The sequence below is a fragment of the Odontesthes bonariensis genome, chromosome 23 (assembly GCF_027942865.1).
Source record: "Odontesthes bonariensis isolate fOdoBon6 chromosome 23, fOdoBon6.hap1, whole genome shotgun sequence".
Taxonomy (NCBI): Eukaryota; Metazoa; Chordata; class Actinopteri; order Atheriniformes; family Atherinopsidae; genus Odontesthes; species Odontesthes bonariensis.
In genome coordinates, this window is record NC_134528.1 from 19,727,782 (window position 1) to 19,849,677 (window position 121,896).

Genomic DNA, 121,896 nt, shown 5'->3' on the forward strand with positions numbered 1-121,896 from the left:
TTGTCAAGTCAGACTTTAAAGTGCAGTTTAAACACACTCTGCAAAGGAGGAAAAACAAAACAACGAGTTATGAAACAGATGCAACACCAAGCAATTACTGTGAGGTTTAAATCAGTTGTTAAGCTCTTTGGCTGAAGTTATTTGAATATATTGTAAAACATGTAGTCCAATGATGAATGACCTGCGGTTAAATCTTTTCCCAGATGATTCTGGTCCATCTTTATTATTACCAGCATATAATGAAAAACAATTTTCCTGATAATGTTGGAGCCTTTACACATTTCAGGTACATTTTTCAGCCATTTACTATTTACACAACCCTCAATATCAAGTTAATGTCAGTTAATCAGCTCATATTAGGTTATTTTCGGATTACGTGAGATCTGCTAATTAAGTGTTTGACGTTTAAAAATCATTGAACTGTATTGACCCAAGGTTTTTTCTTTCTTTCTCCCCTCTTTTTTTTTTGGTCACATTTATCACAGCAGTTTTCAGTGCACTTTTCTCAAACACACTTCAAACACATTCTCATAGAATTAGCTACAAACAGTGTAATGTGTCACAGCTCATAATCCCATTTCCCTAATGTCTTCTATCCATGCACTCAACACCAGTTGTCTACGGCATGTCAGTGCCCTGTGCTGATTTGACATAAGCACCATGATTACTATTGCCTTTTAATATCAATGAAATGTCATCACAAGTACATGTAACCCCCCCCCCCCCCGTGACTCCCTCAGCCTGTGTGGCCCTAGGCTTCGCCTGCCAGGGGGAAACATTTGTGCCGAAGACAAACACGCGTTCATAACAAACTGCACTTGTGTGTGTGGGCTGTCAGACATGCCCATATATGTCATCTCCAAAACATTTACAAGTGTAAGTAGCCAAGGAGGTGGGAGTGAACTGTTGAACTTGAATGTGATCCTGCATGGCACAACATCACAGCACCCCTAAATAGAGCTGATGCCCGGGCCCCTGTGACACCCCCCACCCTCCACTCCCTCGCAACAGTCAACAGTGGGGTGTCAGCGCTTGTCTCTGGGGTGCAGCGATACGGGTTGAGGTGGAGGTCGGGGACTGAAATGCGTCCATGGAAAGACTTCCAGCAGCTGTCCAACAGCTAGTCCCAGCCTGGGACGGGCCCTTCTGCATTAGGATCACTCACGCTCTCCATTTTGCCGTAAACTCGGATGAAATGAAGGGAGAAAGGCATCCTTGACAGCTGTGGACTCATGAACCCTGACTGACCCCCGTCCAGGGCAGGGTAGGGCAGGTCCAGGCTGAGCTGTGTGCTGATGCTTCTTCACAACCAGATAAATGAAGAAGTGCAGCTTCGCCTTGGTCCCCAAAACTGAAACTTGGATCCATTGAGTTTTCACCCACATCTTTGCATTTCTTAATAGCTTGCTTGATTCCAATATTTTGAATGTAATTTCATTGCATTTAGTTGCAAGCCCTATTGTATTCAACATTTTAATACCTCCAAAGTTTTTTTTTGTGAATCATGCCCCAAAGCCCTCCTTTATATCAAACTATGCATTCACACCCTTAAAGCTGCTCACAATTACCCGAGACGTCAGATCACTCAAGTTAATAACAATAATCATCCCAGAGACCTGCTTTGCCATTCACCCATAGAAAGCCATTGGGATTTAATAACAAGCTATTTTCCCTCCTATTGCTATCCTGCAATTAAAACCCATCAGACACCTCATATCTGTTAACCCCGACCATCAACATCATGATAAAGTCAGGCTTGCCTTTATCATTAGCCTTCAACCCGTCTCCCGGCCTTCCATCCCCTCCTTTTAGCTTGTCTATTACACGGGGAGCCTTTTCACTTTCCCTTCAATCTGCCTGCGTGATAATTGGCCCCTGTTTGAAAGGTCCTACTCTTCTCTGTCCAACTCCACGAGCCATTATTCTAATCTGGAGATGTGAAATTGCCTATAATTTTCCCTGATGCCCCGTCACTTGGTGCAGCAACGCTCGCCTCTTCTTCCCCGGCCCCGCATGTTTAACAAGGCATAATCATCAGGAATGAGGGAAAGGGCGCGAGGGTGTATGTATATATAAAGACGGAGATGTTAATGTAACACAATGCTTGTCGTTATGTGAGAAAATCAATGCGGAGGGGTGAAAACTCGGGGCTCTGGAGTGTCTTTGTTCTTCACGGAAACACCACGGAAGGCTTCAGAGCTCCTGAACAAGGCTGCACCTCTGTGAGCAGGTAAGGGCCGCATGCTGACTGAATGACTGAGTGTTTTGATGAGAAGAGCAGCGTGAGGGCAGTTGGAAATGTTGTTTTAGAACACAGGGAGGTGTGTTAGCATCTTAAAGTGGCTGGGCTGTAATTAGACAGTAAGTTGAATGTCGAAAATAACAGCTTCACCAAAAGCTCTGTGGAGAAAGAGGCATAATCAGAACTATGTCTTTCTGGCATAGCTGAGATGAATAAAGGCAGCTTTTCTGCATATGGTGAACTACAAGAATCCCCTTGCTTGTGCATGAAAAAGCCTTTTGAAATTGTACGTTTTGACCCTTTAAAATTACATTTGAATCAGGGCACTTCTTAGCAACAGCTAATCTACAGATAATTAGGGTAAACATCGCCAGGAAAACGTACTATGATTTGTTATTTTTCTAATCCTTGAGTGTGACATCAGACAAAATTGCTTCTAATGTTTGCCAGACAGCCTCAAAATCGGAGTGATGAATGAAATAGATAAAAGAAAGTCACTGGATGTTTCTCTACGCACTTTTTCAGCTCCATTTATCAGAAATCAGCTCTCCATTTAATTAGGAGCATCAGGCCGGATCGCGGCAAACTGTTTGCAGAGACATAAATACCTAATTCTCTGTGATGAAACAATAAGCAGCGGAGTAGCAAATCAGTGCACAAAACCAAGCGTCGTTTGTGTAACACTAGATTATAACAGCGGAGGTTTTTTTCTGTTTGAGCTCACAGAAGAAGGAAAATGGCGTTCAAATATTTGCCTTCTTCTGTCCTCACGGCACGGGTCTCTCTTTGGCTGTTGTTACAGATTTTTTTTTTCTGCAGCAAGCAGATAGAGCAGAGGGATACGAGCAAAACGCATCACCCTTTTTCTGATCAAAATGTTGGTTGTCAGCTTTTAAATTCAAATGCCACCATTTGTACAGCGTCAGAGCACTTTGTGTAGTGCGTAAAAGTTGCTCTTAAGCCAATTGCAATGCGTAAAGGTACCAAGGATTCCTTCTCTCATCCAGGAACGAGATTGAATTCAAATTTAACAGATTCGTTCTAAAACATCTGGTGATAAAATAGATGTTTTTTTCTACACACGAATTGACCCTCATCGTGATCCAAAAGCACGACTCAAAAAGAGATGCAATTATTTGGTGATGGCAGCACAGAATGGGTAAAAGACAGCCGACATTCATTCGAGGCAGTCTCACAGAGCTGCAGTTCTCGGCAAACGTCTGGACCTTACAGTAAATCACGTAGAAACTATTTTTATCTGGAGATCTGGAAAGTCTATACAAGATAAATGAGTCTCACAGACTCATTAATCCAGACTTCCTTTGGAAGCAGTGCGTTCTTTCAAGGATGGATGAAGAAAAACAGAAATCTTTGAAATTATCAGTGAAAAGTGCCCTGATAGAGCAGCAACCGAATCAGAATAGTGTTTAGTGAGATACATAGTAGTTGAAGTGTGCAGCTGAGAATTTTACCAGTGAAGTAAATCTATGCACACCATTTATTTTCAAAAGTACCTTTATGGAGGGTATTTTGTTATGCTGCACACATAAGAGGATTGTGGTAGGAGCTGCAGTGACAAAGCAAACTCTTAAAAACAATTTAAATCAAAACTCACACGAAATACATTGAACAAAGTCTATTAAACACGCTTTTAAACAAAGTTCAGCTCCGAGAGGAGGCCTTTGCGAGAAACCAGTTCATCGTGGCATGAAGTGCGCTTCAAACGGGGCCACACCAAAAACAATCCACTCACATCATCTGAGGCCTCGGCATGGTGTCCTGGTGAGGGTGGTGGTTCGGATACCAGGGGCCAAAACTGTTCATGTAATTGTTTGGGTGCATTGGGGCTCCTTTGCCCGTCATGGAAACCTCCCACAGCTGGGGCAAGGCGGGCGAGCAGGGAGAGACGGAGCTGGTGCTGTGGAAGTGTTCTCCCTCTGATCCGCTGCCGTGCTTCATGATCTTTTTATACTTGGAGCGCTTATTCTGGAACCAGATTTTCACCTTAAAGAGGGAGAAGAAAAGAGATAGGTTGTTGTCACTGTGGTCAGAAATCAAGTTAATATTACTGTCAGGGCTTTTTGTGAGCATATTCCGCAAACATTACACTCAAAACACTTCCCATTAAAATGTCCTTGGAGCAGCAAGGACAATTAAAAAAGAAACACATAATAACTCATATTTTCATGTATGCTGTCTTTTTGAATCCCAGGCTGATGAGGTGAATGCGTGACACTTGTAACCCGTTAAAACTGAGCTTTCCTATTGTTGGCTGTTTTATAAATGCAGTGGTGCATGCGTGTGGCAGCAACAAACCCAGGCTAAAAGTGTGAAGAATAAAGAAACAGGCCCAAAAGCGCTGTGGTAGGTCAGTGGAATTTCGAATAAAGTCGTTTTTTTCCTTTTTTTTTAAACTCATTAAGAGTGGTGTGAATATTCACAAAAGAGACCACAGGGCCACACTAAATCACACAGCACGAAAGGAAACATAGCTGGGGGATGATTGTGGAGAGGACTGTGGAGGGATTAAGAATAATGTGCAGGAGCTCAGCGCAGAGGATTCGCCTCATTGTTCATCTCTTGTTTGGAGAGTCAGACCACTTCATCGTTTCCGCGCTGAACGAGCGAGATAAAGAGCGCAGAGACACCTGAAGGCCTGGGAACGTTCACCTGGCGCGTGCACCTGCTACTCTTCGAGGGGCACGCGCACGTTGGATTACCGCTGAGCGTGGACGTGCCATGTGCACGCGCAACAGAAAGGTACAGTAGAAATCCAAACCTCCCCAAAAAGACAGAAACCGAAACACAACATCTACTGATGAAACCTTTTGAAATAGATCAATAAATACATCAATGAAGTCGGCAACGCGGTGTGGTTTATAAATCAGTGCAAAGTTTTAAAAAAGTCGGCACAACCTCAAGTTTCAGTCCTGGAAAAGCTAAAATGTACTCTTTCATTTATTTTTATTTTTTAATTTGTGTGTGCGTGTGTGTGTGTGTGTGTGTGTGTGTGTGTGTGCTGTCATGCTCTGTGCAGAAGGAGCACTTCAAGAGCCACCACTGACAAGGGAAATAGTCACGAAATTAAGTAAATAAGAGCTGCATTAAAGGATTGAGTAACAAATTTGCTTTTCATCTGATGCGCAGAGGCTCTGTGATCCCTGATAATGCTGCTAATAAAATGTTTCCCAACCAGCTATTGTGGAAAGCAACAGCGTCATTTATTAGTCCATTTAGTTCCATTTATCTTGAAGTGCCCTCTTAGATTAATTCAAGTACTTTCAAAAATAATTATTAGCAGGTGCTCTGAAGTAAGCCACTAAATTATACCACACGACAACTGAAATGTCAGTGTGAAATGCTGTGCTGAATATATCAGTTAACAAAGGTGCACTTATCGGCGTCCCAATGACAACAGAAGACGTTGAACGCCCACCTGAGTCTGCGTGAGCCCCAGCTTGGCCGCCAGATCGGCGCGCTCCGGTAAGGCCAGATACTGGGTCTGCTGGAAGCGCTGGTGCAAAGCCTGCAGCTGCAGACTGGAGTAGATGGTGCGAGGCTTCCGAATTTTCTTCCCCTTGCCATTCACCAGACGAATATCCCTGTTCTCGATCACCGTGGACTTGTCGCGATCTTGAGGATGGGACAGAAAACAGGCAAAGTTTAAGCGCAGGAAACCTTTCATTGATATCTTTTTATCAAAAGACTGCAGACAAACGTCTAATTTGTCTAAAAGTGTCATTAAAATAGAATTCCAACCCTTTTAATCAAGCAAAAAATATCCAGTTTGGAACATCAAACTGTACATTTTGGTACAGTTTGGTTTCATTTTACAGATTCCACACAGAGAGAGATATAATGCGTGATGCTTCAGCTGACAGGCCATGCGTGCATAAAGAGCACCGAGGCCTGAAATCCAGTAAATTTCAGCACACCTCACACTGACACATTTCCCTCGGCTGCAGTTCTATTTTAACCATAAAGTTGAACAATTGGTTGAATTTGCACTCTATGTCCAAGCTTTTAGGATTATAATGGCCTCACGCGATATGACGGGCAAAACGTTTTGCAAGTGATTAATGGGAAGAACTGCCAAACAGGCTTGAAAAGAAAAGACTCTTTGTTCCGCGGTATCATTGCGTTAATCTGCACTAACAGTGCGAGTAAAAGTGAGTTAAGCCAAGGCTACATGGGCTATTATAGTAAGTACCCACAGAAAAGGATAGTCAATAAAATTTATGGCACCGTTTTCCTCTACCATATCACGTAAGTAGCGCAGATGGCGCTTAGAAGGGGTGATAATTGTTGTTTGTACGTTAATGCCTGCTAATATCATGCATTGCACACTTTGATCGTTAGACCCTTTTCTATTAGAAAAAAAACATTCTTTTGTTTTTGATTTACCAAACTTTGGCATCAGAAATAGAGGTGCACAGTGTGCGTAATTACGGCATGATGGAAGATCAACTTGATATCCATCAATGATACAACAGTTTGATCCCGTTTGGTTTTACTTTCTAACATACCTGTCTGCTCTAATCTGCCGTGGGACAGAGTGCTGCTGCTGTTGTGATTGCTGTGCTGGTAGGACATGTAAGCAGACGTGGGGTGAGTGTTCACAGCGCCTGGGTAGGCGTATCCCAAAGGGCGGCCATAGGACGTGCTGCCCGGAAAAGGACCCTCGTGCTGGGAATGTCCAGCAGCGTGCAAGCCATGAACGGGATAAATGTGAGTGAGTCCGGGGGAGTGCTGCTGGTGCGCCAGATGTCCGTGGCCAAACTCTAGAAAGGCCGACTTGGAGGGATCGGAGCCATTCAGACTGTCAGGCATGAAACCCACAGACATCATTAGCTAATACGCGAGTCCATAAACCCGTCGCTCATGAGTTCTGTCGGGCGGCAAAGAAAAGCTGCAACAAATCCACAATAAAGTCCAAAGCAAAGTTCGTGAAAAAAACCTCCCCACAGGAATAAATCACGCAGTGCATGTTCGCAGGTGTTCGGGAGGCGAAAACGAATAAAAGCGGGAGGTGTCCCTGTTTACATCAGAAGAGGAGCTGACATGGTTCTTCAAACAGCTCTTGCCTGCAGAGCCTCAAACACACTGCCTTCTATCAGCGAGCGCTCTGATTGGTCCTCAGCAGCCGGCTGTCACTGGAGCTCCACCGTGAACTTCATTACCATATGACACAGGATGAAGCTCTGCAGCCACGAGGCACCTCCTCCTGTAGATTATGAAATAAATATCAATTGGCTTCATTGAATTTCGATATTTCTCTAAAAACAAAGGCTACAGGGAAGCAGACCCAAAGAAATACTGCTGTGTAACTTCTGTAATGTTTCCAGCTGCAGTATTTCTGTGGAATTAGCCAAAACACCCCTTGTGGGGTTTTTTCTTAGGATTTTCTGTTATTATGGCAGTAAATGTATTGCAGTTCATGGGTATTCACGATCAAAATAATAGAAGCATTAACTGCTATAATATTTGCTTTTAATTGTTTAAATCAAATATATCAAATAGTTATTTTTCTTTTAATCCCGAGCTTGTTTCTTGGGACATTTCTTTGAATTAACCTTTTAAAATAACACATCGAAAGCTGTAATAATTCACCGAAGTGATCAGTTGTTCATATTTTGATTTAATCAAAAAAATTGACACGTATTTGTGTCTCTCGTTTCCAACAGTTTGGTGATAGATTCTGGTTAGTGTAAAGTCAGGATGAGTTCCTGAGAGAAAATTTTTGATCATTGAAGAAATATTTCCCAAACTTTGGAATTTGGCTCCTCTAATTTTGTAGAAATCACTTTAACAGAACTTACATAAATATACCAACAGAAGAAAATATATTCTAGTGCAGAGAGACGTAATAGCCTACCCAAAGGTCACAAATCATATTTAAGATTGACTGTTTTGGTTTAGTTTTTGGTGTTATGGTGTTTGTGGTCCCCTCTTTTCTGTCCTCACAAACCCCAGCTGGTCGAGGCAGATGGCCACTGTTCCTATAAGTCTGGTTCTGCCAGAGGTTTCTTCCTGTTAAAAGAGAGTTATTTCTTTCCACATGCGCGCTCAGAACTGGGATTGGATAGAAGAAAGGTTTCGGTGCAATCTGTTGGTTTCCTTATAGGCTACTTTTTTTATTTGGCTTTGTACGTACGAATTGGACTCATTTGGAATGGAATGAATTTAATTTGTTTGGATTAGGACTGTCCTACAATTAATTGGATTCTAATAGTCTTGAATTGGACTGTATCTTTGAAGTGCCTTAAGATGACATTTGTTGTAATTTGTCGCTCTATAAATAAAACTGAATTGAATCGATAAGGCTGGGTAATATTTTTTCCCCTGCTCATTAGGTTCGAATTGTCAAATGCAAATTTGTCCAGCTGAGGGTGACTCATGTGCAGCAAGCTTATTTTACAAAAAGTGATGACGTTTTTAAAAAAGCAATTGGTGAAATGCTTTAAACAGCAGCACTGTTTCATAACCTGAGGCACTGCGCTCACACATAATGTAAATGCTGTCAGAATATGGTGGCCTGATATTGATAAATGTGAATGACAAAGAATGAAAGTTGTCACGCTTTATTTTTTAACTGAAGATCAGATAAACTAAGGATTCTGCAGAATCTGAAAAGTCCATGTGGATGCAGTGTGGGGAGCGGGCAGAAACTGCTGCCACAGTTTGAAAAGAGCAACTCTCATCTGATCATTCCAGCGAATAAATGCACAGGTGGAGAAAACCACCGCAGCTACCCGAGACAACGTCGCAAGGTTTTCTCAGCTCAGTTCAATACGCATTTCCTCTGAGATGAATTACGTTCTGCATGAGCTGCAGTGAAATTACAAACAGCGTTTGGTGGGCTGAGAGTGGTGCTGAGCTGCTGTCCAACCCCGTCATTTTGGTCATGTCCTACCCTGTCTGCAGCATTAAAGGCCTGCCGAGGGGGGCTGGACCGCTTCCCGATTTCCCCACAGGCCTCAGCCAAGCATTCAGCCAGAACAAAGCCACAAATTATTATCACAGTAAAATTTCAGTCACAATAAAAAAGAAAGGGGGGAGTAATGGCTACAGAAGTTTCATACCGTGGGGAGCAAATGCATGACTTCACGCACTGGGCCTCTGTAAATCCTCAGTGGAGAATGCAATAGTGTGGTCTATTAATATTTTACTGCAACATTATTGGTGCCATCGGCAGACATCCCAAGTTCCAAAAACTCATTTCAGGGAGATGACTCAGTCTCTCCCCCCCCCCCCCCCCCCCCCCCCCCCACCCCCCCCGACAAGCAGTCGCCCTGGACGCTCGTTGAACAGAGCGTCGCTTTGGACAGACAGGTTTCAAAAGCAACCTCTCCCCACACCCCTCTCTCTCTCGTGCCTGCGCAGTCGAAACGCGCAAGTTGCACGAGTTATTTTATTGCCTGCACGCTCTCACTCGCATTGAAAAAAAAAAAAAAAAAAAACTCCCTCGAATAGTCTAAAATCCGGGATATTTTATCCGACTCGCGGGCATCCGTGATTAACTATCAATATCAGGGAGACTCCCGGACCTTCCGGGAGACTTGGGACGTCTGCATCGGTGCAGTCTTGGCAATTATTGACTGAGTGACGGGTGTTGCTTCGGAAGCTGCATTTATAACCTCTGTTGTCGTCAGGGAAACAACACTCCTGACCATAAAGTTCACAGCCTCCCTTTTTTGACACATGAATGGGCGAAAATGAACGCAAAACATAGCCGTTTGAAGACACAGGCCCGTGGGCATGTGTTCCGCTCTCCTGAGGCCCCTCAACAGCTGAAAATAGAGGACTGAGTCCTGGATGCGAGTGTGTGTCAGAGCCAAGGTGTGTGCAAAGAGACGACGAGAGAAAGCAAGGTGAGGAGGCTCTTTAAAAGCTTGTAATTATGTCTGTATTATGGGTGAAGAACAAAGATGAGCCCCGCAGTCAGGGAGCAGGGATGGTTCCTCCTTGCGGCTCTATTACTACACGCAACGGGGATGACGTCACAAACAGTCACGATCCCGTGCTCAGGTCAGACTTTCTGGCGTCTATTTGCTGCGCAGTTGGCATGAGCGTACATCTGCAGAGGTGTGTTCTTGACAGAGCTGTGCACACCCAAACACACACCAGTTGAGTTTGTCCGTCAGGCTGTTATGATGCAGAGTGACAGCATTCTTTGAGCACGAACTAAAAGCACATTCCCGAGCAGCTGCCTCGGCTGGGATGTTCCCCACTGGCACGTTATGTTCTGTAAGTAACCCTCTGTTGCTGGGGCCGAGCTGAGGCCTGGACCACTTTTGACGTCCATGACATCGACATGATGTAAAGATTTATTATCATGGGCTTAGCCCACCACATATTGGACATTAAAAAAGTCTAGTTTGTCTAGTTTCAACAGCACACTGATGAGTCCGAAGCTGAGGTGTGGTTTGCCTCAGAGAGAAATCAAAGTGTGAACGAGCCCCAAGAAACATGAAAAATATCCAATAAAACTAACCCAATTTTCCCCTACTGATGAAAACCAGACAAGGCCCTAATGATAGTCGCATTCGTGTATGTTTGGGTGTGAGAGTCCATGATGACCCAATTTCCCCCTCGTAGCTGTTACGTTAAAATATGGTGTCTGTCACAGAGACACGCTGAACAAGGCGGCTGTCAGTCGGCATCCACAAAGTCAAGGCACACAAAAGGATTGACATTTTTTTCTATATGACTGTTTTCTGCCTCAGGCAAAAAAAGAAAAGAAAAAAGAAAGAAGAAGGAGCCACAGGAGAGCAGAAGATGATCGGCCCTAATCTCTCCTCCAGGCGCCTTCACACAGGAACATCTCCACGCGGCCGTGGAGTCTCATTCCTCAAGTGCAGCCGCGCTGCTGGAGACGTGTTGCGCCTGCATGTGCTGGCACTGCTGGCAGCATCTGGTTCAGCGGAGTCAGGCAGATAAAGCTTTTGAGACAAGCAGGACAGTGTTTTCCCATTCTGTTTCATCCTGAATAAATGAACATGAAACTGGATTTTATCTGATTCTGGGACTTTTTAAAAATATATATTTTTAAATCTACAATAGCTGCAGTGCAATGGCCGGTTTATTGGTCGGTTATAAAATGGATCCCTTTGAATCAGTTTGATCTCTGGATGAATTCTAATTGAGAATTTAATTTAATATTCAGAATATTTTATTTAATATTTCACAATTTACAAATAGGTGCACCTTTAATTATGATGTTTTCTTTTAAATTTGAAACCGAATATATTTGAGGTTTCAGATTTATATTCCACATTTGACACTCTTCACCTATATTAAGCTGTTTATCCACGAATATTGTTGACTTGAGAAAAAGACAAATTGTTTGTTGAAATCTTTGTTCCTTCAAGTGAACCTTTCGACTTTTTGACCCTTTTTGATTTAATATTTCATTGCTCATTCATTTTTCCACCAAGCATTTGAGCCAAAATTAATATTCAAAATGGCGGCAAAACACTGTTAAATTTGGTCGTAATTGTGATAAGAAAATTGGGCGTTTTCTCTGCGACGCTCCTAAAACAACAGAAGTCAAAAGCGGAAACATCATATTTTGAAGCCACTTTCATCTAAACTGAGCATCAAAGATATGTAGCCTATCGTGATGTGTTATGTTTGAAAAACGGTTTCGATGATACAATTCCCCAAACTGACTAATTGTCGTGTTATATTTCATAGGTTCACCTGATTGTTTTGTGTTTTCCTAGAGGTCCACGTTTTGCTGGAGTTAAAATTAACAGTAAAACTGCAAATTACATCAAATTGAAAAAAGGCCCCGTTCTAATATTAATAAATTGAACTGAATAATCAACTATTTGTTCATTAGAATAAGTTAAAAAATAATAAATTAAAAAAAGCAGACCAGATCATGCAGTGCTCGTACAAAAAATACAACAGTAAATTAAAGGAAAAATGGAAAAAACGCTTGAAATCAAGTCCAAAAACAAAACAAAATGTCTCCGGGTGATGAATATTACGTGGGAAATAAAGGCATCAGTGTCTCCTCTTTTTCTGGCTTAAGCTTTAAATTCAGCATTGGCGTAATTGTTGCCAGACAGCGGATGGATGACAGCAGCATCACCCGCTGCCGCCGCCGGTGCGGCTGCTGCTGACGGTTTGACTTAAACTTTTAGCTGATTGGTTGAACTGACATCTAAAAAAGAAAAAGAAAAAAATAAGAAGAAGACAAAAAAAAAAGAAAAGTCTGGAATTCGTTAAGCGTAATACGCGCATATAAGCCACTGCGGTGCAACCTGAGCTCGGTGTCACGCGGGGCATTTGATTTAAACGGCATCATTTGTGGAGAGCGGCGGTCATGTGTTTCAATTGGCTGATGTTTTTTTTTTTTTAAACATCCACATTATTCGTCTGCTTGCTTGCGGCTCAGATGCGCACTTGGCACCAGTTACTGATACACACCGATTCGTACAGTTTACTCTCAGTCAGAAAGCTGCAGACTTGGGCAGCAACCTGTTTGTGTGGCTGCAGCGGGAGCCCAGCTAATGGTCAGGCGGTGGGACAGCAGTGGCACTGTTTTTTTGGGGCTTGGCTGGAGCCGCACTAACAGCGTGCGCCTGCTCCACATCTGGAACAAAGAAGCCAGTCTGGGTCTACCCTCGGTGTTTACAGCTCTGTTGTTTTTTCACACTCCTCGCAAAATCTTGCCCAAACACACATTCCAGACTCACCAGCTCAACACGAGGGGGGGGGAAATATACTATATTTTTCCACTGTAAATCTTGTCTCCAGTACCAGAAGAGGCGGGTGTGGGAAATAAAAGCCCGAAGCTGGCATGAATCAGTGGGGCAACAAGAGGGTGGCACCGGCAAGACAGTGAGAATCTTGCCTGGCTGGGATGAGTTTAAGTGAGGTCAAAAACAACTAAAGGAGTAGCATTGCAATCTGCTGACTGTCTGTTTACAAGTCTCTGATGTGACATCTATGTATGTCACATTTCTCCAGTAATTTAAAAAAACACCCAGTAAAAGTCTTCTTTGACAACAAGGCTGCACAGACAATGTCCTCAGACCATAAATCAACTCAAGAAACAATAAGAAAGATCATCCATGCCCATAAAAATCATTAGAAGGGCCCTCAGGTTTAACAAGCTTCAGATGTTCAAACAAGAAAATAACTTAAAATCCGTAAAACATTCATAATTTTTGGATATGTCTCTCGAGAGCAGCCGAGCTGACAGATGGAGGTATAGAGGTGGAAATGCTAAACACATTTACCCGGGGGAGTCGTGCATATGCACACCCAATCAACACACACCGTGACACATGGCTCGAGGTTGCCAGGTTTAGACACTGGGTCCTGTTAAAGACCGGTTTACCAGGTCCAAGGATTATCCATCTGAGGTTACCTGCCCCCTCTGGTAATGTGAACCCCCTTTTGTGGTCTGCAGGGCAACAGTGTGCAACACAGGCATCAGTGTGAGATGCCAGAGGTGATGGGGGAGACAAACCTTGGAGGGTGCTGTGTGGGCAGAGCAATGGGTGCAATCTCTGAATTGTTCCTGGGTCAAGTGACATGTCGACAGAATCATCCACCATTGTCTCCCAAGGTCTTGTTAAAAAAATCACCAGCGTCACCATGGGTTCCCAGGTTGATAGTGAAAACTATAGCAAACACTGATAACATTCTAAAAGAGAATAAATGTGTGGTTGCACATGGAGCTTTCACAGTCATGAGGTCAAAGCCCTTTCTTTATAGCTCCTCAATGAGAACAACTTGACAGGATCAAGTTCAGCTCCTGACAACAAGCCCCGGCTCTGTCAAGTGTTAAGTTCCATTGTGACCTACAATGGGACACAATGGCCCCACAGGACCTAGCCTCTACCATGCTGCCTATCAAATGTCTCTCAGAAAAAATGCGTGGCAAATTGATATCAAGATATGTGTGTATGTGTGCATCTTTTCTTTCTTTTTCTTTTTTTTTTGGTTAAACATCAAGCAGAGCAACATTATGTTAGATTGTGTTCAATTATCAATTGTTATCAATATATCAATATAAATGTTTCATGGAAGTTGAAAATAGAAAGTAATAAGAATTCTTAAAAATTCTGATAACTTTGGTATTTCTCCCACGTTCACTTGGAAACGAGGATATTTTTTGTCATGAATGTCAGTATTTTTTAACTACACAACAATGATACTTCAAGAGGCATCTTTATGAAAAAATATCAACCAAAGTGTGAGGCAATAGAATTTGAATGTGACAAGTCTACTGACTAATTTCTATGATGGTCCAAAATGGAAGCCGTGCTCAGTACTGTAAGCTTAGAGAAAATAACGGTTTCCTTTAATTATATTCAATTATGTAAATAAGAACTGTTACAATATCAGATTTTCACTACACAATTATGCCTAAAAGCATTGTTTATAACGATGTTATTGCAATATCAAAAGGTGACTTTAAAGAAAAAAAAAAAAGATATATATGTTAATCACAATTAACATCAATACCAGTATATTGCAACACCCCTAATATGAATATATGATTAAACAATATGGGGAAAAATAAAAATGATTTTTAAAACAAATATTTCTCCTTCAAAAGAGTAAAACCTTTAAAGAAAATGCAAACAAGCATTTAAAAGCACATTTTGAAGTATAGTTACACATATAGCTATAATAACTTGTGACCTTGGAAAATGATCTTTAACTTAACACCCTGAACTACACATCTGGCAAACGGAGCATTTTTGTTCCTGTTTTCGCTCTTTTTTTGGTCTCCACCAGCTACTATAGAAAAATAGTTTGTTCTTTAGCTGCCAAATGCTCTCTTGGTGCACTGCATATTACTTCTATGTAATGTGCATAAAGTAAGATTATGAGATTATGAGAGCTATTTATCGCTAAAGAAAAAAAAATGAAGCTACCCGTTGCTTCTGAAAATAGCAGCGGGCGTGAACTAAAACAGGCCATGAACCAGGAAACCAAACAAGTTTAAAGAGGCTCTAAATAGCTTAGAAGCAACATTAGTGGAGTTAACTCTCTACTGACTCGTCACGACAAGCAACCTCCTTCACTTTAAGACAGGTGTTTTGGTATGAATATAAGGCTTATGATCATAGCAGCTTTTGTTAGTGCCAAAATGTTTACATTCTTATCCAAAGAAATAATTCACCAATGAAGAGAAGACCTGTTGTCTGTAAAAGAACCGTAGATGCGATAACAGTCATAGTGAGCTCCCAAGAGAATTAAAGCTGCTCCACTGACCCTTGGCTTGGCTGGGACATTTTGCTGCAGTGCTTCAGGTGTTTAACCTTGTCATATTAAAGCGTTTGTCACTGGAGTCTTAGACAACTGGGGCCAGGACAGACCAGGCATTTGAAAAAGGCCTCTGCTCCCAGATCATCAGATTGTCAGTGGCTGCCTGAAGCCTGCCAAGAAACATCAAAGCCTTCGAGACTTGCTCATTTCATCTTTGAACCTCACCAAAACACGCCCTCTCTGTTCCCTTCCTGCCTGCATCCTTATGCTCCTTCCACCACTAGCTTTGTTTGATGATGGAAAAAGGCCAAAACAGAACAAGAAAACACAGTCAAACTGGATGGAAAAAAAAAAAGAAAAAAAAAAGGAACTTAGTTGAAGGCTTGAAGATTGGTCTTTTGTGTGATTTGTCACGTGACGTCACTGCTCTGTCAGGGCAAGGAGATCGTCTCAGTCTGAGCAAGCCCGGTCTCAGCGGGAGCAGCCAGTCTGCTCCTGGCCAAGACTGATGGCTGTGAGAGAGCTACCTGAGGCACAGATCAAAGTCAGACAGGATACATACGCCTCAGCAGTTAACTCTTTCATCCCTCGCTTATTCTACGAGTCATGACCCTTCTTCTGTCTATATCTTTGGCCTCTGACTGACAAATGCTATTGTCAGAGAATGTTATTGGACAAAAACAATTCAGAGTGTGTAAAATTTTAGATAATAGGAAATTTCCTGTCTCTCCAAGCAATCACATCAGAATGGAAAGTAGCGTGGGAATGATCTAATGTAAGTATTTCATTGTAGATTTTTACTCCTCACCTTCACTTTAGCTTCTCATTGTAAGGTCCTCTTCACAGTGGAGGCCAGTGGTGGAGGCTTTTTTGCATTCCAGCAGTGAGAGTGTGGTCAATTAAGGCATTTCCCCTCCAATCTCTCTCCCGCCAACCAGCATCCCAGCAGATCAATGGGAGAGCAGCTGTGCAGCCCATGTGTGCCAGGCTGTGAGAGCAGAGAAGAGAAGATTGGGGTTAAATCCCTCCTGGCCCTCAGATTGGCTCCATACCTGAGTCACAGCACAGACAAACCAACAGCTGTTGCCAGGCAGAGCAAGAAAACAGAAGTTCTTGTCCCCATCTGTGAAAGCACAACTGGGTTTCTGGCTTTGGTTCATTGTTTATTTTCTTAATGATTCGAGGTCAAAAGTCTATATTCTGCAGTTAGAATCCTGCACCTGAGACCAGAAAAACGAATGCAGCAACAGGTTAATTTCACCACCTGCACTGCTGCATAAAAGAAGCAGCCTCGTCTTTCGACACAGTCCTGCTTTTTTTCCCTCAGGCACTCCAGACTGGCCACTCCAAAATCAATTAGCCAAATCACATTTCACAAAAGTAGCTGAGTTCTGCTTTCAGTGGCCAGGGCCCTCAGGTGTCACAAAATCAGCTTAAAGGTGCATGCAGTGACTCTTGGTTTAAATTGTGTGGGATTAGATCAGACAAAGAGCCATAGATATCTCACCGCACCTGTGCGACTTGCTCCTCAAGGACTGTTAATGGGGGAGAGGCTTTGGTCCAAACGGCGGTTGCTCAGAAGTTAATCTCCAAGCTCTCGGGCCATTGCAGGTATCTGTTTCCACCGTTCCCAGCACCACCAAGTGTCCTGTACTTTGACATAATCGTAGAGCCTCCGTGTCACAGTGACTTCCATCTCTGGTGCCCCTTCCAAGCTCAGGTGATCAATCATTTACATGTGTAATTAGGAACAGGTGTCAAAACAGAAACTGTAAACTCTCTCAGGGACCCTGTGTGCGGCAGGCTGACATCAGACTTGGCAAGTCATGGGTAAACAGGGTCAGGCAGAAAGACACAGAGGGAAAGAAGAAGAAAAATGAGATGGTGAGATGTGCTGGCTCTCCTGACACTTTCAACTTCTTACCACCCAAGGGGTGATCTCCTCTTAAGCATATCAAGTTATGTAAGAGCATATCTCTGTTTATATGGGAACTTAAATAAGAGGCTGTTAATCCTCAGTGCTACTGTAAAGGAATCCCTGTATTTGAACTGAAACTAAGAACACTCAGTGAGCAGTTGTTGTTTGTGACAGCCGTCTAGTCTTACAACAATCGTGACAAAATGTGGGCAAAATTAATTCAGTTGAAGCTCAGCAAAAGGCACAAACACCTTACAACTGATAACTATCCCCGGACAAGTCAAACTGCCTCTGTTTAACTCAAGTGGCTCAATGGGCATCAGTCGTGCATTTGAGGCCATAACAAGGGATTACATAGCAACAACAAACCCAGCCAAGTGGAAGGTGATACTTCAGGTGAATGTGATAAAATGGCGATGGATGCTAAGTGGATGCAACAAAATTGCACCCCACTTTGTGTAAACTACAGATCAAACTTATTATCACTTTAATCTCCCTACCACTTAGTAGCACAAAAATCTCTTTACATAAACAATTTAGAGAGAAGAAGTCTCAGCAGATCCCAAGCAGTGTTTCCCACACTCACTTGTAACTGGGCAGGAGAATGCAGAAATACCAATGCCCAATAATCCACCTGTCACCTGAGGGGGATAGGTGTGGTGCTGCAGGGCTGAGGAGGGGATATGTGCAGGCTACCGTGACTTATGTGGACTCATCCAGCCGCCACCTCAGTGCCCAGGGGGGTTGAGTGGGTGTTTAAAAGAGCCTGTCTGGGGCCTAAGTTTAGAGTTTCCCGGCAAAGAGTGGCTGAACTTTGAAGAGGCTGGTCCAGTAATGAATTAGAGTATTGTCTACTTGGAAGGAGAGGCCTCTGGGTGGGACATCAGATCAAAGGAGGCCTTACTTTATTACTTGCAGCGTCAGTTCAGGTATGCAACTGGACAGAGCAGAGGGCAGAAACAGTGACCCTAAGAAAAAGGACAGCATGCAACCTGACATAAACGTTTAGGATGAAAGTTTGTTGATGCAACATTGCTTTGTGCTCATAGGTTTTGTCAACAGAGTACTCAAATTATTTTAATATTTCTTGAGGTTATGAAAGGAATAAAACGATGAGATAAACATGAATCTCCTTCTTGACCCCCCCCCCAAAATCCCTTAGACCTCCAACTGTTAAATATGAGAATCACCCCTGTGTGACAGTTTGATGAAATGTCGCGAGACTGTATTCCTCTAAACAGTTATGTTCATGTTCACATACAAGAAAAAAAGGAAGATTTTATATTTCAATACACTAAGGTTTGTGACAGTTTCATTAGCTTCAATGAAGTTGTGTTGTGCAAAATCAAGATGCTGATGCTTTCTCCTATGAGAGAACTCCAAACACCATTAGAGTAGAGCAAGGTTTATGTGGGCATACAGATGACTATCTACTTATTTTTCAGTCAGCATCTGTTCTACCTTAAGTGTATTTATGTGCTGCAAAACATTAATTTTTTTCCAAGGATGGCTATGGCACGATCTGTCCTTCTGTGCACAGTTTAGTCAAGCTACTGTTACAGCTAAACCTGGCCATTAATTGGACTATGGTCAGTATAACGCCCAATGGACCACCAGTGTGATTCAATTTGAAAATGTTTACATGCATTCAAAAAGTCCTTTTAATCCGACACTAGGGGATTTGTTTTTTTCTATTGTTATGTAGATGTGCTCACTGACTCATACAAGTTGTCTTTATTGGATGGTTTGGTTAGGTTTAGGCATGAATTTCATAAAGATTCTACTCCTTTAAGTCAAGCAGCATTGTCACTGACCATGTGCAAATACTACTAGCTTATTTTTGAGTGAATCAATATTATGTCTGACAAGTCCTATAAGTCACTACGAAAAAAACAACAGGATTTTATTATTTTCCAGATAGGCCACTTAAGAAATTATAAACAAATTCAGGCAGAAAGAGTGTATCCTCTTCTCCAAGCACCATTACATCACTACATACCATTGAATGAAGTTGCAAGAAACAACTGGCCGACACAGCTCTGAACAAAGACTGAAAACAGGTTGATCTTTCAACAGGTTGGTCCGAAGGTAGCAAAGTCCTAGTGTTTTCCTAGTGTTTTTAAAGCTCACAAATAAACATGTTCTAACTGGCTTGTTAATTACTTCTATTTAAGTACTATTAACGTCCTAAAGTCATTGCTCATTCCCAGGACTTTTGGCAGTTTTGAATTGGTGAAACTTTTTCATGGCAGGCACCGAACACCCACAAAGTCAAACATTTTGTGTGACACACTGCAGAGACTGAAAGCAATTCTTGTTCCTAGAAGTAATTCTCTGCTCCGGTCTCAGGTTTAACCCTCTCTCAGTTCAAAATGAATCATCAGTGACATCATTGTAAAGTGACTGTTTAAACGAATAAATACAGCGCCAGGAACTGCCACATTGGTCAAATTTTAATTGTGTAAATAAGAGCTCTTTATGTCAGCCTTAAAAAAAAAATCAAACAACTCAGAAGGATGAACTGAAGAAGACAAGATCTTACTAAGCCTGTATTTGAGTGAGGAAAAAATTTGTAAATAAAGTGCTGACTCATTATTACTTGTTACTATTTGTTGTGCACATTTGAAAAGAGAGTAAAGCCTTATGAGCTCGCTTGTGGGTAGCTGTCTTTCTGTTTTACTGGTGCTGAACACATTTACAAGTATATTAACTCAACCTTCACATATCAAATAATGGTCTACAGCTCAGATGTAACAGTGTATTAGGTTTTCTGTTGAATATGTGATATCAGGCCCTTCAACCTTTACAGTGGAATGCTCTGACCACTCCTCTCAGATGGCTCCACATTGTCCCGGGGCTGGACCAACCTCTCCAGGGGTCATTCTCCCATGACATTCTCTTCAACATGGAGAGGGTACAGCACACCTCCGCTTTGATGTCAAAGAGGATGGGGCAATGACGCGAGAGGCCAACACCTGGATGCAGTGGAACCAAAGAGGAATGCAGCTTAGATGTTAAAAGGCCAGATTTCCTATATGCATCGAAGTATGAAACATTTTCCATGGCAGCATGAGACAAGTTCTAAAAACACATCACTAGAATAGCATAATTGGACAACGGTGGAATACAACTTTGAGAAATGTGATTTATTGTATGTTGTTGGGTTAAACAGAATTTAAGTATGGCATTTCTTATTGTGTAAAGTATTGTTTTTTTTTCAGCTGATGGAAGTTTTCTCAGTTGTAAACACAGAGCAGGGAGCTTCAACTGAAATATGACAATATAAACGATTATAAACTTTGAAATCAACCACTGCTCCAGGGGTTAAGGGGGAATATTGTGTTAAATTCCAATTTAATGTTTTTATTTAACAATGTTCACATATGTTGAACTGTGTATCTATAGTTTAAGCTGTTTGTACTAATCATTACACTTTGAGTACAAGGCAAAGCAAAACAAAAACTGCTGTACAAAAGAGTTCTATAAACTGTTCTCAACAAAAAAAAAGAAGAATGGGTGCTTCTTACAACGGTTACTTTCAGGATCTATGAAAAACGTCCATCAGGTTTTGAAGACCCAGGGTATCTGTTGAGTGATATGTTATGAGTGAAACAGAACTTTCTCATTGCAAAACCCCAAAACAGCTCAGTTGCTTCAGATTAGCAGGTTTTACAGAAGCTTGCGGAAAGGCAGGTGAACACGGCCTCATCCTTTTCCAGGTGTGTTGGTTTTAAAGTAGCGTCTTGTTTTCATGTGAGAAAGTGCACAATCGTTATTCATTACCATAACAAATCAGTTTTCAGTAGTCTGAGGTATTCATCAGCTCGTGTTCAGATCCACAGTGATATAGACATAACACTAACTTTCATTCAGTCTGCTAAGCTCGAGCTGCAGGAATGGGCACAGCTCCCTTTTTCTTTCATTTACACAAGCTTACGGACCATAACACCTTACATGGAAATTCTGACGTTTACAGCACCAAACCACAGATAAAAAGAGGCACAATGGATCTATTTTACCAATCTGCATGGCAGCTTGCAGCTCACTAAAGTCACATTGTCTAAGTTTCAGAAAGTCATGCTTAGCAGAGACTCTGGTCCACCTCTGCCTGTAGGATATAGTTTAATGCCGTCCCTTTCCAGTTCTTACTGGGTGTCCCCTTGGAGGAGGTAATAATTTCTGGACATAAATCAGTTTCTGAGTACATGCTTTGCCTGCAGGGTAAACACTCCGCTGCTGGCATTTGTAAAGGACTTAATCACATTGTATTAGGGGATGCACCAGCATTTGAAAAAACCTGTATCGGCATGAATATTTTGGTATAAAAAGTGTATAAGCAACATTATTTTTCATTCTTAACTGGAGATGGCAACTTCTCAAATCTATCTTCCGAAGTTTGAGCCCAAATCTATTGGGGGTATGAGAGCAGACGGCACGGACATCCACGAAAACAGAGATTACAACAGGACGTCTCTGTTTGGTAAACATTAGTCATTACCTGCCTATTGTGTGAAATAATGGTGGACTTAGTCCTGCAATCGCAAACCATATATTAAAGTTCATCTATACGTGTCCATGTTAGTATGTGCTCCTGTGGGAAACTCACATAAATGGCAAATGAAGTGGAAAGTGTCTGCTGCCAGGAAATACCAAAGGTAACATAGCTAATAAAATGTTAGTGTGCTGCCACAGAACAGCTTCACACCTTCATGGACTGCCAGTTATTTGTATGTCAGAGTACATTAAAAGCTTTTTAATACAACTCAAGGATACAGTATGCGACTCAATACAGACTGCTGGAGTTTGACTTTGTGGGTGTTCTGTGCCTCCAGCAGATGACCATATAAAAGTATTGGAAAACTATGCAGATTTCAAGGAAGATTCAAGCCTGAGTTTTTGGTCCTCTTGGTTTATTTTAAGATATGTCATTGTGTGAAACTTTGGCAATTTGATATAAACATCCAGCCTTGCAGCATTTTAAACAACACAAAATTTAGATCTTTAGAATTTAGACCTTTTTTCCTGTATGTTTTTGATTTAATTCTGAACTTTCATGTTGCAAGAATTATGTTTACCTGACACAAACTACATTTGATCAGATGTTTGTCGAACCTTTTGTTTTTCCATTACACGTTTTTGAAACACAAAGTAAAGAAATAAAGTCAATGCATTTTTTTGATATGATAGTATATGTCAAATATCACAGAGAGGGTGTACGGTTAGGTTAAACTTATCTAATTCTTTCACTGGATTGGATTTGTTGCTAACTTGCCTCTTACGGTTGACAGAAGTCAAACCAATTAGCAAACGTAGACGTAAACATTTGGCAGAATTTGTTTTTCACAGAAAGGCTTTTAGCAATTAAAATTTCAATGAAAGACTAAATCAATCCTCAAATCGTTACACCTCCTCTCCCAGTGGAGAAGTCCAGCGCCACAGACACCCTCTGATGAAGGCAGAACATAGGTTCTCCATGTGGTGGATTGCTTTCCTCTGGGAGCGGATGCTCTCTGGTTGCCCATTCCTCCCTTCTGTTTCTCACCAGATGGGACTGCTGCTCAGCCACCCAGCTATAATGTCATAATTGTCCTGTTCCTCTGCTCCTCTTCAGCACCCAGGACACAATGGATAGCAGCTTAGGCAGAGTTTGAATAGGAGCTCTGGCAAGCTGGGTGGGTCCCAGATTATTCCCACACCTGCTGCTCTCACCTTAGCGCTGTGAGGATCCCTTGTATGTCACAGGCAAATTAGAAAAAGTTTTGAAATGGCCAGATACAAACTAGTTCTATATTGTGAAATATTTAAGATCTTCCACCAAATATTTCTTAGCTTTTTGGTTGTGTTTCCTGCTCGATGACAGCATTAAGAATACGCCAATTAATGTAATGATCTGAACTGGCAAAAATTCAACGGAGTCGTGGTACACCACAACAACAAACCACCTGAAATCTAGACAATCTTTCACTGAAGCTCCCCAGGTCTCAATTAGGCTTGATGACTTACCTAAGGGGAGCTTGTGTTTAAATCAACCATGGGACCTAATGCTAGGGAGGCATGATAATTGATTTTGAGGCCTCAGAGCCACAAAACAATTACTGATTACTTACGTTCGTTTGTCAGCTATGACAACAGGGGTTTCAATAAAGCAGCAGGAAGGGACAACAAAATTGCACGCAGGGGACCAAACCTCTCACTGACAAAGACGTAATGGGAATCAGTTTGTCTGTATACAAAACATAATGAGAAATATATTGATGAACTGAACAAAAAAGAAAAAGAAAGAAAACTTCTTATATCATTTATGCTATTACATATAAAGCATCTTGTATAAATCATCCATTGTGAACAACCTCCACTCATCTTTACAACACATGCACACAAACAACAGTGGGGACACAAAGGACTGAGGAACAGGTGTCCTGAACATGCAGGAGCCTCATCAGGTAAATGAAACCACACTACCATCTGCCTTGCTCACAACTATTACCTCCTATAGTTGTGGGTGAATTGATGGAGATACATTCGGTGTACACTCCAGCTCATTAAAATGATTTAGGCACTAAAAATATAGAGTTTTGAATAAGTCACTCATTATTCACCCAAATGCCTCGTATTTTCCAAGATTACCTTATAAGTCACTGTAGCTCATTTGTTGCAGACGTGACTGGCGTCACGCAGTGATGTATTTCCTGTGGGTTTGTCCCTCAGTCTAGCCCATGAAGAGATCCCATGATAAAGGCTTAAACTGCGGCCTGTTTCTTGCCAGCTGCCTCCTCCGGTCACGTTAACTTGGACCTCATTAGTCATAATCTGCTCCCCAGGGTCCTTCTTGAAAAACCTCTGCCTGGTAACTGCATAGACATGCCTCAAGCGAAATGTTCTTATTTATGTGCCTGACCAAAAGGCTAAAAAAAAATACAAATAAAGTAAAAAAAACTGGATATTTTATCTGATAGATGTACCTGGTATTTATCTTGTTAGAATAAAGCAGAAAGGAAACTCTTTCTCTCAGAGTAGAACTTCAGAATACATATATAACTTTTAAAATCTGCATGTGCATATAAATATACCGTCCCGTGGGCAGCTGAGTAGTTGTTCCTGTTTTGCTCAGAAAAGCTGGCCTCACAATTAGCCAAACTCATGATCAAGAATATGGATACTTGTACACTTCCATTTTTTGTACAAGGCAGTGAGAGAAACTGAGGAGCAAGTAATCACCTGAGGAGACCAATATGCTGTGAGCTGAGGAATTCGACTGAACTTCAAGAGACATGACAAACTGGTCGTGATGACACCGGCAGAATGACTGATCCTGCTCATACCCAAACATGTAACCTCCTCTTTGGCTGTGTAGGGACTAGCACTTCAAACGCATCCATATTTCTGTGACAGAATAAGGCCCAAGGGTAAAACAACCCATTTACCTGTAATCCGTTTAGAAAAAAAAAATAACCTGCGAGGGCTGGGCCATGTTTGTGACGTTGAGAAAGCTGCCTGAGAAGATCTGCCTTGGGAGACTACATCAAGAAAATCAGGGAGACAGGAGACAAACTGGTGCATTTTGTTTTCATGTAAGACATTTGACGGAGGGATTGTTAAAGAATTTGGACAAACCACACCCTTAAGATGAGCCGAAAAACACTGGGAAGTAAAAGTGCTTGTTGTAATTTTAGTGGAGGTCAGAATTTCATTTGGAATTCCCTCATAAGTAAATGTTAGAGTAAAATATTATTATCAAGAGTTAAATATTAGTCTTAAGAGTATTTTGGTGACTTTGCTCAGGTTGCTCACATTTCTTTGCCTGAGAATTCATTGTAATGCAGTTTTCTGCTTCAAGCCTTGAAGGCTACAATGGCCCAGAATAGCTCAAGGGAGTCACCTTCTATTGTTTCCCATAAGGTTTTAAAATCCATTTGTTTTGTCATCTTTCCCCCTTACAACTAGCTTTCTCCCCTACACACTCACTGCAGAGTCAGGAGGAATGTTGAATTAAGTCTGACCAACAATGACAACAAAAAAATTTACAAAAGCCAAAGAGCCAAACCCAACTTAGTCAGATACACAATGCCCATACTTACCTCAATGCCTCATCCTGCCCCTCCATTTCAAGCCAACCCTTGCCCCCCTGCCAAGTCAGGAATGCCGGGGGGACAGTGACCCTTTCACCCAAGAGTCTCACCTTGGTTTCTCAGGGAGATTAGGAGGTGGTAGAGGAACTGGGAGTGTCCCATGAAGCAAACTGCTGATCCCAGTTGGAGAACTTTTTGGAGAGGGACCAAGTCTGGAACGCTCAGGTCTTGAATTTCATGCTGTTGTGCAGCAACCTTGGAGGCTTTTTTTATGCTTCACCGGTTTGGCTAATATTCAAAAATGTGAAGCCAATGCAACAGCAACACAGCAGTTTTCTATTACTGAGCTCTCCATTATGAATAACTGAACGCAGCCTCATTAAAGGGGGCCCCTTCTCGGTGGCAGCACACTGTTAGCAAACATAAAAGTGTGATTGGTGAGTTTATGAGCTTTGCTTTCAAACTTGGTTTCCCTTGACTTCCGTGTTGGTGTTGGAGCATTGCTCAAAACCAGCATTGCAGCTGTCTGCAAGGCTCCCAAGAGAAAAGAACCACAGGGAGCACCACTAGGGGGTTTGTTATTCTCAGGTGTTCCTCAGGTAGTTGGGGGCTCCAATAACAGCTGTCTTGGTGACATCAGAGGGCTACCAAGTGCTGAAATCACATGGTTGATATATGGACACACCCTATCCACCCTATCTGCTGTCAATATGGCTAGTTGTATGAACTCTATATAGATTAATTTTGTTGTGATTATTGCAGACAGATATTTCCTGCATGTTTACACCATATATATATATATATATATATATATATATATATATATATATATATATTTATACATACATTGATTAAATTAAGATAAGTATGTCTGGGAGAGTGACGTATGCCAAAACAAAAAGTCTTACTGAGAGAGAAAAAGCGAGAGAGTGTTGTAATGAAACTTACTGTGCATCTGTATGGCACATTTAAGGATGACCTCAACCATATAAAGTCACAACAAGTTACACATTGGTGAAAAGACAAACAACAGCAATAGTGGCAAGGCAAGCTACTGACGCACTCCAGATTTTAAGATCTTGACAACAGCAGGGTGTTACCTCAGCAAACACAACCAAAAAAGAGAAACTTCAGATTTTTCCACAATTAAAGCTTTCACAAAGCACAGAGTCTGAAATTCCAGCACTGAGATAAAAGACTAGTCCACATTGCTCAGTCCTGATAACCAGGGTTAGCAGCCATTATTACAAAGTACTACCAGATGCTGCTGCAACACGTTCATCTGTCTGCAGGTTATCACATCTTTTCTCTTAAGTTTCTTCACATCTCATTTTCATCAAATTCCTATTATATCCAGCTGGTATCAGTTTGATCTGAATGCATGGATACAGGGGTTTCTATACTTTCACTGTAGAAATAATAGAAAGCATGCATTACTCGAAGACTTCGAATCATAATACATAGTCATGTAATACACTACAAAAGAAATTGGTGGTATGGTAAATCATGCTGGGTAATGGTTGTATACAGATGGTGATGAACTATACATGTTTTTTCCCATGAGAAAAGTTCCTTTCTTTTTTCTTTTTTTTTGCTGTGTGCAGACAGGGCAGGGCTTGTTACCAAAAAAGCAAGAAAAAGAAGGTTTTTAACTTGCCGTAAGTTGGCTGACTTTGGATCTATCAGATAAGAGTCTATATTAGTGTCAGAATGTTTGCTAAAAACCTGATCAAGTCGCTGTTGGTGAGTACGATAAGATCATTTTAGTGTTTAAACATAGTCATGACCTGCTGTGAGACTTTGTTGTCTATCATGTCTGAAACAATTTTGTTCATCCAAGTTTTCACTGATTTTTCAATATTGGTTTTTAAATGTTACAGTCTACAAATAAATTAAAAATTTTAACATCCTTGACACAGTTACCAGGAATCATCAATATGTTTGAAACTTGCCAGATCTAAGCCATCTTTGAGTGAAATGTTTTATTTTGAATGGTGACCACTAAAACAGGTCTTGTTCTCAGTTCGCTATTGTATATTCAGTCATTCATTTGCTCGGAAACATAAGAAACACGTAATAGGTCCCTAAAAAGTCTAAGAAGTATAATGCATTGCTCTCAAGTGAATATCTATTTTCTCCAAGTGATTCATTTCTGCAGGAAGCCGCAGGTTTGTGTGCATCTAGGTGGAGAGGAAACTCAATCCATCAGGGCAAGGCGAGGCGGGTGGGCCTGTGCTGTCTGACAATATCCAGACACTTTCCTGACAGCTCTGGATTCAGTGCTGACACGAGGCTGTTCCCTGCAACGTACACTGGGACCAAAGTCAATAAAGCACAAAAGTTAGCTTTTTCCTAAAATATTTAATGCAAATTAGAACCTAAGAGCAGATTCATTTTAATTTAGCAAAAAACAAACAAAAAAAATATATCAGTTTTTCAGTCTTCTAATAAGGCTTCATATATAACTGTAATACCTCACAGTAATCTACTCATGTCAGTTTAGAGTGAAAGTTAACATTTTTCTTCATGTGAATTAAAAAACATATTACCAAATGTTAGCAGCTCTGCTAACTGTCCTGAGAATGATCATAAGCATGCACTGTCTTTGTCCAGGCCCATATGCTAATCCACACAACCAGCTTCCTTTTGCAATCAAACCTTTGTAAACTTCACAACTTTAGTAAGCTGGCCTCCTTTGCTGCTTTATTTCAACTTCCCTCTGACCACAAATAGGTCCAAATCGACCCAATTACTTAGTGCCTCCTTAAATGCTCAAACCAGATTTACTGATACTCCCCAGCACTATCTGCTTCATCTGTTGTCTTCCTGCGTATCCTGAAACAGAATCTCTTGAGAGCAGGTCTGTTGTGCCACTAGGGAATTCAAGAACATTTGAACAATATGAACTGAAAGGAATTGACAGAGAACTCAGATTTAATTCCATTACAGATAAGTCTATCATAAATGCGTTTTCAAGCAAATATTAAAGCTAATTTTCCTCTGTAGAAGATAGAAGACATTTACACTCCAAAGGCATTTTTGAGGATATTTCAACAACACACACAAAGTTCCATCCAGCAGTGCTTACAAAAAAAAAAAAAATCCAGAGAGACAGTGAAGGTGACAGATGAGACTCTCCTCTCTGGGTTAGCATATGGCAGCAATCATGGAAAGTGAGGGTCTGCTGGCCCAACAGTAATTAGCAGGCGACCTCATGTTCATGTTTCTTTTAATAGCTCGACACGGCCCACTGTGGACTAAAAATAAACAGGGCAATTAGAGGCAGCAAGGAAGACCATCATTTGAGGGTCTGACCTTTGAACCCAGGTCAGAACCCATACAGAGGTGTCCATGTGGACCACCTGCATCCCTCTGGGTCACTGGGGAAAGGAGCCATGTTATGTTTATGTTAGGGGTCAGGAGCAGAGGTAGACCATTGTAGGGTAAACTAGTTGTGAGTAAATAGTGTCTATTTATATCACATAAAGAAGCTAAAGACTTGTTGAGCTTTGGAATGAAGATATAACCAATGCACCAGATGTTTGGATGTTGAAACTCATCTGAGTTCTCACACATGGGTTTAAGAGAATTCATAGATGCTACCTTGAGGAACGCAAATGTCCAACTCCAGCCCGACACTCAGTGGGGTTACATGGCACTGAAAGGATCAGGTTATTGGCTAAATTACAATAAGAATGAGTTACTCCTTATTTCAGCAAGGGTAATTATCCTTGGATATATGGCGGTGAATGAATCGAATCAGAGGCACAAAGCATGTCATACTCCGATACGATAGGTGACGCTGTACCCATTTTAACTATTGCTAATAGGGCCATTCCGGTTGACCCCTTCAACACCAACAACAACAATAAACTCAGGCATTCGAGAAAATGGCGAATGATGGGCAAGATGAAGGTACGTCCCTCTACATTTTGTTTAGGATGAGATGCTTATTGCACAAACGCGATGCACAACGGCGCATTCTCCATCGCGTTGTTTGTTTCTTTTCGACAGCGACAACAACAGTAATATCGTCTCTTCCGACTTCCGGTTCACGGCCGCGGGAAAAAACATCGAGCATGCGCAGAACGCAAAGTCTAATTCACCACGTGCTTCACCGTCTACAAACACGTTTAATTTGACTTTAAACAGAGTTATCTCTGGGTCTTAATCCGATTACGAGTAATCCGATCCAATCCAATTTCTTGTCAGATTAAGGTGTCTACATGCACTTAATAACTCAATATTATTTTAATTTAGCCAATTATCCAATCCTTTCAGTGTAACCCCACTGACTGAGTGGGCTCCTCCCTGTCAGTTCCCCGGAACAAAGTTTGAACAATATACAACATGTTCTTATCTGAAGAATTCACCCCTGATATCTCAGCATATAGAGGCATTTTCTGTTAGATAACTTGTGTGAAACCAGAAAAATACAAATGTCCAAGGGTGAATAAGAAGGTTCACTTACAACTAGAAAGCTGCAAGCAGCTGTGAGCGGGACCGAGGTGTGCGTACGTTGGGATGTGCGTACGTTGGGGAATGCGCTGGACGCTGGAGCTGCAGCTCTGCCCACACGCACGATACCCTCTGCGTACGTACGAGCACATAATAACCCCAATGCGGAGGGGTTTTTGAAAATTTCTAGGGGGCGCCACTGAGCCATTTTGCTCCGCCCACACACGATACCCTTTACATACGTACGAGGTCGTCAGGGTGGACCTGAGTGCCAAGTTTCATGACCTTGAGATGATGATAAGGCTTTGAAATCACAAACGCCATCACAAGGTTTTCACCGCCTGGCCACGCCCACACCGTTCAGAGTTTGGAAAAGTTTCTCCAGGAATTTTTGCCCCCATGTCTTAAGAGTAACCTGGCCAAGTTTGAAGCTTGTAGCATTAAATCTGTAGGAGGAGTTTGATAAAATGTGAGGTGTGGGAAAAAAAAGATGTTTCCGACCACCAGCAGGTGGCGCTGTAGGTGTATATCACTCTTTTATATGTGTGCGTTCACACTGGTTCCAGCATTCACCGTATGAAGTTTGGGACAGATTGGATAATGTATGTGGGAGTTATAAGCAATTAAATCTTTTGTGGCGAGTGATGGCGAGTCGTCAAACTTTGAGGCGTCGCCACGGCCACGCCCTTTAAGTTTTGAAAAAGTTAGCCAATGAATTTTTCCCCCCATGTCCTAAGAGTAGCCTGGCCAAGTTTGAAGTCTGTTGCATTAAATCTGTAGGACAAGTTTGATCTTATGCAAGGCGGGGAATCGGTCAAAAATGGCACGAAAACGCACTTTCCATCCAAAATGGCCACGTGGGACCATGGTGGCATGAGACTTTTTTGTGCGTCTGGGCATGATGAATGAGTGTACCGAATTTCGTTGTCCTACACGAAACTAATCCTATTAAGTGGACCATTTTTAAGCATTATAGGGGGCGCTACAGAGTCAATGAGCAACTCCCAAAAATATGAAGTTTAGATTCTTTCATGTCGTCGACTGGCAGGTGGCGCTCGCAAAATTTCCTGAGTTTTCGCATACCTTTTGCAAAGAATAAGAATAACGGAGAAAAATAAATAAATAAATAATAAACCTTACAGATACAATAGGGTCCTTGCAGTTTCACTGCTCGGTCCCTAATAAAGTTGCCAATGCTAAACCACCTGATGTAACATTTGAGTCGGCCCCCACTTAATAAAAACCCATCCACCAGCATCTGGCTTTTGTCTTGAGTGTAAAAGGCTACAATTTGTATGCATTCCCAGGACTGCATTAGTCACAGGTATTTATCGGCTTTGGCTCCGGTTGGCATTGATGGAAGCATAATTGTCAGTACTACTATTAACGCTAAGCTATCAGTACCCTAGACCACTCCGTCATTTTAGCCAAAAAATAATTCATCCAACTCTTTTCAAGCTGCTCTCGAGCGTCATACAGTCAGCACTGAAGAGACTGAAGTAATAGATAGACAGACCCACAAATTCAAGAAAATTTATAAAACACTGTTTACAATCATATTTTCCAGTTAATTTGTGATGGTCGGGCAAGGGGAAAGAGGCCATTTGTCTTTTTTGTTTAGTTTACAAACACAAATCAGCATGGACTAATTTCGTTGTGAAATGAGCACAGGTGAGCCAGCTGACAAAGTTTATATTAATAATGCTTCCCAATAATGATGTAATATTGGAATACATGAGATACATCTAAATTAAAACAACATGCTGTGGCTAAAACCACAAAACATCATGCTAATTAACTACACCAAATGACCAAATAGCTCTATTGGGTTAGCATAACTGGACATTTTCACTCTAAGCATGAATGACACTAAATCAATCAAACACAAATTCATGTGTATATGCAAAAGAAAGAGATTCACACCCTCATTTCCAAAGCAGTGACTCTTAAGATTGAAGTATTGCTTGCCTGCTAAAATAAAGCCTCTCAGGGCTATGTGTAGCTAATCAGCTACTTCCGGTTCACATAGTTGACTAGTTTTTCTGAGAGTACCTTTGAGGTTTCTTTGTAAACTATTTTTTCATCTATAAAGTTCCACTTGGGTAAGAGATTGTCAAGGCTTCAATGATTTACCTACTTTTACTTTTGCTGGTAGGAAAGTCTTGCTTAAAATTAGGTCTTAGTTTCTGAGATCTGAAAATGTATGTACAAAGTAAGTTAAAAACTGTATATATATTGGTGTTGCTAAAGAGAAGCAAACACTACACTGGTTGATAGCATCATGATCAGGGCAGCTGAAATCCTAACTTTTTCTGGTCTGAAATGAACTGTGCTCCGTCTGAAGGTTGCCGCATGAACAGCAGTATCAAAAACTTCCAATCACTGTCACTATGCTCTGATATGAAGAGTACAGACTTCTGACAGCAGACAAGTATAAATTTTTGCTCTCACAGACAGCTGAAAACTTGCTCGTCCACATCCAGTGTAGTTAGTTTCCGACTGTGAATGGCGATTTCACTCGGCGTTTTCATGCAGTGTTAGTGGGACAACAAAGAGCTGCGGCGGCTTTTGGTCTCGACGAAGACTGCATTATGTCAAACATGTCAGGTTGCCAAAGATATCCAAAGCTCTTAATTCACAGCACAAAGACGTTTCATTCCCAATCTCACTCCCCACCCATTTGTGTGCTTTCTCAAAATTAGTGTGGATTTGATGGGAAAGTCTTGAGCTTCCTTCAGCGTGACTCTGTTCCTCTGCACTGGCTATTTAGTCCGCCACAGATGTTCACATCGGCCCAAGAACAACAAGAAAAGCTTTTTACACCTGGCAACTCTCAAACAGAACTTGGCACCAAAGAACTACAAGGTTGTCTCAGATTGACCTTTAACCTCTTGTGATGTCAATGGTCCTCTCGACCAATTAGATGCTGGAAGCTGCCCTTGGACTTGCCGGGCTCTAGACACAAAGACAAATGATTCTATCAGATTAAATGTTTTTTAATGGCAGGCAGAGAGGCCAAATGTGGGTCTCTCACTAGAAGCCATATGTGCATTTCACTGGTTATCATTCAAAATGTGGCTCATTTGTGGCCAACATGTGAATGAAAGGCTAAGCTCTAGCAGGAATGTGAAGGATTTCTCGTTTGTTAACTCAGGGACACAGCACAAAAACAATGTAAATTCATTTTTTCATCAACCTTGCTGCATCATGGACATGTAACTCCAGGCTCTAACAACATGGAATCATTTGTTGCTTTGCATATGAGGTGGATTGTGGGTTCCGACCCCAGTCTGCCAAGAGAAACAGTAAAAGCAAGCCACACATCCAGAGGCATCTCTATTTTTAAACCCAAGTTTGGACCCAGAGCATGGTGCCCACCACAGTAAAGGCTTCTGGAGCCATCATGGAACCCAACACAAAAACACTGTCCCTGAGGCTAAAGCTTCAAACAGAGCAACAAGGTCAAGCACAGTTTTTTTTTGTTTTTTTTCCAAGCTTTGGTTCAGACCCTCAGTGTAGAGCCAGCTGGACTTCATGTAATGCTATGTTGATGATTTTCCACATTCACTTGCACAGACTTCTGATCATTAAACCGCTGTCCTTTTATTGAGACTATTACAGGTTGTGGAGTACTTTACCTGGCTGTGAGGCGACTTGGTGCCTCCCATGTCCGCCCCGTGTTGCCAGATTAGCCCACCATCCCATCCCCCCATCCCCTCACAGTGAAGAAGAAGGACCCCTGCACCACTTATGAAGTGTTTGTTCTTCCTGTCAGCCTTCAACTGAGGATAATTGTCTCTTTAAGATCTTGAGGGCCTGTGATCTGCCATCCATTGAGCTCAAAAGGAGGTTAAGTTTCACTTCAGGTTTGGGAGGAGGGCAAAGATAGTCCCAGATTCAACAAGGCATGCCTTTATACTGACGTGAATACATCTTTAACATCAAACAGTCGAAACTGGATTCATAAGGAAAGCAGTTGCGCGGATCGTGCCGCACCTGAAAGTGAATGACAGCAGTGAAGATAGTGAGGACATTTCAATAAGAGGTTGAGACTGGCATACTATTTCCCTCTTGGTCCTTACAGTCGCATAGGCAGCACAAATGCCCTATGTAGCAGAACAACTTGCGTTCAAATTTCCATATCTAGAACTGCTGACACCAGACAGAGTTTCCTGCTCTTTCGCCTGCTCTTACACCTGCAGCTGGTCGGGTCACATAATCAACTCCCAACGGCAGTCTTTTAGCAAAACAGCTGTGCACCACTGAAAGCATGTGGCAAATTAGCATAAGCCTCTCAACTGATCAGTGCGTCTGCACAACATAACAACATAATCATTTTCAAGCTTTAAACGCAGGCCGCTTGTTGCCTCAGCTCTCAAGGGTCATGCACGCACCCACACATAAGTATGACGCCCCTCCCTTTTTCCTTCTCTATCTCTTTATCTCTCTGTCTCACACACAGATGCACACTGTCTGATGTGTGGGTCGGTACCTCATGTGGTGACAATCTGTGCGTTGTGCTGTGGTGGTGGAGGCAGCAGTAAGTCTGTAAAAAGAGGAAGTGGTGCTGTATACCCTGGAGGAGTAGGGTCCTGAGGAAGAATGTTTATCCTGTCCACCGCCTTTGATCTTTTACTGTTAATCACTTCCTGCACACTGTATATGAACTAAGCGGCTCAGCGTTGCAGCGTCGGTCCAACAATGACATGGGGAGAGGAGGGGAAGCCATTTTGAATTCACTAAACAGGGAGAAAGTGAAGGGCTGAAGTGTACTGAAGCTCTGACTGCTATAATCAAAAATTGTTAAAGTTTAGAGTGGCTTAATATCCTTTTTGACATGTCACAGGATTGGACTCCTGGTGTGGGACTTCCAGGAAGAGCGAGCACAGAGAGTTACAGTAAATAGCTGCCATGCTTCAGACTTATGAGGCCGTAATGTGCATCTACCGTACTGTGTGGTTTGAGTGTTGGTGACAGTTTGTGGCCATAATTCCAAATCTCTGCCAGTGTTCCACAAGTCTCCAGCTCTCAATGCTACTGATGACACAAGGAGAGACTCAGAAGTTGCCTGTGTTTTTGCACCTCAGGATCTCTGTAGGTAAGCTTTAGCCAAGGAGACAAACACCATTCATAAAACCCGATATTTAACGGAAATCAATAAACAAATTCAGAACTTACAACAACGAAACGAGCAACTCCTCAGAAAACATCTCTGAAAGGTCTTGTTTTTTATTTTGTTCGAGGTGAATACAACAAATCACACTTACCCTTACTATATCACATAGATTCTTTGTATTCTTGCAGATTTTTGACTGATCTTTTAAATCTGTAATTATACTAAAGCGTGTTTATTTTCTTCATTAAAACATTTTCTTAAAGTAAGGTTTGCAAGAAACTTGAGAGATACACTGACTCGTTATGAGACTGTTAATTAATCTTTTACTCTACTTGTTGTCTGATCTGCAGTCAGTTTGATAGGGCATAAGCAAAAATGACAACTTATTTTGATGACTTACTGTATCTCATTTCTTCCAATCTGTCTTATCCATAAAGTCCACGGTTAGACTCACAGTTGTGACTCAATATGATGATGTGATAAAGGCTTAACTTTACAATTAAATGCCTTAGTGAAGGGGCCAACAAAAAAGGTAACGGACAAGACAACAGTTTTTGCTTTGTTTACAGAGAAAGTATAGAGGTGGTCTTAGCCTATGACCACCTCAATACTTAAATACCACTTAAATATTGGCCACTTAAATACCTGCAGTCATTGCTTGTAGGTTCACTAATATCAATTTACAGGGTATTGATAGCAACATTTATTTCAATGATAAAAATGTTGTGTTCTTATTTAATTTGATTTAATTTGTTGATGTTTTATAAGCTCTCACCATATAAACTGGCAAGGCCACAGAGGACTATATGCAAGGTTTTCTTTTTGTGTTTTCTGTTTGTGTGTAGTGAGCTTTCATGGTTGTGATTTTAGTTTTGTTATGTAAAACATTTGGTTTGTAATGTGTTGTTACAATGTTGTCATGACTTTTACAACTATCTCACGTTCCTTTGTATTTTCTGAGATATTTTTGACCTCTTTGTTGTTGTTGTGCTTTCTTAAACTTTGTTGTGTTTCTGGTTTTGCTGCTGACTTTTTTGCACCTCAGGGCCATGGTGCCAACATGTCCCCATTCAGCACACCTAACTCTTGCCCACCTATTCTCCTGAGCATCTGAGAGCATTTATACAACTGTGGAATTCAGAGGGTCTAAACCCCACACCTGGCAACTGAAATCACAGTCTGCAACCAAGGACATTCGGACTTAAAGAGGTTCCCTCTGACCTCCATTCAAACCCCTTCTCCACGTCTAGCTAGTTTGCACACGCCAAAAACTCACATGCTCTCTGTGCACACAATGACATAAGTCTGTGGCAGTTTGAAAAGCACCCACTGCCTACTGTGGCAGTTGTCTCACAGTAATCTGGCATGTGTCAGTGGGTGGATGCACCGCTGAAAGACAAGTCCTTTGTTTTGTTGTGATCGTTGCGAATCATTGTTGCTACAGTAGGGCTGCGTGTGTCATGAACTGTTTCGAAGAAAGAAAAAAAAAAAAATTGTCAGCAAAAGATAAGGAGCCATCAAGCAACCAAAAGAGGATTTGTGGATTGTGAATGTTGGGTAGTGCATGTGTTTGTATTGATGGGTAGGTGACTCAGTGTAACTTGCATGAGTGTGTGGTTGGAGCTTTGTTTTAAAGGTCTCTCCCATCAGTCATCCAGCAATGCCCTGCAGCTTGTTCTGTAGCATGCATCCTGCCCGAATAGGCCCTCCTCTCTCTCACTTTTACTAAAACTATGCAGCATGCTCACACACACCCCGTCGAACAACAAAAGTGGAATCATAGTTGTGGGGGGCAGTCATTGTTGCTTTCCTGCAAATACAAGCTTCCCCAATGATGCCACAAAGTTTTCACGGATTCTCTGACACTTAAACAACATCAAAACTTGAAAATCCAAAAACTCAGAGAGCAACAAGCACGAGAATTCCTCAGACTCAAAACTATCCACATTCACCACCAAAACATCCTTACACAACCTGTGAATTCACCAACCTGAGTTGCGTCTCTGACTCATTTTGTGCAAGTGTCATGTTTTTTGTCTGTGTGTTTTCCTGTAACTGGGTGCGTGTGTGTCTGTGCGTGTGTGCCTAAATCTCTGACAGGGCTTGCGTGACTAGCGGGGAGTGTGAGCAGAGAGTGGAAAGGTTCCTCTTCTGCCTTAGGGAAATAGCAGTGTGTTGGGCGCATTTAACCTAATTTAATCCCACAGAAACTTTTAAAAGGCCACGTAAAACAACAAGCTCTTCTGGTTTGCTGCACACACGTGCAATGTCACGGCGCTACCAACGCGTGAACACTGGTTTCCACTGAAGCCTTTTTCTATACCAGATAACCCAGCCTTAAAACTTTGTTGAATTTCGGCGTGTTGTATCTTCAAGTCAAACTGGAAAAATGAAAATGGCACGCAGCTCTCTTCTCATCACAACAGGTTTCACAGTAGCTGTCTGCCTCTGGGTACCATCGAGGTGAGTCAGACCAGGACTGTGCAGGGTGACTCACTGACTGTCGGTTCTCCACACAAATTTTTTTTTATTTCAAACATTATTTATTTTATGAAACTTAACCAAGTTTCCGTAGTTTCTGCTTGGTGGCATGGTAACACATTTTCACACCTGTAGGTTGCTCTGTAAACCACAGTCTGCAGTGCTTCTCAAACAGCTGGGGGTTAAGTGTCCCATTGGACAGTACCAGGAAATGTCTCTGTTATGAGGGGTGGGGGATTAGTTTTTCTGCTATTAACAAAAAGATCCCTTGAGCCTTTCACATTTCGGTATATATATACTGTGGACATTATAGTCACAATGATGACACTGGCGATGGGACTATTGTAAACTGGGTCTCAGTTCCAGGTTTTGGATTAAAATCCTCAAAGTAATGATAGTAGTTCCGTATTAAATACAATGTTACAGTTTTTTTTTTTTCAACTGCCAGCAAGCATCAGTTGATACTGAGGCCATTTCTCCAAAACTGTTGACATACACTGCATCACCTGCATGCATCATGGCGAAGCTGTTAATCTCAACTCAAAACTCACTCAAAACACTAGAATGTATCTCAAAACAAGATTGTACAACCATTACACTGGTAAGACTGGTCGCTGAGAGTCGCTGAGAGTCGCTGAGAGTCGCTACAGCATAGTGTAGTCTGACCAAGATTTTGAGGATTCTTATTCTGCTTCACTCCTGCGTTCGGATAGAAATTCTCAGTACATAATCTCATGTCTTTTCCTTCTAGCTGCCATTATTCTCTCAATACCAGCCTGGCCTCTATCCATTTTTCTGATCCAAATTATTTCAGAATTATTCTCTATGGAGACAAGACTGCGAACGGGACAACTTAGTACACTGTATTTGGAGAATTTCTTGCTTTTATTGTAAAAAAATCAACAATAGTCACCTGTTTCAACACGTGTTGTGCAGAAATTCCCATAACTGGGCCATTGTTCTTGGTTTACGTTTCTTTATTTTTCATTCAATGCATTTGCAGAAGTTAAAGAAAGAAGATAAATCTTATTTTATCCCTGTTACTACAGCTATGCTGGCAGTTCAGTGATAATAATCTTATCCACTGTGGTGAAGACAGTGCAATCAACACGATAACCCATTTATGTTGTGGTGTTTCCTGTGGTTACTGGCTTAAATAAGCATGCAAACCATACCAAACAGCACAAACTTCTCTTGTGTGTCTAAAAACCATGGTACAGATTTACTAAAAACAAGCTTTCAGACGTACAATAGCCTCTGTTTGCACTGACTGTGTTACTTAGCTAACACCACAATTAAGTCTGTCCCTGGGGTGCCGAGCATTTGTGAGGTTTGTTTGCTGCAGTACCCCAAAAATTTCTCAGTAATCAGAATGTGGGTAGAGCTGTGGTGTCTTCTTGGGATGTTCTGTTAATGTTGTTTGTGTTTTTATTTGTCTGTCCAGAAGTGGCAGATGTTGCTGCTCACGCTAACTGCACAGATCTGGTCTTCACGCCAAACAGAGGCAGAGTGCAGTTACTGAACAGATCACAGGCAGCATGGGAAAATTCACAAGCTGGATATCTATTTGAATTTCTGATGCATTTATATTGACCGCTCCATGATAATTCACGATTAAAACAATAAACCAGCCCGAGCATTAGACTCCCTTTACTGCTGCCTGAACTCTAAAAATGCATCTCAGGTAATCAAAATGACATATTCAGAAAGATCTTTACTTACATTAAAAAAAAATGACTTTTACCTTAAAAAGTCTTGTATATACCTCCTTCTACAGCTCCCCAGGCTGCAGTTTTGCACCCTAAATTCTGTTCAAACACTATTGACTTGAATTCATAACATGACCACACAGCTTGCAATGTGTTGTCATTGTTAGAGAAACCTCGTGATCTTTAGTTCAGACAAGTCACAACCAGCAAGTTGGCAGGGCTGGTCTTTTAGGTTAGTTACAAATGAAACCCCTGGCATCTGCTTGCATCAGTGTTCAACAGAGACTGTTGTCGCTACATCCCTGTTCCAAGATGGAAATGCTAATCCATGGCATCTATTCTTTTGCTCATAATATGTCTGCTATAAAAATACATGGACACTTTAGAGGAGCTCTTTGATGTGCACAAGAGCGTGTGAGAATCTAATGCAGAGAGGTTTAAAAGGTCACAAAGACAGAAGCACCGTACAGGTAGCCCCAAGCTAGTAGGATGGGAGAAAAGGGGTGGGTGTAGCAGAGATAGAGTGGGTCAAAAAGGGTGGATGGAGGGAGGCACCCTGCTGTTTCTCAATCCAAGCAACAGGTGGAGGGGGCTGGTCTGTGAGTTCAAGCAAAATGAGAGCAGGGCCTTGGGGAGGGGGGTTTACCTGCTCCACTCATGTCCTGACAGGTTAGACCCCCCCACACACACACACCTTCCTGGCAACAACCCCAAACCTCACAGTCAATCCAGTGCCCGCATAGCACCCAGAATTCTATTTCCTCCATCTCAGGGTTGAATCTGGTCAGTGCAGCCCCCCATTATGTTCCAATCTGTGGGCGGATGTGCGGCAGCTTAAAGATTTCCATCTGCTGTCCTTGACTCAGTGCAGGAAGTAGAGAGAATTGTGAATGTTGAGGCTGTGCTTCCCGGTTGATTTTTTCATGCTCAGGGCTGGAGAGCATCTCATGATATTTATGTTGGAAGCAAAGAGGAGTAGTGATACGGATAATGTTGCTGAAAAAACAAACTCCTTTCTTTCTTTCTTTCTTTCTTTCTTTCTTTCTTTCTTTCTTTCTTTCTTTCTTTCTTTCTTTCTTTCTTTCTTTCTTTCTTTCTATCTATCTATCTATCTATCTATCTATCTATCTATCTATCTATCTATCTATCTATCTATCTATCTATCTATCATAAAGCATTAGATAGCTGGTTAGCTAGATACTAATGGTTTAAAAGTGGTAATATATATACAAACCTTTATCACATTAAAACACTCTTCAGCTTTTAATTTATATCTCTGGGGTTGAATTTGACATGGTTTGGGTCACAAGTCTTCATTTTCTCTGCTCTAAAATGCCAAAGTTGAGCTGGGTGGAGGTTTTCATTTTTAAAATTGTATCATTTTTTTAGGCTTAGCTTGATCTTCGGTTTTTGCTAACATTTTGTCCTCTTTATGCCTTTAGATATTCATCATCCATGGACATACAACAAAACACTGGTCCAATCAGCAGCTATTAAGTACAACAAGAAAACACCAAATGCACAGACGTATCGAGACATGGTCACTTCTAATCAGCTTTCTTACATGATCTTACTTTGGCTGCCTTGCCATTTTGTTCAATGTGTTTCTGTATTCTACCCTGCAGGAGACAGGGAAGTGGTCACTTGGTGCTAGTAAACACAGAGCTTTTGTTTGTGGGAATTGGCCTCAGGTGCAGTTGACCTCTGACTTGTAAGCCTGCAGGTTGAACAAAGGGCCATTAGAGAGAGCTGGGCAGACTGACTGAGACAGAGTGGTTTACAGGGAGTGCACAAAGGTTCAGGGCTTCTGAAAGAGGAAGACATAACTTTGGAATTTACTTCTGAGATTTTAAAAAACAACACACTAAACGTTTTAAGCCCTAATGTCATAAGTCACTGTTATCACTGAATGAATTAAATAAATCAAATGATGGGGTCATACCAAACACATTTGTCTTTTCAATGTGGTCTTTAAGGGACAGCCACCCATCAAACAAGTGCAGACAGCTGCTATCAACACTTGTGAATCCAGACCAGGTCACTTCATCATCATCTGATCACTAAAACAAGGTTTTCTTGGAAGTATCCCTTGTCCTCTTATCACTGTTATAGAAAAGTAGAGATAGGGACTTTATCCTTTGGGCCATAACTGGTGAAAGGTAAGTCAGAACCAGGAGCTGCGCACAATGCCTTCAGTCACTTTCAAGGGAACAATGGGGTCACTCAGTCAGAAAAAAGGGTTTGTTTGGGGGGGGGTGGGGGGGGGGGGGGGGGGGGGGTGCAGCCTGTTGCTGACTGCCTTTACACCTGAAACTGACAGGTGGGTAATAGCTGGACAGAACTCTAAACAACAGAAATCTGGACTAAATTCTCTAAATAGATTTGTTTTCATATGTGGCTACATGTCTGTAATACTTCTATTTATCATTTTACTCCAACCATTAGAGGACATACTGTACTATAGGAGCATGAAGCCCCAGTTCAGCCCTCCTCTCATCTCCTCTCGCCTCCATCTTTCACTCCACTCTGGCTCAACACTGCCACCCAGTGATCCCAGATGGTGAAATAACATTACCCCCTCAGACATCAGGCTTCAGTCCTGAGGCCTGCGGTTAGGTAGACAACATGACCTCACTGCCAGGGAAATACATAGGACAGACTGGGATTTTCCACTGCACCCTGAAGGGGAATACATCCAGACCCCAATCAGTCCTCACATGATGAGCTAACAAAGGCAAGTGCTTGACGTAGCCCCAAAAAAAAGCATGCTGTGGTCATCTTGTGTATGTATTTCTGTAAATGTCATTTATGGTTCAGAGTTGCTCTCAGCATTGAGACTTTCTCCAGCACTGTTACGTTTGTTAAAATGGTCATTTTGGTTCCTTAATTCCTAAACGTACAGTGTGTGGAATGCAGTGACACCAAGCAGCACAAATCGCTAATCAAACACAACTGAATATCTCGTGCCTACGATGACTGCAAAAAACATAATCATATGAAAAGCCTCTGGAGTTATTCTTTAGTTTTACCCTTCTGGGCAACTGTGGTAACATGAAGATACAAGAAGGAAGAGGCGTAAGGATGCAAAACCTCTGGATATAATTTGCTCTCTCTTAGGTAATGAAAACACAATTATTCTTACTTTCACACTAATCTTCACCAATGTTATCCTAGTTATGAATATTACACTGCATTTCTCCAAGCAGATCTTTCAAAATGCTACATGCTGGAACTTTGGAACATTTGACACAACAATAGTTCACCGTAATCTGTGTCAGCACCACAGCGAGACAGGCATTTGTGTTCTTAATATGGATCCAAAAATAAATCTCTCCGACGTAGCAAAACCTCAGGCACGCGTAAAAGTGACTGTGTTTCCTTAAATGTGGTCAGTTGATCAAATGACACTGACTCAATATAATAATCACAGCAAAATGTATAACATCTTCTGGTTTTATTCTACAAAGGCAGGTATTAACAGGTAATGACAGGTAATAATGGGTTGTATCACTGGCTGCCCTCATTTGTGGACAGGCAAGTAAACTAGCTTAGAAATGAGTCATTTGGGAGGTATTAACTAAATGCTTCTGCTTAATAGAGGACACTTCATTAGTGGTTCTTCTAAGAGGAAGGGGAACGCCGTCAAGATGTAGATGTAATTAGGGAGGTGGAGGAAACAGGAGCTGAGGGAGGCCATCATTCCTCGAGGAGATCTGAGATACGGCAGGTAAACATGGTTGAATAATTAAAAGTTTGAGAACACGGCTGCTGTGATCCCAAACTTTAGTTGAATCGTATTTTATACTGACACAGACAAAATGCACTGTCCAAAAATTATCCTTCATGATAAGAGTCATATTCTTTACGGAAGCAATGATCAGTATTTTTGTAATGGACCAAATGATTAATGTACAAGTGAGTGCACTCATAATGTAGTAACGAAAGGTTTATACAGTTTTATCATTTTAAAAAAGATTACATTTTAGATATCTTGCAGCTTTGCTGTTCGGAGCCTTTTCTCTGCCTCCATATTGTTGTTTTAGCTTGCAGCAGGTACAACGCCGAGTAGAAAAAAAAAAAAATATATATATATATATATATATGACACAAAACTATTAGGTGAACATTCTGGCTTCTTAATACTTACCTCGTACATTTTTTGGAATTTTCTTTTATTTCTTATCAGACTAAGCGCAGGAAATAATCATGGAAGCACTTAATTGTGAGGAAAAATACATAGATTCATAAAAAAAAGAAAGAAAGAAAATCGCAGTTGCACCTGTTCTGGTTTTTATGAGAACTTGAATTCTTTCACAGGTTCAATCACTCTTCAGAGTGTGGGGATTTGATCATTTCTGCCAGGAGTTGCAGGCTATCCCCTGATAACCTCTGAAAATCTACTCTACCTGTTAGTTCTTTTTTGCTACTTTTAAAACTAAATCATAAGTAGTGTATATTATCAAGTTCTATGCGAAATATATATTTAAAAACGTGATATTTTTATGTATTTCACTTTTTTTTCTTTTTGCTCATTAACTTCTTTGACCTTTTTTTCCCACCAGCACTACCTTGTGTACTTACAAACCCTCCACTTAACTGCAGACCTTCACACACACATGACTTTGCATGTGCCTGAACCCTTTCAAACAACACTTTTTGTTCTGATCCTCTGCTGTTCTACACCTTGTAGGGATTACAGGTGTTGGTTTTCTTTCCACTGTGCAAGAGGAACCGAGATCCTGCTACTAGCTGCCTGAGCATTTGAATGTATGCAAGAACACTGGAAACCTGATCATATTCAATAATTCATGACAACCCTGAAACCCCTTCGCCTCCATCCATTAGTTCCTTTAAGACCTTTGGCCTAACACTACTTTGTAACTTCTTGAAAACAAGAGAGCATGTCTCTCCATCACCTCCACTAATGCATGCCGCTGCTCTTTGCATTGACAGTGGCTTTTAATGCACCCCAGCTCTGAGGCTAACTGATCACCGTACCTTCGTGCACATGACAATTTTTTCTAACTGTGTAAGCTGTGTAAGCTGTAACTGTGTCATTTAATTTCCCTCTGGGATAAATAAAGTATTTTTGAATTGAATTGAATTGAAGCATAGGAAATAAGGAGAATGGTATTAAGCAGGTGTTAGTCTGGCCACACTTTGTCTCCATCCATCCATCCATTTTCTATACCGCTGAATCCGTCGGTCGGGTCGCGGGGGGGCTGGAGCCTATCCCAGCAGTCAATGGGCGAGAGGCGGTACACCCTGGACAGGCCGCCAGTCACTTTGTCTCCATTTACTTAATTAATGCGTTCTTCTCTCTTCTGCCATCCACACCAGGGGTATACATCCTTGCTGGCTATGCAGTGGTGGTGGGGTTGGAAGTGACAAGCGAGCCTGCTGATAAATAATGCACACAGCACACCTCAGAGTGTGACTAATCCAAACCTCTTGACACAAGATGCCCCAGGTTTAGTGGTGATATTAGCTCTGACATTTCCAACGCTCTTGCACCTCTCGGCCGTGGAGGTGCTTGTGTTTGTGTTACAGTGTGAATCGACGCATATGCTATGATCGCGGCGCAAATCAAATATTCCATATCAAATAGTTTGTCCATCTAGAATAACAAGCTGGCAGCACAACAAAGAATAAATCCAAATGGAAACATGCCTCGAGCACCGGGTGAACTTAGGACTTAGGTTCATTTGAGGTTAATATGCTTACATTGTGTCAGTGAGCCAGAGTGCCGCCCTGTTCTCTGTCAGTGATGACAATAGCATTGTTAGAAAGAGAATTTGACAGTCATCACACCCAAAACAAATCAAACAACTCTCAATCCACTGTCCTGACCTTACATTTGAAGATAGCTGCTGTTTTAATTTAAAGAGTAACAACACAGGCTGTGAGAGTTGTTAGGCCTGCAGCCCTGAATGTCCTCTTAATAGCTCCAGATCTCAAAGCAGAGAAAATATAACTGTTCTATTCTAATCACGAATAAAACCTCAAGAAAGAATGAAATAATAATACTGTATCTTTCCTCATAAACAAAGCAGGCTACTTCTCAGTTTGTATTTCATGCTTGCAGCGCTGCTTCAAACTACCTGGCACCCCAGACTGCCTGTGCCTGACACTGTTAGAGAAAGCGTTTGTGTGTATCAGAAAGCAGAGGAGGTGTAGATGTGCTTCACCTGCAAGCCGAGGTTGGTGAAGATGAGGGATCTTTATCCGGCCAGTCTTCCTCGTGGTTCTGAAAAGTTTTATAACAAGGTACAAATGACTATTTAAAATAGACCTAATCTCACATGCGGAAAATTCTTAAATCGCAGAGGATGAAAAGAAAAATAAACAGCAAATAAAAAAAACAACTAAATAAAATAGACAATGAAATAATGATCTAGGGTATAATAGGATATAAAGTTATAATATAGTTTGAAATACAAGCTGTGCAAGCTGAATAAAAGGCAGAAGTTGAGCTATTAGAGCAGAAGTCATCACGACCAAAACTTACTGTAAGGCACACGTGTTGTGTTAAAATATTTTGGTAAGTCTGAGCACATATAAAAGCAATCAATACATAATGTGCTTTTTTTCTATGATGATGGCTTATCATCAGGCCAAAAAATTCCTAATTTTGAGACGGACTGGAGTGACAAGAGAAAGGAGGAAAAAAGAGATGAAGAAGAGCATCAGATAAATGAGACGGAAAAGGTGGACAGATGAAGTGCAAGTTAGCACAAAGTTCCAAAGCAACCCATGCAACTCAGAGAGAGGTGAGTGGCTTAGGTATGTGTTGGTAAATTGAACAAAGCTTTTACAAAGTACCTCGCCTGCTGCTAACAATGAAAATGACAACAAAGTTGAACGAGACCTCACTTTGCACTAATTTTGTTTTTGTTTCATGTTGCCAAAGAACAACTAATCTTATTTTCATTTCACTCATAAATAACTTGGAAATAATGCAACTGTCATATGAAAATCCCCAGACTTCTTGGTTGGGCCAAGACCCCAGTGTCTCATGTTGCTAGCAACACCCCTGCTTCAGGCAAAAACATTGAATTTTTCAATTCTTGACACTTGAGATTTGTGACTTTTCTGCTTCCATTGGACCTTTAAGAAGAATGGGAAGAAATGCACATTTTTGTGTTTATTTGACTAAATTCTAACCAATCTAGCAGAAATTATCATAGCATATTCAGTGAGGAAAATGCCTCCCTGGTAAAATGAAGCATGAAAATTAATGCAGGCGAGTACCATGGAGTTATTAGTTTAAGAATAATTGTTAATTGTTCATATCTAAAATGGTACTGCTGACCTAAAAAGTAGTTTAATATGAAAAATGTTTGGAAATGGGAAATTCTTATTTTCACTTTAATTATCCGAGCAGGAAGTCACTGCTTGAGTAACGCTGACACACATGGAACTTACTTTTATTTCTACACGCAATCTGAAGGTTTTTGCCTAATTCACGGCACAGTTTATTCCTCAAAGCATTGTTATTTTTAAAAAAAGAAATAAACTAAACTTGCAAAGCAAAAAAAACAACCAAAAACAGTTAACCACAGTTATTTATAGTTCTTATTGGTGCAGATAATTGGCAGTTAATGGAGCAAGTAATGCCATAACACTCAGCAGGTCTCAGTACACTTTACCTCCTGCAGGAATGCAGGTTTCCCTTGATAATTGGGGCAATTAGAGATTCCCCTGCTGCACTATCTCTGGTCATGGAGGAACCCTGCTATTACTATTACACAACTCCACCAGGAAGACAACGAGCTTATCTTAAACATCATATCAACTTCCCTTGGTTAGGCTTTTGCCTGAGCCAATATACGAGAAGGAGCGCTAATGCAAATTATTGACAATAGGCAATAGGTCAATTACAGCAGAGTCACTGTTATTATGAGACCTTATCTGCAAGTAAATACGCAAAGCTACTGTTTAATTTTGACTCAGCACAAATATAACACAAATAAGGAGATACATTTGCAAACACTTCATGATTGACAAAGAATGCAGTGTTGTCACTGTAGCTAACAAAGGCAATAACTGACATCCAACAGTCAGCCAAGTTTTCAGGCTTTAGGATGTGACATGGACACTGCAACAGTATGAGTTACTCTTTCCCTTTCTCTTGAAGAACTGTTTCATCTTGTGCCTCATGACAGATGATGGCAATCATTTGCTTTTGTTTACCAGGTAATGCCGGCTGTCACTCGAAGACCCCACAAATTCTCCCACACGAGGCTTTTTTCTCTGTGTGAAGGCCCCTCTTTTGTCTTCAAACCAACAAAGAGAGATTAATGCTCCACACACACCTCTACCTCACATTTCTGCTTTGGGTTGGGAACAGAGAATAGACTGGAGGATGACATGGGAGAGGAAAAAATACAAGAGGAATATTGTAAGTGAGACAGTATCGTTTCAACATGACCAAAAACCAAAAACAAACATGGGATATGTAACAAAAAGCTCAGGCCTAGCTAGCAGCGCAGGGGTACCCCTCAGATCCAGTATCTCAACCAAAGCTCTTGTTTTCCAGTACACAGTGACGGAGACAGCAGACACAGTAGGTAAGTGTTTGTGTCGGGCTAGGCTAAGCCCCTTAGACTCTGTTAGTCCCTTGACGTCTTCTCAGGTTCCTCAGGTTCTCAGGGTTGGACTTACATTCTGTTCCCTGAGCGCTATCATGACACTGGCCCTCAATGGCCACAAACACAAACAGTAATTGTGATACACTCACACAAACAGGCCTACAAGCACAATTGTACACACACACTCAGTGTAACACCCCTCCCTTTGCACAGCGAGCATCCCAGTGGAATGTAGTGGTGTGTGTGTCTGACGCCACGCTAAGCCACCTCAGTCCTGCTGAGGAGTCTACTTTTGCAAGCCCTGTCGTCTGCGTCTGGCCATCACAATCATGAGAAAATCACTAGGTGCCTGCAGGGCACATCTCCCAGGTTACAGGTATGCCTGTTGACACATGCCAAATCCCCCTCTTTCTCCTAGGTTGGTGATGAACACGCTGGAACGCCCTGTCTAAACCGCAGACATCACATAGGCCGCCAGGCAGGGCAGGACATGTTGGGTCACGTGATGAAACCGCTGCCTACGTCGATGCCTCGTAAACATGCATGACTGCAAACCCAAGCGCTGTGCTCTACCTGCACACCGAACACACGCACACACTCGTGCATTCTGGCCGATTACCAACGTAAGGTACCGCTGCCCTCAGGGCTCCCTACGGCCTGCAGTGAGCTACGGCTAGGCCCGATCACGTCAAGCTGGTGATGGATGGGAGCGCTGGCACATTCCTCTGACAGGTGATGGGAGCAGCTCCTATTTGATCTGCTCCAAGTGCAGAGAGAAGAGGAAGGACCACAGAAAACAGCACTGCCCTACATATGTCTGTGCTGACAAACATGTGAGGTTGTAACATGTAGCTCCTGATGAAGATGTTGATATGAGGTGAAGAATATTTCAAATAAAGGTGACAGAAGGTGAAGAAGTACAAAGTGCATTCATTTATACTCCCACTACCTTACACTTCAGAGGAAAAATTTGTGTTTTCATGTTTGGAATTGATTCAATAATTGAGTTAAATTGTTGATGATCTTATTACATCCTCCGAAGTCCTCCATTATAAGTTTGAAAACTCAATGTAAACCTATATCTATGTAAAATGACATAAAAACGTTTTAAAAATGTTTCAGAATCAGAAAATGTTGGGATAATGTTGGGAAAAAGCCCTGATTTTACAGGGACTTTTCCTTCATTGCAGAGAGAATGAATCTATAATCTTTCATGTTTTTTCTTGTCAACTTGACTTATCATTTTATCTCATTTTAGGGGCGCAAAATTCCAAAAAAAAGTTGGAAGAGAAAAGCCTTTGCTCCTCTACAAATTTGCCATTTATTCTAACAACACATAGAAACAATTTGGCTTTGAGGACACCAAGTCATGGAGAGTTTTAGTCATTACTTTGTCCCATTTTTCTTGCAAACACGTCTTAAGGCATGCAACATTGTCTTTTTGACAAATGCAAGGAAACCTGGAAAAGATGTCTTGAAGGCAGCATATGTTGCTCTAAGGGTTGTATCAGTGCCAAGAGCACTGATACAACCCTGTATCATCACACACCCTGACCCTAATGATGAATGATGGTTCTTGGTATAGATCAGAGATCACATGTGTCCAACTTTGACTTTCATCCTTGCCCTTTGCACACTGCCATTCCTGACGATTCCTTGAATGGTTTGATGATACAGTATTATGCAGTGTAGAGGGAGAAAAATGGGCCAATTCCGTCAAATCTTTATTTGATAAACATTGTTTTCAAAGAGTTCAAAGATTTTCTCACACATTTACTGACAAACTGGAGATTCTCTGCTCATCTTTAATCCTCAAAAAATTCAGCCCGTCATGAATTAATATTTTCCTACCAAACCATGAAAAGTCGCCTGTTGACATCATCTGTGTGAATTTATGTTATTGTTATGATATACCTAATTAGCCCTGAATTATCCCTGCCACAAATTGTCTGTCTTTTTACTGTATCACTGTGTTCTCATTGTAAATTTTCACAATGAAACAAAAGTAAATGTAAGAATCACTGCTTTTTATTTTTTCATTTCCCAGAGCAACTCTTTCTAAACTGGGGTTTGTTTTAAAAGTAAAATTACTGGTCTGGTCCCTCTGGATGATATATAATCACATATGACATCATTACAACTTCAATATTTGAGCACCAGGGTGCAAGCAGAACATTACTGTTGTAGATGTTGAAGGTGAACCCAGTTTAATTCAGTTTATGTTCAGTTTTATTCACAGAAATACTATTTACATCCATGGGGTCTTCAAATAGTAAAAGGAAAGGGGAAAAAAACAAAAAACTTATGCACCAATTCATTTGTTTTGGGGAGATATTGGATCATTTTAACATTCATAGATATGAAATGTTGTGAGAAGTTATGAGAGAAAGACCACGGTTTGGTTGAGCTGTTAACAACTCACTGCTTTCTATATGATGTCTGAAGCCAGAAAGTTTGGAAACCATTGGTTAAATCTTTAACTATTGAGCTTGTTACATTATCCATTGCATATCTTTATCTTAACAGCAAATAAAACAGCTAAATAAATGCAGTCAAGCATAAAGTATGATATTTACCTGTTAAATGCAGTATGATAGAAGTTTAAAGTAGGAGAAGTGCTATAATTACATACAAATACCTCATAATTGTACTTAAGCAAAGCATTTCAGTGGATATATTTTATAATAACAATTTAGGCTGCTTTTAACACTGAGAGGCTACTAACATGTTAATGCATCTGTAACACTAAAAAGGCAAAATAACACTGATTCTCTACAGCTCGCACATTTTGTTGCTGTTGCTTATCTACTTTTTCATTTTAAAAGTCTGATTACTGGACATAAATGCTTTAAAGTGTTAAAACGAAACCAACAATCTTGTCACTGTGAAAACATGTCCTTAGACATGGTGATATGGTTACTGTCAGCTCATATTACAGAAAGTCCTTTACCAGCTCAGCCAGCAGCATCCTTACTGTTCACATGTGACATCACAAAATTCTCCTATTCACTGTAAGTTAGGCTTGAAACCACAGTGTGTACATCCCCATTCTACCTAAGTCTGCCAACCACAAACACGAGCAATGCCACAGAACATTCTGTGCACCTTAATGCTCTATTGTCTCCACTCATCCACCATGATATCCTTTAATATCGGCAGAAAATGCAGGTTTTGTGATTGAAATGCTGCTGTTAATGCAAGTACTTGTTTTGCCGCCATAGTGACTAAATCCAGGCGTAGGAGGAACAAGACCGAGCATGGAAATAGGAACAAGGAGATTCACATGATCAGTTCGTCATTATTTAAACAAACATATGTGTATCTGAAAGCAAAAAAAAAACTCAAAATAGACTGAAATGGTTATCGCTAAGAAAGAAAGAACACGGCCCACACTGTATGTGTATCTATTAGCACCAGCTATGCTTGTTTGTTTTCACCTTGCAGGTATCTGTCATTCTAGCGCAGTGACACAACAAGCTCACTCACACCCCTGAAGATGTATTATATTTCAAAGCCAGCCATGTCATGTAGACAGGCAAGAGCATGTCTGAAGCAATATAAAGTTCAGTGGTGAGAGGAAAGAAAAACATTAATAAAAGTCTGTATCCTCATCAAACGAACTACCTGATGTGTTTGCTGCAGACTATGAAGGAGGTGTTTAATTAATTTCACTCTCTTGTGGCTCCAGCTTTTCTGATGTGTGTAGCGGCTGCATCATGTAAACAAAGCAGACTTATATTTGCTGCTCCCTGCCTGGCACGCCATCTTTCTGGATCCTCTGTTCTGAAAAGCGTGAAAGGAAAGGGAAGGAGTTGAAGTACTTTGTGTATATGTGTGTGTGTGTGTGTGTGTGTGTGTGTGTGTGTGTGTGTGTGTGTTCACTTGTACGTGTGTTTGGGGAGTGGGATGGACTGCGGAGGGAAGGTGGTTCAGCCACCGCCCTGACTGACTTCCAGGCTCCCCGGCAGAACCGCAAAACCCGCTTCCCCCCCTCTGCTCACCCCTGCAGGGGCCAACGCCAGATTCAACACAGCATCCACGAAACAAATACAAACTCCCACTGTACTCCTCTACGTGGCTTGCAGTGGTTGTGCAAGACGTTTGGTAGAAAATCCTTGTTTATATCGCAACCATAATACAGTAGAGGTACAAAGAGAATCTCCAGCCCACGCCAGAGCCACTCAAAACATTACTGACCAACTTCTAAACACTGAAATTGAGCCTCGCTGCAATGTAAAAGTTTGGGGCTAAAGAGGTTTGGATCTGCCTGAAAAAATTCTGTTCATACTTTTGAATGAGTATTAACCAATTTACTTTACATCTTAAAGTTTGTTTGTAAATCTAAGTCTTGTCCTCAATATTTAGGTATGAGTCATATTTCTGCATGAAATGATGGTATTTGAGTTTGTACGTCAGGTTGTATGAGGGCCTGGAGGGCTGGTCCCTTCATGTCCCCGCTCGCTCATGTCCCCCTCCATAAACCTCCAGCACGCCTCCCAGTCTAAGCATTGCCACTCTGTAATTGTGGGGAAACCACAGCACACAGCCCCATATATAAATACTCTATTCTCCCAGCCTTGTCAAAATAAAGGTTGTGTGGGGAGCAAGAAAAAGGGCTTTTTTGGTGGCCCTCTCCCCCACTTTGGAGCTATTTTGGTGCAAACTAACTCCTTACCTTTGGGCAAAGCTGCATAGAATGAGTATAATACACAAAGACACGTTTGAGGAGGTTCCTTTCTTTCAAAGGATTTTTAAGCATTTTTAAGCTAGGCATCAAGACAGCTAAATATAATTAATTTGTGAAATTTCCACAACTGAAAAAGTTACCACATTCAAATATGTTGACACAGATACTGAAACTTTTTTTTTTTGACATGGCGCCTTTGTTACAACTTACAGATGAACTGACGTGACTGGGTTCCAAAGGCACGAAGCTTTTGACACATCGGCAAAGACAGACACGGAGATCTGCAAAGCACTGTCTGAACTATGTACACAAGGCAGCCTGTTGACATGCAGACTGCTTTGATCTGTGTTTTCAGTGAGCGGAGACTTCCTCATTGCCTTTGCAGCCCACTCACCTGTCTGTGTCTACAGCAGAACGCGTCCGCTCTCTCCGCTCTTCAAAGCAAAAACTTCTCTAAAATTCTTTTGCCACCTGCTGAGTACAGCTTCTGTACAGGCTTCTGAAGACTGAAACCTCATCAGTGAACTTCCACTAAAAGAAGCCGCTCAACAACTTGGGGCCAAACTCTTAGGCAGAATAATGTTGTAAGCAATATCCCCTCTTGTCAATCATTGTGAAACACAAGCAGCTCAGTTCAGATAGAGACCAAATCAAATACAAGGAAAACACAGTGGAATGGTAATAGATGAATCCCAGTTGTAATTTAGGAAGAAGTACAGAATTCTAGAGAGAGAGAGAGAAAATATTCCAAAAAGACTTTTGGACAATTGGACATGGCCAGAAGAGTATTGGCTGGAAATCCACATCAAAACCCAACAACCTGGACTTGTGGACGAGGTAGCACTGATTTTCTCTTTCAAACAGCACAATCAGGATAAAACAACAAGACTGCAGCAAGGAAGAAAACGGGTAAGAGTCCAGATAAATGCATAAAAGACCAAAGATGTAACATTATGGACCAAAAAAAAGGACATCCTCCTCTCATTTCATCAAAGCTCATGTCACATCTGAGATATGCATTAAGTGTCCTTTGGTGTTGGTGCCCTATTACACAAGACCCACGCATATTAGACAATGAAAGCACAGGGATCAATGTCACTCCAGAGCATTCAGTTATGAACGAATGAGTGCTCATTAGGAAGGTGGAGTGGAGGTGGCAGTAAGTTAAAAGACTGAGTTAAGCATAATTGTTTTTCATTTCCTTGTATGCTGATTCCTTCTCACTTGCTGTTAGTTTCACTGACTGTTTGGTTCAGTGAAAGCATTGAGAAAGCGCTTGGGATATGGACAAAAAAACTGGACACCGAGAGAAATTCCCTTACTTAGAAATTCACTTACAGTTTGTAAGAGGAAGGTTTTATGAGAGGTTTTATCAGAGCTGATAAAGAAATAGAGACAGGCTGTACACAGTTAACTTAGAGTGCTTTATGCACCACAAAGAAAGAAGCAGATCGGTAAAAGGTAGATTTTAAAACTAAGTTTAAATTTAATTGAATTATGCTTTCGCCCCCCTAATAGTAAGTTATAATGTTGCATTATCCATAACAAATGATAGTAATTAGTCATGATAAACAGTCATTGTGTGGGGATAGTGCCATGGGCAGGAAAAACTACCACTTTCCTCTACTGTTCGGTGGAGCTGAAGAAGCCATTGACTGAACACACGCTGTTGTTGCCTTACTTATTTTACATGTTTGTTCCACTTTTTTTGTGTCACTGGTTCTGATGCTGCTGCCCCGTCAGATGACTGAGAAGAAAGCTGCACTTTCTACCACAGACCTTTAGAAGATATGCAACAGCCTGCTGCAAATGTGAAAGTCTGGTTTCTGACCTTAGGCCTCAGAGTCCATCCGATCCATTCAACCGATTTATCCAACATCGTCACATGTAACAGCGTTTTTTAGGTTGAAAAACAATTAGTCAAATTATTTCAGTAGGGGGATTGATGAATATCAGATTAGAAAAGTCACTGGCGGGACAAACAGTACAGCCAAGCTGCTGTTGAGCTTTGTAAAGCTGGGTGCTGCATCATGAATGGTTCAAACAGATGGTGTTTCCATTTTTTGGGGACTCAAGAGGCACAGCTACTGAACCAGAGGAACACACTGAACTCTTTTTACTTTGCTTCAACCTATTCCCAAAACCCTGGTATGCTGGCTGCATCGTGGACTTAAAATGACAATACATTCAGAGGGTACAATGTGATTTGTTACGAAAAGTTACTTTACTTTCAAAATGAAGCAAATGCTCTCCTCAGTTCTCTGTCATTTTAACAACATGCAGAGCTGTCCTAAGACAAGGTGAACCAACAGTGTCGAACATTCTTCGGTTCCAGCTTTTTTTAAATGTGTGGTTGACATCAAATTGAAATGATCATCCTAATGTTTTTAAGAAAACAAAACAATATTTTCAGAGATAACATTTCATAGTTTGTCATTTGCAGTTAAATGAATGGTTTAAATATTTGCAAACTATATTATTATATTCAATTTCATTTTCAATTTACATTTTACTCAATTTCACAATTTTTTTGGGGGGGGGTTGTTGTGCCTTTGGCTCAGATATTGATGCTGGTGCCCCCTTTTAAGCCGGATGTGCTATTATTACAATCCAAATGTGAAACATGCACACATCCTGTATTCATATCCTTATGAACATGAACACACATAGCATCTTTCACACATTTCCTTTCCTTGCACTTGGTCTCATACACATACAGGCAGGCAGCCATGGGAGGAGGGAATGTGAGGAATGCTCCAAACCCCGGGCTGGTGTTCTGACTCGTCCCAGACTTCATGCCGTCACCGCCGGGGTCTGTGGCCAGACCTCCCTGTGCCAGACCCACTGGCTCCAACACCCGCCCAAGCCAGCCGAGCAGCAGCTCGCGACCCATAATTAACCAGCAAGCCGCACTGCAGAGCACATCCCTCCCCCTCCCCAAGCTAGTACTGCAGGGGCCCCTTGGAAACTTAGAGGAAGAATATATGGCCACATACAGCAGCTTGTAGATGAGGATGCTCTGGAAGATTCTATCCAGCTTTACATGTCAAGACTCCATCACGTGTCTTCCAATGTTGCAAACTCCCTGGCTACAATTTGACATGTTTAACTCTATCTACAGCCAGTGAACTTGATGAGAATAAAAGTCAAAGCTGAATGGTTTGCCAATGTAAACTTGAAAAAACAAGACTTTTTTTGACTGCGTATTAGAAGTAATGCAAGGGTACCTGTAATTCTTCCAGACTGGCATAATTATGTTTGAGACGTCTGGAGGTACACTTCAGGAGTAAGCAATGATCATCTTCATTCTTCAAAAGGCTGCTCTCTTGTTCAGGCAGGAAAGACCTTTATTGAAGGTGAGGCTTCTTTAGATCAGCCAGAGGGAATCTTACACCAACCGAGTTTGGCATGCATGAGCATTAGCATTAAACCGTGACAGAAGTGCCCAAGGTGTCTCATTTATCACTTTGTTTTCTTTTGAATGCTAGATCAAAAACAAACACCTTTGATAACCTGCACCAAACAGCCCTCGGATTAATTGACACAATACAGCAAGCTGACTCCATTAAGCACTGGACATAAAGTCATAAACCTCAATCCATCCCTCCTCTTCCCTGTCAGAGGAGTCTCCTTCCCGCTGATGTGGGGTCATGGCTTGTAAATTTAACAGGGCTTCCTCAAGGAATACCTCATCCTTTGAAAGAGAAACAGGAAAATTACATGCTACACAGCCCACTTGGTTTTTCACCCCCTCTCTTGCACTGTAATTTGCTTCTGCAGCGGGTCGGCCTAAAATAACCTTAACCTAATATTCACAACATAAGGAGACTTTGAGTGATGCTGGAGGTCTCCCCTTGGGTGGTGGTGGACTGTCCTCTCCCTGTGGGCGTTAAGAGATTGTTTAGTTGCTTACCTCTCTTAAATACATCAAAATTATGCATGCAAGGTATTCATTTGAGTTCCTGCACATGAAACGGACAACAAGTCACACTTTTTTGCCATATGCATGATGAGTTTTACTGTGAATATAATCAAGGTCCTCTGCATCTTGGTGAATGGATCCACAGCTCTGTTTCAGCATCATCCCCCATTTCTACCATAAAACCACTAAACCCAAGTGATGGGCATCAAAAGAGAATGCCCATGATCTCACTCGAACCGAAGTTTCCTACAGTCAGGTCTTTCATACAGGCTCTGAGGCTCCGCTCTTCACCATATCCTCATCATATTTCCAAGATCAGCAGTCATGACGCGCTAGATGTTTATACAGGCTAGGTTAGAAAATGATTGGCTCCCTATCTGCTCAAGTATGACCTCTTTAAGTACTGTATCCATAAATTTGACAGTGATTTATGGTTGATAATGTGTGGAATATGCTCTTGTGGTTCCTAATATGCATTTCATATGTGGCATCTGACAAGTGAATCAGTGGAGTGTGTTGTAAAGTGTTGTTGCTAATTGCTTCAGGTTATAACCAAAGTGTAAAGTGGGTAGTTCCTGTTAAAAGAATATAACAGGCTTCAATGAAACTTTAAGTATTCACAAATTTGTATGCCAGGACACACTACAAGTGCCTGCAGACTTAAATGTAAAGCCAGAATTTTCTCATAAATTCACTTGCATTCACATACACAGACACACAGTAACTTACCCCACCACCCCCATTCCCTCTCTGCAACCCCCAATACTCACATACACCACAGGCACCACACGCACACTGGTTCTCATATGGAATATCGTGGGTGGTGCTGGACCGGTAGAGGGCTCTGTAAATAGCTCGGGAGCAACCCCTCCATTTGAGCGACCCAAATTTCCTTTTCTGAGGTCGGCTGCCTGGGTTGAAAGTGCTGTGCAGCAAGCCTCCAGTCGCCACGGGAGACCGCAACGGCCACGCTGACAGCACTTCACAGGGACCATGGCATGGCAGGAGTGACCAGATGGCCCTCCACACACATCCCATGACATTGGCAGCCTGAGCCCTCACACATACACAAACACATGCCTTGTGCACACACTGCATGCTCTGGTGCATTTAGCCATGTATGCATGCACTTCCACATGTGAATAAGGCATGCCCACAAACCGTGTAGCTACATTCTCACTCACACAGGTCAAGATGGGAAACAGTGGGTGGGAAGATGGAAGGATGTGCATGTTTGTCTGTTTGGTTTGTATCTGTGTGTAGGAGGGGATTTGTTTTGCATGTGTGACATCGTCCTGCATTCTATACATATGTATGTTTGTTAGGAAGTGAAAAGTCCACAGATAAGAAATGGAAAGACACTGAAATGGAAGACGTCTTTGACACCACCACCATTTAAAGTTCACAAATCATATATACTGTACATTAACTAAACTGACACTCAGTCAGATTACTGGCACTGTAAAATTTAAGTTGCTGCAACTTTCATGAGTTAAAGGGATAGTTCTCCTCTTTGGACATGAAGCTGTATGACAACCCATACTAGCAATATTATTTATGAACATTTTCTTACCCCCCGCTGCGTACTGTGAGCCGAGTTCCAGCCTCGTTTTAGAGTTGACGAAGGTAGTCCGGCTGGTTGGCTGGGGCCACAAAAATAAAGCGTTTTGCTTCTCAAAACAATATGCGTTCAAAAGAGTAATACATTTGCATCACAAAATCGTTATGTAGGAAAAAGTTAGACCTCACAATCGCTTGGCGCTATTTTCTCTCCCTTGTATCACTCCGTGATTGCCACCGGCCAACAGCCACGCCTGTTACGGTGTTTACTGCTCGGTCTGCACTTCGGTCTGCACAGTTTACACAGCACACAGTCATACAAGGTAGAGAGAAAATAGCGCCAAGCGATTGTGAGGGCTGACTTTTTCCTGCACAACGATTTTGTGATGCAAATGTATTACTCTTTTGAACACATATTGTTTTGAGAAGCAAAACGCTTTATTTTTGTGGCCCCAGCCAACTAGCCGGACTACCTTCGTCAACACCAAAACGAGGCCGGAACTCTGCTCACAGGACGCAGCGGTAGGTAAGAAAATGTTCATAAATAATATTACTAGTATGGGATGTCATACAGCCAGACATCCCAAGTCTCCCGGAAGGTCCGGGAGTCTCCCTGATATTGATAGTTAATCACGGATGCCCACGAGTCGGATAAAATATCCCGGATTTTAGACTATTCGAGGGAGTTTTTTTTTTTTTTTTTTTCAATGCGAGTGAGAGCGTGCAGGCAATAAAATAACTCGTGCAACTTGCGCGTTTCGACTGCGCAGGCACGAGAAAGAGAGTGTGTGGGGAGAGGTTGCTTGTGAAACCTGTCTGTCCAAAGCGACGCTCTGTTCAACGAGCGTCCAGGGCGACTGCTTATCAGAGGGCGGCGGCGGCGGCGGCGGGGGGTGGGTGGGGTTGGGGGGTGGAGTGGAGAGGAGAGGAGAGGAGAGGAGAGGAGAGGAGACTGAGTCATCTCCCTGAAATGAGTTTTTGGAACTTGGGATGTCTGTACAGCTTCATGTCAAAAGAGGCGAACTATCCCTTTAAATATGCTCTGATTCATCTATATAGCAAATCAGCACCATCTCACCTGCCTTAGCGCACCTACAGTTAGTCTCTACTCTTCTTCTGCTCATGCTGGGAAAGTAGGATTGATCGAAGCACATATTCATCCGTTTATGTTGCTCTCGGCCCATCTGGAATGAAGAATCATTGGTTTGCAAATAATGCAAAGAGGCCTGAATGCAGCCCTCCAAAAACGTTTACAGCGTGTAGTTCTTTGGGATGGTCAAATGCTGATTGGGTGAGAGTTACCATCAGGGCCGGTTCTTCCTACAGGCCACCAAGGCGGCTGCCTAGGGTGCCAAATTGGCAGGGGGCGTCCCCTTTTTTTTTTTTTTTTTTTAATTTTTTTTTTAAGGCTTTTTATGCCTTTCATACAGTGGCCGACACGTGCAAACGAAAATGGCCCAACCCATATTTCGAATGAAAATGTAATATTATATTACATAAAATATGTGCATGGGTGTCCTCATGACGATGCAGTTGCAAGTCACAGCCACACTGGAACTAGATCACGCTAACGGTCGCTGAAGGTCAACTAGCGACATGAAAAGGACCAAACTGTCTGGTGCACCAGGGCGAAAACGAAAAAAAGATGAGGAGGAGAAGAAAGCCCAGCATAGAGGTATGTATTTTCATCTCAGACATTAGTTCTAAAGTTTAATCAAAATTGTGTTTTCTGTCACTGTTCATGGTTGACGTTTCATTGTAGAAGCTAGCTATCACCACAGCCATTATAACGAACAGCCTTGCCACTTACTATTAAGCCCCATTGTACCGGCTTTTTGGCTGCAGTTCCATCAGAATTCCACTGGGCGCGTCGGTGGAGACCAGAATGAATTGGGCCCAATAGAGCTAGATGCTACAAATGGTCAGTTTCACCTAAGTCTCCTCAAGAGCGCTCAGATTTGAATGTAGTTTCTGAGAGCTCAACATGGGTTTCAAGTCAAAAATCTACTGAACGAGTAGGCTACATATATCCCTTTGATTTCTTACAGGTTGGGTTCTTCTTGTCCACAACGCGCTAGCATTGTGCTAATGACAGCTGTTCAACCGGCGAAAGAATGAATTACGACCAGAGGGACCGCTTGACGGCTGGCTCCATACCAAGCGACAACAGAATTAAGATGGACTTTTTCCGCTTATGTTACCACAGATTCTCTCTTACTACAGCTCTTTCTTGAAAACGCTGCTGCCTTTGAGACCAACCACAGATTCTATAATACTAGATAGGCTGTGGACCAACAACAAGCAGGATTGTTGCCGTAAAGCGGCATCTCCGGTCGTAAGCTATGTATGACGTCATATACACTTAAAATCCTTTTTTTAAGCAAATGAGTGGCTCTAAAAATCTAAAACTCAGCCATGGATATTTTCTAAACATCCTCTTTCGAACACAACATTCAAATTACTAGAGAAAAAATTATATCTTGAGATAAGGGCACGCTAGGGCGTATAGCTCCATAGGACTCCATTCATTCTGGTCTCCAAAATTGAGCGCCCCACGTGGAAAGAGGGTGGAACTGCAACCAAAGTCGCCTCGTTGGAAACCGGAAATGCACCGTGAGTTGCGAATCTGTAGTATTATAGAATCTGTGCTATCACTGCATAACGTTACTCCGCTAGCATTAGCTATTTCTAGAAAGCTTGTGGGCTATCGATTAGCCTGCTAGCTTAATCCACAAGCTGTCTTTCACAGGCAACAAAATCGTTTTTTTTAAAGGAAACTAAAAACCTAGAGTTAGTCTTGTAAGCCAAACTACTTTAAGAAATAGCCTAGCTAGTTTTCTTTTGTTTTATCATTTAACATTTGTCGAGCCTTCCAGCTAGGTAAACATTCAAAGTAATCAGATAAATGAGTTAATTTGCTTGGAAATCTTATGGAAAAATGGCTTATGTAGAATCTGCTACGGTCATGTAAATTGTAGATACATGTGAGTACACAATTGTAATAAATGTGATTGTGTTGGTGAGTGGTGTGTTATGCTCCTATTATTTTATATTTTAAAATGTCATGGTGCACTCCAGAGATTTTTGCAGAGACCCTCACCTGAAGAAAGCTCAGCTGATCTCCCAGGTTCACCTCTCTCTGAATCTTGTAAGTTTATTTATTATAGTTTTTGGTAGTAATAGCATTCGTTTTAGTAGTAGTGGGCTATACATAATAAAGCTATAATCATCTGTTATAGGAGTATGTTAATACAGTCAAAATATGAACTCACACTTCCAGTCATTGTAAAACTATAAAACTGTAAAATTCCCTGATTTGTCAAAAGCTAGCATGACCACTATTGATCTTCTAACTTTCTTATACGAGAAGAAATTAGGAGAAATCTTTCCAAACATGTGGGTCGCCCTCAGAGTTGCTGCTACCCTTCCAGTAACAGTAACTTCTGCAGAGACAAGCTTTTCCAAGTTAAAGTTGATAAAAACATACCTGAGGTCAACAATGAGCCAAGAACGTCTCAATGGGCTTGCTCTTATAAGTATAAACCAAGACGTGTCAAGCCAGATATCATTCGATGACACCATTGATGAATTTGCGATTAGGAAGGCTAGGCGTGTTTCATTGTGAGCAGTTGCTTGTAAAAGTTCCAAAGTTTCTAAAAATAAAAATGTTCTGAGACCATTACCTTGCTTGTAGTTCATGTATCAAATATAAATGTACAGCATAATACATATAACATAGTGTATCTATATCAGAATGATTACATGTATTTTCTCTTTTGCTTTTTCCCTTTTTCATTTTCATAATTGTACTTTTACGTTTGTGTGTTTTGTTGGCTTATCCCTTTAAGGGTAGGGGGTGGGATTGCTGCTCAAAAGAAAAATTGCAAAATGTAACACTGAATATATGTGTGCTGAATGGCTTTCTTTTGAGAAATAAAAACAAACTTAAAAAAAAAAAAGAATGTGGTTGTGGTTCGTTCAAACAGGATTCAAATGGGGGGGGGGGGGGGGGGCGCAAAATCACAATCTCACCTAGGGCAGCCAATGGGCAAGAACCGGCCCTGGTTACCATATTCAGAAGGAACCAGTAACAACAGATTCCATCAAAAAGAGGATATTTCACCACTATGGCAGCAGAAAGGAGAACTAGCAAAACAAAACATCAGATTGATCCACATACTGTATATTGAGATGGCCCCCAAGTGGCAGCAACACGCTACAACAGGAGCATATGCATTTGCAAAGTTGTTAAAAGAACCAATACAGGGCAGACAGTGACCGTTGCAGCAACACTAAACTCACCGCAGCACCTCACAAGTTCCCCTGCAACACAGAGTGAGAGACACATCACTGGCCAGAATTGATAAAGTGTGTGATGGGTTAGGATGGACTGGAAAGACAGTGCTCAAATTGTAAATCAGGAGGTCCAGGAACACAGACAGGGTTCCTCTTTGACAGATCAGGATAAAGAAAAAGCAATTACCCACACGTTCAGTGCTAAAAATGAACGACACTGTCATGACAACGGAGGCACTTTGACAGAATAAAACTTACTCTGAAGCTTTTATTGCACTAATAGTAATGTGATGAGTGAGCCTGTGTAACTTCATCTCCACTTCAACTGTCTCTTGTATATTCTGCTGTGTGTGTGTGTCTCTGTCCTGTAATAACAACCACAACTGATCCATAAGACTAACTAAGTTTTTCCATTCTTGTTTTTAATTCAAATTTAGAAGATATGAGTAAGAGAATGAAAAGAGTTCAAATCAAAAAAACTTATGCTGATGCACAAACATATAAACTTGAGGTAGATTTTGCCAGTTTTGCATTCGGGGCAATGGAAACGACTCACCTGGTAAATCAGTGTTTTCCAACATATCATATAACATCCCAGATTTTGCCTGAGAAGTAAGTAATTCCTGAAGAAGAGTTTTTTTTCATGTTCACAAATGCATGCAATGTATCATCACGTTTCCAACATACTGTATTATTGATCTTCATGTGCACAGTTTTAGAGATATATTCCTCATTCTGTCTGCTGACAACATTTATATTAGATGCTGGTTCCAGTTCATTTGAAGCTGCAAGTATGGCAGCAAAGTGTCAATAAATATTTGGAAATATCATTCTTAGAGTTTATTACTGCAAATCATGTAAAGTATCTCGACCAAAGCACATACCAGAAGCGCAGATGAACTGTGAGAAACAGTAAAACACAAGAGTCTTGGCAGCAAGGGCAGCAAAAACAGCCCTGACTACCTCACGTCTGTCCTTCAAAGGCCTTTTGTTTGTAGTGGAGGAGCTGAATGTTGCCACTCACGTCCAAAATTTTAGCCCGAGACAATATTTTATAAGCCCTTCAGAGAGAACCTTTTTGCTTCCTTTTCCTGTGGTTTGGCCAAGGCTGAGCTGTCGGGCAAGGGGAACAGCCAAACCCAAATGTAGATGCTCAACTTGGCTGGCTTTCCACAGAGTGTCCTGACCAGACAAAAGCAGGGAGAGAAATACAGCCATTTATTTATATTCACTGTGGTTTTGCGTGTTGCGTACTAGACTTCCAGACCCCGAGTGGATATTCCGACTGAGGAAGAAGACAGATGGATAGCTTTCCATTGACATACTTAAGGGAACGTTCGGGATTAATATTTGATCCGTACGTGTTAATCGAGTGTGAGTGTTTGATGTGTGGATGTCTGTGAATATTCCCTTCTTTTTTTTTTCAAAAATCGAATGCTGTAGGTCTGTCCTTTTGAAGATGTTGTTGTTGAAGACAGACTATTGTCTTGTAAAGATCTGAAATGTTTTTATGATGGTCTATAATGACAGCACTAGAAATCTGATCAGTTCTTTTTCTACATGGATGACCTCACCACTGTCAGCCAAAGCATGGAACAAATTTAAAGGAGCTCCCCCGAATTGCTTGTGTGTTCAGATTTGTCAAAATCCAGTACAGCTGGGCCAACTTTCACTTCAGTTACATGAATACTTTACTATTGCAGAGACTATGTGTATGGATTGGGGATTACACTGAAAACTGAAAATTATTCTAACAGAAACTGAGCTCAAGCATCACACCCAGGTGCTGTGTCTATGTGGGAGAGCCCATAAATGAGTCAACCATAGCTGTTTCTACATAAGCTTAAAGGCTGGAGGGGGTGGGGGGTGGGTTAAATATGTTCGTACACAAATGCACACGCACACACTCACTGGCTGTGGCAAGCTAGACCTCTCTGGTCAGGAGTGGATGCCAAGAGCAAGCCCAGCAGTGGAACACTGGGAGTCTTGTGCCTGATTTTGGAGCCTCTGGCTCTCTCCCGACCTTGCTTCAAAATACACTGCGGCTTCGAGGAACAGCACTCTCAGCAGTTGAGAGGCCAGGCATGGAAAATTTAGACCCAACAAGAAAGAAGGGGAGAAAAAGAAAAGAGGCAGCGAAATTTATGTGCTCATTCACATTTGCAGCAGTGAGCATTTTCCTAATGCTTCTAACACACTTTCTGTAAAGGGAAGAGCTTGAAGGGAAAATTCCAAATTTGAAAGTGAAAGAAAAAAAACTGCACTGTAACAGTAGTTTGGGACTATCCAAACCATTTAAGGATGATACATGGGACGCAACAAGAGGAGACGTTACCCAACCGGGCATTTTGAAATATCTTACATAAAAAGCCCAAATGTGGCACTCCATAAAAATCTCGACTCGTCAACAATAACAATAACAAAAATCACATGATCATCCGTTCGGAAAAGATTAATATAGTTGCCTCTTTGTTAATGTGTTTGTATTTCTTACTTGTTAGTGTATAAGCCTGCTGATCCAGCAATTGTAAGCATGACACAGACAAGTTGCTCTGACATCTTACCTGACAACAGAGGAATAATAACACCTTGTCTAACTAATAGTGTGTGTTAGTGCTGCTGTACCCTGTAATCTGTTCCCTCTCTGACGCTGGTAATGACTTGAAATATCAAACTGGCCTGCAGTGATACAATCCATACGAGCACAAATAGTATGTCATACAGTGACATAAACACACATGATGTTTCAGCATCAAGTGAGCTCACTGAAGCAAGAAAAGGCCACTTAATCTGGTCAACAAGCGACAGCTTTTTTTGTTTTTGTCCACTGTCCACGGAGACATTATTCCAGCAATGTTATTTTCAGTCTGCGTGTCCAGAAACACTAATTTCAATTTGGGTGTGTAAGCACAAGTCTGGAAATGAATACCAGTGCAAAAGGCTTAAATATGTCATTTTAATCAGTGTGAAAACTTGCAAGTATGCTTCAAGAGGTTGAAAAAGACTCCTCACTTTGGCCTCAGATATACCTCAACTGGACGTCTTTATATGGGTAAAATCTGCTCACAGCTCTGATTTGCACATGCACAAAACGCTGGTTCACAAAGTCTTTGTAATTCTGACTGATACACTGTTAGTGTGTTCTGTACGTACACCTTCAATTAGTTCTTTCTTATCGTGGTATTTTCCTATGACAGATCCTGTTTTGTTTTTGATGATCTGAAAGTATAAAACCTGACCAAATATTAGACTAAGCGAGGACAAAATTAGAAATAGTTTTATGGTATATCTGGTATATCTTAAATGTCTTCTTTGACAAGTACCCATCCTAAAAGTCCTTATCTGTTGTCGAAGATACTTTGTGTAACTTCTGTGTTACAACTAGGAAAGAACACAGGTGAAAAGGCAGCCACATGAGAGCAGGCCGGTGCCGCTGAAATACCATCACAAGCCCATATCAAAGTCAGTGGAAACTTTTTATTATCCACAGCGAAGGCTTTTATTGTACTTTCATCATTTTATTAGCTTGACGATTAAAATCACAGGGAGCATCTCGTGTTTTTTCTGTGAAACAAACAAAGCATGTTTGATCATTTCTGTGGGGCCCCATCGTGTCTACCTCGTTGCTAATCCCACCGTTCCCATACTCAAATCGTTACACAAGCCCAGAATTCCTCTGGTAGGAATATACACAAATAAAACACCTGGAGGACCTGATTTTATTAGGTCCATGTTTTATCTGACTGCATGCCTCTCTCTGTAGAGCAATTCAGACAGAGAGATATGTAACATTAAAGGATTCATCATTCTGTTAAAGCGCTGGTATCCTATTATTCAGACACTGGTCACTGTTGTGTCAAAATTTCTTAGGCTTCATTCAGACATGCCCATGACATGAACTCATTTTAGTGTTACGAGTTTGCATAGGATATTGCATATGATGCATGTATGTGAAAACCTGAGGTCTGGACCGTACAGCAAAATTTTCTACATTTTGTGATTTTTTTCTTTTAGACTGTCCTCTGCCCAAATACATTTCCACAGGGCATTTGTTCATACAGGGCGAAATTACTTGTACTGAAATTTGAAGGATATGCATCCTCTTGTGGTTATGAGAGCAACTGCATTCCAGAAAAATTGTGTCCATTAAAATTGTATCTGTCTTGTCATAAAAAAAGAAGGCATTTTCATCCTATGCATGATCAATCCCTAACCTTAACCAAATAGTTTTGATTTCTAACCATTACCAAAAAAAGATCAATCCAACCAGGAAGTGACAAAGTTTCACCATAAAGTGTTGTATGTACAGGTAACCAAGGCAACCAGCAAAATGCCACCCATGAGGGTGACGGTGATGCTCTGAAAAGAATATATTTTAGCCCTTGCCATGCTTACAGAAGATATTTGTACCATAGATGAATTGTACTAAGGTGTTCCCTACTTAACACACACTGTTCGACAAACCTGTTCTCTCCTTTGGAATCAAATACAACAGCTCTGCAAAAAAGTATTTCTGCCATAAGAAAATTGCACAAAGATTTAAACATTTTAAATGTTATGTAATGGAGTGGACTTTAACCAAGTACTGTAAGTATTTGGAGTGGAGCTTATGCATCTTGAAGAGTTCAATTTGTTTCACTTTTTTTGAAGAAAATCCATGAACTGAGAGGGTTTTGTAAGATAGCATGACTGACTGAGTGACTATATAATGTCCATATGTATGGAAAAAATAGTTCTGCTTTTCTCTTTTGCACAAAAGGATGAGTAATGCCTGAGGATCCAAAATCAAGCATGTTTTGTCTGCTGCTCACTCACAGTTTACACCTCAACACACCTCAACACACCTCAGCACACTTCAACACCAAGTGAGTTATGATGCACAGGCACGCCTGTGGGTAAGGGAGGTACAAAGGCTGAAAGAAGAAGGGCAAAAAAAAGCAGTTTGTGAAATTCACACAACAGTAACTGTGGGCCCAAAGAAGGGAGAGAAGCAGCGAGAGGACTTAAAGGTGGGATATGGAAGAGGAAAAGAGGGTGGTGGTAGTTGGGGGGGGGGGGGGGGGGGGGGCATGAGAAGTGAGTGAGTGAAGAGCCAAAGAAGGGCAGAAGGGGATGAATGGAGGAAGGAAGGGGGGAGGGTTGCTTCCTGTCGCCATTCCTGCCTGCCCACATAGACAGCCGGAGAAAGAGAGGCAGCATGAGAGTATCTGGGCGGACTGCAGGCCACATGACATTCTCTCTGGGTCCCTTGCTTTTCCTCCGCGCCGAGTGATGTGCTCTCTCCCTCCCTCCCGTTCCCTCCCCCCTCTCCCTCCCTTCCCCTGCCCTTCAAAGCTTCAACATGTCATCTTCCACCACAAAAACAGAGGTGGGAAGACTTGCTGGCGCTACTGCTGCCTCAGGGTGTCTGGCACTAAAGCTGACTGCAAATACAGCAGGGAGAGGAGGAGGAGTAGGAGGAGTGAAGAGACAGACAGAGAAAGACATAAAGGAGGGAGGGAAGGAGGAAGAAGAAGATGGAGACAGAAAACTCAAAAGAGAGACCGAGATAGAAGGAGCAAGCAGGACAGTGCGCATTAAACAAGACTCGTAAAGCCCTGGGCGTCAAAGTGTTTGTGTACGTGTGTGTGGGTCTATGTGTGTGTGTGTGTGTGTGTGTGTGTGTGTGTGTGAGAAGAGGAGTTGTTATTAAGGTGGAGAGACAAAGATGAGTCTTATCAATCCTACCGAATTGGCTTTATATGAACTAGACCAATTTGGAATCGAATGAAATAGAATTGATTTGGATTATGATTGAGTCACAATTAATTGGATTGCAATTGGCTTGGATTGGGCTGTATCCTTGAAGTGTCTTGAGATGGCATTTGCTGTGATAAGTTGGGCATGATATAAATAAAACTGGATTGAATTGAATTGTCTGTTTTTTAAAGTGACACTACTGCGAACGGGCTGTCTGCCTGCTCAGTCCATTTTACACATTAACTTGCAGCAGCTGACTGGAGTTTATGAGAAGGGATTGAGGGGAAAATCGGAATTATGGGGTGAAGCCTCTAAAGAGGCAAAATTGGGATCCTTTTCTGGCTCTGTGGCCTGTCCCACAAGCAGAACCACAAGAACACAATGATACCCATAAAGGTTGTACAAATGGCATGAATTGTACTAAAGCTAATGTAAAATGTATGTAAAACTACAAGCATATAATTGAATGTATCTTCCCTAATTCACATGTAATTTTTTCCAGGACACTGTTAAATTTTCTGTGAATCTAAATACATACCATGGGCAGCTTTTCTTTATGAATAAACAATTCCAGGCCAACTGTTTGCAACTCGGATACCACGAAATTTGCAGATTGATTTAAGGAGCAATTATGCACTTGGCTTTTGAACCTCTGAGGCTTCGGGAATGAATTGGTGATTGGCTCCTCGACAAAGTAAGCACGTCTGACCAAAAGAGGCCTTGCCATAAGCAGAGAGTGTCGAAGAAGCCACAAGAACCCAGCAAACAAGAACATCAGAAACAGGGCTAATTATGGGCCTCAGGGGACCCGTGGGCTCTGACCTAAGAACCAACAGATGAACACTGTAGAGACTGGGAAAAGACAACAAACAATCATATTGAGGCAGTGGGATCCAACATAGTAATGACCCTTAACACTTAACAGGTAAGGTTTTGACATTTTGAGAAAAGTCTAAATGTTTCATGTCTATATTCCTACCACTCTGATGTTGTGTTCACATCATGTCAGAGTTACCATAATTGCCAGTTTTCCACTTGCAAATAGCATTCATGTCATGATTCATATTGTAATTATGACTGAGAAAGTTGAAATTTTTCTGAAAGCTCCAATATATCTGGAATGGTAGTGAAAAAAAAAATCATGGATGTGCTCCCAAATTTTTTTTTTGCAGATTTTGCAGTTTACAGCTAAACAACTATTAACTGTTTCACCTTACTAAATACAAAGAGTCTTTTTTTTCCTTGGTAAACAGAATGACAGCTGGAATTTCATCCATAATAAATGAGAAGCAGCTGCACAGAAATACTGCTGGCCACTCTCTTGAGCTGTGTGTTAATGTGAAACATGGAAATATTTCAAATCTCTACCTTGCATATGACGTGATGCAACATGATGAAGGAAAACATTTCCATATTTATCACTGCTGGTTTAGTAGTGGGTTGAAGGCGAAGTAAGTCCTCCTCCATGTTGGAAATTTAAAGAAAATATTCCATCATCACTGAGATTAGTAGATGGATAGCTTATCACTCCTAACAATGGTGTAGGGTCCTGCAAGAATCATGATCAGGTAACCATTGGTGGTTCAGCCATGAGAACAACCTGCACACCGTGTTTCAGGTTATACTGACACCGTAGGATTACTATGATTTTGCATGGCATCGTCTATCCACTTCCCTGGGTAGGCAGGAGATCAGTTTTGCTCACCTAAGACTCCACTGACAAAAGAAGTTCTTTCATTTCACAGAATAAAGAAGTTGATTGTCTCACACTGCCTCGGTTGTTAGTTTCTGTAATTGTCCGATATTGGAACACGTTAATATCTTAGTGTGGATACAAAATGAGTTTTAAAACACAAAAGCCTAGGCAGCATACAAAGACAAGCAACTCTTGAATAAAACAAGAAATATCTTCTTGCCATCTCCCACGAATTCTTTGCATACTTTAAAAAACATCTATTAAGGTGTTGGTGTTTGCACCTTCAACAAGAAGATGGATAGTTTACAAGGAATATGTGAGTAATGCACTCAGCTCACTTTGCTAGTTTGGCTCTTTCTGAAGTTTAATGAAAAAAAAGACTTGCCTGGCAGCTGTGTGTGCATGAAAAACAGATATAATAAGCAAAAAAATCTCAGCTTTAGGTTCTAATGGGACGTATTTGTTGACTTCAGAAAGAGCCAAATTAAATGTTACTGTCATCTCAGTTTATGCTAAGCTAAGTTAGCTTGCTGAAAGCTAAATCTTTGAAGCTGGCATGTACACATCAAAGTGGTATAAATTCTTTAACATTTAGGTTTGCTCAAACACAGTAAAAAAAAATAAACAGACTGAATGTTCTTCAAGCCCAAACAAACATCACACTGCAGTGCATGTCTGCAAAACCTACTCATAACATTTCATTAATTTGTTGGAGAGTTGCATAAATGAAACGAATGAAAAGTTAAGCCGGTGTGTTAAATCTGCATTCTGTCTTACTTATCATTACGTTTTTCGCCGTGATGGAAAAAAGGGAAAAAAAAATTAGGTGTTTTTGCAGTCATATCTAACAAATCTCTTTTGTCAAAAGCTGTTTTCACACTTGAACACCAGAGATGTACAGGAGAAAGTGGAGGCAGCACGTGATGCAAATATTATGCTGTGGAACCCTTGCTGGGTTTTTTTTCTTTTCTTTTAAAGAACACATTAAGAATAACAAATGATGCTCCTCATTGTGTTAATATGAGTGCTGCGTGCATTTGCACATACCCAGCAGCATACAGGTCAGCAGAAAAGAAAAAAAAACTCTCATCAGCAAACACACTCCCTTGCACAACGGCCGCAAATATTTGCCGACACATTTGTCTCACCCAGTGATGTTTCAGGGATTTTAAAAGGGGTCTTGGTGGAAAATCTCCACTGAAAGTCCAGCTCAAATGTTGAGGACATTTGTGTTCTCACATGCCACTCCTCTGGAACATCTCTGAAACACGTCAGGCCTCTGGTGTGTGTGTGTGTGTGTGTGTGTGTGTGTGTGTGTGTGTGTGTGTGTGTGTGTGTGTGTGTGTGTGTGTGTGTGTGTGAAAACAGCTTTGCAGATTGAAAAAAGTTTACTGGGAAAAGTCAATACTGTACAATGCTATGATACACAGAAAAGAGTTATGAATATCTGGAAGTGTACAGTAAATTTATTTGTGTGGCAACATGTTATATGCAGTGCCCACAAAATATATTCCCTTTGATCTTTATTGTAAAAGTAGATACAGTAAATAGAAAAAAAATGCCACAAAATGGCTAATAAAAAAAAATTAAAAAAAGAAAGAAAGTCAGAAAGCAGCAATGATATAAAAACCTGTGAGGAAATAAATTGTGATATTTGTGGTGAACATCCTGTCACTCTTGTTGGTTTCCATTAGCATCACATCTGATGTTATCCCTTCTGACGCACTGGGGGGAGTTATCTTGTGTACGCACAGTCTCTCCCTACAACCTGTAATGTCCTTAAACACAGCATGCATTGCATCTAACAGAGATATCTGAAAGGATATCTCTGTACCTTACCTTCATGTTAAAAATAATTATTTTGGAATCAGGGATGGAAGAGTAGGTGGAAGGCACTGCTGTTGTCCTTTTGTGCAAAGCAAATCATGGTGGTTCGTTGCAGCCGCCATTTTCCTACACAAAAAACATCATCGGGCATGGTGTGCCAAACCGTGACTCATTACTGTGTCCAGTAACACTGTGACCACATCTCCTGCATTTGACTAGACTGAACCCTCTATCATTTGCAAAAACAAGAATGAGGGCTGTTTACTGTACTACACATCACAAACATAGTCATATCTATATACGTATATATATATATATATATATGTGTGTGACTATGTTATATGTGACTATGCACATGGTTATACTCTCAACTCTATGAGACTTTTTTAAAGAAACAGTATATAACTGGAGATAGAAAGCATCTTAAATGCCATCCAACCACTACCTACGTCTCAGCAAGTTGCAACTCTATTGGTAGGCCAAATTACCTGTGAAAGTATTGACAAGAAACTTCGGCATCACTCCAAAAAAAACTCCTTTGTTCCTTATCAACAGTTTACATCTGGGACAAGCCATGACAAAGTTTTTGTCTCGTTTAAATGAATTCAACCGTCTAAAATTTTCTTTACACCTTCATGACAAGTTCACATGCGGTTGTCTGCTCTTGCATTGTTTCATAAGCAAGGTGCTCCATTTCTAAAATGTGTATCCTCAAACGTCTCACAAAACAGCATTTAATGATAACAACAGATAGTAAAGTGCTGTTTGTATAGCTCTTTACCAGAGTTTATAAGAGCAGATAAGGGCATGGTCAGATAAATGTCGCATATTGATACGATTGATATGATTAAATGAGTTTAAAATGAATTTAGACACTGCTAAAGGCTTTTCACTAAGAGGAGGATTTTAAGGAGTGGCTGTGATCTGTGAGTTTTATTGACATGTACAGCTGAGTGTCACCAGCATGAAAAAGGTAATGTACATTAGGACTTAAATAAGTTAGCCATTTATAGATTGGAGAACAGAAGGGGATCAAGAACTGAGCCCTGGGACACGCCACAAGTCAAAGGGACATAAAATGTTATTTTGAAGAAGTATAAGGCTAATATATATATGAAAAGCTAAGTCCCTATTTTGTCCCACTGAAAAAACGACGTAGAAGGATATTTTCATCGACATTATAAAGGCAGCACTCAATCTAAAAGACCTAAAATCAGACTGTCTCCTATTTCTGCACTCAACAGTAAGTAATTGGTAATCATAACATTTACGGCTAAAGACTTCTCCATTTTTCTTCCTTGTCACATTTTGAACATAACTCTTTTTCTACGTACATTTTGTAGTGGTAATATGGATGCTCTCCTGTGCAGCGATACCTGCAGTGCTAAAAAAAATAAATATATAGGGTTCATTCTAAGGTAATAAAACATGACACTTCATCTAGCAAAGCAATGAGATAATCAAAACATTGTTTTTCAATGATATATATCCAATTTTGTTTCTCGTAGATGTTTTGTTATTTGTGTAAGAATCAGCTGGTTCTAACAGGCCTCTCGGGGAGCATCTGCTGCTGTTTGAGGAATCTCCAGTGAATCACCAGACATCACCTCCAAAATAGCGCAACCAGTATGATAAAACACACAACCTGCTGATGTAAGAGTGCACAGGTGGTGGAATGCCTGTATCACTTTCTAATGCGTTTCTCTGGAGCCTGATCCAGTTGAAAGTTCTGTCGAAAGCAGCCAGTAAGCAACTGTGTTTTCTCAAAAAAAAAAAAGAGTTGGAGCGGCACAGCTCTGATGCTCGTTGGGGTGGTAGAGAAAAAAAAACACGCAACATTTCATGTTCCTACTGATTGAGCAAATCCAATGACACCAGCCAATATCCCAGATGCATAGAGACGGAACCGTCACAGCACCAGCCTGAAGCCCCAGTCTGAGCATGCAAGGGCAGACAGTGGTATTTAATTCTCGGGAAGGCTTGAAGAGAAAATTTATGTCTCTCTCTGGAGAAGCCACAATAAAGTGCCATAGGGCACTAAACGGGAAAAACAACTGGAAGAACAAGAGAAGAGAATTTCAAGCGAACTTCTAACATTATTTATAGTTATATGGACACTAGGTTGTACCTCCCACCATTGTATGGATGGAATCTATCATAAGATTGTCCTTAAGATCTATATCAGCCCTTTCTCACAGCAGTTTGTGGGAAAGAAAAGTCACAGAATATTAATTTGTTGTCCCTGTTGGTGCAAACACAATACAGATAACAGAACACTCAATTCATATTACTCCACGGTGGACTGTGTGATCTGATATATTATGATATATCCCATGCAGATACGATGCATTCATGCAGAGAAAGAGCTATCTCTGTGGAGACGTGAAATTATGAGGAAGAGAACATGCTTTTCTTGTGAAGGCTGTGTTGAAGATATTGTTACTATTTCAAAAGTGTTTTAAGTGTGATTTGCATTCATCTACTGTGGTCTACACTGTGGTTTTGCTAATCTAGCATTTTGCCACAACCATGTTTTCAGCTTCTAATAGATGTAATTTAATGCGAGTCCAACAACAAATAGACACATTTGTTTGAGGTTGTTTAACATTGCATGCTGGGACTAGAAAAATGAACAAAAGTGGACTGCAAAAAAATGAAGGACAATCTGTAACATGTGTCACTTTGCCACTGATGAAAACAATACTCGCACATGCTTTCATTTTGAGTATGTCAGTCAAACAGACCAAACAAGCCCAACAAGAGGAGCACAAAATCCGTCAAGTCACAAGAGTCTGCCAGTGGTGTCACCAGTTTGGCGGTTGCAACATTCGCTGCAAGCTGTAATTCTATGCGTTAGGCAACACTGCCTCCTCCTGGATGTCACGTCCGGAAAGATGAATCAGTTTATTGGTTACACCATCTGCAGTTTGATACAACAGTCCTGCAAATAAATCCTGCTATCATGAGGAAAACAACTCTGCTTGTAGTTTAAACTGTTTGAGTCTTTAACTTCATGGCCATTCTTTGGGGATAAGCTGCTTCACACATTGTTTAATGACATGACAGTTCATCTACCAGCCTTTATTCACTTTATTCCTTGGAGCAAGTCAGAGAAATCTAATCGACTCATCCTTTCAATTTGCATCGATTGTATTTGATTCTATTTTTCTTTCTTATGTTACTTGAATAATTGTCTTCTTGTGTTGTCTTGCATTTTGAGCTATAATTGGAAATACATGGTTTCCACACTACAGCTACAAGCAGTTGAATTTGAACTCAAGCCACTGGTTTACATTTCTGTACATTATTTTTGTAGCACAGCGGTTATCCTTTGTGACATTTTTTTCTGTGCTCACCAGACTAAGCAGCTCCAATAAAACCCCACTCAGTCCCGCAAATTGACTAATTTGTCAGCATTAAGATGGATCAGGATTGTGTGGTTATGTTAAAACTACCAGCTTTAAGGCCACTCTGATCGTATCAGTCCTGACTTATCTGATAACGTGTTATCTGTCAACAGGGGATTATGGCCCTCAGCTCCAAAATGTGTCGTCAGCTGGTTTCGTCAGGTTGCACCATCTGAATGTAGCGCTGGCTTCAATCATTTTAAAACTAAGCACAGCTGTCTGCGAGAAGCAGTAGCCATGATAAATAGACAATATGGTAGCTTTTTTTTTTTTTACATGATATGTACACAGTGATGTAAAAGACTCAACAGAGAAGATTATGGTTTCTATTAGATTCCCCTTCTGAGACAAATTATGGACAGATGCTTCACATTGTATCTGTCATGTACAATTTCCCTGTCTGACAGCGATTGGTGAAATATAGTACAGTATTTACAGTAGGCTGTGTTACAGTGGTAATATAAGGAACAGTCACAAAGCGGAATTAGTCTGCGAATGAGAGAGAAGCCGACGGGGGAGGAAAGCTTACGAACTACAGTTCTGAAACTAATGAAAAGATGTTTTGGCGCGATAAATCTTTGGGATCTCCGGGAAAATACTGAACCCACCAGTTATGGTATAAACTTGAAATCGGAGAAGAAAGCTTCAACTACAGACAGTAAACAACATTTACTCAAATAGACACTAGATACTTCATCAATCAACTGATCTGTAACACTGAAAAACTAAATACAACCCAGACATATGTCACACTTTTAATTCCCTAAAATAGAATCATGGCTTCCAAGTTGAATCCGTAATAATTCAAATTTCATTTTGACATCAAGGACCTGCTTCTCTTCTTACGTCTCCATTTATACATCCTCAATTCCTCTCGTCACCTGCTTACCTCACAATTTGGACCCTACCCCCTGAGATGAGAGCAAAGGACATAAGAGGGAAACACAGGGAGAGAGGAGTCAAGGCAGAAGGAGTCTAATGAAATGAGACATCCTTGCCACACAGAATCATTTCACAACCAAAGTTGTGAAAAGTTCTGGACAGACAAAGACCAAAAGCAGTTCTTATTAAGCATCATTTGATCATCAACGAGATAATGATTCCCTGCACGAGAGAATCCGCTATATAATGGCCCTAAAAGAAGAAATGGAAGGATCATGAAATGGCCAGGCGAAAGGCTGGATTTGAAACATACTGGAGATGTAGGAAAACTCCGACACCTTGCAAGAGACATGTTCATGCACTGAGGAAAGGTCAAACCTTTCAGCAAGCTGATGTCAGACATGGTGGGAAATGATGCGAACCCAGAGGCCCTGTTTAAGGTGTACGGTGTAGTTACTTCTTCAGCACGAGTACATGACATCCATTAATGATTTTTGTTCTATAAATTATTGAAAAAAGCCAGTTTTCTTTGTGGTGTTATTCAAATTACACCACTTTCATCTGCAGGCATCGATTCAAAGAAGATTGAATGTTGCCGTGTCCAGATATTAAAAAGAAAAAAAAGCCAATCACCATCAGTGAGCAGTCCTGATCCTGAAATGATGCACCCTGCGTCACATGAAAATGCAGCGCTCTGTCATTACAGGAGCTCTTTGTGACTCAACCCATTTCATATGTAGATGCTGTGCCTCTGATTTCTTTTGATTCGGCTCTCCACGTTAGCATTGGGTTAGACTATGTGTACATGAGGGCTGTTGAGGTGTAATTGCCTTTCAGGCCTAATTGTCTAGAGCTTTTCTTGTTTTTGGAAGCACCTGCGCGAGGATCAAAGCATTTGGTGTGCGTGTCAGCTTTGTTTAAAGAGGGTGTCCTTACAGAACAGATTGTCAAGTAATTGCCTCTTTAGAAATTTCTATGGCCACAGTGTTGGAGAAAGAGCTCACTTTTCATTAAAACTGAGCATTTAAATGGCTAAGTAAGTAAAGATCATGAAAAGGTTTAATAACGCTGTAATTATCTTAGGAGACAGAAAATAGATTACCACACTGACATGACGCAAAAGCTAAAGATACTGACATGAATTCTTATTTCTGTATACATCAGGTCATGATGTGCAACATATGTCATACATGTGTTATTCCACTTGAAATTTCCCTCATCCATCTGAGCTCTTTCCCATTACTCTGTTTGACTTCTAACCATCGCCAATGCAGCTTAACATGCAGACCTCTGCTTATCTGTTAATCCGTTACATCTTTATATGCCAGCGCACTATTCCGTCCAATCAATTCTACCTTAGAGATCACACGAGAGTTGTCCTGTTTTATAGATTCAGAACCAGCAGCTCACCAAGTTAACAGACAAACCAATAAAATCTTCAAAGTAGGGGGTTATATTTGCAAAGCATCGCTCAAAGACCAGGCGCCCGTCCGCCCTGTCCACCTCGCGGTGATTTCAAAGAAGTGTGCACACATCACAAGGTGCCAAATGAGCAGAAGGAGAATATTATTAGACCAGCAGCAATCCAGATGTCTAATGAAAATGGAAATGAACTGCGCCATTCTCAAATGTAAATATTAGATCTAACATGTTTTTCTTTCCCTATATGCCCCCGGTAATAAACCTTTGGATGACATTTCAGTTACAGCTAATAAGCAAGTATTGAATTTCCTATTGAAAACATTTGTTTTATTTAGTGGGGAAGTACAGATTTTCCGTGTGTAACAGTCACAAAACATATATGGTTAAAACCTCTCTACAAATGTCGCATCGTGGCAAATAGGGAACTTTTTAAAGGGAGGCAAGTGAATCCTAATTAGAGGGGAGGGTTCTTGTGTAGCAGGGGGTTTAGGGGTATAAATACAGCCTGGGTTCAGCTGAGAGAGACAGTCAAATCCTGAACTCCATTTTGCCTAGATCAAGAAATGGATAACTGGAAGATCCAGCTGGTTTTTGTGACCTTTTGTGCACTGGTGCAGACTTATCATGGACTATCTTTTAGGGCCGAGGAGGAAAGAGGGCTATCCAAAGACTGGCAGGTGAGATGTGGATTTATTCATATTAATCTTAAAGGATTAGATCGAACTTTGTGAATAATTCCAAAATGAAATCTGAGAATCCAGACAAGCAATGAGGTATGAATAAAAACAATCACACCTTTTTTCTTGACAGAATGAGTCAGTGGACTCAGGTCTGACCGACCCAGTAGACGGTCTGATGAAAAGATCTAAGGCCCTTCGCTTCTATGGACTCATGGGGAAACGCGCAGGTAGCCTTTAAACACATCCCTGCTGGTGAAGCGCATGCATGTTGTTGCACGAGTGTGTACGGTTTGTCAATGAAGACCACTTCATGTGTGAAGACGTGCGATGACAGATGACTGTTTTATTCCCTCACAGGTACGAGGAAACCGTTCAAAGTAAACAGACGTGAGTAACTCGTCTTCACTTTCAAACAGTAAAATGCCACAGAAATGCTCTTCTTACCGCAGCCGTCGTGAAAATTAGTGACGCAATTTAGCCTCATTCACAGCTGCATCTTAGGGCTACTTTGTAAATATCCTCATAATGCTTATGTTATGTGCAGGAAATAAAGGAGAGGCATTCGTGGGCTTGATGGGAAGAAGCATTTCCAGTGGAGGTGAGCAACAATGCCAAAAACAAACTCTTTCGAAAATATCAAGCCAGCTTTATTGATATTGAAATATGAAACTGCTCACACACACTTAAAAGCTTTTATCAAAGAAGGCAAAGACAGTGCCACTGAATTGTTTTTTCTGTTTATTACAGAATCATTAAGCAGAGCGATGTCACCTGCAACAACCACTGAGATCCATGTTTCCGAGAAACCATACAAGCAAGGTACGATTGTATCAGTACAAAAACCTGAGGTCGAGTTATCTCCATGTGCACCCTTACAGTGGTATTGTCATTTTCTTTTCTAGTCTAAGCAAATTAAAAATCTCTGAGCTTATTTTTCAATTATTTGGCAGGTTCACCAAAGGAATGGGTACAAATGCTGTACTAATGGACCTACAAAAAAGATCTATACAACTTTACATCAACCAAAGACGACATTACCACAAATATTTTTTTTTCTTCTAAAAAATATATATATATGTATAGATATATATATATATATATTTGTGTATGTATATACCCTGGTCAGTTACAGTTCATGCCAACAACTGTGGTATTCATCTAAGGAACAACCACCACCTTCAGAATGCACAATCGCTTGAAGGAAATAAAAATGACCTGTAACTGCAGCCAAATGTAGGTACGCACTTAATGCAACGGCAAAGCAAAAAACATTCAAATGGACTGTTTTTAGCATTTAACATTCAGAGCCAAGCAGGCGTAGGCAGTTTTAAAACTAAACAGATTATTTACCTTTGAGTGTTTGACAATGAGTCAAGGATCACTCGACCTAGAACGCATGATGCTAAAAATATGACTGAAAGTAAAAAAAAAAGAAAAGAAAAAAAATTCATGACAAAAGGTATGCAGAAATTAACTGGATAAAAATGCAAAAAATACAAAAACACTGGTCTTTATTGACAGCTCATTGGTCTAGGCTACTTGTGGCTTGTGAGGCTGGAGGTGATGTTTTTTTTCAGTAGCCTGAGGATCTTTAGTGCTTATGTCCCTTTGGGAGGGGTCCATTTTAGCGAGCTCGGGTCTATGGTTTTGTTGCTATTACCCCGTTTGATCTCCTTCGCTTTCCACTCATTAATCAGGTCCTAGGATGGAGAAAAGAGCAGCACGCACGGTTGTTTAAAAACAAGGGTCGGTGAAATCCTACTACTTTTATTCACATATACACATGAATAAATGAAACCACAGCATTATATTGAAATCCAAATTGTAATATCTGACTTGAATGAAGGATTTAATTTGGTTAAATGACCGGAAGAAAATGCTTGTTTTTCCCTCATATTAACAGATTTTTTAAAACTACACATTTAACTACATTGATAATGTATTTAAACAGCGAGCTTAAGGGTTTTTCAAAGGAACACATGAAAAAATAAAAATAAAAACTAAGAGAACAGACTACAGTCCACCCGACCACCGTCTTACCTGTCGCTTCAGTACTAAGTGCTTTCCCTTCCAATATTTCAGCATCTGCAGAGACTGCAGGGTGCTCACAATGTCCACCGGATTGACTGCAGTTTCCTGACTGATCTCTGTACATCAAGCAAACGTCCAAAACAGTGATATTGTTGAAAGTGTCTAATGTCTTGAATAAATGGAAATTAAATATCAGACACGGTGTTAAGTCTCTTCATCCCGACACCAAACCACCATTATTTTTTTTAAATTTTATTTATTTTTTTTATTTTTTTTAAAAACATAGTTTGAAGGGAAGTGTGCTCTCAATTTACCTTTGATGGAGATCTCTTTGCCTTGAAAGTTGCACATGTATCTGAGTAACACTTCCTTCCAGTAGCTCCGGTAGCTGATGAGGCCCAGATCAGACAGAGGTCTCTCAGGCGAACCCACCTTCTCTTCTACTTTGGACAGCAGATAACCTAAGGAAAAGAAAAAATATTAGGAATATTTTGTGTGGCCTGAAGAGAAAAGTTTCTGTCCTTAAGGGAAAAAACAAAAAAAACAGAAGACACATTACATAATCAACTAAATACAGGACAACTAAAAATATGCTTTGCTGATCATTTCTTCCGTTGGAACACTACATGTCAAGAACAAATCAGAAAACATATACATACTAAAGTCAATGAGCATCTTGCCAAAGCCCTGTCTCATGTACTGCGGCATTGTCAGGATACAGGATACATTGTAGTTCAGGAAGGAATTCTTCTCCTTGATGTATTGAAGAGAAGACATCATTTAAATGCCTTTGTGAAGAAAATGGACATTTACAGAAAAATGGGCCGTTTTAAATGGACATTTATGTCAAGAAAGTTTGCCCCTCGTACCTTGGAAAAATATCCCACTAAATGACAGCCAGTGTTGTCGGCCTCAGTCATGACGTAGAAGAGGAAAGGCTCCACGTCGTAGTAAAGTGTTTTGTGGTCCAGGAAAAGCTTGGCAAGTAAACACAAATTCTGGCAATAGATCTGGAGACAAAAATGACACCACCTTATGAAAGTGACTGTAAGGTAGGCCAAGTTAAACGTGGCTACCAAAATATGGGGAGTAATTATTACTACCTTGTTCTTTTTGCCATCGACTTCAAACACGGATATAGAGCTCTTTCTGTACACCTCATCTCCTGGGGGATGCTTCCACACGCACTTGGCCTTAAAGAGGTAAATAAAGAACAAATCCAAAGAAATAAATATGAAAAAATGTGTTAAATGCATTTATTTGAGAGACCATCACGTAGTTGTAGGCTTTGTCATATGACTATTATGGTATTTGACAAAGTAGTTGTCAAACGAAATTCCGATCGAAAAGTCTCACCATGTGTCGCCTGAGGATGGTCTGGCTCTTCATGTACTTGAGGCAGAACTCGCACACATACAGGCGACCGAGTCGTGCGTACTCCTCAGGATACGGTGAGTGGTACCAGGTGTCCAGCTCATAGCGGCCAAACACAATGGTCTTGATCATATTGCTGCCCTCAGTGATCTGACCCTGGATACGCAGCTTCTCCTGCAAGAGGGAAGACACAATGGAACTGAAGTGTTACTGCTACTGCTGTGGATGTCTTTATTAGGTGATCAAGCAAAACTGGGGGGGGGGGGGGCTACAACACTGTGACAACTGAATGGTGAAACAGTACGATTACATAACTGTAAGAAAAGAGAGATATTAAAAATTGTTGGAAATTGGAAATCCCCTGAACCACCCAAAGTGTCTGTCTGGCTCACTGAATTAATGTTTTTCTTGAAATTAGAGAAAATTAAATACTTTTCTAGAGGCTCAACAAGACAATTTCACAAGATGTGGGACTCTCTAATTGAGTACTTTAAAAATCTCAAGACCCTTCCATAAGCCTATGGAGCCCTGAGATATACATTTGATCTTGCCTAATTATTGACATGTACTTGAATATGTAATACCCCCATTGTCTGTTATTATTATCATTTTTATTATTATTGTTTATTTATTCATTTATTTTTCTCAATTTTCTCTTCACTGTATGGACACTTTAATTCTTACTAGCATTACTACTATCATTACTGTTTTTCCCTTTATTTATTTAATTTATTGCATTGTTCATTTATTTAACTTTGCTATCTATGCTTATATGTGTTTTTTTTCCCTTTACAGCAGTATATGGGTGTTGTGGGTGGGTGGGTTCTGTTTATTCAAAAGAAAACAAATCCAATTCAAGATATTGTATTTAAATGAATCTTACTTTGTGCTTTCTTGAATAAAAAATATACTTAAAAAAGAGTATTGTTTACCAAGTCTTCAGATGCACGGGCTTGAGCTTTCCTGAACAACTCCAGGTCATATTCACTCGTGATGTTCTCAAGCAGAGGCTCCCTGGTGTTGCCATGTGCCTGTCGATGCTCCTGTGAAGCAGACGTGACGACAAACAAGAGGTGAGACAGCATACCAGCCTCGTCACAGAGTACCACAAGCAATTCTAAAACACAGAGACAACAATGGGACAATGGCACAAGAAGGTGTGCTGATGTTGTACCATGTGCTTTTCTTTCTGCTCCTTCTGCAGGCCAGAGTTTCTTCCCTTCCTCATCTCCACCACCTGCTCCTTGTATCTGCTCTGTTTAGGTGTCAGTGTCTAGAAATGAATACGAAAATTTACATGTTGCTTTCTTAATGGCGTAAGAGCAGGTGCAGCAGTACTCAGGCTATACAACAGACAAAGCAAACAAACAAACCTTATTTTTTTACATGTCAGCTAATGGAATAAACGACAAACTGGATGCAATCACTGTCAGCGCATACCTGGTGACGAGTGGCATGCCGTGCGTTGCTTTCTTCCTGTGCCTTCACTTCCTCCTCTTGCTTCTCACGGCTGATGGCTTTCACCTGATGAATAAAATCTTAACTTATTTCTCTCTCGGTGTCATATATCATTGATAGGAAGCTCAAACTAACTAAATTTACGTTGGTAATTAGCCCCTAAATAATCAAGAATCCCCACTGGGTTTTCCCTTACTGACCTTGCACTCATCCGCAGACAGGTTGTGGTAAAGAGGGCACCCTGATACTGCAAAGTGACGTTCGTGTTTTCCCGTGAGATGGCCTGAACAATTGACAAAAGCACTATTACAATGGCACAGGAAGTGATTGAAGACAAATCTAATTCCACGTCCAAACAAGTCAAGATCCGAACCAAAATGACCTTTATAATTTGTAAAAATGGAGGGAAAAAAGGGGGAATTTTACCAAGAGAATTACAGCCAGGAGTTGGGCATTTCATGTTGAAATTGTAGGTTTCGTGACAGCGACGGCGTTTGGGTCTATGGGACAGGTCTTTGTCTGAGTCTCTGCTGGCCTGATCTTTAGCCTGGCTCTCATCATGAGAGGCATTGGGGCTGGAGATGTCCAGCTCAGATTCAGAGGAAGGTGCATTCCCTGTGGGTGTCAGTGGCGGAGACTCGTCGTGATCCGCTGCTCGCTTTAAGTCTGGTGTGTCTGGTGGAAAAGTAGTGAAATCACCATTTTCATTATGTAGCTGAATTCAACCTGAGTCTGAATTCTAAATGCTTTGTTGGGATAAGCTGACCTACCCTGAGAGCTCTGGCTAAGGCGAGTAGAAGCTCTGGTCAGGCGCTGTCTCTTTGACATGTTCCCATCACTCTCTGAACTGTTGGTCTGCTCTCTTTCAGCAGAGGAGTCCGAGTCTTCGGTTCCATCTGAGCCACTTCCTGCCATAGGTCTCTATCAAGATGAAAATAAATCAATTGAAAATAACCTAAACAAAAAATGTAGACATACAGTGCAAAGAATGTTGAGGTTGGTGTGTAATAGCAAGTACCAGTGATGTAAAGTAAGCATGACCACAATAAAAGCGTGACTTCCTTTGCACGATAATTTAGCTAAGGGACTTGATTAACAGGGTGTTAATTTTGAAGGAACTGTTTGCGTGATTTTTCCTATTTTTTCCTATCAAATTAACTTCTTTCAGAGAGGCACAGTCAGCTGATGGCTTGCGGTTTGTTTGTTTTTTTTAAAAAAGAGACAGCTGTTGCTAACGTTTGCGCCACACCAACTGGCCTAAACATTTACCTAAAACAGTTATAATTTAGTGCAAAAAGTCTAATATTGTTTCTTTGGAAGCAAAAGTAGCGTAAAGGACAAAGGAGCTAGCTAGCCTCGTTAGCTCCTCAACGTGTAATTATTGTTAGTTACACGTTGTCTAAGCTGCTCCCGTCTGTGAAGACAGACTGCACTAACAAATTACGGATTTCGAGAAATATTAGTTCCCGACTGACTCGCCACTACTGCATATCTAAACGAGACTGAGCATACCCAATTATCCTAGTCTTATGATAAATCCGGCATACATTTAATGTACTATGCTTGGCTACACTTTTATAACGACACAGCAACATTTAAGATGTTATTAACCTGCTAACAGACGCCCACCAATGTATCGTTTGAAAGCGTTGCCCAAAGCAAGAGGTGACAATATGTCTGAAAATCAACAGGATGCTTAAATGCTGCTGAGTGAGGAGCTACATGAGGTGCAACATTTTTTTGCAAGCCAAATGGTTGGATTACTGAAGGGAATACTGTGGAACCTTCTAGCTAACCATCCAGAGGATGGCTCACATCGGTGCTAACTTGGCTAAAGCTACCCTCTTGTGCGACCTACATTTGCTCTCACCTGTCGTCTACGAGGCATTTCCTTCTTGATATCAGCTACTTCATGCGAGTCTGGAGTAGCAAAAAGCAAAAGCTGGTAAACTTAAAACAATAATCCCCGAAACGCACTACTTATTGATTTTTTTTCATGAATTTGTTTGTATGTACACAGGTTTGCCGGGGTGTCTCGCGCCACATTCCTTGCACCGACAGAGACGGGAATTGCATTTCCGGTTAAATGCACCTCCAGACCAGCAGGAGGTTTCAAACGCCCTCTGACCCTCTTCAAGCTCACAGTAAAAAAGAAGTTGTTAGCATATTTAATTTTTCTAATTTTGCTTTTGTTCCCAGTGTTGAATGGAAATGTGATTAACGATATTATTTGCAGAGTAATAGATCTTTTTACATCCACAATGCGTCACCTTTGTTGATACTGGAGTCGAAACGCATTGAAAAGGTGCAAAGAAAAGTACAAGAAAAAATACAAGTTGGAGCATTTCACAAAACAAAACAACGCTGCCAAAACTTTAACATTTCAGAAAACACTGCAAAACAGAAAAGATGACAGAAAACTTAAAAGAGTGTAATAAAAACCTAAGGCCCAATACAAGTTCAGTTAGTGGACATGAGAAAAATGCAGCAAAAACAAATGTGTACATTTTTGTGCAAATTGAGAAAACCCACTAATTGCCCAAATTGTGTTCAATGGTAAGCAGATCAATGATTACAACAAAAATGTTCGGCATAAAAGTAGTTACTCTGTGATTAATTGCTAAAACAATAGCCTCCAAATTTGGCTGCCTTTTGTTTTTGTCTTGCTGTTATCTGTCTTGAAGCTCCCCACCCCCAGAGCCGTTTCTGCCCACCCCCACCCACTCAAGCACCCAATGAGTGGGGTGGCTAGATGTATGGCAGAACACAGAAGATGCATCTCTTTTCCAGAGTGTTCCCCTGACAGCCTATAAAGGGCAGGGAAGGGGCTGTGACAGGCAAAAACCTACAGCAGCTGAAACTAACTGCTCTATATATAGCTTTCTGGGCCCTGGCCATAGCTTTGGAGCACGCAGCTGAACACAAAAGCCCCACACTTCTTGCTTTCCTGTGTTGACTCGGAAAAGAAAAGCGACTTCTCTTTGAATTTGGTCAAAGAATCGGAATGAACAAACCCAAAATTGTCAGACCAGAGGAGAGGTGAGTGTTGCCTGCCGTGGTCTTTGGGTGATGTTGGTAACCTCTCTCATGCAAGCTCTTTGCTAAAGCATTTAGGCTTCACACTTCAAAATGATCACACTGGTGATTCCTTAATGTGTGTCTCGACAGCCAGCCAGCACACGCGCTGTGGTATGACAGAAAGAAATATGTCACTGTCAACTTCATGGTTCAAAGACCTAAAGATGTCCAGGTTGACATCCAGCAAGACAAAATGATTTTATGGTATGTAAGTTTGGAGAAATCTCCCTTGATTTAATCTCTGCTTGACGTAATATACATATTTGCTCTTTGACTTTGACAACACTTTTTTTTTTTGTGAGACAGCTGCAAAAACGACACAGATGACGTCTTCTACAATGAGCTGTACTTCTTTGAAAAAGTCGACTTCAACGTAAGCATCTGTTGTTTTTTTGGGGGGGGGGACTTGATTACTTGTGCCATGTGACAAATTTGACATGTTGCATACTAAATGGTATAGCTACATTATCACGTTGTAACATATATCTTTTAAACTTGTCATGACTTTCAAGGACTCCAGAGAAAGAGTCTTTGACCGCACCATCAACGTCTTGCTGAGGAAGATTAAACCTGATTATGCATGGCCCCGTCTCCAGAAGGATCAAGCAAAGGTAAGTGCGCTATAATAGGTGTGCTATATTTATATATATTCATATATGTGTGTTGTGTTTATGTTGATCAGTCACAGGTTAATCTACATTACCAAACATTGACTCAGATTTACTCAGTCACGTTAGTGGATTCAGTTCTGCATCGCGTTATTCTTCTCTCTGCAGCCCAGTTGGATCGCTGTGGACTTTGATAACTGGAGGGACTGGGAGCATGAAGAAGACGAGGGAAAGGAAGAGTATGACAGATACATGGATGTGAGTGGTCATTGTGCTCAGTCGTGACATCATCTGAATCCTGTTTCACGTCTTGGTGCTTGTTCTTTGCAGTAAATGTCCAGCTATTTTTCTGTGTGTTTGGATTTACATCAGATAAGCTACACACACCTGGTTTTGATTTTTCAGATGATCCAGGAAATGGCCACCAGTAACAAAGGAAATACGCCGGATATGGGTGATCTAAGTGATGTAAGTGCAGAGTTCTGGGAGTTGAGGGGCTCTCTTTTAAAAGATAATGAATCCCCAAAATCAAATGGAGTTCATGCCAGTTTCAAGTGCGTCAGGCATGTATTTCATGTTGTGAGGTTGAATGAAAAGCACATTAACTGACTGATTATGTAAATGTGGATACTGACTTTTCATCTGTCCATTTGCTTCCTTTACAGTCTGACTGATACAGCACTTTATCACCTGTGTTTGGAGGCGGATATAACCTAATGGCTCGGGATGTTGAATACAGTGCTGATGCTTACATTATTTGCTTAGAAATGAATGTGTTGTGGTCCAAATCCTGTTTTTACATACATGATATTTTCTGTGTTTATTTATTGATGTATTGCAAATTACATGTCCAGTTTTAATTTAAAAAAAATGTAAAAAAGAAAAGAAAAAACAAGTTTTATCAATATAATTTAGACTGATGTCATGACGTTGGCGTGATATCATATACACTGGATTCCTAGATTTTATACAGATAGTCTAAAGAACACATACATACAAGCAGGTTTTTTTTGTTAAGACTCATGTAAATTGAATCTCTTTGAAATTAAATGCTCATTGGTCGTTGTCGATGGTTAACCATCTTGAATATATCAGCTGCTTATAGAAAATGATGCTTTAAACACTGATTATTGTTTTGGATAGCGGTGTTTTGGCCAGATGTGGTTCAAATGGATTTAAATCAGATGTTTCGCTTAATTAATCTGAATGGGTAATAGTTTATTGAGAGAGTTTATTTAAGCAGAAAATTGAGTATCAAAAACTCTCCTTCAATTAGTGCTGTTTGGACAGAGAAAATAATGGCAGAAGTTGTAAAAGAAAATAAAAAGTTATGAACGCTTTTCGAATTGGTGCAACTTATTTGATGAAATGTTCTGATCAGTTTCAACTCTGCCTTTCAGTTGGAGAACGCATTCAGTCTGTTGTATCTTAAGCTGACACTTACTGCTGTCAAACAAGTTTTAGGCTGTAAGAATAAGCTCATCTGACGTCTGTGTCTTTCAGATTTTACTGTCAGAGTGAACTGGATACTAATGTCAAGTTTATATACATTTTATTTGAACCTAATCTATGTTCAAAACTTACGTTTTATATGTTCAGCCTTAATTTTCATCCTTGCTGTCACGTTTAAAACGTGTTTCAAAGCGAAATTATGAAGGTAACACTGACAGTCCTGCCATGTCAGTGCTCAAAGACTGTTGGGAATATTATAAAGAAGGAAAGGGATTTGGTTGGACCATTGAAGAGGCTGCAAGCGTGTTTGGTTTAAAAAGCCTTAAATTTAACTCTGCATTGGCTATGAGTAATGTACCCCCATGGATCCTTTCTGCCCCAGATGTTAACACAGAGCTACTGAAAGTGAAGAAAGACCACCCTGATGATAATGGATTTGCAATACATTGTAAAACTTATTTGAATTCTGCATTTTATGGGTACATACAGATATTTACGGATGGCTCAAAAAACCCTCTTAACTGGCCAATGTAGTATTGGAATCTATATACCTGAATTCCAAAAGACGTATGGATACCGACTGAATAACTTCTTATCCATATACTCAGTAGAACTAACTGCTATAATCACTGCATTGAGATGGATTGAAGAAGTCAAGCCTTTTAAATCAGTCATCTGCACAGATTCACTCTCAGTATTGCAAAGCTTTATCGCTGCAAATGCAGTGAGAGATGACTTGGTTATCGAAACGAGGCAGCTTTTAGCCCAACTCAGTAATCTGGGGCTCATTGTCCAATTTTGCTGGGTGCCAGCTCATAAGGGCCTCAAGGGTAACGAAACTGCAGATAAAGCTGCCAAGGGACGCATTAGGTCTCCACTGTATCTTAATCCATGTTCCACTAGGAAAAGGGGAAGCTAAATCTTATATTAAGGCAGAAATTATGAATAGGTGGCAGGATGAATGGGAGTCAGACCCAAAAGGCAGGACATACTTTAATGTGCAACAGCAGGTTGGGGGGAGAATAATCATATCAGTGGGGCTTGGAAGAAGGGAGGAAGTGGTATACACAAGGCTGAGATTGGGGCATGCTGGCATCAATGCCACATTACATGTGTTGGGTAAAACTGATGGGCTTTGCACTGAATGCCAGGTCAAAGAAGATCTAGAGCACATTCTTTTTCAATGCAGGAAACACACTGACCACAGGTCACACTGGAGAGAACAGGGAGATATACAAAACATCTTGAAGGAAGAGGGAATGCAGGGCAATAGAATTGAAGGTCTTATGATGTACCTAAATAATGCAGAATTGATGAGCAGAATATAGGCTGTGTCACATTTCTTTCTTTATTTCTTTATTTTATTTTCTATTTTCATTTTATTTTTTCTTGCCATGCCATGACTTGACCTGATCACATCACACACTCCTGTGCAGTAGGTGGCGATATACAAGTCTAAATTGTGAACCGCCAAGAAGAAGAAGAAGAAATTATGAAGAAGAAAAAAAGTCGAGGCCGTTAGGTTTGGACTATGTTGCTACCCGTTAAAGGCTGACAGCTGCGAGCCAGTTTCTTTCATTTTATTCTATCTCGTGTTGCAGGTTGGCACGGATTTTTCAACTACAACGCCCCGAAATGGCTTTTCAGTGTCAGCGAGACTGCTATATGAAAGAGGTATGACTCTGTTATGAAGCATGCGAAAAGATATTTCCAGAAATGTAACCCTAATTTTTGCAGGAAATATTAGCATGGCTGCTACGCCGTGCTCCAGCTACAGTATCACTTGAGCTGACTTCACGTTCATTTTAGGAAGTTGAAAATATGGTTTTCAGAGAGGTTCGGACTGTGTATTACCATTTTAACAGTGCTATAATTACTTGTGTTGCCTCCGGCAGTTTCAATGTAACACACTTCCCCGAAATACAGTAGAAATGAACGACTTAATTGGCTTTTGATTCGGCCGGGAGAGGAAAAACTGCATTAAAACTGCATTTGTTTACTTTGTTTTTTTTTTTTGCATTAATCAAAGCCTTTTAAATGAAGTACGGCTGTTGTTAACAGATATAACCAGAAGGCGGCGATAATGCAGCTAAAAGGATTTTAACTCCCGTAAAACTTGTAAGAAGAAGCAGAAGGATTGTTTTGTTTGGTTTCTTTTTGGCACCTTTTTCACTTTAAATCTCGTCCGGTTAAAAAATGTTAACATAACACTTAAACAGGTCAAATCTCTGTGAAAGAGCAATTTTACATGGTACTTTTTTGGACCATATTCGATCCGATTTATATTAAAATCCGCATTACTTAGTAAAGATAGTAAAGACTCTTCAAAACACAGCTTGTGACTCGTGAAGCCTTTATTAGTGATAAAGTTAACAATTCCTCCACTCCATGTCAGTCTTTATTTGCAAGAAAAGCTCATTTTCTCTTCTATAGTATTATTATTATTATTAATAATAATAATGATGAAATATCATCAAGATGTTTCTATTTCTTCATTGTTCTGTTGTTCTCACCTTTTGTTTTTTCCAAATCTTTAAGTAGACCTGGTCTAAGGTGGTCTACATGGCTAACAAAAAATTTAAATGAATAAATAAATAAAATCATTTTTCATCTGTAGAAGAGTCTATTCCAGATTTGACCAGTCTGAGTATTATAATTATTTTAACTTGACTGGGTCAGAGGTGGCCCAGTTTTATTCATTTTCAAAATCAGGCACAAGTTAGGTTTCTTATGAGAATGAAATCCTTCACCCACTTGAGCTGCTTCCATGTGTGAGCGTGAGTTAAAATTGTCCTTTCTTTTGTTTCACTGTAGTTTGTGACCTCCGTGGTATCCTGTTGCCCCGCCGAACTAAAGCAAGAGGTGAATGGAAAAAAAGAAACTCTCAAAGGCTTCAACGTCAAGCTTCAAGACACCATTTTATTTCCTGAAGGAGGTGGCCAAGTAAGCTGGTTTTTCTCACTCTGCTGTCTAGCGTCCACATCAAGCATGTCCCGTCAGTAAGCCAGTATGTGTAACATATTTTGTGGAACTCTCCCTAAGCCAGACGACCATGGACTGATCGGAGGGGTCCCAGTTTTGAGGGTGACAAGGCAAGGACCAGATGCTTTACACTTTGCGACCTCTCCTCTGGATGTGGGTCAGGAGGTGCACGTGAAGGTGGACTGGGAGAGGAGGTTTGATCATATGCAGCAACACTCGGGTAAAAAGTAGTGACTCCTCCATTTTCACCTATGGATGCATGCTGTCGTCACACGGTTATTGCTCTAAGCTGTGGTTGGCTTGCCTCTTGCCTCTTAGGTCAGCATCTGATCACGGCTTTGGCAGACTCGATGTTTGGATACAAGACCACATCCTGGTACTTCACCGCCGCACACGTCGCTTTCCCCGTTTCACATCGAGATTCGGGAGTTTACCTCCTCTCCTCTTTCGGGTTCCTTTCAGGGATCTGGGGCGTCAGAGAAGCACCATTGAACTGGACACTCCGGGTGTGAAACCAGCGCAGCTTAAAGAACTGGAGGAAGCCATAAATGAGAGGATCAGAGCTCACATTCCCGTTAATGTTCAACTTCTCTCTATCGATGACCCTGCGGTGGAAAAGGTTTCCATGCATATGATAAACTTACTACGGCTTATCATCACGTGTTGCCAGTTTATGCTCACTAGAATAAAATGAGATCAGCGTAAACTGTTTAAAGCGTTGCGTGATTTGTGTCTGTGCATAAACCAGGTGAGGAGTCGGGGGCTGCCAGATGACCACGCTGGACCGATTCGGATCATTGATATGGAGGGCATTGATGCCAACATGTGCTGTGGAACCCATGTGTCTAACCTCAGTCACTTGCAGGTACTACTTTACACCCAAAATTCAGACGCATAAATCATTTTAAGCCCTTTATAGTAATTCAAAGTCAATATATACATTTTTTTATCATTAAGGGCATCTCAGATGATTCTAAGAAATTAGTCAAGTGTTTCCATTGGTTCCTTTTTCCTGAACTTTAGGTTATAAAGCTGCTGGGAACCGAGAAAGGAAAGAAAAACAAAACCAACCTCATCTTCTTGTCTGGAAACAGGGTTTTGAAGTACGCAGAGAGAAGCTACAGCACAGAGCGTTCGCTGGTGTCAGTTCTGAAGTCAGTTCAAAATGTATACGAGTTGCCAATATATCATCAGTGCGAGTTAAACTGGTTCACAAACCCAGTAGGGGAAACACTGTTTGTCATGGTTCCACAGGACAGGACCAGATGAGCACGTTGAGGCTGTTGATAAGCTGCAGAAATCTGTAAAGCTTCTACAGAAGGTGAGTGAATTTGACAATTTGTTTTTTTCTTGGTGCAACTTAAAACTTCAGACCCTCCAACCACTGTAAAACTCTCCTGACCAGACTAACCTGAGCTTGCTTCGGGATATGGCCGTCCTCATCGCTCAGAACTTTAAGAGCGACCCTCAAAGGGGAAACTTCTTCAGCTTGCACAAGTAAGAAATTTGAATTGAGTCCAAATGTCATGTGAGTGTGGAATTCTGACATTGTCTGATCTGATCCAGACCTCGATCGAGACACCATCAGGTTAGAAGTAGAAGTATGTAACACTGAAAATGGTTTGTTTTCTCCTCCTTCAGAAAAGAGGGAGATAATGAGTTCATGAATATCATAGCCAATGAAATAAACACAGAGGTAAGATCACAAACTGACTGCTTCCCTTTAGGTATTAGCATGTCTATGCTTGCTTGAAGCACTGTTTCATTTGCTCTTAGGAAACTTTGGTTTTCCTCACTGTTGGAGAGGAGAAGGGACCTGGTTTGTTTCTCCTGGCAGGACCAAGTGGACCAGTGACTGAGATGGGACCACGGTAGGAGACCCCTGCCCGCATATGTTGGTAGCTTCGGTTACAAAAAAAACTCAACTGTCTCTTAAAACTGTCTCTCTGTGCTCTCCAGGGTTTTAGAGTTGCTCCAAGGAAAGGGGGCGGGGAAGAACGGGCGTTTCCAAGGCAAAGCCAACAGCCTGGCACAGAGAGGGGAGGTGGAGGCTTTACTGAGGCAGCACTGCAAACATCGCAGCTCTGAGGAAGAATAAACCCAGCAATTACTCAGTGGAAGAAAATGTTTTTATTTCCTGAGATGAAACAACACAAGCCTAAAAGTCTTCAAGTTGTATTTTATTGTAACAAAATGCCGTGTTAAAGGGCACATACAAAGAATTTGATCTTTAAAAATGTATATAGTTTGGACTTCTGCACAGTATGTGCTGTACACATCTAAATATTAAATGTAAAGTTGAAGTCATTCATAACCCTGATCTGTCATCTTTGTCTTGCTTGATCATAGTATACATACTGATCTCCAAAGGCACTTTTATTGACAATTTACACACGCACATTAAAAATAAGTTTGATATATTTCATTTAAAATATCTGAAACTGGAATATTGCACGTGTGGGTTCTCTCCGGGTACTCCGGCTTCCCCCCAACGTCCAAAAAAATGCACGTTAGGTCAATTGGCCTAGGAGAGAGTGTGAGCGTGCCTGGTTATTTGTCTCAATTGCCTCAGTGTGGCCCTGTGATGGACTGACCTGTCCATGCAGTACCCTGCCTCTTTCCCAATGGCAGCTGGGATAGGCTCCAGCCCCCCCGCAACCCTGAACTGGATTAGGCGTGTATAGAAAATAGATGGATGAAAATAGAAAATACAAAAAAACAGACACTTGACTAAATGAGCTTCTCCTGTGGTTGCATTTGGCACAGTAGTGTTTACATTTTCTGAGCATTCTGTATGTGATTATATATAAAAAAAGCAATGACTTGATAACAAAGCACATATCGTAAGGACTGTGAGAGAATCACATGTTTGTCACAGTAATGTTGTATGGACAAAGTGTTCTTATGTTAGTGCAAATGTGCAAACACCCCATCCCATTGATAAAACTCAAAAAAAGAATAAAAAAATACAAGCAATACAAAAATACACTAGCACTACTTAGGTCCATTTGGTGTGATAATGTGGATCATTTGAAAACTTGTCCATGTGCTGATTCAGCTGCTCCTCCATTCCAGGGTTAACTCAGTGGCTTCACAATCTTCATTGAGATGTAGTTCTGGAAACAAAAAAAAAATATATCAAAAGATCTGTCAAGTTTCTGCTCGCCTATAGTCCGTACAAATAACCTAAAGCATACAGGATGTGGCCCACAGATTCCAGAACATATGATTAATCTTATTCAGGGGTTTCCCTCTTGCCTGCTCTTACCGGTAAAGAGTATAACAGGATAGCCAGGAAGAGAACCACGATGGTGAGGATGATGAGTCCAATAAAGAGGCACCTGAACCTTCTCCACACAATGAACTTCATGGTCTTGCATGGATTGGTGAACCAGAAGAAGGATGTTTCTGGGCGGCTGGAACACAGAAACAGTATTTGTCAGACATTAAAGCTTGTGTTACACTAATATACACCCCTCAATATCCATCCCAGATAGAATTCCACGGTATGGTTGGTTTCAGTTATTTGACAGTAGTCTCTTACTTGGGAAGGTCCAGTTTTGGATTCATGTTGGGTTCATCCCTGCCTTTTCCTGCAGGTCTCTCTTCTGCATCTGCTTCGCTTACAATCTCCAGTGTCATCTCCACTTTGCCCTGCGAACACAAGGCAAGACACCAGACTTTGAACTGATGTTTTCTAAACACAATTCTTTTAAAAAGTTGGGTCAGTGAAACTTCGTAACTTTTCTGAAAAATACTTTTTTTTTAAGAAGATTTATTCTATACTGGGGGTACTTTATTTTTTTAACTTACACCCAGGACCTTCTTCCCATTCTGTTCGATATAGCAGGGCCACCAGCCTCTGACTGACTGCTGAGCAAACAAAGACTTTGCCCTCTCCAGCTTGTGTGGCACCATTTCCAGATCATCCATCATCTTCAGAGAGCACTTCTCTGGGGTCTTTGCAGGAGCAACCAGTTTACGCAAATCCAGCTCCAATGTGCCTGGGATCACAGCGCATTAAGCTCTGTTTTTGTCATTTGGATCTTGTAGATACAGAAAATCTCCGTTTAACATAAAGTACGGTTTCTTACCGAGGTAATCATCCAGTGAGAACTTGTCATTATCCCATATCTGAACAATCAGCTTGGGGGGAATCCTGAACTCTGTTTTGTCAAGACTCCAAAAGTGTTCCTGTTGATTAAAAGAACACATGGAAACGTGCTTTAGATGAATAATTCAAACACACCAGGTCTTACTTTTCAAATGATCCAGATAGAAACAAGCCTTACTTTCTTGGATACAAGGCAGAGTTGTTCAGCTGGCAGGTAGTCGAAGCCAAAGACATACCGCCAGTTGAAGTTACCATCTCCATCCAGAGACCTGTAGTGGACATCAGTCTTCTGCTTGTCCTCCTCCATACCTGGCATCCAGCTGGCACCAAAACACAACACGTACGGTAATTCGATGGCCAGTTCATGGTAATTTCTTTTACATTTTTTTTCTCTTAAACACTTAAATGCTTAAACAACTAAAGAGTATTTTAAAAAGGGTTGTGAAATGAGAGATTCAAAATATACCCTTTGACGTAGATGTCACTCATGTCTTCTCCAGTGATGCTGGTCTCATCCAAAGTCACATCTGTTGTGTTCCAGATGATAGCGCGCAGGAAATACCTGAACATTTGAACATTGTGAATGTTAGCTCAGCGGCGTCTAATGTGACCGGTCATTTAGTGTTGAAGAAACGGCGCTTACCTCTTAGGCTTGCGTGGTGTGATGTCAAAGGGAGGTCCAGGAAGTCCGATACTCTTTGGGAAAACATCCACCCACATCTGAAGCCTTCCCTTAATTGATTGACAAAACATAGAAGTTTTACAAAACAGCTGCATCTGTCAGTGGGTCAGTGTGCGTAGTGAACAGGTACAGTATGTTTCATCAAACCTGAGACAGATTTGGCTGGAAGCTGCTGTAAAGGGTCCTGGTCTCCACATGTTCGGGGACAAGTCCTTGTGTTCTGAGCACGTGCAGACAGAGTCGTTCACTGGGTGGACCCAAGTGTTGATGAATTTCTTTGTTGTCCTCTTTATGCAAAAACACATTGTACCTCAGTTATACTCAGGCTGTATACTGTTAGTGTTGTTGTCTTTTGTGTAATAGCTAATAATTCAGTCATATGATTTTCCATATATTTAATATATTTTATATTTAAAATTATTTAAAACTGCCATTTATTATGACAGCCGGGTGAAAAGGCTGAAAGTAAAAACCTCTGTCAGCTGTAAAAATCAAGCATCAACTGCTGCATTCACATCAATGTAGTTTACACGTATTTCTAAGAAATAAAAAGCCAAATTAAGACAACTTTAATAATGTAAGTTGTTGTAAAAGGTTTAAAACCATTACCAAACTGTGCCAGTGTGTAATCTTTTCCATTGAAGGTAAGTGAGTTGCCGTTGTCTTCAGTCCTGGGTTTGGAAAGTCCTTTTAGCCGGGCCACATTCTCAAGGATCTGAGATGGCTTCAGCTGATCCCTCCACTGGTTGATGCCAGAACTTAGATGACACAAGAAGGGGTTTATTTTCTATTATAAGTCTGCGTTTTCATAAGACAGTTTCAGATTTTCGTTGTCCCATTTTCCCCTAAGACTCAAACCCTGCGCTCAGGTGTTTCCTTACATGCAGTAGGTTTGTGGAAGGCCACAGTATGAGTTGTATCGAGACAAGAAGCGGTTCTCTAGGTCAATCACTGTCTCTCCAACCTTCTCGTCGCGAGTCAGCAGATCAAAGTCATAGACTGCGATTTTCAGGTCCTTGTCTTGGGGCAGGAAGCCCGTCATCTCAAACATCCTAAACAACAGCAGGGGGTGTTTGGGAACTGTTAGGGTACAGTGAATTTCCAGAATTGACTTTAAGGATATAATTTTTGACAAGATAGGTTCAGTTGTTTGAAATTAGTTCTTAAGCTTTACCTTCCAAACACAGGGCCTGTTGTGTTGGGTAAGTAATTGTCTCTGTCTTCAATTGTATTTCTTCCCAATGAGATCTTTATGTATGGATCACACTGATAACACGAAAGAAAGTTCAAGCCAAAGGTGCTGACTAAGCCAAGAATGTCAAAATATTTGCCTTCTATTATTGCTGGTAAAACGGATTTTATTCTCACTCTGCCGTTATTGTCTTTAGGCTGCAGGTCTACTGCACGGACCACGTATATCCTGACTAGACACTCCTGAGGTCCACTTTCTGGCAGTTCTTTGAACTGACGGGGAGGGGAAGCAACACCTGGATCATCTGACAAGGGGTACACCTTGAAAGCACCCTGCAGGTAAAATACAATAAACTACACTTAACTGTGGAAATAAAGTACATTTCACAAGCTTTACTGTTGTCATTTCTTTGATAGGTTAAAGTTTACATTATGTGATCAAGCGTTAGCATTCCAAAATGATGTCAAACCACCTTAAACTCTCCAACCACAGTGGGGTCATCGTCCCCATTTTCATTCTTGCCGCGCTCCAGTTTGAAAGTGTTGCAGAAATCTGTCAACCCTTTGAACTCTGGGACATTCTCCAGTTCGCCGTCATAAACCTGAAAATTCACACACGCATTCAAGTCATCTGCAGCCACAGAAGAGGAGATTTTTTTTTTTTTAACTTTTTGAGATACAATCAGCTTCAATAGAAATCGATAAAGTCTGCTCACTGTGAGGGTATCATATCCTTTCCTGAGGTAAGGGCCGCATTTTTCCCGGTCTCCAACTGAGGCGTAGAATTTGCTCCACCAATCGACCGTCTCTTTCTCCTAAAAAATTAAATTGTATTCCATCGTGACTGACATATTGATTGGCATGGATCAACAAATCACTTCATTAAATCTCACGTGTTTTTTTTTCTCTCACCTTCTCAGCATGCTTTGGAGAAAGATGTGTGACAAAAAAACAAAACAGAAAAGGAGTCACAAATACATGAAGATACAACGATGACATCGGTGTTCAAAGGCATACAAGAAGCATGCACTCTGTAATAGGTTTCAAATGTTGACAGGAAAGTGAAACTCAGCTGTGGTGAAGGAAAGGTCAATAAAGCGATCCCAGTTGCAATTTTATGATTCAAAGCAATTCTGGGAAACAAGGGCGCAACAATGGACTTTATCTTTTTTTCACAGCAGAAATATTGCATATGTAGCAAGAGAGGAATGTGCATTACCAATGGCAGCATTCTATTTAGAAGTTACTGTGCATGCTGCTCTGCTGTAAAGGCCCTCTTCACACCTGATAATTGCATCCCAAGTATTTAATACCAAGTAAACAGCTGTAAGTACAAGTGTGAATACGTTCAGATCCCATTACATCTGAGGCAATCAGGGACACCTATGGCCACATTTTAGCAGTGTATACATGCACAGGCTCTGATCCACACTGAAGGACCACTGCTAAATTGACGTTTTCTCTGTAAGCACAATAACTCATGTTTGGTTCTCAAATCACATAAGCTGACTTTGTCCACAGCATGAAAAAAAAAGACCAAAAAGCAAATAATAAATTAGCCAAATTCTCTGGCATTACTTTAAAAATAACATATGTAGTCTAAGCAAACTAAAACAATGTATTTTGCCTGGCAGGTCTGATCCAGGCATGTGAAGGTATATTCTCATGCCATTTAAGACTTGGTATCTGCACAGTTGTTTATTTGCAAAAGTATCAACCAAGATTTAATACCAGGTGTGAAAAAGTCCCACATTTCTGCTGTGAAAAAGGCTAAATGTGTAGCTACACTGAGGCATTCCCTGACACTATGAGTTCCTTAAAGGTTGGGTAGGAGATCCTGGATTTTGAGTCCAGCGAAGCTGCATTTTCCCCCCGAAGGCACGCCTCTAGAGTACATGAACGCGCACGAGCACGAAGGTGCACGAGCGCTGTTCTGACAGCAAGCATTGATCGTTGCCGTATTTAGTATTTAGTATATGCTAACTATACGTTTAATAATGCCAGGTGCTAGCTAAGCTGGCTCTAGTTTAGCTTCCTGCCAAGCTTCTGGACACGTAATTTGTTCACGGAGCAGGGTACGCGCACAGGGGGAAGGAGGGGGAGGGAGGAGCAGATTGCAGTTTGATAGACGGCATCAGTATCCAATCATTGTGAACGGTCCGTTCACAATGATTGGATACTGTTTTTCCTAGATTGTACGATCTAGAGGCCACTAAAACTTTTCATATTTGTGTCAAAACTTTTAATTAATTGGTTGCAATGGGGGTGTGAAGAGTATTTCAAGCAATATGTAAAAAAATGTTCCAGAAAAAGTTCCCCTACCCAACCTTTAATCTGCAACATACCTCTCAGTGCTGCATCCTCTCAGCAAAGGAAGCACAGGTATATTATAAATGAAAACCTGTTGAGCCATGTGTTTATGATGCCACTGCAGTTAAGAGATGCAGAAAATGTACAAATGTTTTAATGATTCTTTCTCATTTGCTGCCAAGTCCATATTTAAGTTCAAATAACACTGATAAGAAAACTCATTTATCTAGTTTAATCTACTGTATGTCAAAATTTAAATTCTTACTTCTGGAAACCTCATGATAATGACCCTTTAACAGCTAAATTGGTGTAATGTGACTTGGATGCCTGGGTGTAAATGACTCATTTATGTGTTACGCCCTTGCTGTGATCAAAATGATTAAATGTGCTCATTAAAAAAGTTCCAGTTAAATTAAGTGAAATCACAGTCATTGAGATGAATCCCCTGTAGATTAATCGGGTAGTGACAACATAACGAGGCTGCAGCACTGTGGAATGAGTGATTATCAGCTTTCAAGTGTAATTGGTGCCCGGCCTTGTGAACTAAAAAGCTTTAATAAGTAATCATACATACAAAATAGGAAGTAGGGGAAGCCATTTTGTTGACAGCAGCTGACATGCTGTGAACAAACTGAAAGCCAGGATAATGAAGTTTGTCAAATTTGACTTGAAAGTCAAATTTTGTTTTTAATAGATTAGAGGAAACTTCATGTGCGTCAGTAACGACAGAAGGTGTTTGCGTTTACCTGAGCTTCTAGCAGCGGTCTTGCTTCTTCCATTGAAATTGAGACATCTTTGCGAGGTGAAGCCATCATCAGAGACACTGTTAAACAAGACAACATTAATGTAAGGAATTTTGTCTCTTTACTGTGGAATTAGAAAAATCTCAGTATTGCTCCTTACTTTTGGAGGCCCTGGCTCCCTCGGAAATGATGACATAGGGGTCACATCTGAACTCTTCCAGAGATGTGACGGTGCACTGACCTACGACAGGCTTCCTACCAAACGGACGATGGTCGATCACCTTCAGCACAATGGGAGGTGTGTACATCTCATCTTTTGGGAGGAGCTGGATGAGAGTAAGTGACAAAAATAATATATCTGGTCATATTTGGAGGTTTGACTCAGTTTTCATGAAGCATTTTTTTACATGTTTGGCATTACTTATGATGCCAAATTCTAGCGAATCAGTGCATCATATTCGCAATTTTTTTCTAATTCCAACTCAATAAATTTAAGTTGGTTATACTTTTCTTACTGATGGATATGTGTCTGCTTAAAGGATAAGACCGGTTTTTTGACATTGGGCCCTTGATTTCACATTATAACATGATGTTCTACTCACCCCTGCTTGTTGTTGGTCATTTGGAGCTGTTCCGAAGATATTCGCGAGGCGTCTGGCTGCTCTCTTGAGATATTCGGCCATGAAACGGTTTCCTATGGGCAAGCTTATACAGGCACAAACTATGCTGTTTATAATTTATTAATTACTCTACACTAGCACTGATAACGTGGAGGTGCGTCGCTTACTTAAAAAAATCCGGGTTACTAATTTTGAATTTTAGCCGAATGAATAAATAGGCAGCAGGTCTGTGGGCTGTCTGTGGCAGTAGCACGACAATGAAGTCAGTTACACCCACTTTACGACGAAAAAATCAAAATTACAATAACCCGGATTTTTTTAAGTAAGCGACGCACCTCCACGTTATCAGTGCTAGTGTACAGTAATTAATAAATTATAAACAGCATAGTTTGTGCCTGTATAAGCTTGCCCATAGGAAACCGTTTCATGGCCGAATATCTCAAGAGAGCAGCCAGACGCCTCTCGAATATCTTCGGAACAGCTCCAAATGACCAACAACAAGCAGGGGTGAGTAGAACATCATGTTATAATGTGAAATCAAGGGCCCAATGTCAAAAAACCGATCTTATCCTTTAATCTAATCCACTTGTGCAACACTGTCATTACCACTTTGATGAAGAGGACAGAGCCGGGAAAGTTAGGGCTCTTCTTCATGTTCTTGATGACAGCTGTCTCCACCCTCTGCCCCCCACACTCCACCACAAGGCTGGGTGAAGACACTGAGGCCAGCTGATAGGACTTCATGTTCCTCAGACCCCATGCAAGAATCTAAAAACACACATAGCAGAGATGGTATTTAGAGACAGGACGTACATCCGTTCAGAGGGCTGGTCGTGCCGAAGGTCGTGCATTACCTCCACAGCAGTGAGCTGCACCACGGGGCGGACACCCTGAGGAACCATGTAGAGGTTCTCAGCTCGCTTTGGGGGAACCAGGGGAAGATCTGAGTCACCCGACTACAAGAACAGAGACACATGTTAAATAAACAAGTGAGTGTGTAACATGAGTATGACATAATCTAACACTTGTTTCAATAAAAGTCAACATTATTCTCAATATTGCATGTAGTGTATGGAAATCAGGAGATATAATTTAAAATATATGAATAATTACAAACATTGATTTTCTACATGTCATAAATGTATGACAGTCTGGTCGTTAGGCAGGTAATACGTTACATAAGATGACTCAATCTTAATGTCACAGAACTTCAGGTTTAAAGAATGCACAGAAATAATGTTTCACATACTGTAAACATCCCATTAGGTATTATATTTACGCATACCTTGTCTTTAAGAATGAGCTCAGCAGCCACCAGTGCCTCCCCTGCCTTCTGCCCCTTCTGGATGATGGGATGCCATAGCAGCCTGGGTGTCTGATTCATGCCAGGATTCAGCTTCACCAGTGGGGTGCAAACACTGCGGCCAAGCATCTCATCCTTCCCCTACGCAGAAGAACACAAGCTACACTTTCATATTTGCTTAGCTAAAATTTCCAAGATGATGCCACTAATGAGGTCAACATTGTATGAAGACAATTTAGACAGGATGAAAGAGAAAACAGAGATTTTTAAAAAAAGACATTCAGCATAAGTTAGATGAGGAGAGGCACAGCTGACAGGTGGAGTCAGGCGTAGATGGTTGTTTTTTCCTCTTCAAATTTCCAAATAACATTGTTTAAAAGAATAAAACTAAGCCAGGAAATATCCAAGGTTTCTTAAGGACAATTCATGGTGGCAAAGTCAACTTTGTCTCAGTTTCCTGCTCAGAAAATTGATCCAGATGTTTAATATTGCTCACACTTGCCTTCCTGTTATTAGATGGAATTTACACACTTCCTGCCCAAAGGTTGACACATATATGCGTCCAGAGCATGGCAAAAATAAGGAAATAAATTTGATAAAGACTAGCAGAGCTGGGTCTCTGCTGAGAAAAACACCAACACACACTTCTGCTGGGTCCTAAGACGTGATTGAGAGAAATTACTTCTCAAAAACCTCTTCTTTTTATTTGACTTTTTAAGGAGTGTTTCGCTACAAATGCTTTCTGTACATACAGCTTTCATAGCCTACCACTTGGTCATTGTCGAAGAACTCCAGCACCACGTCAGGAGGACAGTGAGCAATGTTCTGGGGGTCTCCATAAATCTCGACATCACTGAAAATCAGAGTTTGATCCCAGGTCGGGTTCAGCGTTGCTTTGAGTTTCTCTGTTGTCTTACTAACATGCAGGAAGGAGACGTGTGCATAAGGATCTGTAATGTAAAAAAGATGTGGTTCAGTGTTCATGTTTAACTTTTGCAAAGGTGGTTTATGGACTTTGACCAACAAGTAACATCTTACCAGAAAAACTATCTTTGTCCATAGATGTCAGGTTCCTTGCCTGATAGATGTAGACACGGAGGTGGTACATGAATGACCCTACAGAGGGGAAAAAAGGTCAAATGGAACAATTATTACATGTGTATTGTATGTTGTTTTATCTACGTCTTGGCACTGTGTCACTCACTGTCAAAGGAACAGGACACAGTGGGAGTGTTGGCACCAAACAGCTTGGTAGCATCGGCTTTGGAGTCTTTTTCTTTTTCCTCTGTATCAACACCCTGTAGAGCAAACCAGTCCAGTATCTTAGATCTACATGTTCATGCGTCACATATTCCAAAAAAAAACCCACGCCAATGGACAGTAGATTTGTTTAATTGACAGCCAAATATTTGGAAGTACTTAGTGACTCATTGTGCTCAGAGTCAGTTCCTGCTTTATGGCTTCCTTTCCTCTCCAAGTTAAACAAAGGATGCTTCGCTGCTCGAATTCCGGCTCACAAAGTAAGTTTCACTCCTTGCGAAAGCAAATTAGTCAACATAAGAAGTTTGTCATTTTTCCTTTCCTTACCAATGCACCCTCCAGCTTAAAGATGGCACAGGCGCCTAGGCGATCTTCTGGTGCCATCTTACGCCTCCAGCGCCTTCGACGAAACGTGTCTGATGAGCGCTCCTTTGTGTGGAATTTCCAGCCAATCAGGGAGGAGAATTCCCAGCCCTCAGGGTCACCTTGATCTCGCCTCTGTGTGTAAAAGGAAACCTGTAGCTCAAATGTTTTTATATGAAATACTATTTTTTTTAATATTTCAACTATAGAAAGGTCGAGTCACAATAATACAAGAAGCAGAGAGCGGACGAGAGAAAACGAACTTTGGTTTCGAGATCACAAAGTGATCACGGTGAGCATTAAAATGACTTCTTACACCTAATTTCATAGTATATTCTAATAATATGGTATAGTTAGGGAGGATCTCTAACGTTAAGTAAAGGCATAAATGTGTAACTCTGTTTGCTGCACTGGGTTTAGTAAATATCTCCTCTTGAGCACAGACGGTGGTGCATGTGGGCATAGATAAGAGTGTAACCACTTCTGTGACACTCCAGTCGCTGGCCTTCAGGTGAACCCACTGATTGTGGTGATGAGAACGCAAACTTTTCTTGCCAAAAGTAAAACAATATATCCACCCATTATCTTGAGATAAAAAGCCTATCGATCTCAACAAAACGATACACTATACATGTATCCATCATCAAGACAACAGATTTCTTGTCCTCTTGAGACATAATCAACCACAAAATGATCTTTGTCATCTCGAAATAAAGAGAAAATTCAATTGTGATCTTGTAAACAAATTAAATTCAAGGATGGGCACTCTTGGCCTCTGTAATAATGCAATCTATAAAGTATCATTCTCAAATCAAACTAAACTTGAGCCGCAGACAATAGTCTACAACACTACTGTCTTGTGCTCACCTCCAGCGCTGCTCCTGCAGGGAGTGCAGCTCTCTTGCGGGGTCGAACCAGCCTCCTCCTGCGGTGGACATAGTAGACCTTCTCTGCAGGGACCCAGGACCGAGGCTTGTCATCTGGGGGAATGGTCACCCCATACTCCCAGCCTTTAGGGTGCACACGGGCACATAAGAACATGGGCACAGCTATCTTTAAACAAGTTTACTTGGTCATTTTGACTACTAAATCATCACTATAAACCACTCAGAATTTAATTAACTACCTTTGTTTGCAGGTAAACTGTTTTAAAAGAAGAAAAAATAAAAGATACAATCTCGCTTTCAGCTAATGGGGGAATTTTTGCACCTTGATCATCCACAGCTCTGTTGTCATCAACAGTCCAATTATCCTCCCACGTCCAACCTGGGGGACAGTCAAACTCTCCTGGGTTTCGGCTCTTCTCCCCATTCTGTACAACACAAAAACTCTGTTAGCAACACACATGCACTCAGATGGATAACGCAGGTGACAGTGATTAGGAAGAGTCAATGAGCAACTAAAAAGTGCTTAACGTGTAGGTCTAGTTACTGATCTTACATGTAAATTCATGAGTACAATCCCTGACTAGAAAAGAGAAGAAAAGAGAAAGATTGTATCTGCATGTCATTTGCAGCTGCACTGCTCATTATTTCCATGCCAGGTTTGCTCGTCTCACCACATCCGTGTATGGCTCAGAGGCAGCGCTCCACTCTCCACCGGGGAAGCGGGTGTCATTCTGGAAAACCTCATCCATGAATTCAGTGTGTCCTGCATCTGCCTCTGTTAGCAGACTGAAACAAAGTCATACATTTGTAGCATCTGTGCGTATATTATCAAAGGATTAAACTTTCTGCAGCCACTTTGGTGTTCCCCTTATGGCAGCATCAAAAAGCACATTACAGCAAAAATCCCAACACACAGCCACTTTTGTAAGGTGTTGTAAGTTCGAAGTAACCCAACAGATAGCATAACTACATGAACTCTGCATGGACTTGAATGTACTTTATCATACTATTACTACTACTATATACTACTACTATACTACTGCCTATTTGTCTTTACTATTTCCCTGCTGGACAAGGCATGTGTACAGCAGTTGCTGCTTGAGTCACATATCTATTGATGATGTTGGCACAGAAAACCAAACAATGATGTATGTGGAACTGGAGGGAAAGTAATGACTGCTCTTGAGATGAAGGAGGTAGATTGAGGCGTAAACAGGAAACAGTAAATCCCAGCTCACTGGCACAGCCTGGTACTATCATTAAATCTGGGCCCACTCCATAAAAGGAATGTAAACAGCTGTAGCCCATTCCCACAAAGTTTACAGAGGTGTATTCAGTTACAAAGAAAATAAAAAGCTACACATACCACCACAATCGTGATCTGAAGTGCAGTCTGAACCCTAAAAGCTAGTCTTTTTCATCAAACGTGTTATATTCCAGAAGGAGAAAAACACCAAATAATCAATCGTTTCCAAGCATACTCACGCTTTTTCTGGATCAATGAACCAGTCAGACTCCCACTGCCATCCCCTTGGTGGAACGAAGTACTCTTGTTTCAGCTTCAGTTTGCCCGTTAGGTCTGAGAATTTGTGGCGCCCCACCAGTCCTGTGGTCCCCCACTTCCCAAAGACTTGAGCCTGGTTTTCGTACTATAATGAAACACAGGACCAGTTAACTTCATTGTTCTGGTTTGACAATAGACAGGAATAACTGCATAGTGCACGTTTTTTCATAATAAACTTCCAGAAATTGGAAAATATCTAAAACATTTCCAAAATTATATTGTGAATACAGGCTGGTTGGTCAATAGTTTGCCCTCTTTAAGGGAAGGTTAATAAAACTCAGAATAAGTTGTGTTTTTGGAGTAGCGTACCAGCTCAGCAAACACGCTGAATGTTCCCTCGGAGAATGAGTTGAACTTTTTCTCATGTGCAGACAGGCCCAGCCACATGTTGACTCTAATCTGAACAGGTACTTTCAAGCCTTTGGTCTTGTCCATGGGGTACTGCAGGAATAAAAAAAGAAGGAAGTCACAGAAACTGCCATGTAGATCAATCTGATTCACCTGATTCCTATATAACGTTCCAGCCCATGCTCTTCTCTTACTTTTTAAAGAATTAACAAGTACCTGTAAAAAGATGGTCTGAGTTTTGCCACAGTGTTGTCCACAGGACTGCTCGCTGTATGTTGAATACAGGATTTGGTGAGCTGGAATACGACTGTAGGCCACCCTCTTCTCACCTCGCAGCATCCAAATGATCACATCAGGCATGCTGTTCTGGGGCTGGAAGCAGTGAGAATAACACCATGTAAACCCATGCAGTATTAAGGATACAAAGTGCATCAATTAGAGCACGTATTTCCCCAAATTTAGATAGAAATCTTTCATTGTTTGAAATTTCATTGCATAGTTTGAACTAATTTTGTAAGTGAAGCAATTTTGCAAGAAACATTGTGAGCAATGAAATATTTCCGGAATGTACTTTTCTGTGCAACAGATGATAACCAGGACAACACATGAGCCCTATTTTATCAATAATTCCCTTTTCCTTTATTTGTCATATATGGGGATGAACAATTTTTCAACCACTAAGTTTTCCATAATTCTAATTTCTGCTAAAGTACTATGCAAAAGCCTTTAGCTAGCATTCATTTCTTTATCTAATTCCAGGAAAACATGATATAGATGCAGTGAGTTATTGAAACACGTGCAAATATAAATAGAAATACAATATATAAAACAAGAACAAAGTTTGCACCATTCCAACAAACTTGAAAAGTCATGATTTGGTTTGACCACCTTTGTTCGTCACAGCCTGAACCCTCTTAGACTAGCTTTCTTGTCATTTCTTTAAGTCGTCTTCAGGAACAATTCTCCAGGCTTCTTGAAGGATATTTCAAAGCTCTTCTTTGGATGTTGACTGCCTTTTGTTCCGTTCTCTTTCAAGATGATCCCACACTGCTACAATAATGTTGAGCTCTGGGGAGGATTCATCCCTCCATAAGACCTGTTGCCACTGATTTTCAGTCCAGTTTTTGTGTATTTAATTTTTTTTTTACATACAAAGTCAATTTCATCTCCATAAGAGTCTTTGAGGGTCCAAAAAAAAGCGCTATATAAGTTTGATGTTTATTATTATTATTATTATTATAAAAATCACATCCATAAAAATAGAATTTTTGTATTTTTTTTAAGTACCTATTTTAAAAAGAATAGTTAAATTTTTCAAAATTCTATTACATGTTTGTCAAACTATTATATATATTTGACATTTTTCATACATGCAACTATAGAAATGGGAACAAAATGATGTGTCTTTGCAAAGCTGCTACTAACCAATTGAACATTGGTTCTTTGCTGATTGTCTGTTATGTGTAGACAGAACTCTGTTGCATTCTTTGAGGTAGGTGCTGTTTTATACAAAAATGAGGGGTGGCTCCATGTTTTTTTCACAGTACTGTATAGTCAGCACCAAAAAATCCAAACGTATTCAAATTGATAAGATTGGCTGTATTTGTACCTCCTCGGCCAACAATTTGAGTTTGTCCACCCAGGCCTCTAACTCAGACAGAGTGTCACGGATCTCTGAGGCCTCCTCTCTCATGCGTCTTGCCGCTTCCTTGATGGTGGCCAAGGAGCTGTCTCGCAGCTTCTTGATTTGGATGTCCAGAGATGTCAGGTTAGAGCGGCCCTCCATGTCAGGTGTTGGGAAGCTTAAGGAGAGCAGAAAAGCTGATACTTAATTCAGTGTTATAAACCAATATATAAGTAAGTACTTAGATGATATCAAATCTCTGAAATCTATTTGGTTTTATGGCAAATTTTGCTTAATTTGTTTTCTTGGTTGACTAATTTTCCTTTCTTTTTATTTGACTTATACATTTTTATATTTAAAGGTGGGGTGTGAGATGTTTTCTGGAGCATTTTTTATCATATTGTCTGAAAACCTTCTCACGACCCCATTGCACCCACTAAAATAGAATGTTTGGGAAAAAAATTAATATTTTAGTCCATTGTAGAGGGTGTAGCAAGAGGAAATGTCTGACCAATACAAGTAATGATGAGAGTTACTTCTATTGGATTCTGACACGCCAATCAACCGTCAGCCCCCCTCCCCCCTCCCCCCTGCATGTTCACAGACTCGTGATTCGTTCATGTGTTTTCAAGGCGTGGTTTCGAGGGGTGGGCTGAAGGAGAGGCAAGGTTGTGTATTTTCAAAAATATAGCTTGCAGGAACCATTTTTCCAAGATCTCATACCCCACCTTTAACTGACTTGTATGTTTTTCAAATAAGAAGCACAGAAATGATCCCATTGTATCCCATTGTATCCCACAGCAACCCTTCCTCTCCCTTACCTCTCCAGGTCTTCAATTAGCTGGTCGAGCAACTTCAGCCACACCTCTACCAGCTTGTTGTCAGAGACTTTAGCCAACATGGCAGTTTTGAATGCCTCCAGGTTGGATTGCTGCAAGAACAACCAAATAGGTGTGATGATTATCCAAACATCTCAACCATCTATAGCTGCACAAGTACTCACATGTACCAAATACAGTATTAGCAGCTTATAATGGAAAGCTATTGTGAAACTTCAGACAGTAAATCATGAAGTCTACTTCAAAAAGAAAGGGTAACAGTGCAATCTTACCAGGCGGTGAGTAATGTATAGGATAATGTTGACAGAGTCCAGGCGGTGGCTGATGTCCTCCCAGAAAGATGTAACCACAACCACTGGCTTTGTGTTTGCCCAGGGCAGGTAGTAGTAATGGTTCCCTAGAAAAAGATTACACAGCACTTAAAGTGATTCTGTAAATGTGTTTAGAGTGAACGACCCTGTATTAGATGAATGTTCTTTATCCAAAACAGATTTCATTACTCACCATCAAATACAGCACAGCTGTACTGAGTGGTGGAGGCCAGTGGTTTGCAGGTGGTGTCCAATTTGTTCCCATAGTTACCGATGCTGACCTCAAACTGGATTGGCTCTCCTGGTTCCTGAATCATGGCGGCGCTGTGGAAGACTGCACACAGACAGTATTTTCTCCTCTTCTGGTACTTCTGATCAGTTAAAGGACACAAATAGAGAGACAGAAAACTTAATTAACCTCTAAGAATCCATCTAGTATAAATCCATTTTTTTTGTTAATGATAACCAAATGTCTATTCGTTACCACCAACATACTTTCTGCCATAAATTCTTCTATGATTATATCTTAAGCCTGGTAAATGGTTACAGTACCTGTACCACGAGGATATCATCACTGTGGAGACTGTCTACTGTTTTGTCTGCTTTCCCCTCGAGCTTTGTGGACAGCTCCACCAGAATCCTACCCCTGTAAGCTACTCCGTCTCCCTGTACAGACACAAAGCATCGGTATGAACATTTAAAAAGCCAAAAATAAAAAAATATAAAATTCTCAAGAGGGTTATCATGCCCACTCTACTACCTTGCCAAAATTGAGATCCTCGTAGGGATCTGGCAGGCCAGTGAATTCTCTGGGGCTTCCATACAGGTTGATATAGCAGGGCCCAAACACAGGTAGGAAACCCACCTCAGATTCCCCTGAGTGAGCTGCAGAGATGGCAACAGAATTAACATATTTATGAATGTTCTCAAGCAAAGCTTTAATGTTAGAAGGTCACTTAAACAGTGTTTAGGCAGCGATGGTGAATGCTAGGAAAGCAGCTGGCAGCAACTACTGTGGCCAAGTGGTGCGTGATGGATATTCAAGTCTTATTGCGTATTAACAACATCAAAACAGAGCAAAGCATAGTTGTAATAGCAATGTGCAAAAACAGAACTGCGCTTTTAGCATTCATAACATGCTCGATGCATTAAACTGCAAGCAACACAGAGCAAAAAGGAGCGCAGGTAAACCTTCATATGACGGTATTTCCACATTTCCCGCATGTTCCTCTATTCCAGAAGAAAAAAAAGGACAATTCAAGTACCATTTAGAAGTCAATACAATCAGACCACACTAAAACATCTTATATCTACACGAGACACAAAAACAATACATGTCTGACATTGTGCTCCAGAGTTTGAGCAGAATGTCCAAAATTGCAATGCATTTCATTTCGAGCCATCATTTCATAGTACAAATAATACCTTCTATTTCTCCACCAGAGGAGGCTATCTTGGCCAGGTTCAGGTATGTGGTGCCAATAGCATCATTTCCTGTCATGCGATCCCTGAAATCACACATAACTTTCGATTACACACATATCCCTGCACTCATGTGAATAACTACAATAACCTGCCAATCTATCAATCTCAGTGAAGTGGTATGCTCAGCATTTTCACTACCTCACTGAGGGAAGTCCATGAAACAAAGAACAAATTCCTTTATTGTTGATTTTGGTCTAAAAGCTTTCAACAGGGAATAAATTTTGCTCTCAGATTTGAGTGCGCCATCAACACCTACTTAGGGACACACCATTTTTTCTGACCTTTTCCTCTTGCACTTATTTCCCTACAGGAACTGGAACTGAGGTATCTGACCGGTCATTCGCTCAGAAACAAACAGTGAAGAAAATTAGCTGGCAGTGCCAACAGAACATGTTATTGAGGGAAAGGGAGGGGCTGCCACAGTCTGAGTCACAGCACTGCATTATTTTCATGTGGTTGGGCCATGAAGACACACACACACACACAAATAGAATGCAGCTGACCATACTGCAGAGGCATTGTGGTACAATTTCTAAACACAAAGTATGTCCAAGAGAACAACATAGTGCTGCCTCTTAATACTCCTCACTTATATTTACATAAATTTGTGATCTTGTCTGACTTACCAATCAAACACTGTCAGTTTGACACGCTCGCACATGGATGGGAACTACAGCAAAAACAAGACACATGTCAAACAGAGAAAGACACTTGTAACTGATTTCCATGTGATTTTGTGCTCATCATCAGGACTAATTACCTTGACTTGAAGGTTCAGAACCTGGTTCCACTCTGGGTTTGCATTTCTCTCAATCACCTTAGTACACAACTGAAGAGAGAGAAAAAAAACCCAACATCAGCTTTCTGTCTGTACGACAACAATTTGTATCTAATTTGCTTAATCTAGCACTGCAACCAAACCTGAAAAAAATATTTTAACCTTTTTGCCAGCAAAGCGAGCCTCTAGGAAAGGATCTACTAGATTCTTCTTGTTTTCATTTCCTCCAAAAATTCCTTTTAAAGTCTGGACAAAAGCATCATCCACTGAAAAGACCAATAACGAATTAATTGACCTCAGTTTATAAAAATGACAATATTCTGATAATAACACAATGAGAATCAGATTCGAACTAGCAAAAACATTACTTGTCTTTTATGCATGAAGTAGTTGAGTGCTTTTTGTTTAAAATCATTTAGACTGTTTCAACTATTGAATAACGTCTGATGTAGAACTCATCTTACTCTGGGGAATGTCCTCAGCTCTGAACACCTTCAGTGACAGGGTGGCCCATCTCAGAGTTACACCAGCTGGCAGCAGCAGGTTATTTTCTATGTCATCCTGGTCATCATTCGACTCCCTCTTCTCCACCTAAAGTGGACAGAACAGAAAAGACTCCCTTCAGAAAAAAATTAGAGGCAAAAGCAGCAGATGAAAGCTGCGGGTCTGTCTGTCATACCGGAGGCTCATCTCCACATCCAACTACGAAGAGGCTGACTTTGAGGTAACCTTTAGCCCCAGAGCTGGAGTCATCTGGGTCATTTAACAGAAGCCACTTCCTCATGACACAGTGGGCTGCAATAAGAACACACATTTATAATTTTCCCACAAAGGACACACATAGTGCATAGTGGAGCATGAAGAAGATTCGATAAAGCAACAAAATCAAGGTTTAAAAAAAAAAGTCAACGAGAAAAATGTTGAAAATGATAAAAAGAAAAAGTGTGACTTTCAGGCCAAGTTTTTGTTTTATACAAGCATTAAATGGAGCCTAATGTTAGTTAAGGAAGTCACAAGTTATAGCTCATTTGTCACAAGTCTCATCGTCCAGTAGCTTAGCTAATTCCCCCTAATTAGCATTCATTATAAAAGAAGCATTCTTCATCCATCCTTCCTGCTTTGTGCTTATCGTACAGTATCAATGGATATGTCTGTGTCATGCTGAGTGGATCATCTGAGAGCATCACAAGGGTCACAAATGCAAGCCAAACTGCTCAGCCTGAAATTATTTGTAGCCAATTGTACAACTGATTAACAAGTTGTAAACACTGACCTCAATTTTAAATTGTAACTTGTTAGCTAATGTCACCCGTTTCTTTGTTACACATATAGCAGACACAGAGAAAACGAAACACTCCGAGAATCAGGCTTCCTGTTCCTTTGCGACTTTATTCAAAGTCTCCTTTTCGTTTGTTTTTTTGGTCTCCACCAACTCCTGAGAAAAATGTGTGAATCTGTAGCTTCTAACTTATATGTTAGACTATTTTACTAGGTGGTAGTCATCTTTGTGTGTTCTCTGCTATTAAACAGGTACCATGCAGTCAGTTTCAGAGCTTTCTCACCGAGAAGCTCTGCTTGCTGCAGATAATATACACTAAGTGGGGTAAAAGTGAACCAAATCAGTAAAGTTGAGGGAAAGAAATACAAACCAAATTTGCTAAAAGGCTCCATGGGGTTTTCCCCATGTTTTTAGTTTTGTGTTTTATCATGTGTTAGTTTATGTCACGTCTTAGTTTTTAAGTTCATGTTTAGTAAGTTTTGCCATTTTTTTTCCCTCAGTCCCCATGTTCTGGTCATAAGTTTCATTCACTTCACCATACGCTGTTTTCACCATACGCTGTTTTCACCATACGCTGTTTTCACCATACGCTGTTTTCACCATACGCTGTTTTCACCATACGCTGTTTTCACCATATGCTGTTTTCACCATATGCTGTTTTCACCATACGCTGTTTTCACCATATGCTGTTTTCACCATATGCTGTTTTCGCCATACGCTGTTTTCTCCACGCCACGCCACGCCATGCCATGCCACGCCACATTATTCCAAGTCATGTCAAGCTAAGTTATTTAATGTTATTCCAAGTCAAGTCAAGTCATGTCAAGTCTTTTGTTTTTTGTCACGTTCATACTCGTGTTTTGTTTCCACAGTTAGGGGAGTCAAACTGGTCCATGAAAGGGCCGTGTGGGTGTGACAGCATAGCTGACTTGTTTCATTCAATCAACTGAACTGTCTGCACTGAAGGTCTTACCAGTTTAGTTGATTGAAGGAAACAAGTCAGCTGTACTGTCGCAGGGTTGGAACAAAAACCTGCACCCACACGGCCCTTTCATGGACCAGTTTGACACCCCTGAGTCATCTGGCTCAGCCGCGCCTTTGTTTTGACTCTTGTTGTTTTTTTAAATTTTTTTTTAAATATAACCAGTTTGCTTTTACTCCTCTGAAGTCCGCATCCATGTCCTGCCAACCCCTTCCCTGACAGAATAAAGCTGATGGTAACCCCAGATTCATTAGCTCTGAGCAGAACCTCTCACGCACAAGCAGCATATGCCACCCATTGATAATAAGAAAATATAAATGATTTGCTGCTCTGACAACAAATTGTAGCAATTCTTTAAAAATCTATCATAGGTAACTTTAATCTTCCATTTTCACAAGCAGAGGTTTGTGCTTTACCTGGTTCATCATAAACATAGCCGACGTCCAGCTGTGTGAGAGAACAGTGAGAGAGTCCAGAGTGAACATTAACCACACTTTTCATGAACGCATCAACAATTCTGTGTGGGTGATAATACACGGCGTACCTTGAATTCTCCCATAAGACTGTCAGCCCTCAGTGAATAGGAATCATACACCTGAAAAAAGGAGTGCAGCAAGTCCCAGTTTATAAACTGTAGCTTATATACACACTTGTAATGACAGAGGACCTCAACATTTACACACACTGACCCGAAAACTGAACTGCTGCTCAAACAGGTCTGATGGTAGCATGTGAACGTTGTAGAAGAACATCTGCAAACAGACAAAATCAATATTCCTTTTAGATTCGAATGAAGTTTAAATTCAGAAAGAGCAAACAAGACTTTAGTTTTTGACGGCTCAAACCTGGTTTAATTCACAAGTTTTAGACATAATCAAAAAGTAACACATTTTTAGATGAAACTTGTGTAGCCTGTTGTCTGTAAATGGACAGTACCTCATCAAAGAAAGGATTATTTCCCCTTTTGATCCTTGTCCTGTGAGTCTCTCCACACACGTGAACCTTCACCACTGGTTTGATATTATTGCCAGACAACTGACGGGCTTCAATGATGCGAACGCGGATCTGAAAGACACAACACTGCATTGTAAGGGTGGATGACTTGAATCAGATTGTATCTGATTCAGATTCTCACTAAGATAACCTTTATGCTGCCTGCATGAACAAAAAAATAAATAAATCAAGATTTAAGTAAAAATGAAGACATCTTACGGTGTTAAATAGCTTGCAAAGTTCTCCTCTGACTTCTGACGCTGTTGCTGGTTGTTTCTAATTTCTGACTTTTAAAACAGCCTGACCGAGTGTATCAAAAGGATTACTCAGAATGAAAGCAGCTTTTTCAAAGGAACTTACATGATGTACAGTCATGTGAAAAACTGAGCAAAATTGTTCTGTTTCTGTCGTCACTTGTGGGACGAATTTTTAAGCTGTGAACACTGACCTGCAGTCCCCATCTGTGTATTCGTATTTGTCCAGAACACAATTATGCTATATGTCAGTTTTTGTCCTGATAAGAATATCACACCTATTGGAAGCTAAATAAATGCTTGATGAAGCTGTTTCCTTGTTGGGTTGTTCAAGTAAGCCATTTTTGTCTAGACTAAGTTTCTACAAAGAGTATTACTTGCTGTCTTGTTCAGATGTGTTGAAAAAGATCATACATTTCCATGGAACGCACTTATTTGACTGCACATGACTTACATTATTTTGTACGAAATGAGGATCATGGTCACTCATGATCATCTTATCCTTAACTATAGGCATATCCATCTACTCCCTCCAGGAACATGAGGGCAAAGGATACTTTAACCAAATAAAAAAACATACACATTCTGTAACAGTGCTTTAGATAAAAAAAAGAAAGCATAATCTCTTATGGTCTAGCACATAAAAAACTTGCAGGAGCTAATGAGACTGTTTAGGAGTAGCTAAGCGAACAAAACCACCATCAAACTGACCTGGAAGTCCTGGGGTTTATTTATGAGTTTGTGGCGACTCTGTCCCCTGGTGAGTCTCTGGCGAAGATTAGCTCGCTGACCCGAGGATGACGAGACTCCTGCTGAGCCACTCTGGCCCCCATCTGGAAGAGTCTTGCCACCCCCATCACTATCACCACCGTCGCCCCCTAAACATCAAGAAGACAAGACGATCAGATGACCCGGCACGCCTGTAATTAATTGCGATCAATGAATATCGTCACTAGGGAAAAAAAATGCACCAGCGTCCACTGTCGCATCTCCATCTTGAGGGTCATTGGGGTTTGGTGGAGCATTGGCTGGAGGGTCATAGGCAACCACAAGGTTGATTGTTGCCTGGAAGGAAATGATTGGTTGATCAATTTTTTTAAACCTTTTTTTTTCATATTTCTTTCTGAATTCATTTTGGCATAATGAGACTTACACCAATATTCTGCCCATTTTCATCAACCAGAGGAACGTTTTTAGACGGCAGAGATCTCGCTTGACCTGAAGCAAGGTCTCTCAAGGAGATTTTGGTTGACCCGAGAAATCTGAAAAAAGCGGGAGAGGATCATTACAGACAGGCAGATTTGAATGCACTGTCATGTGCTTATTAGATTGAATTAGGGGACATTCTGTGCTGAATTGCTAATAAAATCCAGCACATGGTGTAGCTCTAGTCAGACAAAACATTAGTAGCTAGATAAAACTGCAAAACTGCAGTGCTGTGCGTGTGCACATATTACGTTCCATTCACAAAGGGTTCTTAGAGAAGGTGAACACCCAGAGCTAACAAACCCTACCTGCTGAGACAAACAAAACACAACCTGTGACCCTGCACACACATCATTACACGCTGCAGAATCTGTCTGTTACTGATCACTGAGGACTTCCTGCTCAGAGACTTTAAATAAACAAACTACTGTATTTATTCCCATTTAGGAGACATTTCAAAAACACCATCTGAACAACAGAGCAAAGGTGCAACGCGAGCTGTTCAAATTGGACTGTGTGACAGAACAACATCAATATAAATGCAGTTAATGTGGAAAGCCTTTGACAAACACAGTCACCAGGTAAAATCGTCAGTAAAGCCGCTTGAATCATCCTGATACTCTCTGCACCATTCTCTGTGTAAACTGAGTCATGCTTTACATCAACTTTTTTTGCCTTAGTGACTGAATAAAGCATTTACTTTACAGAATGTTTATCACTATATTTCTTGGAAAGATTACATGCTAAGTAGCTATGTAGACTTTGAGGTTAAAAAATTATTCAAAGACAAATATTAAATCAAACAATACACAGGGATGCGTGGGATGTGCCAAAATAACAAGACTGTGCTTTAACTGTAAGGCAGCACAATTGAATCAGTTACTGTCGTGTTGTAATGTTGTGTCATCTTTGGTATTCATACATTACTGCCATTCAACTACAAAGGGAGTACAAAGAAATATGAAAGTAACCATACACAATCTGGCACAGCTGTGGCCACAAATTAGATATTTGTGAAATTGATATTATGTGGCACATTGGGTAATGTGCGACACCAAATCTCTAGTGAAACTATTTCCTGATCTAAAATAACTAGGTCACAAGAACTTTAATGATGGGATTAGCATGGAAGTCATGTGACTAAAAATGTCGCAGAAAGATTTTGGGCATTTGTCAATCAGAAACCTCTCCTCAGAATAACATAACAAAGTTAGAGAGAAGATGTTTTAACAATGTTTGGGATACTGATAACAATAAACAACTAAGAAAATGACGACAGAGGTAGATGACATCATCAAATCAAGGCATGTTTTTTTCTTCTTTTGACAAAAAGAACACAAAAAGATGCAATATGTCTTGTCTGGGGCTATGTGATGGACCGGTGCACCCTGCCTCTTACCCTGTGGCAGCTGGGATCAGCTCCAGCCACCCCCCAACCCTGAATTGGATAAAGCGCAAAATGGAAAATGGATGGAGGGATGATGGATAGATAATGGCGTGAGGGGTACAAAGCAAGAGTTTGCATAAAGCATTTATTTAACTAACAGCTAACATCCAAGTATAAATAGGATATGATGCAATAGTTGTGCAGTACTTTAAAAACAGTAAAGAAAGACTAAAGACTAGAGACAAAAATCTCTGTACTATAGAAGTTTTGGAGGTTACCAAAACACTAATAATCAAGAGACATTTATTGGTAGCAGGAGATGAAAAGTTATTGGGTTGGCAGCACTCAGAGGTCTGCATTAGGACATATGTGGACGAAGGGATTCCTCTGAGACTCAGTGACTCTATAAACCTGGTATGCAGCCTCAAACTGGGCGGAATGTCTTCTTATCCTTGTGTATTTGTAAGATGGAATCTGAACAATAATGTTACTTGCACAGCTCTGCCAAATATCTGCTGTCAACAAACCGTTCAGGAGAAAGCTAAGAAAAGTCCTGCTGCAAACACAAGGCACAAGGCTGTCCCTGGATTGTGGGAATTTTTTTTGCTTCTTATCTTCCATCTCTGCGGTTTTCAGCTTGTCTCCATCTTGACAACAGATTTTGTGACCACTGTCAGCCTCTGGTGAGCCACAGAAAAAGAAATCTTGCTCATCTTAAGTATGACACCATCACTGAATGCAAATAGTTGTCAAACTTTAATAAGATGCTTGTTCTTGTTGAATAACAAACACCGGAGGATTTTGTCATCGCTGTTGTTGACACGTCAGTCTGCAACTCATAAAGTAAACCAGGTTTGGGGCAGAGCCGTCACCAAGTAAAATGTGAGCTTCGGCTGATTTGTGAAATGTTGTCCATTTGTACCATCTGAGTTTAAATTGTGTCTTTTTCCAGTTGTTCTTCCTCCTCTGAAATGCCGAAGTTGTACTTAATCTCCAATCATTAATCATAATCAGAGACTTTTGAACACAAGCAGTTCTCCAGTGAAACTTGGCAGGGTTTTTAATTCAGAACCTAGCAGCCTCCCGCTGTCAGTATTTATTTTCACACAACTGTTAGGAGGAGTGAACACGAAGGCTGAACTCTCATATTAGTGATAGGGGTGACTCAGTTTATAAGAATACTAGAAGAATTTCTCCAGCTATATTTCATCCTATCCAAACATTTCTGCATTCCGGATACACGGTGACCTTTAGCTGAATGTAAATCCTCAGCCCTGTTTTAAACAAAAACAAAGTTCTTGAAAGTTATACATGGAAAGCAGGTGTAAGGACGGCAGCTCAGACTGCAGGCTTTCACAAAGGTTCTCTTTTAACCATTAACTGTCCTTAATCCTTCGATTCCCCTCGTACTTTTGGCTGTGCCGTATTAATTTGTAACCACAGTAGAGGCGTGGCTTCAATGATGTTGAATGTTATTTGTCCACCACTTTTTCTATCAGGCTGTCATATTTCAACAAGCTTAAAAAAATGCCGGACATTTCATCCTTCAGGGTGGCATCTGCAGATTGTACTGAAATATCTAAACAATCTAAAGACCGAAACTGTCTGACTTTTCCTCTGTGGAAAAACAGCCTCAACGTCTATGAAATTAAAAGGTAACAAAAATGCAGCCGCCGCTCCAGCAATGTCTCAGAGTTTAGAGAGCCCCTGAGAGGAAATGAGACGTTTTACCCATATTTACACTCAAAACTCAGGGCCTGAAATATGAGCCTCAGTTCTTATGTAATGATTGAGATCACGCTGCTATATTGACAGGCTTTGGTCCACATATTCCTTCCCAAAAATTAAATCAATTGCAAAGATGTGTTACTTTGTTCCGTCTTGTTGCCATGACAACAGGAAATTACCCATAACAGCAGCTGGAAAACTATTTAAGAGAGCGAGTCCTCTTCTACCCCCACTGTTCTAAATCTTTGGGGAGTGTGTCAGCCAGACCAGCCCAGTGGAAAACTTTACTCCATTTCATGGTCTCATGTGCTGGATACGCACATTTAAAAAGCACCTCCCTCAGTATGACTGCCCCATGCACAAGGGAAACCTCTACTCAGCAAAGCATATGCAATGAAAAATTCATATTTTCACGGCGTATTTCATAAAAAACAACCACTTTTATGCCACATGTCTTCTTACAAACGACAAGCCTTTGGTCCTCGCAATAAGTGATGTCAAGGAAACATACAGCATCCTGTGGTTGAGCTACATTGGTTCCATGTGTGGTTTCAGCAGGAAGTGACTGACAGTGTTCTGAATCCCAGAGAGAAATAGAAGACAAACAGCAATTCATCCATCCAGTGTTACCCAATCAGAATCAGTCATCCCACACTGTCCCTGCAAGTCTCAGCATGGCAAGCAGGGTGTGAGGGGGTAGAAACAGTCAGCTAAATAACTCAAACAAGGGATCACTATCAATCTATCTGACTTGCATTACTTGTGTGCAAGTGTGTGAATGTTGGCAGTAATGTGTAACAAGCAGCAGGAGGTACACTATAGGCAAATAATAAGTAGCAGCCAGAGTTAAAGTTTAGACGGTGCACTGTCTAAAAAAAAGACACCATGCCTGAGTCATTGTTCAGCTAACCTGTCGCAGTTATTTCCTAGAACATCTTCGTTAAGAAAAGACCATGTTTTATTTGTGAATCAGAAAGGGGAGGCTCTTTCAACACCATGATCCCTCTGTTGCACAAAACTAACAGGGAGCTCTAGGGCTTTATTGCACTTACTTATCTTTCCCAATTGTCTCATAGTCTTTCACAACCACGTCTAGGTGGGAGCTGGAGTCCAGCGGAATGCCCTTTAGGTCAAACTCAAGCACCTGCAAGAGAAGATGTCCAGCTGGTCAACTACGGTCACGTCCCGCCGAACAGTAAATACAGTAAATGCAGTAAATGAAGACGTGCCACTTCAGTTGGTACAAAACATCTGAACAAACTCCTAAAAACAAGATTAATTCTATCGCAATCTATACTATGGACAATCATGTGATGATTATATATTTGCTGTGTGTGTTGATGAGCACAGCATCGCTGTAACGTCGCATTCTTGTGATAACATATCAAAGTTTAAGAGAGAAGTAGAGATATATGTATATTTGCCTTGATTGTGTGTTTGTGTAACATAGATTACCTCATTCCACACAGGATTCACTTCACTGTCAATTGATTTGGTTTTCTTCTTCTCATCTGTAAGAAACGAATATAATGTCAACGACACATCTCTTCTGATTAGCCTATTCAACATAAAGGCACTGTCAAAAAGCTGCCAGAGACAGAGTCAAACATTTTATACTCCCGTATGCTTTAATCTGTCTTTGAAATAAGGAGAAGATAAAAAAGTAGCTGATGGGGGCAACAGGACAAAAAGCTGATGAGATCAACTCGAGCTAACAGGCAGGATTGATATTCTGTTTCTGACATTCTATTCCGGAGGCTTAAAGCTACCATGCTTACATTTCCAGCTTGTCGTTCTCTTTTATCCCAGCCATCTCTGTGTCTGATCCCATGTCTCATATCCAAACACAGCCACTCCCCTGCAATATTAGCTTATAGAAAGGCTGTGACTGCAGATAATACCTTAAACTATTCTGATTCAACCAAACGTTTTAAAGCCTAAACCTTTCCATGTCCCATGTTATCAACTGGGCATCCGTTTTAATGGGATGATCCTTCATTTACTAGTAGCATCTGTTATCATCATTATTAATGATTAAATACATGCTTTTATATTATTCCCCCAACATCCTTACCACGTCCACAAATAAGAATAGTTACACACTTGACCATAAAAAATGACTGAATGTTTCCAAATACACTATAAATATTGACCCACGAGCTATTCTTACATCAAATTTGAAATGTGTAACTTTAGAAAGACCTTACCTTTAAAAATCACAAAGGTAATTGGATCTGGAGTTCCAAGTCTCTTTTTAGGGAGGCTCTTAGCCGACTCTACCACAACCCTCAACATGGTTGCAAACGGGCATAAAAGAGAGAGACAGAAAAAAGTAAAGTGATTTGAAAGCGAGAACTTAATATAAGAAGGCTTCACAAGTTTTGCCGAGCTTTGGCATCCTCACCGCCCCATCACTGACAAGAGACTGGGCAGGACTGAGCAATAGCTGCGCGAGACGTCGGTGAGTCGGTGAGAGCGGGTTGGGTCACGGGTGTCTAATTAAGAGCCCTGAGCTGAGACTCGTTAGCTGCCAATCTGAGACTCCGCGAGGAGACGGCAAAGCTAGCGGAGTCGACGTATTGCGTTTGTGAATTAGAGGACACATGCAAAACAGCATTTTTTCTGTTTGTTTTTTTTCATTGAGGAATCAGTTTCACGAGTGAATGGAGTAAAATAAAAAATGAACCGGTTCACTGTTACTCCGAGAAATACTGATAATTTATG

General features: G+C 40.9%; 6 protein-coding genes across 10 annotated transcripts; 3 read left to right on the forward strand and 3 right to left on the reverse strand.

The window, feature by feature from the left end:
- Window positions 1-3,739: 3,739 nt before the first annotated feature.
- On the reverse strand, window positions 3,740-7,357 carry dlx4b (distal-less homeobox 4b). The gene is made up of 3 exons (XM_075457947.1): window positions 6,769-7,357; window positions 5,679-5,875; window positions 3,740-4,246 (listed from the first exon to the last, which is right to left on the reverse strand). The coding sequence occupies exons 1-3, from the start codon at window positions 7,088-7,090 to the stop codon at window positions 3,992-3,994; spliced, it is 774 nt and encodes a 257-aa protein (XP_075314062.1). The 5' UTR covers window positions 7,091-7,357; the 3' UTR covers window positions 3,740-3,991.
- Window positions 7,358-77,797: 70,440 nt separating this feature from the next.
- Window positions 77,798-80,223, forward strand: LOC142374064 (uncharacterized). Of its 2 annotated transcripts, XM_075457571.1 has the most exons (6): window positions 77,798-77,935; window positions 78,069-78,165; window positions 78,296-78,325; window positions 78,483-78,536; window positions 78,686-78,757; window positions 78,889-80,220. In XM_075457571.1, the coding sequence occupies exons 1-6, from the start codon at window positions 77,822-77,824 to the stop codon at window positions 78,921-78,923; spliced, it is 402 nt and encodes a 133-aa protein (XP_075313686.1). In that variant the 5' UTR covers window positions 77,798-77,821; the 3' UTR covers window positions 78,924-80,220. The 2 variants fall into 2 exon arrangements, with proteins under 2 accessions (XP_075313686.1, XP_075313685.1); XM_075457570.1 differs by having other exon boundaries at window positions 78,686-80,223.
- kat7b (K(lysine) acetyltransferase 7b) lies at window positions 78,553-84,854 on the reverse strand. Its single transcript, XM_075457569.1, has 15 exons — window positions 84,818-84,854; window positions 84,672-84,721; window positions 83,572-83,722; window positions 83,228-83,476; window positions 83,002-83,084; window positions 82,784-82,867; window positions 82,518-82,616; window positions 82,276-82,386; window positions 81,326-81,517; window positions 81,073-81,162; window positions 80,839-80,979; window positions 80,629-80,722; window positions 80,284-80,430; window positions 79,979-80,085; window positions 78,553-79,638 (listed from the first exon to the last, which is right to left on the reverse strand). Exons 2-15 carry the CDS (start codon window positions 84,687-84,689, stop codon window positions 79,537-79,539), a joined length of 1,668 nt encoding a protein of 555 aa, XP_075313684.1. The 5' UTR covers window positions 84,690-84,721; window positions 84,818-84,854; the 3' UTR covers window positions 78,553-79,536.
- A 756-nt stretch (window positions 84,855-85,610) lies between these two features.
- On the forward strand, window positions 85,611-87,820 carry ptges3l (prostaglandin E synthase 3 like). Its single transcript, XM_075457769.1, has 7 exons — window positions 85,611-85,840; window positions 85,970-86,083; window positions 86,186-86,252; window positions 86,392-86,490; window positions 86,656-86,745; window positions 86,893-86,955; window positions 87,153-87,820. Exons 1-7 carry the CDS (start codon window positions 85,806-85,808, stop codon window positions 87,159-87,161), a joined length of 477 nt encoding a protein of 158 aa, XP_075313884.1. The 5' UTR covers window positions 85,611-85,805; the 3' UTR covers window positions 87,162-87,820.
- Window positions 87,821-89,456: 1,636 nt separating this feature from the next.
- On the forward strand, window positions 89,457-93,235 carry aarsd1 (alanyl-tRNA synthetase domain containing 1). Its single transcript, XM_075457768.1, has 12 exons — window positions 89,457-89,613; window positions 90,754-90,882; window positions 90,982-91,141; window positions 91,240-91,297; window positions 91,384-91,540; window positions 91,670-91,786; window positions 91,945-92,075; window positions 92,176-92,242; window positions 92,327-92,418; window positions 92,563-92,617; window positions 92,698-92,792; window positions 92,881-93,235. Exons 1-12 carry the CDS (start codon window positions 89,575-89,577, stop codon window positions 93,017-93,019), a joined length of 1,239 nt encoding a protein of 412 aa, XP_075313883.1. The 5' UTR covers window positions 89,457-89,574; the 3' UTR covers window positions 93,020-93,235.
- On the reverse strand, window positions 93,081-121,628 carry LOC142374209 (myoferlin-like). 4 transcript variants are annotated; one of them, XM_075457767.1, is made up of 55 exons: window positions 121,380-121,628; window positions 120,628-120,683; window positions 120,225-120,316; window positions 116,005-116,113; window positions 115,823-115,916; window positions 115,563-115,729; window positions 114,541-114,669; window positions 114,294-114,356; window positions 114,149-114,199; window positions 114,021-114,051; window positions 112,023-112,138; window positions 111,808-111,934; window positions 111,506-111,609; window positions 111,326-111,394; window positions 111,192-111,235; window positions 110,506-110,588; window positions 110,272-110,310; window positions 109,841-109,965; window positions 109,633-109,746; window positions 109,274-109,451; window positions 109,042-109,166; window positions 108,752-108,861; window positions 107,916-108,108; window positions 106,523-106,678; window positions 106,268-106,399; window positions 105,880-106,043; window positions 105,066-105,180; window positions 104,717-104,819; window positions 104,375-104,517; window positions 103,472-103,642; window positions 103,089-103,182; window positions 102,923-103,000; window positions 102,653-102,834; window positions 101,867-102,025; window positions 101,436-101,537; window positions 101,188-101,349; window positions 100,122-100,287; window positions 99,965-100,041; window positions 99,793-99,849; window positions 97,821-97,832; window positions 97,625-97,723; window positions 97,382-97,510; window positions 97,086-97,241; window positions 96,892-96,983; window positions 96,599-96,769; window positions 96,327-96,475; window positions 95,865-96,004; window positions 95,679-95,767; window positions 95,502-95,597; window positions 95,214-95,355; window positions 95,016-95,115; window positions 94,735-94,925; window positions 94,466-94,575; window positions 94,190-94,337; window positions 93,081-94,037 (listed from the first exon to the last, which is right to left on the reverse strand). In XM_075457767.1, exons 1-55 carry the CDS (start codon window positions 121,465-121,467, stop codon window positions 93,999-94,001), a joined length of 6,231 nt encoding a protein of 2,076 aa, XP_075313882.1. In that variant the 5' UTR covers window positions 121,468-121,628; the 3' UTR covers window positions 93,081-93,998. The 4 variants fall into 4 exon arrangements, with proteins under 4 accessions (XP_075313882.1, XP_075313879.1, XP_075313881.1 ...); XM_075457764.1 differs by lacking the exon at window positions 99,793-99,849; XM_075457766.1 differs by lacking the exons at window positions 99,793-99,849; window positions 110,272-110,310.
- Window positions 121,629-121,896: the final 268 nt, after the last annotated feature.

What these genes read in the sequence shown, in the direction of transcription:
- LOC142374064 (XM_075457570.1), top strand. Translation starts at nt 77,822, where the DNA reads ATGGATAACTGGAAGATCCAGCTGGTTTTTGTGACCTTTTGTGCACTG. An exon ending in ACCGTTCAAAGTAAACAGAC is followed by an intron (nt 78,326 to 78,482) that starts GTGAGTAACTCG and finishes TGTTATGTGCAG; the next exon opens with GAAATAAAGGAGAGGCATTC. An exon ending in AAGAAGCATTTCCAGTGGAG is followed by an intron (nt 78,537 to 78,685) that starts GTGAGCAACAAT and finishes TGTTTATTACAG; the next exon opens with AATCATTAAGCAGAGCGATG.
- dlx4b (XM_075457947.1), bottom strand. Translation starts at nt 7,090, where the DNA reads ATGATGTCTGTGGGTTTCATGCCTGACAGTCTGAATGGCTCCGATCCC. An exon ending in CGGCAGATTAGAGCAGACAG is followed by an intron (nt 5,876 to 6,768) that starts GTATGTTAGAAA and finishes CCCATCCTCAAG; the next exon opens with ATCGCGACAAGTCCACGGTG. An exon ending in TGGGGCTCACGCAGACTCAG is followed by an intron (nt 4,247 to 5,678) that starts GTGGGCGTTCAA and finishes TCCCTCTTTAAG; the next exon opens with GTGAAAATCTGGTTCCAGAA.
- LOC142374209 (XM_075457767.1), bottom strand. Translation starts at nt 121,467, where the DNA reads ATGTTGAGGGTTGTGGTAGAGTCGGCTAAGAGCCTCCCTAAAAAGAGA. An exon ending in TGAATCCTGTGTGGAATGAG is followed by an intron (nt 120,317 to 120,627) that starts GTAATCTATGTT and finishes CTTCTCTTGCAG; the next exon opens with GTGCTTGAGTTTGACCTAAA. An exon ending in TGCAGCTCACTGCTGTGGAG is followed by an intron (nt 101,350 to 101,435) that starts GTAATGCACGAC and finishes GTGTGTTTTTAG; the next exon opens with ATTCTTGCATGGGGTCTGAG.
- aarsd1 (XM_075457768.1), top strand. Translation starts at nt 89,575, where the DNA reads ATGGCTTTTCAGTGTCAGCGAGACTGCTATATGAAAGAG. An exon ending in CTAACCTCAGTCACTTGCAG is followed by an intron (nt 91,787 to 91,944) that starts GTACTACTTTAC and finishes CCTGAACTTTAG; the next exon opens with GTTATAAAGCTGCTGGGAAC. An exon ending in CTGTAAAGCTTCTACAGAAG is followed by an intron (nt 92,243 to 92,326) that starts GTGAGTGAATTT and finishes TCTCCTGACCAG; the next exon opens with ACTAACCTGAGCTTGCTTCG.
- ptges3l (XM_075457769.1), top strand. Translation starts at nt 85,806, where the DNA reads ATGAACAAACCCAAAATTGTCAGACCAGAGGAGAG. An exon ending in CAAGACAAAATGATTTTATG is followed by an intron (nt 86,084 to 86,185) that starts GTATGTAAGTTT and finishes TTTGTGAGACAG; the next exon opens with CTGCAAAAACGACACAGATG. An exon ending in TTGAAAAAGTCGACTTCAAC is followed by an intron (nt 86,253 to 86,391) that starts GTAAGCATCTGT and finishes ATGACTTTCAAG; the next exon opens with GACTCCAGAGAAAGAGTCTT.
- kat7b (XM_075457569.1), bottom strand. An exon ending in CCATCCTCAGGCGACACATG is followed by an intron (nt 81,163 to 81,325) that starts GTGAGACTTTTC and finishes TACCTCTTTAAG; the next exon opens with GCCAAGTGCGTGTGGAAGCA. An exon ending in TAGTGGGATATTTTTCCAAG is followed by an intron (nt 80,723 to 80,838) that starts GTACGAGGGGCA and finishes CAATACATCAAG; the next exon opens with GAGAAGAATTCCTTCCTGAA.